Here is a 144,179-nt window from a genome sequence, read left to right as displayed (position 1 = left end):
GACAGACTTAATTTAGTATTATTTATATACTATTTTATTTTTAAATAATATTTTGAAGTCACGTTTATTTTTACATTTTCAATTTTTATTTTTAGTAATTTTGTTACATGTTTCTGTCAGTTATATTCACTTTTGTTCTTTTTAAATATAACTACTTAGATTTCATTTATTTTTATTTCAGTTTTAGTTATTTATTTCCAGTTAATAATTTTAGTGCTTCAACATTTCAAAACATGTTGAGTTCTATGTTTAATTTTGTGTGCTTTTGTCAGTTTTATTAGTTGTTCTTTTATATTTCTGTTTATGTTTAAGCTTTTTTTTATTTCAGTTTTGGTTTTTATTTCCAGTTATTCATTTCAGAACTTTAACTTATTAAACTTACAAAAAAAAGTTTTTAATAGTTTTAGTCAATGACAATAATCCTGGCGTGTGAAATTGGCTGGCTGTCCAAAATGGTAAGACAGACCATGATGGTCCAAGTGACCAACCATCTAGTCCAGCTAGAACCATGTAAGATGTTGATTCTAGCTGGATTTTCATCATTCAAACATCTGGTTTCTTACCCATCGTCCCACAGACTCAGCAGGTGTCTCTTTATAAGGTCCAGAATTCCTTCAATCCACAGCCAGAAGGTGAAGTTCTTCTCACTGCCCGACTACATCAAGCACAAGTCTCAAATCAAATCACTTCTAAACGAACAGTGGGAACAGAACAATGGTGCGCAATGGAAAAACTGCTAAACTGATCAGTACAAAAAAAAATCTTGTATAGACCAACCTTGCAGAATCTGTTCCAAGGAATCTGAGCTTCAAGATCCATCGCTGCTTTAGGACCTATGGGCCAAAGTTCTAGGGCTGTCAAAATGGCTGAAAAACTAAATTCGAATTTTTTACTTAAATATTATCAAAATTCAAATTATATTCGAATTTAAAATGCATAATTTCAGTTAGGGTGATGAAAAGCTTTTTCTTCATCGAGCAAAATATTACTAATGCACATTTATTCAAAGCATAAGAATACATGACTGTGAAAAAAAAGTGCATAATATTTAAAATAATGTTTATAAACCAATTATAATTAAGTTGCTTAACTATAAACAAAACAGCATTATGTATGCATACATAGTTTAATGCAAAGGGCTGAAAGCCAATCACACAGAGTACATTTTTCATTTAAAAACATGAGAGGCAGTGGGATGGGGAACCTACCATAAAGTCTCGAGATATGTTTTTAAAAAGTTGAACTTACCTTAATTATACATGGCTTTCTAAACATGCGGCTCTCTTGTGCGAGACGCGAGTGCAACGGTGATAGAAGATGTCCCTCTAGAAAATGCGCGAAATATGCATTCTGTGCGAACGACTTGGTTTCAGTTTTGATGTAAACAAGATCTTCTCCACATTGATGTTCTCTTTTAACGCAATATTTTAAATGAACATCGCAGCAGCGCTGCATCTAGTGGCTTCAACTGGATAGGCTAATAAAAAAAAATTATAATGCAATGACACTTACATTGTCATCGCATCTCGTGCGCCACTGATAAAGGCCAAAGTATACTTCGGCAGTCCGTGTCCATGCACCATCCGCATTATGTCATTTTTGTCATCAGGAGCGCTTGGGGACAGCCGCGAATGCATGAGGTGAATGATGAGACAGAAGTGGTACTGTATGTCGAACTCGTTCGCCTTTTGAAAGCTGTGCGGACGCGGCTGTGCACGAGATGGAACGGAAAGCAGAATGTGAAGTATACCTGAGCCAGGCCTTAAAGCAGCCTCCTTACCGCACACCTAAAATTCGAATGCAACGTTTTTGCATTCGAATGTGGATTTTTATTTTAAATTCGACGAATTTTTGAAATTCACATTTTTTTGACAGCCCTACAAAGTTCATACGCGTGTGCATTTAGTTCATCTGTTCCAAGAGAATCACTTGCATTTAATGTCAAGTAAGTGTATCGCACTCACCCAGGAGTTTAGTACCCAGCATGGTTAACTGTTCTTGATTAAGCCCTCTTTTGGTGATGGAGGAGAACTGCCAGCTCAGCACCTCCGCTAGATGCCCCCACGTGGCTGAAGGAGGACTCACGAAGAAAGAAAGGTTCTGGAGAAGAGACGGTCAAAGAAAAGAGAAGTTCAAGGCAAGTCAGAACCTCCAGGAATCTATTTTGTGATGCATGTAGAGCTCACATCTATTACTGAAACCTTAGAGTTGAAGAGGATTTGCTTTTTTAGATTTTCAGTCTTCTTTTTAGTTTTAGTTACATTTGTAGTCATTTTGTGTGGTGCTTTTGTTTTATTAGGCTTTGTTCTTTTTTTAAATATTTCTAGTTTAGATTTCATTTATTTTTATTTCAGTTTTGGGTATTTATTTGTTTACAGTTAGTAATTTGAGTGTTTCAACTTAACTTAAACTTTTTTCAGTTATTTGCCAAGACAACACTACTAGTTTTCTGTTTAGTTTCAAGTTTTTCATCTAATATTTATATTTAAAGTTTTAGTAATTGTATGCGTTTTTGACATTTTTATTTATTTTTTTGTTCTTTTTAAATATTACTATTTAGGTTTAATTTATTTTTCTTTTAGTTCAGGTTATTTTCTCCCGTTATTAATTTTAGTGCTTTACTTTAAAATCGTGTTGTTTTTAAAACATTTCTATTTAGGTTTAAATTAAATGATTTATTCATTCATTCTTTTTAAATTTTTGTTCAGTTTAACTATTTCCAGTTAGTAAATTTAGTGTTTCAACTTAAACCATATGTTAGTTACAGTATTTGCCAAGGCAACATTACTAATTTTTTAGAGGCAACCTTTTTATGTTTCTTATCTAAAATGTATTTTTAGTTCAATTTGAGTGTAATTTTCAGTCATTTTGTTATGTGCGTAACATGAGTGTTGAAGAGGACTTACCTTTGGCTCAGAAGTCAGCATGTTGTACCACATGATGGAGGCCCATCCACTGGGGAGCTGACTGACGTTGGAGATCACAACTATGGGCAGAGACGTAGTCTGAAGATGGAGAGAGAGAAGAAAGTTGATGATGATCATGATTAGGTGCTGCTTATGTTTTCAGCTCGGTTGTTCTGAAGGATCTTCTGACCTCAAAGTTCATGACCATTCCAGACCAGCAGAGCTCAGCCTCAAAGGTGATGGAGTGAAGTTCCTCTGTGACGATCAGAGGGCCCTGCCGAACATTTAAGAAAGAATTTAGCCCAAAATGGCAGTTTGAGGTGATGTGGTACCAAGTCTGAAGCTTAAATATGCAGACGTTCAAATGAGAAGAAGAGCTACAGCAGAGGAAACTGAATTTCTGCTCGTTTCTTACACAAAAATGTACTATTTGACTGCAGAAGACTAGGAAAACTGAACACAAGAGTTACTTTCTTGAAATGTTTATTTGGTTTTTGGAGCTTTTTTGTGTTCCACATAAGAAAGACAGTCATGCAGATTTGGAGGCGACATGAGGGTGAGTAAATGATGACAGATTATTCCTTTTTTAACAATTCAGTTTTTAAAAATCTTAAAAAGTAGACTACCATTCAAAAGTTTGGGCTCAGTAAAGTTTATTTATTTATTTTTTTAAGAAATGTGTACTTTTATTCAGCAAGGATGTGTTAAATTGACCAAAACGTATCATTGTTTCCACAAAAACATTAAACAGCACAACTGTTTCCAACACTGATAATAAATGAGCATATGATATTGATTTCTGAAGGATCATGTGACTCTGAGGACTGGAGTAATGATGCTGGAAATGCAGCGTTGCATCACAAAAAATAAATTACATTTCAAAATATAGCAGAATAGAAAAGAGTTATTTTAAATCATAATAATATTTCTGTTTTTACTGTATTTTTGATCAAATAAATGCAGCCTTGATGAGCATAAGAGACTTTCAAAAACATCTCACCTCACTTGTTCTGTTTCCAGTAACTTTCTTCTCTTTCAGTTGCTGTGAAGTAAAAAGAATACTGTTACTATTATTTACTTGACTAAATTATGCTTTTAAACTGGAGCTACACTCTAATGCTAGTTTTTCTTTTCACTTTACCAGATGACGGAATTCTGCTGCCATCCCATTGGATTCCTCCATGTTCATCACCTTCATGGCCGTTACCAGGATGTTGAACATGCGAAACCTAGAACAGGAGCATTACTAAGTAAGTGGAATTCTATTAATTAAAGTGGAATTCAAACGGCGTTTAAGGACAGTTCAGCAAAAATAAAAACTCTTGTCATTATTTACTCGCACTCAAAACCTTGACAATTTATTTATTTATTTTTTTACTGATGTTATTGTTATATCTCCTATTATGTTCCGCACAAAACAAACCATTGAAACAGGCTGAGTAAATGATAACAGATTTTCATTTTTAGAGTAACTGTCCCTTTAAAATGGTATGCAAATAAGGAAATTATGTAGGACACACCCTTTCCGTTTCTCAACGATATCCCTGAAAGGTGAAAAGAGGCACGTTAACACAATGAAATGCATCTTTAGTGTTTTTTTTCTGAATGTATGCTAAGCTAAAAATGCAAACCACATGAGTTAATCTTGAATCATTAGCAATGTAAGCATAAACTGCATTTTATTAAACATGTATGTTGAATTATTAAGTGATTTACAGACAAGAAAATAATACCTCTATGAATTACGGTTGAGTCAGAGTATGTACAACACTTACTTGTCTAATTGCACCTTCACTCGAACAGTGTGGTTAAATTCCTGAAGTTTTATGAGCAGCCTGGAGCAGAGGAATAATGTGATTCATCATTCATCAACTGAACATTATCCGGCCTTTCATTCCAGAGAAATGCGAATCATCTGCTGTGTTACCGTAATTTGAGGGTGAACAGAACGCCTGTCTTGAGCACCAGAGGTCTTTGCGGTTGGGTCGGCATGCATGGCTGTCGCTCGACTACCAAGGAGCTGAAAACACACACAAACAAAAATGATTCACTGTCAGCGACTCCTTTCTGAAGTGGTATATCAAGCAAAGCAGGATTCTTACTTTGTGATGAGAGTTTTGAGGTTTAACATGATCCTGTCCTCCAGAGTGCTTTTGCTGAGGGTGATGGGATCCTTGTCGTATGTGAATTTCTGCTCCAGCTCCAGAAGTTTCTTGAGCTGCTGCCTGAGCTGAAGCAGAGATTCTCCCAGAGAAGTAAACCTGATGGGAAAAAACAAACAAAACTCAATAATATATGCTTTAAACATGATTTTCTAGAACCTAAAAGCGTGATTTAGCAAAAATATCAATATTTATACTGTCAAAATATTTATTATTGTGAATATTTCTGTGTAGTTTTTGCAAGCAGAAAAGGTCTATAAAATTTTGTGAACAAAAAAGTCCACTGTCAATAGTGTTGCAAAATTATGAGTAATTATATACTGCATATATAGCTAATATTGCCAATATTTTCTCAAAATTATGCAGGCAGGAACGTTCCATTAAATTTTGTGAGCAACAAAAATCAATAGTGTAGTGAAATTGTCACTATTTGCTTATTGAAAATATGTATTTTGTTAATATTTCAGTGAAGTTTCAATCTATAAAAAGGTCTTTAAAACGTGTGAACAAAAAAAAAACAACCCATTGTTAATTGTCATTAGTGTAGCGAAATTATCTATATTTATACACTGTCAATATATTTAATGTCGGCAATATTTCTGTGAAATGTCATGACCAGAAAAAGTCTGTAAAATTTTGTTCACAAAAAAAAAACATTGTGTACTGTCAATAGTCTAGCAAAATGATCAATATTTAAATACTGTCAAAATATTTATATACTGTCAATATTTCTGTAAAATTTTGCAGCTAGAAAAGGTTTATAAAAATTTGTGAACAAAAAAGGCCCATTGTTAACAGTGTATCAGAATTATAACTATTTACATATTGCCAATATTTAAAAAAATCCTGCAAGCAAAAAAGGTCTATAAAAATAAAGCAAAAAAGCTTTCTGTTGGTCAACGCGAACCCACATGACTAACTTGAACCCATGTGAAATCTAAAAACTGAAATCTTTTGAAATTCCAGATTGTATGGATTCCTATTGAAATGAGTAGATTTTCCATGTGAAATCTAAAAACTGAAATCTTTTGAAATTCCAGATTGTATGGATTCCTATTGAAATGAGTAGATTTTGCAAAGTCAAAATTCACAATTAAAACGTTTTTTTTTTTTTTTTATAACATTATTTGAAGATCTTGAAACTATTAAACAGCAGAAAAAATTACTACTCCAAAAACATATGGTTAGAAGTAAATCATGAATTGATTTGTGGTTTGTTACCAGTTCTGCAGCTGGTCCAAGCAGACATTGGTTACTCCACCGATGCAAGCCATCTGTTGACGACGTCTCCATTCAGCCAGTTCTGTTGAGATTAGCTCAAAGATCACTGGATCCATAATGTTCAACACCTCTGACATCTGACTAATCACATTCTACATGGAAACAAACACAAACAAGGTGGAATGTAACTGCTTATCTCCGCTATCCAATAAGCATTACAGAACAGGAAAAGGCAATAGATCATCAATGTTCCCACCGTTCTTGTTTCATTGAGTTTCATAAACATGGCATGGATAGTCAGTCTCTCCCGGTTCAAGTCTTCCCTTGAAATGGTCCCGTTCAGCTCCTCTGTTGAACAGATGAAAGCAAGACTAAGTTTCAGTATTCGTCTAAAAAATAAAATAAAATAGCTAGTTCTGATTTTATGTGCGTCACAATTACTTCCATTCAGCTAATTTTCATCAGTGAAATAAGCAATATTGAGTTTCAGTACTTGTCGAAAAAAAGAGCTAGTTCTTATTTAACATGCTTCACATTTTCTGTTGTTTGACATATTTTTGCGAGTGAAATAAGTTTTACTTTTTGGTTTTGGTACTTGCCGAAGAAAAGCTAGTTCTGACTTCAGGTGCGTCACATTTACATTTTCAACAAATTTTCACAAGCGAAATAAGCAGTACTGAGGTTCGGTACTTGTTGAAAATAATAGTTAGTTCTGACTAAAGGTTCAGTCATATTTAATGTTGTTTGGTGATCCACGAGCGAAATAAGCAATACTGAATTTCAGTACTTAAAATATAGCTACTTCTGACTTAAGGTGCTAGTTTGAGTTTAGCTAGTTTGACGAATTTTCGCAAAATAAGCAATACTGGGTTTCTATACTTCTAAAATAATTAGCTAGTTGTGACCTAAGATGCGATTACACTTACTGTTGTTCAACAAATTTTCACGAGCGAAATAAGCAATACTGATTTTCGGAACTTGACGAAAAAATTGAGGTTCAGTCATATTTACTGTTGTTTGGTGATTCACGAGCGAAATAAGCAATAAGCAATAATAAGCGAAATAAGCAATACTGAATTTCAGTACTTAAAATATAGCTACTTCTGACTTAAATGCGTCACGTTAGCTAGTTTGACTAATTTTCGCAAAATAAGCAATACTGGTTTTCTATACTTTTGGAATAATTAGCTAGTTGTGACCTAAGATGCGATTACACTTACTGTTGTTCAACAAATTTTCACGAGCGAAATAAGCAATACTGATTTTCGGAACTTGACGAAAAAATAGCTAGTTCTGACTTCAGGTGCGTCACATTTACCGATGTTTGACACATTTTCTAGAGCAAAACAAACAATACAGAGTTTCTATACTTTTCGAATAATTAGCTAGTTCTGACCAAAGATATGGTCATACTTGTTGTTCAACGAATTTTCGTGAGCAAAATGAGCAATAAAAAACTTTTGCAGATATTTCAGTAATGTGACCGCACATTTAATAAAGCTACAAAGACTACAAAGAAGCCATTTTTTTTAAACCTGTTACCTCTGCTTTGATGAGTTTTACTCTTGAAGTCGTATTCGTCTTGCTGGTCTTCTAGATTTTTAATAATCTGCTCTGTGTCCTGATAGGAAATTTGAAAATTAGACATCTATGAGAATTAGACATATCTTATAGTTGCGATAGTTTTGTGTGCATCACCTGTACTTTCGTCTTTATCTCTTTCACCCTTCCATCCATTTCTCGATGTTTCTCCACGATCATGTCGTTTTGGGTGTTTTTGCTTCGACTCTGCAACGAAATACTACTTACTAACCTAATGTCATTATGTGGAAAAGAGCAGCATGGACAATATTGCGAAATATCTCTTTTTGTGTTTTACAGATTAAAGAAATTCGTGTGAATTTGGAACAACATGACGATGAGTTGTTTTTGCTTGACCCATTTTTTTTAATCATGGAAAGAACTTAAAAATGGTTTTTAATAAAGATTTAAATGTCATATTTGAATTCACAGTTTGGTGTTGGAAATCAGTGGTCGTCTTTTATTAATTCCTGACCTCTGACACTTGGGCAGCGGCCAGAATCTTCCTCTCCTCGCTAAGGTTCCTACTGATGATCATCGCCATGGAAACAGGATTGTCTAGGAAGAGGCTCTGAAACACAAGGGTTGTGTTAACTCACAAACTCAATCGTTTTTTCTGATCTATTTATTGCCTAATGATTTAGAGGCTGCGACACAAATGCTAAAAGGAAGTGATTGTGTAGTCAGTCGCAGACGGGCACCTGCAAGTTCCTCTTGATCTTGCGGATGTTGTGCTGGTTTAGGAAGTCTTTCTCCATCGCAAAGCGGCTGTGTTGGTGATCCAACTGGGTCAAAAGATCATGAAACCTCACGGTGGCCAGAGACTCATTCTCCACATTAGCGACATGGTCCCTTTAAGGGAAGGAAGAACAGATGATTCACACCAAATCAAGATTGAATTCTGTTTTGAACATTACTCCTATATTTCTGCCTATATAATCCCTCTTTTATCAGAAAGATAAATTTAATAAGAAAGTGAATATTTTAAGTGGAGTATATTTTGTTTTGCAATAAAAGTGCACTAGTTAATTGTTTATGTTGCACTGATTCTTGTTTCTCTTGCATATTGCAGAATTTGTCTCTCTGTTGCCCTCACTAGGTCTGGATGACCAATGATGGCTTTTATATGATGTTACCGCAGGTTTATCGTGTGCAGAACATAACAATTTGCCATTTTTCTGGAAGATTTCACAGTTCATCTGAAGTTTGTGCTTATTAACATCATGTGATCTCAACATGAAGGCCTTATGTACAATAAACTGCACTTTTGCTTTTTTGGTAAAGAGCTTGTGTCTTAACCTGTAAAAGTAAAAATAAAAATATTAATTAAAATAATAATATTTTAATTGCCTTTAAAAATATGTATGCACATTAAAAAAGTAATTATTAATATTTTCATGTTTTAATATTAATATTTAGATTACCTTTAATCATATTTTTGCACATTTAAAATATTATTCTTTCATATTTAAATAACAATATTTTAACTTATATTAACATTAGTAATTAATGTTAGTTAATAAGTTAATTAAATATTAATAAATTGAATACATTTTTTTTAGCCTTTACAAATATTTTTAGCCTTTACAAATAACATTATTATTTTAATTTTTAAATAATATTATTTTAATTAACATGTTTATATTAATATTCTAATTACATTTAAAAATAAATATGACATTAAAAGTATTAATTAACATTCTCATTTTAATTAAAGTTTTGATTCATATAATAATATTAAAGTATTAAAATTAATTAATAACATTAACTACCTTTATAAAATATACACCTTAAAAAGTATTCATTAATATTTAATGTTTAAATATAAAAAAAAATATTTATATGTTAATATTAATATTCTGATTACCCTTAAAATATTAATGCACATTTTAAAATATTTCTTACAATTTTTATATTTTAAAAATATATTGATCATTTCAATTAATATTCAATTTTGAACTTTATAATAAATAATGTTAAGAATCAAGAGGATGCCTAGTTTAGCATTAATATACTTGCAAGAGGTTGTTGTTTACAGTATGTGTTTGACATGGTTGTAAAGGCACACAATCGGTCGTACGCACCAGTCGTGGCTTTCTATCCAGCTGCTGAGGTACTGCCGGATGGCCATTGGAAAGCTGTCATCATACAGCTGGTCGACCTGTTCCAAAAACGTTGAATCCAGCTGTTGAAGCTCCAACCACTGACTCATTTCTGCGACTCTGTGGGCTTAGAGTTAAAATACATGACAAAATAGGGTTATTAACAGTCAGACAGGCCACAGTGAAGACAGATATCACAGTAAAAACAGAAACAGCAGACCTCAACAGATGAGATCATTAGATTTATATCTCAGTTTATGGCCATGGAGTTTTTTTGTGTGTGTGTGTGGTGTGTGTTTCTAATCTAGCAGCTACTAACAAATTTTCATTTGCATGAAAATCTCATTTTGTGCAAAACTGTTAAGTACATTTTATATTTTTACTATAACTATCATTATTACTACTACTGTTATTTTCAAAAATGCCAAATGTTTTCTTGCATGGCAAAGTCCGTAGTGAATGTGGGTGTTTTGTGCTTTAAGACATTGAGATGTTTAAAATATTTTATTTTTATTTTATATTAACATTAAAGCAGAAACAAACTATTGCTGTCAGTGAAACTGAACATTCGTATTGACAAAAAACTGTACATAATATTTATATTATTATTAATGCTTAAAAACAATGCGTGCGTGTGCGTAGGGCAGGTTTCGGAAGCATTGTTTTTGTATAAATATATTTTAGGGCTTTTTTTTATTAATATAGTGGGGTGTTGTGGTTTTCTTATTATTAAGGCTGTTTTGTTTGATGTCGTGGGTGGGGTTTTTAATGCTTTAAAATTGTTCTCAATTGGGATCAATCAATCAATAATAATAAAAATAATATAGCTATATTGAATAATGTTATTATTATTAATCAATCAATAATAATAATAATAATAATATAGCTATACTGAACGATGTTATTATTAATATTATTATTAGATATAACAGAATTCATGACAACATGCTATTGTTTTGCCTGCATTCATGGGGCCCGCATGTAAACTGCAGAAGAGTTTACATATGGCTTAATGTTAGTTATATAAAGGCCGTTTATGTGTTTTTCCATTGCGTTCTTACTAGTAAACATGTGAAATCTTATGGTTATACAGTATGTATTATTTATAGCACGCATTAACCAAACGTGAGATCAAAACTTCCTGTAAAATTTTACGCAGAAGAAAAAAAAAAGAAAGATAAATGCGGAAATTAAAGTTATTATTTTGTTACTCACCCCCAAACGTTATCCAAACACGGTTAAAGCAAGAATCCGCTGATTTGTTTGATTTGTCTTATACAGCAGCAGAATAATACGGAAGAACAGGCCAGTTTCCTGGTACGCTCGATTTGTTATTGAACTTCTGTCAGTAGTCTTTCCAGTAGATGTCCGACTCCGTCTGCGCGAGCAGCGCGTTTTTGAGTGACAGGTGGGTGAGCCAATCAGCGAGCGAAAATGTGTTTTTTACCTATGCGCTAGCCAATCAGCGCGTTCGGGCGTCGTTTATGACGCAGAGTGGAATTTTGGACCAGACGTTGTAGCGCAGCCCACGTGATTTATAAGAAACTGAAACTGTAGTAAGTAGACTGGAGACAGGTGCTTGTGTAAAAGCTGTGGGAGAAATGCACGTTATTTGATTTATTTTAGAATGTGTTATAAGAAATTAATTTGTTTTAAGAGGAAAATAATTGCACAAGTGACAGGACTAAAGGAATACATGTGGATTTGGGGTCAATCAAGGTGAAGTTGCATTCATTTAGAAATAAAATCTGAGTGATTGCAGTACAATTTGCATCTTATAATATAGGGAACGCTGGAACAGGAGTATTTTGTCCTCCCTTTTAAATATTGATAAGCCTTTTTGTTTGTTTATTATTTTCTTGAGATATTACACACACAAATATATAATTTTTTACATGTATTTAGTTGTCCTAACTGTGCACGATGATATGGTTAGTTGCACTGCATTTTTATTAAGTCTTGTTTCCCCTCTTTTCAGCCTGTCGGTATTAGAGGCAAGGTTTTTTATTTGTCTTCCATTCTTCCATATCCTAAGCCTATAGTTTCATGGTAGGCGTTATTGAATCATGCAGCAACGTGTTCAAATTTCTTTTCAAAATCAAATTAAGACATTTCTAAGTGCTTTCATTGCCCTGGGGACAGACTTCTAGTGTCGTTGCCTCACGGGGCCTCAATCACACTGGGGAACCCTCCAGAGAACAAAATAAAACAGGAGAGGCTTTAGCTTCCATGGAAAATGGGTTTGTTGCCTTTGAGCGCCATAATGTGCTCCACATGCTTGGAATGGTGTCAGTGGTGTCACTGTTAGTGTTACAAAGGGAAAACACTGAAGAGGTCCCTTAAGGACACGCAAAAACAACTCCTCAGAGATTTCAGTAACAGCATTTTACTTCGTACAACAGATCAAAACTATAACATGATGTGGAACCATAGAATCTATACAATTTAAAAAAATCTCCATGTCCATCTCTAGCCTATGACATTATGTGGGCTACCTAGTAAACTGGCAATTTAATTGGTGTTTTTTGACAAGAACATAAGCTGCATGCCTTCGGGTAGTTGACATGTTCCAGCAAAAGCATTTAAAGATTATTCATACATTTAGAATTTGTGACCAGTTACAGCAATGAAAAAATGTTTTCCTATCCCTACCATCTGTCAACTACCCATATGCTATGAAACAACTGCGGAATCAATTTTTTGGACGTCATGTTGAGTGAGTTTCTGGGTCGCTGTTTCTGTTTTTGGGTCACTGGCGGATAAGTGACTTTATATAAATAATCAACTATACAACCCCCTTTGACATTAATTTAAAACTGAAAAGTACTTTTTGCAATTTTTACATTCTGACATCAAGCTGGTAAAGCCCATCAGGTCATCTCTATGCTCAAATGCATTCACAGAGGAAGACTTATACCTTCATAAACAAAGAAACACTTGTCACCTTGGTACAATTGTCCTTGTGTGCAACAGTCGATGAGAACAAACTAAAAGAATTGGATAAGTTGGTTTGTTGGGATCCTGGTGTGGTCAATTGTTTTAGCAGGAACTATTTTGTCAGGGACAAGGTAAAGTTTATTTTCACTTCCCTCTGGTCCAGAGCAGTTAGGGCTTGCTGTCGTAGCGACTCGAGAAGCTCTCAGGCTCAAGAGCAGCCGCAAAGGTCTACAACCATTGAAGGGATTTTTCCGTAGATTATCTGCTCACGGTCATTGAAATACAGCATATTTATTGGTGACATCTTGGTGGGTGTGCAGCAGGGGCCTGCGCTGCCCCCAGGGTTGGCCTTGTTGACGATGTGACTGTGGGGATACTTCTGCACACATTCACCGGAGCAGTAATTGGCCTTGTAGCGCTTGGGGGCAATTATCCAGTCCCAACCAAATTCCTCAAAGTCAACGGTGAGTGGATACCGGCAGCAACGTGACTCAGTGGAATGCTCATCGCAATCGAGGCCGGTGTCCCGTCTGGACCGTTTGCCAGTGTCCAATATTTTAACCTCCAGAAAGGGTTGCTGGAAGGGTGTACATAAGAACGATTAGTTCAGTCATGGTCAATTAAGTTTAAAGATGCAATTAAGCACATACTTGACTTTAATTGCAATACACGTTTTACAGGAACAGCCCCCACCTTCCTGATAAACCTGACCAATAAAATCTGTGTTCAAGCTTATAATGGCCCATTGTGGAGTTTGAACGTACCTTGCCTTCCACAATTACAAAAACTTGGCAGGATCTACCAAGTCTGAAAAAGATTTGACAGATTTCTAAAGGTACATTTAAACTCCACAAGGTGCACATACGTTTTGAAAGCTACTGTACAGTGGTGGGGATCAAAATTTGATGACACAATTTTCATCTTTAGGTCAAGTACTCCTTTATCCACTAGACCAGTGGCCCCTCGGCAATGCACATTTTAGATGTCTCCTTAATCAAGCAAATGTTATTCAGGTCATCAACTCATTTGTAGAGACTCCAAGGAGATATGCAAAATGTGCAATTCTGGTGGACCTCCAGGTACAGGGTTGGAAACCACTGCACTAGACTACTCTGTAAGGTAAGACTACATACACCTGTTCCTGGAGATCTACCTACCTGTAGAGTTCAGTTCCAGCCCTGATCAAACACCACCTGTCTGTAATTATCGAGTGCTCCTGAAGATCTTAATTAGTTGGGGTTGGAGCTGAACTTTACAGGAAGGTCTGGACTGGACACCCCTGACGTACACTTTCATAAACCTTTGGCAGATCAGTTCATTAAAGTTCGTCCAGCATTTGACAAGCAAATCATCATAATTCCTTGTTTCCCAAAGAAGCATGTACCTAAGTACCAGTGAATGCACCAACTTACCAATCCCTCTTCTCCAGATTCTGCAGAGGTCACAGCCAGATCATTTCCATTTGCATCAAAGGCCTTGATTTCTATCCCAAAGTTATTCTCAGGCTGTTTGAGCCACAACTGCAAAAGCTGCTTCATGTCGATGTGCTGCCAGGAGTTTGTCCGAGCATTCACATCAATTTTTTGTGCACGCATTCTTGAGTGGTTGTTCCCTTCAGACAAAGACTTCAGGTGAGATAGCTGGATGAAGACTGTGGTTGGCTCCTCTGCTGGTCGGAGGTAGATCCAGAGCAGGGCCTTGAGGATGCTGTTAGGCATAATCTTTGGGCTCAGTGAGAACATGCAACACTTCGACATTCCCTCAGTTTGGGTGATTGCTTGAGCTGCAAGGTATTAAGTTTACTGAGACCATATAAACCTTTCACCAATTTACAAAAATGATTCCTTTATTGATACAACAACTTGTTACCGGGCCAGTACCCTTAAAGGGACAACTTATCAGCCTATGGTTAACATAGAGGGTACATAATACTGCTCTAAGGTACTAATATGCACCTTTCAGGGGTAGATAAAATACAAAGTTGTCTCTTAACAGTCAAGCTGTGGGCATCTCTGCTCCTGGGACCACTGTCCCGCAGATTGATGTACATGAAAATTCCAGGCAGGTATGTTTTGTTATTATGTTTGGAACAAAAATCTGCAGAACAGTGGCTTTCCATAGACGGAGTTGCCCAACCTTGCAAAAGTTTATGCCAAACTTTAAAATTACTCAAAGAGTGCAAGAACATTTACGAATCTTTCTTCGACACTGGTGGAAAATTCCAATCACAACTGTTCTATTGACATAACATTAATAGAGCAACTACTGTATTTTTGGCAGAATCTAAGGTTTACATTGAAAAGCTTTGAAAAGAACCCTTATTTTCATAGGCCAAATGTGCTTTGTATGTTGTCTCTTGGTGCACAGCTTTACATAAAACAAGATCTGTTGCCTTTGGCCGCCATCCAACAACAACAGAATGAATGAACCATAGTCAACCCCTTTCAGATAATACAATGCCTCCCAAATGTATTTGGACATTAAAGCCACACTTCAAAAAGTATTACTTTTATTGCATTCAATAACAAAATAATGAACTCATTAGCATCTGCAAATTATGCTAGAAGTTTCTCAGAAGTAACTTGACATTAATTTTAAGTGTGACTAAAGTGTCTGAATACTTTTGTGGTGACTATATAATACAGAAAACTGCTGTACTTACGTTCTGTGGCCAAGTAACTTGTGATGGTCATAGATGTTGGTCTCACTGCTGCCTCGTATTGTTGGAGCTCCTCATCCTTCACTAATGTGCCTCCATTTTGATCCAGGAGTACGTGGTCCAGGAGCTCCTGCAGTGGAGGTGCTTTAGGTAAGAGTAGCTTAACCGTGTCTCTGCTGATGTTTGGAGCCTGTTCTAGACGCAGGATGCTCAAAATCTGAGACTTAATGGAGTGCAGGCGCATGAGTTTACTCTGCTGTCTAAACTGACAGGTTGTGTTTATGTAGCTGTTGTTCTTGCACTCAGGCTCTGACTGTGTAAAAGCTCAGATAAAGAAGGATAAACCATGTTTCCTGAGTCGTTTCACATTTTGGGAATGCTTTACACACTCGTGCAACTGGGACAGAAGTTCAGCCTCTGGGAGTTTGATACTTAAGATAGCTGTTAGATATCGTATGATTGGTTGGATTGAGAAGCACATGTCCCTAGATGAGACAGCACAGAGAATCTTTTGGGTAAATTCTACAAAAGCAAGTTTTTGAAGTGAGGATTTTCAGTGACTGACTATTTTGTTGGTACATACCAATTTTCTAACACTCCTTAAAAATTAATAAATTGATTTTAATTATGATATGAATTTCATTATGCTGATTGATGAACACAAAGGCCAGCCATTCTAATGTTTTTAAGTACTCTCTGAGATCTTCCTTGTGTGTGTGTGTGTGTGTGTGTTGTGTTGGTGTGTGTTGTGTGTGTGTGTGTGTGTGTGTGTTATGGTACAGTAGATTATTCTTGAGAGTTTTTTTGTGTTTGCTCGATGGTGTTTTCTGGCTGGTTATTCTTTTTTTAGCATGTCATCATGTTTGTGGGTGTGGATGGGGTGTTATGGGTATTTGCTAAAGTAGTTGCAAAGTTAGTTGTTAGGTTGTTCTGAAAGGTTTCAACAATGTTTTTGTTTTTTGGTATTTTTTTTTGTTTTTTTTATGAGGATGGTAGAGTGAATTTTAGCTTGTTGCTATGTAATTGCTAGGGTGTTAGGGTTATTTAGTGTTAGAGTTGGGTTGCTAGGTTGTTCTGAAAGGTTTTTAATGTGTGTGGTACACTCTAAAAAACGCTGGGTTTTTTTTTCAACCCAGAATGCTGGTTTTGAGACCGCTAGGTAGGGACATTTGGTTGTTTTAACACCCAAGTTTGGGTTTAGAAAATTGGTCTTGAGCATAACCCAGCTCGTCGCCTGGGTTTTGTGAATCGCTGGACCCGTGAAGGAGAGCACACAGCACGTCACCGGTTTAAATCGTGACGGTCGTGGGCATTGCTAGAAAGCCGCCATTTTCTCACGCGTGAAAGAAGCGAGTAAGCGAGGCAAGTACATATACGGTAAGTTAAAGATTCAAAATGTAAAATTATGGTTTATTGTTTTTCGTTACCCGGGTTTTAATTAAGTCGTGAAGGATTGTTATGAGTGCGGAAACAACAAGAGATTTAACGACGTCACAAAGATTCTATGTTCCTCAGCGTGTATATAGAAACAGCAGGAGACTACGGAGTAAAGATTTCAAAATGTAAATTATCGTTTATTGTTTTACCGCGCCTCACAAAAGAGTTTAACGGTCTTAACACGTTCGCAGAAACGGAGGTCCTTTAACGTTACTGAACGGAACACGTAACTTACTTTTAATATAACGTCCGTGAGTGTCTTAGGTCATAGTTTACATAATTAATTTTTACAATATCTGCACCTTTTGATGTGTTAATAGACGGTTATGGTTACGGTTACACTCATGTTAATTTTATCATTATTTTTTCAGGCGGTTAACTGAATGTACGTATAGTTTCCTAAAGGAACGCGTTATGTAATAAATAAAGACTAGCAGGATGATTTTGAGGCTGCTTTGAAGTGGTAATGGTGTTTAAAAGTTCGTTTTACATGTAATAATTTCAGACTTGTTGAGCTCGTTGTCTTCATTGTCCCCGCGCACTGAGAGTTTTTTAAAAACACCTGCTGTTTTGTGAGGAGTCACAACTGTGTGAGGAGCAAAAGGAGCGGTGTTCTCATCTTCTTCTGAAGAGAGGGACAGACGGGTTTAAGGCAAGTGAACTTGAGAATTATAATTTCAATTTTTTTTTTTACCAAGACTAAAAAAATAATGTTTTTGTTTTTGTAGATGTTGAAAGCCAGAGACATAGGAGAGCATCATTCTTTTCTTTTTGAGAATTTATGTAATTTATTTTTTAGCAAATTAAATGTTTTTCTGTTGTCTCTCCTGTTTCTCTTTACTTCACCATTTTGATGCAAAAGCAGTATGATTACATGTTCATATCTATTGAAACCATGAGTGTCCCTTTTTTTCTTTGCAGAACTCAAGCTAACTTTGGAGTTAAGGACACAGAAGTCTGCTTGTGTTGAGGAGGAGGCAGGTGTTTCTCAGCTTCTTCTGAAGAGAGGAAAGATAGGTTTAAGGCGAAGTGAACTTCATAATTTCATAATAAATCAGTTGTTTTTCTTTTACTAAGAGTAACAATATGTTTTGTTTTTTTGTTTTGTAGATGTTGAAAGCCAGAAGACCTATAGTGAGGCATCATTCTTTGAAGATTTATGTAAAGTTTGTTTATTTTTTTTAGCAAAAATAAATGTTTCTGTTGTCCTCCTGTCTCTTTACTTCACATTTTGATGCAACAACAGTGTGATGTACGTTGCTCATTTCATTAAAACCATCGATGTTCTGTGTTTTTATCTTGTGCAGAACTCATTGCAGAACTCAACCAACTTTGGAGTTGTCTGATTTGGAGAGTCACATTTCTTGGTCTTCCTCTTAAGGAATAGTTCACACAAAAAAATCATTTTAGTGCCCTCATGTCATTGCCAAACCTATACGACTTTTGTCTGTCTTTAGAACATACAATATATTTTGAAATTTTCTCACGGATTTTTGGTTAATCCCATTGAGAAGTCTAGATGTCATTCAGTATTTTTCAAACCTCCATAAAATATACAGAAGGGTTTTTGTTTATTAAGTGAAGTAATCCATTCCATCCGATTAAATTCTTAAATTATATGATAGGCAAACACACCTAGATAGTTATTATTTTCAAACTCATAAATGTTGTAGAAAATCAAAAATATTGGTCATCTCCCATACTGATAGCAAACACTAGGCAAGGGATAAAATTGGTATCCAAGAGCAATAGGTAAATTATAGATTTTATATGTGTTTGATCAAAAATTAGCAGAGTTTGTATGGTCGTGGACACAACATGGGGCAGTAAATTATACCATTTTCATTTTTTTTGTTTTGGTTTTTTTGTTTTTTGGTTTGTGACTAAACCCTTTGAAGAGCAGCCCTCCACGTACATGAAAATGATTGTGAGTAATAGTGGGAAATGTTTCAGTAAAGTAGCTTTCTGAAAGCAATATCAATTTATTCAAACAATATCACACATGCCCTCACACTGGTAGCTGCCATTATAGCATTCCTCGCGTAAGCGCTGACATTGCAACAACAACACAAAGTGTTGAAACTTTAAAAACAGATTATGTACCTCTCCTTTTACTGATGTGAATACCCCTAGATCAAATGAAAATGGATAGGTCAGTTAAATGATTTTCTTTTTTTTCAAATGTGGTTTCTCTTTTTAGGCCACTGATTAAGGAGCCAGGCGGTGACTGGGATGAATGCTGGTCAAAGAAGAGAATGTACTTTCCCCTAAACTGATGCAACAGTGGTTTTAAAGGAGGACGCTGCCCTGGGTGATGTAAGAGAGATGTCACGTGCTGATGGGGCTTCTTCAATGACCTACAATCAGTTTATGCTAAAGAGATCATGAAGGTTGACAGTGAATGCATGATCTGTATTCATGGTGTTGAATAAACAAACTGTAAGTGTATAATTTTGGTGTAAAACAAATATGTTAAATGCTTGTTCTGTGTTTGTTTATTAGTAAAGAGTTTACACCTCGTGGTCATTCATACACATGCTCACATTCTTCACACACACACACACACACACACACCACGCGCGCGCGCGGTCTTTTAAATGTTATAATATCATGGTTCTGTGTAATGTGTTGGTGGTTTATTTGTGTACTGTAATGCTAGAATAGTTGGTAAAGAACTTAACTAATTTGTACATTTTTATTGTACATAATAGTGTGTTCGTAAATTTTTATACAATATATACAATTTAATACCAAAGTCCGAATTATTGTCTTAAAAGTTTATATTCAAACCAATGTTCAATGCTTTATGAACGGTTGTAGCTGTTAATGCCATACTTTTTCTGCATTTTCTTCTTACATGCATTTTGTTACTTTTTTGCACTTTCTTTTCTCAATTGTTTTTAATAAATATTTACCTTTTTGATAGTTACTATTTTGTGTGTAAAAAGTGATGTTTAAATAATGAACAAAATTTGTAGGTTTAATGCCTAGCTCAATTTGGGTTCAGTTTAGCCTAGCAATGCACTGTTTCCCACAGCCTCAATTAGTGGCGGCACTCCGCAAGTTCAGTGTTCTGCCATCATGAGGCGCTTTAAGAGCGGGAGAGATACAGGATTCTTGCCCCTATTGTGGCGGCAAGCGTTCTTTTCTGCCAGCCAGGAGAGCGCTTATACAGATTCTCCAGGTAACGCTACAAAAAGCTCTGAGCTCACAACAAGACGTGACCTTACTCAAGCCTTACGTTGCAAAATCGAACATTTTTCTCAAATACAGTCCGGTCTTTTTCCTTCTGAAATACAGTGCATAAAAAAAAAACACACCCGCTCTGGTTTTTAAAACCCTGCAAAGTAGTAATTTTTTGAAACCATAAAAAAGCAACCCAGCATGCTGGGTTAAACTCTACTAACCCAACTGGTTGGTTTTAAAATAACCCAGCGTTGGTTTCGTCCCCTTTTTGACAGCCAGCGCTGGTTGCCTAAAATAACCCAAATTGGGTTTTTTCAACGCCAGCAGTTTTTTGAGAGTGTATATGGTTGGTGGGTGGTTTTTAGTGTTTTTTTATTTGTTTTAGTTTGTTGCTATACAATTAAATGATCTTTTTAAGATGCTCTTATGTTGTTGCTTGCATGTTATGGATAGTTGCTAGAGTGCTAGGTTGTTTTAAAAGTTTTTAAAGTGTTGCTATATGGTCGATAACATGGTTCTTGGTGGTTTCTAGGGGTTTCTGAGTGTTTTTAGCTTGGTGCTATACAAGTGACCCTTCACAAAGACCCCCCCCTCCACCCTTTATTACTGTTGCTATGTCTGATAAGCCATGGAGCTCTCATCCCACACACCATGTTCTCACGTAGTGAAAAATACATCTTGGAGCACAGAGGAAACTGACAATGCACTGACAGACAAGTCAGAGCAGATTACTTTAGGTATGACACAAAGCCTCGGCTTTCAGATTTTGTAAGAAATTCAAACAATAAATACCATTTTGTGGCTCTTTAATGTGTCGTGACAGATCACTGAAGCACCTCAGTTCAAGCAGCACGTGAACCTGAAAATGGGTGCATAAGGAAACACCACCTTTTTTATATTGGTGAATGGGCTTTTTCACTTTTAGACTGCAGTTATAGCTTGTAACATTGGTATGAGTTGACTTTGGAATATGCAGAAATTATGTCTGAGGACAGTATTGGTGCAGCTGTTCTGTAGCATCTGCAGATACAGATGTCACTGCTCTATCTCTCTTTCTTTTCAAGAAGTGCGGCTTTAATAAATGCATAAATAACAACAGATGACTGCTAGGCAAGGACACAGGAAGTGAGATATTGAGGGTGGCCTTTGGTGGGTCAGTCTCAGTACCACCACCTGGTGGATTATCAAGTTAAAACAGCCTAGTGTGTTTACTATCGTTGTAACTATGAGATCTACCTTGGGTTTAAACACTGGGTGAGTCTGATTATTCAAAATATGGCCGCACAAACCACAGCTCTCAGGTTTAATTAATGGAAATTAATTTGCAGGCTCTTTTGCATACCTAAAAAGTGTTTTGCAATTGCAGTCATTGCGTGACTACATTGCCACTCACTTTAAATTAGTTACTTGGAAGTGGCAAGAAGGGGATTTCTACATTGCCTAATGAAAATATAAGTGATGCTTGTCTGTGCAAACCTTGCTCCTATTATGATAAGATTTTTTGGGTGGTTGCCAGTGCACTGAAAAGTTGTTGCTTTAGTCTTCTGGCTGTTTGCTTATGTCGAAATAGTACATCCTCAAGTCTATGGTATTCTGCTCCCACCTTCAATGAAGGTTTGTTTTTTTTTTTTTTTTGCCTAAATCTCTCCTTAACAAGCTACACAATGTTTAGTTATCCTTGCTTGTATTTTAGTTTAGTCTAGTTATCCATGCTTGTATAATGGGTATAAATAAATGCAAAATGCATTTCAGTTAATGCACTTACAATGAAGTCTATGCGTCGTAAACCAGAGAGTTTTTTTGTAGAAGTATTTTATTATTTTGTATATGTGTGTTTTTTTTTTTTTTTTTGTGTGTTTTAGTGTGTGTATTTTTTTCTGTTGTGTGTTATCTAGAGCTATGTTTTAGTTCTCTCTAGCGTTCTTTAACAGCGCAGACACTTTCGCTTCAGTCTGAAAATCAACAAACCACAAAAACTACCATGATCACCAGGAACAATTCCAATTGGCTCTTTGACATTTATGAGTTCCTTAAAAAAAGTTTCGTATCACTTAAAGTGTGGTTATTAAATGCAGAAAAAACGTGTGGGTTATTAAAATGCACTATGGGAACCCTGACCTAGATATAAAATTGTAATTGTTTTCTGATACTCACTTTGCATTCTATAACCACATTTCTACAAAGAGAATTTTCTCTGGCAGTTAAATGCAAGTTCAGTGGTTGTGTTGTGTTAGTTATATCAGTCAGGCTCCTCTCTGCAAATATGTGCCTAGTCTTTCATGTTTCTTTTTGTGATGTGTGACATGTTTTTTTTACATCAATCAAATGCTCAAACTGGTTTAACATGATACAGAATGTTCCTTTCATATTTCCTTGTGACATATATTGTCTCTAGTTTGATGGACCGGAAGGATGGGTTTGTTTGTTTAAATTTCACAGAAGTGATGAACCGTACCTTTTGATTTCAACAGGTCTTGGGCAATTTCAGAGCAGCCTAATGAAAGAAACACGCAAGAAAACAGTTATCAAATATTATGTGCAGGACAACTTATTTTAATAAGTTCAAAATAAAAATATGATTATATATATTTTATAAGTATCTTTATTATATATTGTGGAAGTAACTATTATCTTATAAATAACTATAAATATTCCTATATATATATATATATATATGTGTGTGTGTGTGTGTGTGTGTATGTGTGTATATATGAATAATTTATGGTAATTTACTTTATGATAAAGTATGATAATAATTTACTTTATGATAAAGTATGATCATTTTATAGATTTTTAGAATATACATAATATAAAAAAATGTTATATTCTGATAATTTTACAGATATAAATAAATATCAGTTTAAATAGATAAAATTTGTATTATAACAAAAATTTTGATATGCCACAGCTGTTTTAGTTCAAATCAAAGTTAAATACACGTAGAAACAGCACATCCTTGTGGCGCAGATGGAGAGACACAGAGGAGACTGTTGACAAAGGAATTATTGAATAAAGTCATTATTTTTGTGTTTTCTTCGCTTACAAAAAGTGTTCATGTCGCTTCATATAAACCAGATTGCACATCTGATGGCAGATGGACTATTCTGACGATGACTTTAATACCTTTTTCTGGACCTTGACACTGTTATTTACTTGGCAGTCTATGGGACAGTCACAGGCCTCCCGGATTGCATCCAAAATATCTTAAATTGTGTTCTGAAGACGATGAAGCTTTTACGGGTTTGAAACGACATGGGGGTAAGTGATTAATGACAAAATTTTCATTTTGGGGTGGAGTATCCCTTTAAGAAGATGAAAAAGAAAAATGGTCATAGATTTGAGGTCTACAAGGTCTAAGTAAACAGAATTGAGGTGTAGATGAGTACACACTCCTCCATACTGACGTTCTGCACCAGAATGAAGGGACACACATCCATCGCACCTGTCCGAGGGTGTTCGCCTGTTCAAAAACATCATGTTTACTAAACTAAACTTATGTCAGCCGCAGGTGGGGCCCACAAAAGTGTACACCATCCTGTTTTGTTGAAGACCCTGGGTCGACATCCAGCAAACTGCAGCCCTCTATATGGCAGAGATGGCATCAGCAATGGTGTTAATGACCTGGATATTATATATTAGTTAAAATATTGCAAAACACTCAAAAGCTGTATATCATCTTATGCTGAATCAAAAAAAAAAAATAATAATAATAAATGACATTTGGAAATTGTAATGTTACTTTGTGTATTATTATAAATAAATATAAATACATAGTTTAATTACTTTGTAAATGACTTTTTTCATTTGCTGAAGTGTGCAGGTTATTTTTGTAAAAAGAAATGCGACTGATTCACTTGAGATAATTTCAGAAAAAAATGCATTCCTAAACAATTCATGAAAAAGGTGTTTACACTGACTTTTGATGCATTTTCACAGTCTTTTGGCATTTATTATATTTTCCTTGGCCTTAATTTATAAACAACAATAGACCTACTAACTAATAATTTATTTCAAAAAATAATTTTATATTAAAAAAAAAAAAATAAAGCTTTAATATGGTGATCTCACAGTTACTGTAGCCTAAATCTAAGTGTTTGGTTCACTAAAATGAACCGACTCGACTCATTCACTCAGGAATCTGACTACGTTGGTCATGCTGTGAATTAAGAAGAACCGACTCATTTTAGTGAATCATTCGGGAAACTGACTACAGCGCCATTTAGATGAGGAATCTGACTACGTTGGTTCGCTCGGGATTCGGTGATTTTATTAAAAAAAAAAAAAAACTCATTCAAGTCATTCGTACTGTAGACTAAATCGGATACAATGGTCCGCGCGCTGTTTTTTTTTTTTTTTTTTTTTTTTGATACCCAAAAAGACAAAATACATTGGCATTTTTTAAAACAGCTTCTGACTACCGCTTGGTTAAAAATTGGGGCAGGAACAGGAAATTTGGTCTTTCAGTAGATAGCAACTAATACAAATAACACTTGATAAGGCAGACAGTTCAATAAATGACTCTTGAAAACCAACCAAACAGTTGCATCATGTCCAAAAAATACAGGGGCTGTGATTTCTGCTTAATCTGGACAGGGGCCAAAGAGCTGGAAGAGGAGGACAACTTTACCCCTTCCCCAGTTTTTTGGATTGGGCACAAATACCCTCTTTGTCAAAAGAAATGAAAAGTGTAATATAAATTAAATTAAAAAAAAAAAAAAAAAAAAAAAAAAAAAGTTGCTTATGTGGCTTGTGTTCGCATGCTTTTATTAAAATAATAAAAACTAAATTAATTTGTAATCATAAATTGATTTTTAACATTTAAACCCAGAATATTTTAGCCAGTGAAACTCAGTAACATATCATTTTAATAACATTACAATAATAATATTGTTTTTTAATTGTAATAATAATAAAATAATAGTAATTTTCAAAATTCCATATAATATTTTTTATTTTCTATCTATCGTTCTATATACAGGCACGGCGCCGTAACTGTCTATATATCATCTATCTATCATCCTATCGTTCTATAACGTTTATGTAATATTACTGTAATTCTATTTTGTTATTTTAATAATAATACAATTATTATTATTATTACATTAAATTTTATTAATGAACAGCGTCAGCTTGGGGGCAGCAGTGAACGCTAGATCCCTTATTACTCTCCATAAACTTACGCCGAAGAAGAAAAGCGTACCGGAAGAGAACCGTAGAAGAAGAAGCAGCACCAGCAGCGGAAGGCGGTTGTTTTCTTTTAGCTTGTTTGCTAATGTAAACCCGAATTTATTATCTTTGTTTTAACAACTACAGCTCACTCGTACTCTGGAGATCACAGTAAAGTGGTAGGGAGGATGCTGGCTACAGGAACGGTGAGATTTTGCATGGTTTTGGCCGTTTTACGCTTGTTTATGCTGGGGCCTGATAGAGCTAACGGCTAAAGCTAACGCAGTCAGTTACTATGGTGATGTATTAAAACTTATACGCTGCTTTATATTAGGATAAGATTATGTGAGTTTATATATTTATTAGAGTGTCTTAAATCTGAAATAAGAGTTTTAGGAAATTACGAGTCTGAGTTTTTCACGTGCCGTTAGTTATGAATGTGTGATTGATAATTATATTATTAATAATAATATTTTTTGCGGTGTCTTAAAATATTGCATTATCCAGTAATAATAATAATTTAATAATTTGTCAATAATGGTTATTTAGAACATTTTATGTACGATTATAACAAAGTGCATAAATATAAACACGGGACATAAAAATAAACATTTAAAGAAATAAATTCTTTAATTAAAATTTAACAAGTTTATGTAAGAATGATTAAATTATAAAAACGAAATAGTGTATATAAAATAAACGTTGCAATTAAGGTGCTATTAAAGGAAATGCACAAAAAAGATGCATTTTTAGTAATAACAATAAAAACAACAACAACAACAACGTGAATGCAAATCAAGCTTGATTTTCTAATAAATATTAGTTCTAATGTTTTTTTGATTTCGTAAGCCGGGCTCTGTAATCAATGTCTTGTAGACTGTAACCACGGCGGGTCTGACGCAGGTGGACCGTGACAAGATCTATCAATGGATCAACGAGCTCTCCAGCCCTGAAACGCGTGAGAACGCCCTGCTGGAGCTCAGCAAGAAGAGGGAGTCTGTGACAGATCTGGCCCCGATGCTCTGGCACTCCTGTGGTACTATAGCCAGCTCTCCTGCAGGTGCGCGGAAATCACTTCATGCTTGATTTAACACACAATAAGATAAGACCTGGTTAGCAAGCAATATTATGTTTGTACATGCATATTTTTTAGTGTGACACAACAAAATAAATATTCTTGGTTAAAAAAAAAATTTATTCTAGACTTTATATAGGTCACTACCTTTTTGGCATTTATTATTTTTTTTATAAGTTTTTAAAATATAATTTAAATAAAATAAACCTAAAATTAAATCTAAACCTGAATCTGTAGTTTGTGTAAAAATGTTAACAAAAATAATAAACTGTTAATGAGTTAATGTTATTTTGCAGAAAATTTCAAAAATGAGGAAAAAAAAAAGTAATTTTTAACTGCATTTTTTTTTTAACACACTTATTTTTTTTTTTTTAGAAATTCAGCCAAAATTTTTGATTGAGAATGAATGACATTTGGCAGTAAAATTAATAAATAATAAAAAAAAAACTTTAACAAAGAATAAAAAATATAGTATAACATTTTCCACTCAATCATACAAAATAGAAATTTTATTTTTAATATATGAAGTGATTTGTAACTACCTTTTTGATTGAACTGGTTTGTTTCAGTTTATAATTTTTTTTAGTTTTGTTTTTTGTATATTTTTTTTTTTTTGTATTTTTTGATTTTTATGAATGACATTTGACAGTAAAATAATTCTTAAAATATTCAGATATTATTTCAAATGTTAGAAAGGGGTAATAATGTATAAATATAATTAAAATTAAAAAAGAAAAATAATAATGTATAAATATAATTAAAATTTATTTTTTTTAAAATAATAAAAAATCTAAATAAATGAGTTATGAGAATACAGTATAATATTTAGCAATTGATACAAAATAAACATATTTAAGAAATTGTCATTTTTAATATAGAAAGTGATTTATAACTGCATTTATTATTGATTTAACTGGTTTTTGAATTCATAATCATCAAATAAATGGATGAAAATGAATGACATTTGACAGTAAAATAATTATTACAAAGTTGTTGTATCCACATTAATTCAGATATTAGGAAAATGTATATACTATATATATAAAAAATACATAAAATAAACAATAATATTAATTATTATTAATTGTATTAAGCTCCCCAAATCCCAAATTTCGAAATAAAAGTGCTCTTTAGAAATTATTTTTTAATTTAAAAGTTACAGTATCTTATATATATATATTAGGGCTGTCAAATGATTAATCATGATTAATCACATCCAAATAAAAGTTTTTGTTTACATAATATATGGGTGTATACTGTGTATATTTATTATGTATATATAAATACACACCATGAATGTATATATTTAAGAGAAATATGTTTGTTTATATATTAAATATATTTATATATAAAATATAAAATATAAGAATATAAATATATAATGTATATACATGTAAATATTTTCTAAATATATAATTTATGTGTGTGTATTTATATATACATGATAAATATACCCTGTACACATACATATATTATGTAAACAAAACTTTTATTTTGGATGTGATTAATCGTGATTAATCATTTGACAGCCCTAATATATAATATAAAACTCATAAAATATATAATTTTTTTAAAAAAAATTTACATTTTTTTTTTTTTTTACAGGAGATTGTGAACATCTACCCATCCATAAACCCCCCGACACTGACAGCACATCAGTCTAATCGAGTGTGTAACGCTTTAGCACTGCTGCAGTGTGTGGCCTCCCACGTAGAGACACGGTAACTCCCTTCCTGTACACACATGAAATGATACACTGTTATTAATTCTGTGCCACACTGACTCCCCCTTTTTGTTCTTCATCCTCAGCTCTGCTTTCCTGGCAGCTCACATCCCTCTGTTTCTGTATCCCTTCCTGCACACGGTCAGTAAAACTCGACCCTTTGAATACCTGCGGCTCACAAGTCTGGGTGTTATCGGTAAGAAAGCCAGCTAATACAGCAAACAATCAAAAAATCATCTTAGTAAAGAAAGAGTGTACTGAAATGTGGTTTGTCTGATAGGTGCACTAGTGAAAACAGATGAGCAGGAGGTGATCAACTTCCTGTTGACCACAGAAATCATTCCTCTCTGTCTGCGCATCATGGAGTCCGGCAGCGAGCTCTCCAAAACGGTCCGCTTACTACAATGTCACCAAATTCCTTCTAACATATTATTTATGAGTGGATTCAAAAGGATGGATGCATTTTGCAGGTGTATTTTTTTTTTTTAAGCGTGTGTTTTTCTTTCAGGTGGCCACATTTATACTGCAGAAGATCCTCCTGGATGACACGGGTCTTGCGTATATCTGCCAGACCTACGAACGCTTTTCACATGTCGCCATGATACTGGTGATTCATTATTATTCATCTTATTCATAATTCTTTTTGTGCTTAATTGACATTTGGTACTGATAGACAGAGTTAACCATGTTAAAATAAATATAAGAAAAATAAAAAAGTATTAACAGTGATGATATACATGTAACGATTAATGTGTCATTTTGCAGAAAACTGGTGAATTATTTAATGAAAATACAGTCTAAAAATTTGCATTTGATGAAAAAAAATGCAATTATTATTTATTTTTTTTGTAAAGTGATATGAACCATTTTTACATGTTTACAACACACATCTTTTGATTTTTTTTGTGTGCTTTTTTGTCTTGCAGGGAAAGATGGTTCTTCAGTTGTCTAAGGAGCCTTCGGCTCGCCTGCTGAAACATGTTGTGCGCTGTTATTTACGGCTTTCTGACAACTCCAGGTATTTTTTTCCCTGCTTTTGGAGTTCCTTGCTCATTGTTGGCCTGTAGGAGGTGCACAAATATTGCAGTTTGGTTCTTAATTCAGTGTGATTGATCAATCAAAATAAAGAAGATCAGCCATATTTAAATATAAATCATATTTTGTGTCTCTCAGGGCGAGAGAAGCTCTGCGTCAGTGCCTGCCCGACCAGCTGAAGGACACCACGTTTGCTCAAGTGCTAAAGGACGACTCCACCACCAAACGCTGGCTTGCTCAGCTTGTCAAAAACCTACAGGAAGGGCAGGTCACAGACCCCCGCGGCATCCCCTTACCTCCTCAGTAAAACACACTCATCCCAAACCCTCCAGGACGACCAGCACCATACCTTAAACACATCAGACGTTTCACATACAAGGGCACTTAATATTTTTTTTTGCCAAGAAGCTCAGAAAACGGTGCTCAGTAATTCCGGTTTGTTTCGAGATCTTAACAATTGACTTTAGACTCTGCTGGACTGAGGAAGAGTCAGTCTCATCCATTATTAGGCTTTTTTTTCTTGTTCCTCTTAAGCCTTTTTGATGGAATCGAGAGGAATTTAAAGACTGTTTTGTCTGTGTTTTTCATCGGAAAAATGTGTAATTTTGAATGCTGTTAAATAAACAGTGTCATGCCATCGTAAATGTGCTGCCTTTCTGGTCATGAGGAGGAATTAGGATGTTTTTACTTCTCTGGAATGAATTTCAGGCTAATTTTTAAATTACAGTTATAGACCATAAAATAGAGATTATGAAATTATGTGAGTGAAATTAAGTATGTGGGAAGATACAGTTTGTTCAATATATTGTACTTGCATATACCAAATAACATTACATTTAGTGTAAAAATATCAACTGAATGAATCAGCTGAGTTTTAGTTGCTAATAACTTTTGTGTAATGAACGATCTGATACGTCGTTAAACACAAGGTGAGAGTTTCATTGAGGTGATGTCTGCAATGGAAAGTGTTTGTCCGTGTGTGTGTGTGTGTGTGCGTATAGGAGTCTGGAAGCACTCCAGGGTTTGGCTCGATGATATAGCGGGTAGGAAGGGACCCCCTTATAAAGACGCCAGCGCTGCGTGTGTAAGCTGAGCTCAGACATTGAGCTTGGCTGTGTTTTATTCATGAACAGAAACACGAGGAAGGGACAGAGAAGAAGAATTCCTAATAAGAGATGAAGCTGGGTACTATCAAAATCGACCACCGAGACCCCTTGACAGGCATAAGCACGCTTCAGACGGGTTAATTTTTCAAATACAAGATGTTCAAAATTCACCTAAAAAATTCCACTTCCTCTTATTCCCTGTATCCGCCTGAATACAGTTTAACAGGGTTGCTAAATGTTGAATGCCTACTTTAGTAACCTGATCCAATCATCTGGGGTCTCCGCTAAAGGGTGAGGCAGGCCAAGCATAGACAGGCTCTTGAGCTGTGCTCTACAAACATGCTTTAAACTCTCTGACACATGTTTCAGGGCCAGACTGGAAGCGGGAGACAGTGTTCGATATATGTCTATATGACATGAAGACGTTTGAATATTTTATGAACATTCAGTCGCTTTGATCATGTGTATATAGTGAAGTTATGCCCCTTCATCATCTTTAAGGGAACGCTTTTTATACTATAATTGTGCAATGTAATATGCTAACAGTGGTTGACATGGCTAATCAGTCATTTGAATTCATTTTTGTGTGGTGGTTTGCTAATGCTAGCCTGCCATTTCTGTTGCTCATGCTTAGGGATTTGTACTTTTGGCAAGTACTTGCCTAGCAACCACCTAAAATTTACAGCACAACATGTTAAAACTGCTTTGAACAGCAGCTGCCTAGCAACACCTCAGCATTGTAGTACTTGGGCCAGTAAGCAACATACTAGCATCCAACCAGGACACCTAAGCAACCAAATAGCAACATGCTAAAACAATTTATAATGCCTTATTAGCTATAGCAAGAGGCTAGCACTGTGGCTGTTTTGATTCAGGTCCATATCCACCCCAGAACAGGTAAATATTCACCTAGCAACACACTGAAAACCATTCAGAACACTTTAGGAGCTGTATAGCAACATCCTAGCATTGTGGCTGTTTTGATTCGGGCCAATAAGCAAACATGTAGGACCCTAGAAACTGCATAGCTACTATTTAGCTACACCCTAGCAATGTGGCTGAGGTTTCACCTAAAAAATCTTCTAGCAACACTCAAAAAAAAAAAAAAAAATCCTAAAACGACTTTGAACAGCAGCCACCTAGCAACACCATAGCATTGTATCACTTGGGGCCAGTAGGCAATGTACAATCATTCAACCAGGATGCCTTAGTAACCAAATAGCAACATGCTAAAACCCATTCAGACTAGCCATAAAGCTACACCCTCGCATTGTGTCTAAGTTTTCACCTAAAATCTTCATAGCAAGCCCTGAGAAAATACTGCAACATGTTAAAATTAAGCGTCTATACCCTAACATTGTGGCTTTAGCCGTATAGCAACAACCCAGCATTGTGTCTGTTTTTATTTGGTTTGGAGATAAAATGAATTCCGAGCACCTTGCAGATACAATCAAATTCCGAACACCTTAGCAACAACATAACGACACACTTGCTAAGCACTGTAGCAACTTTGCTTGGTCCAAAAAATGCACGACAAATGAACTAGGAACCTTTAGTCAAAAGCAGCGCATTAGACAACACTTAGCAGCATGTTAAAATGATTAAAAGAAATTGCTGGAACACTTTAGTTAAACAACCTTGGCTACACCCCCTGCTGAAAAAAAAACATGTTTATGACTGGTCATGTTGCTGGTTTATGGTTTTAAGCTGGTCTTTTGCTGGTTTATGCTGGTCCTTTGCTGGTTTATGCTGGTCCTTTGCTGGTTTATGCTGGTCCTTTTGCTGCTGGTCCTTTGCTTTTATGCTGGTCTTTTGCTGGTTTATGCTGGTCCTTTGATGGTTTATGCTGGTCATGTGCTAGTTTATGCTGGTCCTTTTGCTGGTTTATGCTGGTCCTTTGCCAGCACATGACCAGCATAAACCAGCATCCCAGCGTCAAAACATACCTAACCAGCATATGCTGTTTTTTTCATCAGGGCCCCAGCATTGTAACTAAGGTTTCACCTAGAAACACTCTAGAAAACACTTAGCAGCATCCTAAAATAGGGATTGCGCAGTGAACCCTAACATCATGGCTCTTTTGACTCAGGTTAGTATGCATACACCCTAGAAACCACACATACTGTAGAAACACACTAGTATCCATCAGAATGTCTCATACTTAGGATTTATAATTTTAATTTTGGCAGGTAGGTAAGTATTTACCTAGCAGCACACTAGCAACATGCTAAAAACCATTCAAAACAACAACTGTGGATCAGCCCAGTAGCATTGCGACTCTTTTGACCTGGGCTAGTAAACAAAACCCTAGCAACCACATAGAAACATGCCAGTTAGCAAACACAGCAACACGCTAACAACCGTTTAGAATGGCATTAGTGTAGCAACACCCTAGCATTGTGGCTCTTTTGACTTGGTCAAGTAAGCAAACACCTAGAAACCTCATAACAACACACTAGAAAATACTTAGCACCATGCTAAAATCCATTAAAAAATGTGCTAGTAACCAAACAACCTAGCAACCACATAGTTATGCTCCTCTTCACACTCTTTTGACAGTTAGCAAACACAGAAACATGCAAAACCACTCAAAATGATGTGTATCAAATGTGGCTTTTTGACTCCTAGCAAACACATTACGACTTTAGAAAAATGCAAAAACACTCTGTTTGGCATAATAAAAAATATGCAAATATCTTTTAATAACACAGCCAATCAGAAACTAAGAACTGTATTTCTCTGAATTTGAATCTGAAGTGTAAAACATTTCACATCTGCATGTTTATTCGGTCACGATTAAACCTTTAGTTGTCACACGTACAGGAATGCAACACTCCAGTTACGCAATGCGCCGGATTGTGTTTCCTCCTCAAACTGACATACCCTCGTTTCATCTGTACAGAGGGACAGAGAGACGCAAGACAAGCAGCCTGAGGGAAAGAGATGTTTTCGACTCCCAAAGACAGAGAGGGGATAGAAAAGTGTATCTTGAGGACAAGGGGCCCTTGTGGACATCGAGTCCCGTGTTTTGTGTGTTGCTGTGGATCTGTGGGTGTGTGGTTGTGCGTCAGAGGGAGGTGTGTTGTGGTACATCAAGGCTGTGGTGAGATGTGGACATTCAGTCTGGCTCTTATGCAGTGGGGGCCACATTACAACCGGCTTCTCCTGAGTTATGCTCCTCTTCAACGCTCAAATACAGATCCAACTATGAACCCACAGAGGGTAAGTCCTCCTTCAACCCTGAGATGTTAAATATTATTATACTCAAGTCCCTGACTATGAAAGTTTATCTACAGAAAGGATACCTGTTCACACCTGTTGCTTGTTTTATCTTTCTACTGTTGGTTAAATTGTTTTTTTTTTTGAATACTTACATAAATTATACATATTTTATGTACCTTTTTATAGTGTAATTATTTTTATTTTTATTTTTTCCATAAAATATTTAAATGAAAAAAATTAAAATACATTTAAAACTAAATGAATTTGCAATTAAATTTTTTATAAGTACTATAATGAACAATACTGCTGTTGTTGTCCTTTGTATCTTGATGTAGCTCATGCGGTATCATCATTGTGTTACAAGAGTTTTAGTCATTAGTTGTAACAGCAACTAACAATGCATTAATTGAAAGAATCTGGAGAATTAGGAGTTCAGGGTGTTTTTGTAGTGACTCGTTAGCAATTTTGGACATTTTGTCCGGCATGGTTTAAAGCAACTGGCCTTATGTGAAACCTGAATCCTCACGGCAACTTTGGCTGGGTGTTACAACACATCTCTGCTCACATGGCTAGCTTGTGGTCTTTTTTTTAAGTGTTGTTTTTAGATGGTTGTTTTTTTTTATTTTTTTTATGTTTTTTTTTTTATATACTCAGAAATTCAGTTCATGCAATTTAATTTATATTTCATTAATAGTAACAGATCAGTGACTTTTTTTTAATGATTTTGCATAGCTGTGCAGTATTTGAGGGTGAGTGTGAATTGCTTTGACAAAGAACACATTGAAGAGTCTGAGTCAACAGCTCTAGTGCTGATCCCTGTATTAAAGCCAGACCATCCAGGGGCTTTTGAATAACAACAGCTATTTATACCATCTGAAAAACTTATTTGAGGGTGTGCATATATATTTGTTCAAAATCTGTAAAAAGGTTGTCGCTTGCATTAATGGAGGAACAAACTGAAATCAAGACTTAAAAATTGATTTAATATTATTACCAACGCAGTTCAGTTTTTTTAAAAATATAAGTATCTGAATATTTTTTACATTGTTTGTGTGGTGTTTCTTTTTAAATTATGGTTAATGGCTTGTATAATAAAAAATATTCTGTGTACATATAAAATCTAGCTTTTTATATTAGGGGATGCCTCAGATGTTACAGTCCAGCTGGTAGTTGACGAGGGGTAAAGGCGTAACTGTTATTGTATGATAAATGTTAAGCATATGATAAGCTACTACTATTTTTTGTAGAAACTTAATTTTCTGTAAAGTTGCTTTGCAATGATTTGTATTGTAAAAAGCGCTATACAAACAAACTTGAATTGAATATAATGCTATGTAATGTGTGATGTCTTTTAATATTCATTTCTCCACTTTTGTCAGTGTGACTTATTCATTTCTTCTCTCTCTTTATCCTTAAACAGGAGACACCTAAAAAATGACAGAACGACAGATGGCTTCTACTGAAAGGAGCCTACGTAAGTTTACATTTATGTGGAAAAAAATCCTCGGTGGTATCAGTGTATTTATTTGTTCCTTAATAACTAATAAATTGTTGTACATGTATCCATACTGCAAGTAAAGCAGGTGGCTTATAGAGAAATGACCATTATAGACTGTAAATATGAACACTTTTTAAGAAGTGATACGAAGACTGTTTCATCATTGTTAGAGAACCATTTGGGAGGGTTCTTACTGGGAAAGCTTGATAAAAGGGCTAAATTATATATTATTTTGCATTTAAAATGCTAAATATTAAATCAAATCTATTATATAACAATTCCATTAGATAATCTGGTAGAGTTAAAGTGCTAGCAACCCAAATTTACAAGGATTCATAAAATATATGGCAAAAACCTATCTCATTTATATCTATACATTCATTATCTGGTTAGAGAGGCTGTGTTTTTTAACGTTTTGTGTTTACATGATGTGCTGAGAATCCAGGTGCATTACCTTCGTTCCCTGTACTCTCTTGCTCCTCAGGTATCCAGGCTGACGATGACCTGAAGTCTATGTTTGTAGGCACAGTGATGAGAAAAATCAAGTCTCGCACGTGGAAAAAGCAGCGTTATTTCCGGCTACAAGAAGACTGCATGACTATCTGGTACAAGAGCAAGAAAGCAGGAAACGCACACTCCACCTGTAAGTAGCACTAACAAGATCCACAATCTGTAATTATTAGCCATTTATCCAAAGCAACATGCTGTACCGCAAGAACAATCCCATTCGCCAGGGGTGTCCAGTCCACCTCCTGGAGGGCTTGGAGAGTTTAGCTGCAACACACCTGCCTGAAAGTTTGTAGTGTTCCTGAAGATCATCATTAGCTGGTTCAGGTATTTAATTGGGGCTGGAGCAAAACTCTGCTGGAAGGTAACCCTCCAGGAGAAGGATTAGACTCTGTTGTAATAAGAGAAACCTGAGTTTAAGTGTCTTACTTAAGTTAACAATAGTGATAGTTCATGGATTAACTTATAACCAGCCAGGAACAACTGCAACATTACTCTAGGCAGAAATATAGCAGCTTCATATAAAGTATTTTCAGAACCTCTAGACCAGGCCAATATCCTCCAGAGTTTAGCTATTTGCTCCAACACACCTGCCTGGAAGCTTGTACCAATTGCAAAGACCTTGATTAGTTAGTTTAGGTGTGTTAAATTATGGTCCACCAGGAGCTGGATTGGCCACTCCTGCTCTAGACTGGAAGTTGGTTTTAGGTTGGAACCTTAATCTTGTTTTATTTTGGTATTGAGATCTCTTGAGACCACATAAATGTTGCATTTGTATCGGTCGGGGCCTTGATAGGCCAAATATTGGTCTGGTCTTGTTGTCTCCAAATCTTAGGGTTTTAGGGCAGGGCTTCTTAACTCTGGCACTCGAGGTCCACTTTCCCTCAGTTTTATCTCCAACCTTGATCAAGGTCACCTGTCAGTGACTTTCTAGTATTTCCGAATACATTGATTAGCTAGTTTAGGTGTGCTAAATTATGGTCCACCAGGAGCATGATTGGCCACCCCTGCTCTAGACTGGATGTAGTTTTTAGGTTGCTGCCGTAATCTTGTTTTATTTTGGTACTGAGATCTCTCGAGACCACAAAAAGATGTTGCATTTTTATGGGTCGGGGAGTTGATAGATCAAGTATTGGTCTGGTCTTGTCTCCAAGTCTTAGGGTTTAGGGGATAGCTAGGTAAGTGTTTGTCTATGTGTGTATATAGTTTCTGTGGGTGATGTGGAAGCTGTTCGGGAAGGGCACCAATCTGAGGTTCTGCTTAGCATTGCTGACGAGTTCCCGCCTGACCGCTGCTTCACCCTTGTGTTCCGTGGTCGACGAGGCAACTTGAACCTAGTGGCCGAATCAGCAGGGGAAGCACAATCATGGATTAAAGGGATACGCAAACTCATCGATAACCTGGAGAACATGGGGCAGAGAGAGAAACTAGACCAGTATCCTTTACTATCACTCTTTATCTGCCTGTCTATCATTCCACTCTCTGTCCATCTTACACACACAAGGTTTCATGCAGGCTAAAAGGCATTAAAGGACACTTAAATACACAGGGATGCAGCACATCTGATCCACTGACCTGCTTTCACTCCATGTGGTGCAACAAGAGTTATGGAATTCGGACATGTTCCTGGGACAGCATTCTTGTTTCTCAAAGTTTTAACCCTATCCCTAACTATACTTGGATTGATGTCCAAGCCCCAAGTTTGAGCACTTAACTTCCAGATCTTAAACTCTTAAATATAAGGTACCATACTTTGCTTATTTGGTGTATAGTGTTTTGCATTTTTTGCTTTTTTGATATTGATCTGTGATTGGTTTAAAAAGGCAGACAAAAACAGAGATGGGCAGATGAACTTCAAGGAGGTCCGCAATCTGTTAAAGATGATGAATGTGGACATGAATGAGCATCATGCTCTTCGTCTCTTTACGGTAACTGAACATTCACGGTTAACTTACAGTTACATTGCTATACCACTTTGTAGCTTGATGTAGCTTAAGTTCAATGGTGGTTTTAACACTAGACACACTTTATTATTTGGTGATCCATTTACAGCTAGTTGCTTGTATTTGTACATTTTGTAACTTTGGTTGTTCTTCAGATGGCAGACAAGTCTCAATCAGGAACTCTTGAAGATGATGAGTTTGTGCTGTTCTATAAGATGTTGACTCAGCGTGAGGACGTCCTGCGAGTGTTTCAGGAATATTCGAGTGATGGGCAGAAGCTAATGCTCCAAGATCTGAAAGATTTCCTACGGGAGGAGCAGCTACATGAGGACGGAGTTCAGCAGTATGCACTAAAGCTCATTGAACGCTATGAACCTTCAGACACGGGTAACTAATTTTGTGATGAAGCATAGCTAACAGTGTTGTACTTTTCTTACTCAGGTTTCTTCGAAGCTCAAGTTATTTGTATTTTACTTTCCACTTGCCATTGATCTGTTTAGATCATCCTTGGTGATTTGGCTTTCAAACTTCTCAAACTCATTACCTTCTAGTTCCAGGTATCCTAATGCGGCATTTTGTGTTCTTGACATCTTTGCACATCTTTAAATACATTAATTTGTTCATCCTATGTTTCTATAGCAAAAATGTTGCAAGCAATGACATTTGATGGTTTCCTGATGTACCTGAGCTCGTCAGAGGGCTCCATTTTCAACCCTAACATGGTGGATCTCTACCAGGACATGACTCAGCCTCTCTGTCATTACTTCATATCGTCTTCGCATAACACGTACCTTCTGGAGGACCAAATCAGAGGACACAGCAGTGTGGAAGGCTATATACGGTACATGTTTTCAAAAACCTAGTTCAAGTAGGCATTTCCTTCAATTCTTGAAGATTCAATTCTTCTTTATATTCATAAATATGAACTTGTATGTGCATTTTAGAGCACTGAAACGTGGCTGTCGATGTGTAGAAGTGGACTGCTGGGATGGACCAAATGGAGAACCAATCGTCTACCATGGACACACGTTTACCTCCAAGATCTTCTTCCCAAGGATGGTTGTCACTGGTGCTGGGCAACTATGCATTTTTAAAGTATGTCACAAACGGGGTGGCTTTTGTTTTTCATTCACGCATCTTAAAACTGCAAGGTTTATAACAAAAACTGTTTCTGTAATGGTGCCATGGTATAGTGGGTGTTATCAGATGGTAATACTACAGTACTTAATATGGCATTGTGTAATGAATGAGTCCCGTATTCCAATACTATGTATGTATGTGGTTCTCTAAGGTAAGTCAAGGAATCCCATGGCATTAGCATCATGTTAGTGTTCAAACATAATTTATTAGCATGGTACCATTTTTGAAACATGATCATTAACATGATACCATACTTTTCAAACAATACTGTCAACCACGGTACAGTGAAGGCACCAGATGATAATCAGGTACTTCAAAGAATACCATAGTAATACCATAGTTTTTTGGACTTCTACTATGATTTTTTTTTGTAAAAACCATGTAAATACCATGGTACATGCATGGTATATTTCAAAATACCATAGAATTATCATCTGATTATTAATATACTGTTGGTAGAAAAACCATGTTTGATATATACCCATACAAATTTTTATAACCCTCTTGTTTTCTTTCTTCATCTTTGATCTTTAGAAACTGGTTTAGAGTACTGTACTAGCTTGCACATTTTTGTGTGTGTGTGTGACAGCACCACTGGGGCCAGGGGCACCATGCCCTTCTGTTTGTGTGTAATGTGATCTAGGGGCACTCCGACCCCCTGCCTACCCAGTGTGTTAGCCGCTGCTTCTGTGTTGAGTGTTCCATTTCACTCCATCACTTATTTACACACATATATCACACACACAACACTCACACTCCCGTCCCCCTCCACAGGCAATCGCAGTACCCTGTCATCCTGTCCATTGAAAACCACTGCAGTGTAGAGGCAGCAGAAAGTCATGGCCCAACACCTCACCCAGATCCTGGAGACAAGCTGTTGAAAAGCCCTTTAGATGGAAAGATTCCCATCGGCCTCCCGTCTCCTGAGGTGAGCCTGGAGAGCACGGATGTATGCGGTCAGTTAAACAAGTGCTTCCACTTAACAAATCCACTTAATTGATACTTAACGAGCTGTAAATGTCTAAGGCTGAAATGTCTTCAACATCTTGAAGAGTTCACGGCAAAGATCTTGAAGTTTCCAACCCCATGAGCAGACGTGTGTATCAGAGCTTTCAGAGTGTGGTGACCTGTCCAGGATACCTTCTACTCTTCTCTGGCTGTTCACCTGGGGCGGCAGCCATATGATCTATGTCCATGCGACCCAGCCACGATGAATTATTAAAGCAAACAATAATATTGGCCCCCCTCACAGACCATCATAGCCGTTTGCAACTAGCAAAACTTAACTGACATCATTGTCTTCCCAGTGAAGCTAATTGACTAAGGAAATCTTGCTGGTTAAGATGCAAATCTATTGATTTGTTCAAAAGAATCTTCTCTATAACATATCCTAACCTAATTGACCAACCACCAGAAAAAGGCGTTTTCTAGTATGTAAACCTAATTTGTGTATCCATGTGTTCTCTGTTAAAGTCTGTTATTACAGTATATGAGATTTCTGATGGTTTTTTGCTGATGAAAGTGTGTCTTCCTCTATTGGTGTGTGTGTGTTGTGTAGGATCTGAAAAGGGAAGATTCTGTTGAAAGGCAAGAAGATAGGTGGATTAGAGAATTGGCATGAATGGGTAGTGGATGACCCTTTGATGGGAGAGGTGAGCGTGAAGAGGACCTGCTGAAATTTGACGTTGATGACCATCATCGCAATGACAGCATACGGCATAGAGTCAAGGTACAGTGATACATTTCAAGAGAGATGTTTGTGTAGATTTTTCTAATCATGGCAGCAGTAATTTATTAAATTATGATTAAGAATGAATTCCACAACCTTTGCACTTTAAACCATGCAGTGGTTGTAGCCAAGTCATTAAAGATCTTGAAACCCAGCAAAGGTACATCTACAAACACCCACTGTTTTGTATACCCTTGAACAAGACCCCATACATCCAAGTTACTTTGAGGGGGACCATTCCTGTAAACTAGTAACACTGTAAAGCACTCTTGGTAAAAGTTGTCAGCTAAATGATGGCTAATAGTAGTTAACAAACGACAATATGTTAAGGATAATGGGGCAATATCTAGGATACAATTTCTTTGGCCTACTCCAGTGTGTATTGTAAAAATATTGAATGGCGGTCTTGTCTCATTGGGGTCTATCGTGGTCTTCCATCAGAGCTCTGCGGTTGCTGTGTCCTCAAGGAGAGTTACAGTCTGCCGTGAACTGTGACCACAAGATTCAAATCTAATTACATAATATGTTAAAACACACACTCATTGTTTTGATACGTCCCCTGGAAACTTCCACTTGCTTAATAGGAAGTGCTACTTTGTGCCAACTTCAAGTGGAAAAAAATCTCTGTTCCTGGACCACTAAGCAGTTTAAACAACTAATGTAGACCAGCTTGTCTCTTGTTGAAGGTAGCAAAATATTCTGACAGACAAGAGATGTTCAGTGGCTCTGAAAATGGGCGATTGCATAAAGCACTAATGAAAGTTGGAAGACGTGGACACTAAAAGCAATCTTGGGAATGAAGTAGACAAAGCAAAAACAAGAAAAAGAAAGAGAGAAAGTCAGACCGAGATAAGACAGAAACGGCATATCTTTCTGTAGTCTTCTGCCATCTGAATAGGTGGCCATGTGTATTTGCTGGCGCTGCTGTTACCATGTGACACTTGATTCTTTGAACTCTGGTTAGCTGCAGTCAGGGATCACCTCTCTCGGTTTCTCCAATCCAAGATACAGACATCTTGTTGACTCGTCAACTGGAAAAAAATTGGCATGGGATGTTTAGCTTTTAATTTGCACACGAGCACTGCTCTTTGGACTCTTTCTTGTTGGATAGCTGGTTTAGTCCAATTACTAAATAGTCATTTAGTTGACAAATTTTATCTCAAGTGACTTACAGTACCATTACTACAGGGATAGTCCCTCAATGGAACAATGTTGAAGGACTAACCCTTGTTGGCTTTGAAACCAACTTTCGGTTCCAGCCCAGATCTAAGCTTCCACCACTCTAACAAGTTGATATTTTTGTTTAAGTTGGCACAGCAGGTTGGCAAGGGATAGGCCCAACAGATGGTAGTGTAAGATGAAGCCAGGTGGATATTGTGGCCTCATTATCTAAGGGTCGTCTGTCATGACATTGTCTAAGTAGTCCTAGGGTTCAATGGTTTAGAGGTAGCAGAACTAAATGCTTGCAGTAAAAACACATCATACAATCTAGACCTGACCAGCTTTCAAGTGCCAATAACCCCTCTGAAATAATCAAAACAGACCACCCTGGCTTGTGAAAAACTAGCAAATCACCTTAGGAAGGAGGTGAAAATGAAAACTTGTTTTCAAAACTTGTTTTTCTAACGTGTTAAGCACTGTTTTTGTACTGTCTAGAAATCCAAGCAGCGTCTCTCTAAAGAGCTGTCGGACTGTGTGGTTTACTGCAAGAGTGTCCACTTTAGCAGCTTTAAACATTCACAAATTCACTCAAAGTTTTACGAGATCTCCTCGTTCACGGAGTCTAAGGCCCGGAAACACATAAGGGAGGCAGGTAAAGGAAACTTGAGTCTGACTGCTTATAACAGCTCATAAATTATTTTTTTAGAGAATTGTATTATCTTACTGTGTTTGTCTCTGTGCTACAGGATCAGAGTTTGTTCTCCATAACGCTCGCCAGCTGAGCCGGGTTTACCCCAGTGGTTTGAGAACTGACTCATCCAACTTCAACCCACAGGACATGTGGAAGCAGGGTGCCAAATGGTGAGCCTACCTGAGTAAAAAAAAAAAAAAAAAAAAAAAACACGGAATTATAGAATACTTTCATAACTCATGAAATTCTGGTTTAGTTAAAGGGTTAGTTCATCCAAATATGAAAATTAGGCTGCGTTTTACTAACCCCCGAGGCACCCTAGGTGTATATGACTTTAATCTTGCAGACGAATCCAGTTGGAATTATATTAAAAATGGTCTTTGATCTTTTAAGCTCTGTCATTCCAGTCAGAGGGTGTTGCATTGCTTCAGTCCAAAAGAAGTTAAATCAAAAGCGCCCTTCCATTATAAAAACGTGTCTCACATGGCTCCGGGGGGTGAACAAAGGCCTCCTGTAGCGAATCGATGCGTTTTTGTAAGAAAAATATCCATATTCAAAACATAATAATCACTTGAATCTAGCTTGCGCTCATTTTGTACACGGAAGCAGCTCCGGGCGGATGATGTATGAGGTCAGCTTTGCACATGCACCGCTCAGAAGTGACGCACATGGAAACGCAGCGGAGAGATCAAAACAAAACAATGGTCACTACTTAGAAGTACAAAATGAGGATTTTTAAAGAAGAATGTCGGAGGATTTTAATATAAGCCAAGAGGTTTTCCTTTGCTAAAGTAAGGAAACTTTGCTTCCTTTACTCCTGTTAACAAACGTCGGTTTTCATGAGACTCACCGGCGCATGCGCTACGCTGACCTCGTACGTCATGCTCCTGGAACTGCTTCTGTGTACAGCTGTTGGCGCAATTTAGATTAAAGTGATTATTATGTTTTGAATATGGATATTTTACTTACAAAAACGAATTGATTCGCTACAGGAGGCCTTTGTTCACCCCCCGGAGCTGTGTGAGATTTTTTTTTTATGGAAGGGCACTTTTTATTTTAACTTCTTTTGGACTGATGGAATGCAACACCCACTGACTGCAATGATAGAGCTTGAAAGATTAAAGACCATTTTTAATATAACTCCGATTGGAATCGTCTGAAAGAAGAAAGTAATATACACCTAGGATGCCTCGGGGGTGAGTAAAACGCAGCCTAAATTTCCTTTTTGGGTGAGCTAACCCTTTAAGATTAATAAGGGCTGTCATGCAATTTTAAAATATTCTGTTAAAGAACATTGCATAACCAGCTATAGATAGTTGGGATTAAGACAGATGTGATTAATTGCTAGTTCTTGGCTCAACTTGTCATGTACTAGAAATTAGTATGACTAGCATGTTAAAAAAAACAGCTTTAACCAACCTACTTTTAACCAAGTAGTGTCATGTTTTAGTTAGCCATATATCTGGTTAGGATAGTTTGATTTTTTGTTTTTTAGAGAAATTTCAGTTACTTTTCAGATGGTCAGACTAGGAGGACAGCTGACTAAATCAGCTGAACACTACCAGCCTGACCAAGCTGGGAGACCAGCTAAACCATCTTGAACCAACCAACCAATCATAAGATGGTTTAATATAAACTATTCAAAGTTGATGAACATTGCTAGTTTACTAGCCAAGACATCACTAGTGTAACAGCCTAAATTATCATTCTTTATCCATGAAAATGGAAATTGTTCCAATAGACATTATTTTAAGCAGGATCTGTTACTACTAAATACAAATGGTGCTAAATATTTTTCACTACTAATTGTAGCCTTCTCTTCTCTTCTCTTCTCTTCTCTTCTCTTCTCTTCTCTTCTCTTCTCTTCTCTTCTCTTCTCTTCTCTTCTCTTCTCTTCTCTTCTCTTCTCTTCTCTTCTCTTCTCTTCTCTTCTCAGTTGCTCTGAACTTTCAGACCGCAGGGGTTGAGATGGATCTAAACGATGGCTTATTTAGTCAGAATGGACATTGTGGCTACATACTGAAACCAACATTCATGCGCAACACTGATGAGCGCTTTGACCCAGAGAACCCTCAAAACCGAGACGGTTACAAGCCGCTTAGCCTGTCAGTACAGGTACAAACCTGAATTTCTTTGTGAGCGCTGGTGTTATAACATGTGTATATGCTAAACCTGTATATATTGTGTTCTTTTCAGGTAATCAGTGGCCAACAGCTTCCCAAGGTAAACATCAAGGAGGGCTCAATCATTGATCCCCTCGTTCGGGTGGAAATTCACGGAGTACCACTGGACCAGGCCAAGCAGGAAACCAGATACATTGACAACAACGGTCAGTTAAAACATATAGGATGGAGTTGTGTCTAGACTGAGAAAGCCTAGACGCAGTTGATCCAGAGATCTAGTTGCGTTCGAAAGACTAAACAAACTTGTTTTCAAACAAACGGTTTTGGACATTCTCTAAGGTTCACGGTGAATGTAGCTTTTGAGCAATCAACTTAAATAGTCCTGTAACTAATACATTTTTAAAAGTACAAATATTCCATTATATTCCAAGCACAATTAATATCAGCTACCTATTTGTCTCTGCAGGTTTTAACCCAGTATGGCACGATACGCTTCAGTTCACAATTCATGTCCCTGAATTGGCGCTGGTACGGTTTGTCGTGGAGGACTATGATAAAACATCAAAGAATGACTTTGTGGGACAGTTCACTCTCCCTTTCATCTGTATTCAACCAGGTACGTCTCCATTCCACCAAATGCATCAAAAATGTATCCCCAGGGGAGCTGATGTTAAAACTAAGCACATTTTGTGTTTCCTCATAGGATATCGTCACATTCATCTCCTGTCTAAAGACGGCACCAGCATACCTCCTTCCTCGCTTTTTGTTCATGTCCGGATAACTAAACTAATGTAAAGTGACTGAATTTAAAGTTGTCTTACACTGACACGTGCACAAAAGAAACTAAAAACTGCAATAATTTCAAGTCTTCCCAGTCAACACTTGTTAGCAGAAAGCTGACATTTTAATAAGTACAGTAAAAATGTATTAAAAAGTAACAATTTACAATTTTAAGGTAACGTTGTGTTGCTATAGATTTAGTTAATTTGTACGCCAAATAATTTTATAGTTATTTTATTTACTGTTATTAAGATTTGTGTGATTGTAGGGATCTATATCTAAATATAACTTCAGTGATATACACAAAAAATAGAAAATTAGATTTGCATAAGTAACGAATGCTATTTTGGTTTCAGGCTGAAATATGCACAGCACAAAAATAAGTTTTGTCTTCTTCTCCAGGACAAACATGTGAGATTCACCCAATATTATTATTTTTACCATGCATGGCAAATCTTGCTTTATATATTTTATAAATATTTCAAAAGAAATAGTTTTACTTTCTTAATCGTACCACTCCATTTCAGTAGTATTTACAGTGGTGTATGTGTTAACTGCTACTTTGGAATAAAGTACAGAGATAATGGGCTCAAGGGCTCAATTACAATCTTACTTTGGCCCCGAAGTACATCAGGGGCCAGAGTCAGTTACAGAGAGATACAGAAGCAGGGCAATGAAAATGACCACGTCTGTTCCAACCTCCACCTACCAGGATACAGTATACCATCGTATACATTTCCAAATACATACCGTATACTCTTGAATCCTCCTAGCATGTAGAAGAGAATTAAAGGAGATTAATTTGAATCATGTTAAGTCATTTGTTAAATCAGATGTATGCTGCTGGACCAATAGTGTTATATTTTTGTATTTCTAAGCTTCAGATCCATATACCGTTTTTGTAATATTGTTCAGTAACTATCTGTCGATTTTGCTTGTGTATATATTTATGTATGTATTTATTTGCCATATTCATCAAAGAATAAAGATCATTTTGAAAGGATTTATTGTTTCTGTTGTCAACACAAGTTCCAGTTTATACCAACTTATAAATGAGAAAAAACAACTGGGTAAGAATAAGCTGACTAAAAATGATTAATTACATCTTTAAAATAAAAGCCTGAGGTAAGCCTGCTCTGTGACTGCTCAAAATGATATCATGCCGATATCAAATTATACAGCTGTAATTTTTGTGTAAATGAATTTATGCTTCCTCTGAGCATCATTAAACTGTGTAAAGACCCTAAATGCCACTTCAGAAGTGCTTCTGTGCCACCTTTGCAGTGTAAATTTAATGTAATACCGAAATTTACTCTGCAAAAGGTGGCACAGAGGCGCTTCTGAAGTGGCATTTGAGGTCTTTACACAGACTTTTTAATGCTGCTCAGAGGTTTACACACCAAACACAGCTGTATGTTTTGATTTTAGGAGCTGAGGTGGGTCTTAATTTAGTTTTGTTTTTATGCAGCATTATGTTTCTACAAAAAAAATCTGAGCAGGCTCAGAGCAGCCTTAACTCAGCGGTGTAAAAAGGCCTTAAGATTGTCAGGCTGGTTAAGGAGTGTTTTGAGTTGCTTCTGTGCGAGTCAGGTTGGCAGACCCCAATTGCTAACAAGCTGAAATCTAAAATGTACATTTAAAAGTCAATGCATGTGCTTTAATAGCAGGAAATCATACATTTCTTGGAAAGCCATCACGTTCGATTAAAAGTTCAATTTCTTCATAATTTTGCCATCTGTTATCTGTTTTATGTTGCAATTTGTTTTATTTATTTAAGGTTTAAAGTTGATACTGAACATTTTCTATGTAATGTAGACGAGCCTCAACGACTCGAGGAGGGGTTTTGACGACGGAACTCATCTTCCGTTTCATTTAAACCCGGACAATATAAGCTGCAACACCAAACAAATGGTCAATTTTAACACGTGCGGGACTTATTCTGAATGTACGCGCGGTGCATAAATATAAAGATCTTATCAATATAAATTAAAACACACACACACACAAACACACACACACACACCGAGACAGAATGGTGGGGAAAATTAAACGGGCCCGACAGAAGCTCCACCACGGCGCTGTAAAGCTGGAAAATGAGCCCGAAAACAAACCCATGCTGGGGGATCTAGAGAAGATACAGATCAAGCCCATTCAGCTCATTAAAACAGATTCAAAAGAGACCAAACTCAACACATCTGACAGCAGCATAAACAATAAATCAAAGGTATAGACATTTGTTGCATTACCAGTGTCATTTATTTTCAGATGACCTGCTCTAAATGAGATCATTCTTCATTCAGCCTCATGTGTTTTCCATGTAGGCGTTCAGTTTTCCCACTGGAGTCTTTGCTGGAACTAAAATCTCCCCTGAGGCTTTAGTTCAAACTTCCCACTGGAGTCTTTGCTGGAACTAAAATCTCCCCTGAGGCTTTAGTTGTTAGGTGTTTTTTTTCTCTTTTTTTTTTTTATTTTTTTAATTTTTTTATTCCTCAAAGATGTGCTTTTAAATACTTTTTAATAGTTTATTTGAATAGATTATATAAATATTTTTAATGTAATAAATATTGAAATGGCTTATTTTACTCTTTATTAAGATTATAGTATAAAAATTCAGTTCTTATTTTGGGATTTTCTTAGTTTATCAATTAATTCGATATATTATTTTAATTTCCATTACTTGTTGAAAATTATTCATATTTATATATAATCAATCAGAAGTATTCAAATAAATGTTATATATATAATATATATATATATATATATATATATATATATATATATATATATAGTATTTTAATTAAACAGTTTTTTATTTGATATGTAAACGGTGATATTTAAATATATTAAAAATATACATTTAATTGTAATGTTTCAATTAATATTCATATATAAATTAATCACACACACACACACATATATAGTTGAAAATAAAATGTAAAATATACATTTTTTTATTAAAGTTTTAATTTGAAAAAATATATAAAAAAAATACATTTAATTTTAATGTTTTAATTAATATCCATATATAAATTAATCACACACACACACATAATTGAAAATAATAACATTTAAAATATATATTTTTTTATTCAAATTGTAATTCTTATTAAATGTAATTATTTAATATCCTTGATTTGTTTGAACATGCTTCACATTAATATATATATATATTATATATATATATATATATATAATATAAATATATATATTATATATATATATTATATATAATATATATAATATATATATTAAATATGTGAATATTTCAACTGGATATTAAAAGTATTTCATGTTGTTTGAAAAACAAATTAAAAATTATTATATTGTATAGGGGTGCACGATAAATATCGGCCGATAATTAATGCGCATCTTGTCAGTAAAGCCGGTTTTCTAATCAGCGGTAAATTAAAAAAAAAAAAATTATCGGCCGATATTTATCCTGCACCCCTAAATTGTATTATAATTCTTAATATGTTAATTTGTTTACATTTAAATCTGAAAATCATGCTAATGTTTATTTAAAACACGTAAATAATGATTTTAAATGTTTTTTTAATGTAAATTATAATTTAGTATTATTTTTACTATTATAAAGTATTGTAATTGCACAATATTTTTTAATTTAATTCTGAAAATGTTATCATCAATGTTTATTTTATTCTATTTATAGGTCATAATCATATAGTATTTGTTTTACTTTTACTATACTTTCACATTTTTTATTTTTTTATTAATTATTAATAAAAATATTATTGCTGTAATATATTGTATAATTAAATATAAAAGTATTAATATAAAAGTATAATTAAAATATTCATATTTACATTTAAATGAAAATGATGAGAAAGGTGAAGCTACTTTTACTATTATAATACTATTATAGTTTATCTTTTGCACAGATTTGCTTTTAATTATTTGCAAGTGTTTTTAATTTTTTAATTATTTCTAAAAATTTTAATAAATAGTAAAGATTTTAATACAAAGAAAAGCTATAATGCAAAATGAAAAGGATATTTTTTTCTATGTATTGGTCATAATCAGGTAATTTTTTATTTTTGTTTTTTTTTTAAATATGTATTTCAACTGAATATTACAAGGATTTAATGTTAATACATACTCTATTTATAGGCTGTAATCATTTAATGTTAATTTTAATTGAACTATTATTTATATATATATATATATATATATATATATATATATATATATATATATAATATTATAAAAAAGATTATTAATATTTAAATGTATAATCTTGTTGCTAAAAATGCGCTCACGTTTGTGACCACAAGATGGCAGTCTGTAGCATGTTTTTGAAGACTAAAATCTAATGTCTATTTCAGACGTTATGTATATGAAACATCTGTAACATGTATTGAACATTGTTTGAAATCAGTAAACAAAGATTTGATTCATGCTGTAAGGGTGATGTAGCTTAGTGGTTAAGCAAGATCCAGGCTCTTCATTGAAAAGTTGTTGGTTCGAACCCTGGAACTAGTAAGTAGCAAGGAGCAGAGTTGTAGAGTAATGAACATATAATGTGATGAGATGAAAGTGAGTGTTTTTGACTTTTATAGAGTGTCTCTCTGTAAATGTCAGCTGTGTGTGAGTATTGAGGTTGGGTAAGGAGGGCTGTTCTATTCCTGGCTGTCTGCAGTATAAATAACTCATGCGTGAACATCACAGCGCTGCTGCATCAATGCACTGACTGATGTGACCGCTGACTCCACGGCTGCTCACGCGAACCAATCTGTGTTTCTCTTGAGGAGAACTGCAGGATAGAGGACGACTAGTAACGCTGGAAGACTGACTGAACAAGTATATGAGTTATACCTGGCCTTGGCTACTGTTCTAGTCTTGATATTTCTGCAGAGTAAACATACAGTGTTAAAAAAGTCTGCAGAACCAAAACCACCACAACTCAAGAAACACCCTTGCACAAAAAGTTTGCATACTAAGTACAGTAAACATACACTGTATGTTTAGTGTGTTTACTGCTCTTTGTATGCAAACTTTTTGTGCGAGGGTGTTTCTTGAGTTGTGGTGGTTTTGGTTCTGCAGACTTTTTTAGAAACTCTCTTAAAGCATATTTTCATGCTCGTAATATAATTTTATTTGTTCAGTATTAGTAAAAACAGAAATGTCATTAACATTTCCTCCACATTCATAGCTAGCATTTTATATATCCTAAATGTATCATACATACTTTTATATTTTTTAATACTTTATTTGAATAGATTATATAAATATTTTTAATGTAATAAATATTGAAATGGCTTATTTTACTCTTTATTAAGATCATAGTATAAAAATTCAGTTCTTATTTTGGGATTTTCTTAGTTTATCAATTAATCGATATATTATTTTACAAATTTCCATTACTTGTTTGAAAATTATTTATATATAATCAATCAGAAGATATTCAAATAAATTATATATATATATATAGTATTTTAATAAATTCGTTTTTTATTTGAAAAAAATATTTTTTTTTTTTTTAATTTGAAAAAATCTATAAAAAATATACATTTAATTTTAATGTTTCAATTAATATTCATATATAAGTTAATTACACACACACATAATTGAAAATAAAGACATGTAAAATATAAATCTTTTATTAAAATTTAAAATTCTTATTAAATCTTTTAATATCCTTGATTTGTTTGAACATATTCATTATATATATATATATATATATATATATATATATATATATATATCTATATATATATATATAGATATATATATAGATATACATATATATTCAATCAGAATGATATTAGATTTTTTTATTGTTTTATTTATGGCTATTGTACATTTAACGAATAAACATAGTTTACTATATTTGTTATATTTTTAAAAATATGTAAAATTAAATGTAAGTCTGTATTTAAATATATATAATTAGATTCACTTATAATCAGTCGGAAGATATTTGATGTTTTATTGTTGTTGTATTTGTTAATATTAAACAAAGTGACGTGACATGACATACAGCCAAGTATGGTGACCCATACTCAGAATTCGTGCTCTGCATTTAACCCATCCAAAGTGCACACACTCAGCAGTGAACACACACACACCGTGAACACACACCCGGAGCAGTGGGCACTTTGGATGTATATTGTATACACACATATAGCACAGACAATTAAATATAAATGTTTTGAATATAAACATTTATTTTCAATATTTATTTGAATGATTTTATTGGATTATGCTTCATTAATATAGTTCAAGGATCTAGTTAAATGTGCCTCAGCTGCATCTGCGCTTGAGCGAGGTTGACGTTGAGAATCGATGTGCCTGTGGCACTGCTTTGACAGAATGAGATCTTTCTCCTCTTTAATTGGGGGTATCGGTGTCTCTGTGTGACCTCGGAAATTCACCTCCTTCACCTCCACCTCCGCTCCCCAGACGCCCTGCCAGCTCTCCTCACAACGCTGGTGGGACGGGGAATTGAGAAGTGCAAGTGCAGCTGGGCAGGAAAGGGCAGCCGGGTTGTTCTGTCCAATCCTAATTGGCGGTGTCCGTTTCAGCCAGCTCTCTGAACATGATGCTCTCTCTGGGATGGATGTGGTGGGAATGATGGATTTTTTTTCCCTGTCCCTGGTTTGCGGCAAACAGACGGATGCAGAGGTGGGATAGTGTTTCCAGCGTCAGGAGTGGTGGAGGGAGATAAGAGGGCCGGAGATCCCTATCGGGCAGATACAGCAGAAAAACACCACTGTTGTTATTTCTGTGGTGGCCGATGGTTGGATCGACTCGCTGATGGAGTTGTTTCTGATCTGAGAGCGGTTTAGTGATGGCTTTGAATAGTTGAGAGTGTGGAAAACTGGTTGTGGATCTGGAAATTGGCAAACAAATGATGAATGGAAAGAACGGAAACTAAAGTTTGGATTTTTTTCAGTTGTAAGCTATGCTTTGCAGTTGGAGATTATGATCATCTTTGAATTGTTTTTATATTATAATTCAAGTGTAAACATCAAATTCATCATATTTGAAGCAAAACTGTAATGCCCAAGATGTTTCTACAGCATAGCAGGAGGTACATATCAATCCATTCAACCCTGTTACACAAGTAGTTTTAAGGAAAAAAAATATCAAGCAAATATTTTTCTTTAACTTATGGGTAATAAAAGTTTATCAACAACTAAAAACCAACATCTGGTCCTAAACTAGCTAGTACCTACTGAGTTATATCTTAAGTAAATCTAAATGATCAACTCTGTTACTCCTTGTTTTGTTGTTTCTTCCCCCAGTTGTATTTATTTATACATTTATATCTTTATTTTATTGATTTTTTTAAGATATATTTTATATTTTTTATATTTATATAAAAATCTTTATATATAATATTATTTTGTTGGTGAAAAATAACAATTACAAAAATCAGGGTTTGGGGCTGAATTTAACTACCGGGATTGAATGAAAGAAAAAAAAAAAAAAAAATTATTATATATATATATATATATATATATAATATTATATGTTATATATATATATATATATATGTGCATATTTTTAGGTCATACAAACGTTAAAAACACTGTACCCTTAATTATATTAGGACATTAAAAACAAAACATAATGTATAAAAATAATATAGTGTGTGTGTGTGTGTGTGTGTATTTTAAAAATTGAACATTTTGTATGTGTCTTCTAAATGTATGCAAATAATTTTTTGCTGTATTTAAATATCATACATTTACTTATTTTAAATTACTTATATAATTTGGTAAATATATAATGTGGAAATAATTAACAAAATAACGTGTTAAAAATGGTATATGACAATGTGTGTTTATATATATATATATATATATATATATATATATATATATATATATATATATATATATATATAATATATATATATATATTAATTATTATTATTATTTATTTTTTTCTGATAATATTATCTTTTAAAACAATTTATTAAGAGTTTCAGGATCCCCCCTTTTCATGTCATTGTCATTTTCCCAGTAGCGTTAAAAGCAGATGTTTATGTTGTGTTTAGCATATCATTGAAGGATGCAGAGGCCCAGTGCATTTGTGTCTGGACTTCACATGCAGGCCTTTCTGTCAGAGATCGTCAGTCTGGAACAAGTGATATAGTGGAGAAATGTGGGTCGTAGGACATGTTATTTCTCTTATCGAGTCTCCTCTCCAGACTCGTTTTTGAGGACAGAGCTCATTGTACATACAGACAAAAACACACAGATGTCTGTGTGTTTATAACGCTGTTAAAACTGAACAAAAGCTTGTTTTGATGTGTACATGACACGTAATCGTTCAGGACTAATTCGTAACTCTCATGTTATTCTCTTGAGATTCCTGCATCGAATCTGTCCAGGTTCAGCTTTCCTTCACAGGAAGATGATGGTCACTTGAGATGCTGTTTCTCTTACAAACACACACACACTCACAACAGGCCAGTCGCCTCAAAGTGATTGACACGTACAAAATAGCTTTGCATAAATGCACAGAAATGTGTGCTGCGGATGTGGCTACATTTTTACAATTGGATAACATTGATTCATTTTTCACGGCTGGGAAACAGTCTTTGGCATTAGTCAGAAGTCAGAAAGAGCTTTATTGCCAAGTATGTTTGCACATACAAGTAATTTGTTTTAGGGTCACAAGTTTCCAATACAGAGACAACAAAAACACACAGATAATACAAATAAGATGTGAATAAGATACACATGCATAAATATAAATAAAACACACACACACAAAAAATGTATGTACAGGTGGGCTATAGATAGAATAGGAATAGAAAAAAATAATATAAAAATAAAAAATAAATTGTAGGGATGCACTAGGATTTAGGGTAGGATTTAAACGTTCAAAAAGGAGATGGCTTGAATGTGAGGGATCCAGAGTGGTCTTCTGAGCCCTTTTACTCACTCTGGATGCATACAGTTTTTGGAGGGTAGGCAGGGGAGCACCAATAATCCTTTCAGCAGTCCGAACCATTCTCTGTAGTCTTCTGATGTCTGACTTTGTAGCTGAACCAAACCAGACAGTTATTGAAGTGCACAGGACTCAATCACGCCTGAGTAGAACCTGTGGCAGGTTGAATTTTCTTAGCTGGCGAAGGAAGTACAACCTTTGTTGGGCCTTTTTAACAATGGAGTCGATGTGAGTGTCCCACTTCAGGTCCTGAGAGATGGTGGTTCCCAGAAATCGGAATGACTCTACTATGCATACTCGTCACCATCCTGGATGAGACCGATGATTGTAGTTTCATCTGCAAACTTCAGGAGCTTGACAGAGGGGTCTTTAGAGGTGCAGTCGTTGGTGTACAGTCGTGGCCAAAAGTTTTGAGAATTACATAAATATTAGTTTTCAAAAAGTTTGCTGCTAAACTGCTTTTAGATCTTTGTTTCAGTTGTTTCTGTGATGTACTGAAATATAATTACAAGCACTTCATACGTTTCAAAGGCTTTTATCGACAATTACATGACATTTATGCAAAGAGTCAGTATTTGCAGTGTTGGCCCTTCTTTTTCAGGACCTCTGCAATTCGACTGGGCATGCTCTCAATCAACTTCTGGGCCAAATCCTGACTGATAGCAACCCATTCTTTCATAATAACTTCTTGGAGTTTGTCAGAATTAGTGGGTTTTTGTTTGTCCACCCGCCTCTTGAGGATTGACCACAAGTTCTCAATGGGATTAAGATCTGGGGAGTTTCCAGGCCATGGACCCAAAATTTCAACATTCTGGTCCCCGAGCCACTTAGTTATCACTTTTGCCTTATGGGACGGTGCTCCATCGTGCTGGAAAATGCATTGTTCTTCACCAAACTGTTGTTGGGTTGTTGGAAGAAGTTGCTGTTTGAGGGTGTTTTGGTACCATTCTTTATTCATGGCTGTGTTTTTGGGCAGAATTGTGAGTGAGCCCACTCCCTTGGATGAGAAGCAACCCCACACATGAATGGTGTCAGGATGCTTTACTGTTGGCATGACACAGGACTGATGGTAGCGCTCACCTTTTCTTCTCCGGACAAGCCTTTTTCCAGATGCCCCAAACAATCGGAAAGGGGCTTCATTGGGAGAATATGACTTTGCCCCAGTCCTCAGCAGTCCATTCACTATACTTTCTGCAGAAGATCAATCTGTCCCTTATTTTTTTTTTTGGAGAGAAGTGGCTTCTTTGCTGCCCTTCTTGACACCAGGCCATCTTCCAAAAGTCTTTGCCTCACTGTGCGTGCAGATGCGCTCACACCTGCCTGCTGCCATTCCTGAGCAAGCTCTGCACTGGTGGCACTCCGATCCCGCAGCTGAATCTTCTTTAGGAGACGATCCTGGCGCTTGCTGGACTTTCTTGGACGCGAATTGAACCTCTTTCCTTGAAGTTCTGGATGAACCTATAAATTGTTGATTTAGGTGCAATCTTAGTAGCCACAATATCCTTGCCTGTGAAGCCATTTTTATGCAACGCAATGATGGCTGCACGCCTTTCTTTGCAGGTCACCATGGTTAACAATGGAAGAACAATGATTTCAAGCATCACCCTCCTTTTAACATGTCAAGTCTGCCATTCTAACCCAATCAGCCTGACATAATGATCTCCAGCCTTGTGCTCGTCAACATTCTCACCTGAGTTAACAAGATGATTACTGAAATGATCTCAGCCGGTCCTTTGACAGCAATGAAATGCAGTGGAAAGGTTTTTTTGGGATTAAGTTAATTTTCATGGCAAAGAAGGACTATGCAATTAATCTGATCACTCTTCATAACATTCTGGAGTATAATGCAAATTGCAATATTTTAAAAACTTAAGCAGCAAAAAGCAGTAAACTTTTCCCATTTCCAATATTTATGTGGAATGTTTCTTTATATTTTTTAAGATGTTTGCAAAAACATGAAAATGAAACTTTTGGCCACGACTGTAGATGGAGAAGAGCAGTGGGGAGAGAACACAGCCCTGAGGGGCGCCACCTTTCATTGATGTAGAAACATTTCCCGCCACCAAGCGTTTTCCCCGTTGATTCTGCGTCGCGGTCAGCTCTGAACAGTTGGAAGCTCAGCAGATTTAATGCGCTGTCCAATATGGCGTCATTCAGCCAGGTTTCAGTGAAACAGAGCAACAGAGTGTGAAAAATCCAAGAGAGCAGAAGTTGTTTGTCCGTTTTGTTAGGTAAAGAGCGGAGATTCGGCAGATGAATGTTAGGCAGCGCCGTTCGAAATCTGCGCTGTCTGAGCTTCATGATCGCGCCGGCTCACTTCCCCTGTCTGCGCGTCCTGAAGCGTTTGATCAGCGCCGCTGCTCCGCCAACTACAACGTTCAGCAAAACGTCCAAAAAAATGCTCAAAGACCATTAAAATGTGGAAAACACATACAGATGTAGCATCTGACATTGTTTGTGAAGTTAAATCTATTTAACTTGATCACATTTTTAGAGCATGAAAATATTTTTGTTTAAAAAGATTATTGTTTTGACTCACTTATAGAAAATGTATATACACATTTTTATTTACTTATTGCATTTTGGGTTTTAAATTGAATGTAGATCAGGACTCTGGGCCGGCTATTTCATCATTTCATTGTTCTTAGCTTCAAGGAACTGCCTTACCAGTTTTGCAGTGTGAAGGGAAGAATTGTCTTGCATGAAAATTGCAGGCTGTCTGGGAAATGCTTGCAGCGAAGGAACTGCATGTTGCTGAAGGGGAGGTTCTGATAAATATTTGCATTCATCCTGCCATGTAGCTTTATAAGATGCCAACTCCTGCTGCAGAAAACATCCCCAAACCATGACACATCCTCCTCCACCTTTCACCGACTTCTTTACGCACTCGGGGTTCAGAGTCTCTGCATTATCCTGTTTTCTCATTCATTTGTCTTATGTGGACGAGAAGCCTTTTTGGGGGACTTGAATTAATTAGTGTCATTGCAAAGCTGCAATATTCTAGAAATCACAGATTTGGAATGACAAATTCTCTTGCGATGGCTGAAAGGGTTGCCCCTTTGGCCTTCATGTGCTGTCGGAGGGTTTCAGTCACTTTAGAGCGGCTCGCCATCTTGCAAAGTCAGTAAAACTAGAAAGTTAGGATGCCAGTTAAATTGGGTTTCTTTTTCAAAGTTCTTTTTCAAATATCTCATATAAGTTTTTTATACTGTGCTTCAGAATATATTTAACTCATGAAATACGCTTAAAGAACTGCCCTTCTGACTGATTTGACCAAAAAAGCTCAGCTTAATCCATGTGTATTCATAACAAATAAAGTGTTTCTGAAGAACATGAACTGTCATGATGAACATCCACAGCCAGGCAAGAGAGGTCACTGAAGCCACTGAGGCTGTCAAACCCTCCCATCTTTCAGTGATTGGATCTGTGCAAAGCTGTGAAGGCATTTTTATCATGATCAAATATCTCTTACAAACACTCTTTTCCTCTGAATGTTGCTCGGCAACCAGAAGCTTATTGAGCTGAGTTTCTCTGGCGATAGAAATAGCAGAGGTCAACTCATTTTCATGTGTTTCTCTTGGGATTTAATGCATTTGTGTTATTTTTGGACAAAACAGTCACTGTAGTTTAACTGTTTTTAGCATAGGCTATGTTGCACAACGCAGATCATTTCAGAGTGCCAAGCAAAATTGAGTTTAGGCTGTTTATGATTTTTTGTGGTGATTTGCACAGTAATTCAATTATTATTATTAATTAAAGGGGTCATATGATGCTGCTAAAAGAACATTATTTTGTGTATTTGGTGTAATGAAATGTGTTTATGTGGTTTAAGGTTAAAAAAACACATTATTTTCCACATACTGTACATTATTGTTTCTCCTCTATGCCCCGCCTTCTGAAACACAACGATTTTCACAAGGATCATCTCTCTGAAAAGCGAGGTGTGCTGTGATTGGCCAGCTATTCGGCGCATTGTGATTGGTCGAATGCCTCAAGCGTGTGATGGAAATGTTACGCCTCTTAACATATTGTGATGCCTTGTCCGGCCGGAGCGACGGGACAAGAACATAAAACCCATTATAAACATGATATAAACATGATTTCTAGTCGTGTTTTCTTTTGGAAGGCAAAAACAAAATAGTTTCGCTTTCTCAACAAAACAGCGTCACACACCGTGGCCTTGAGTGAGCGGAGGCCGGAAGCCTAGAGTAAGCCGCGGCTCAGTAAGTGCATTTCATAAAAGAGAATTTAAACAATTAATAACAATTTAAGATTTTCCTTTTTATTAAAATTAAATGCATAAATCTTGTGCATCACATATAAAAGAGGTTTTATTCATTGTTTGACCTCAGTGGTCTGTGAATGACCTCTGACAGATGGAAATTATGCTAATACATACACATATAGGCACATATAGATTCCTCGTCACACTTGATCTGATCCCCAGAGGTCAGTACAATAGTTAAATACACACAATATGCTCACTCTGATAAGTCGTCACTATGCGGGAACAGGAAGTTACATGCAGTTAAACAGACAACAGACATCCTACTGTAATCTACTCACATGAGAGCTATTGTTATTTTCCCTTCCATTTGCAATCCAACAGACATGACACATGCAGCAATATTCACTTTAGATTAAAAATAGTGCCTTTTGTGTCAGAACATTGCTTTTGTTTTGTTTCCTCCCTAAAATATTTTCTGTTCTATATTCTGTTTCACATCATTTAAAAATATTTCTAATGCCGTTTCATGTCATTTTAAAGGGTCTGTGTGTTTTTTAAATGAAATGTTATTTAAATATATAAATAAATTCGTGATCTCAGCAGTGCAGTTCCTGGCTCATTTCTTTTGGGAACTGAACCTGCAACCTTTGTGTTCACAGCCATGTCCTTAACTGATTGGCTGCCGCTGCGTTATTTTGACAGGTGCATGAAGTTCATGCTCGGCAGACAAAACAAAACCCAAATGAACCAAAACACCTGCATTTAAACCAAAACTAAAGCCCTCTTCAAAGAATAACTAGAAAGTCCAATGCATTTCTTTTGCTTTTTCTATTTAAACCAATGTTGTTACTGGGAACTAAAATTAAAACTAATAAAAATGTTTTCATTGATTAAAATAAAGCTTAAATAAAATAATATATAAATATCATTTGAAAAACCTAAACTTTACTTTATAAGATAAGAAATGTTTGAACTGAAACTATTAAAAATAGGGTTTGTTAATTAAAATAAAGCCTTTGTGAAATTTCGTTTGATTTAATTTTAAGTTTTTATGGCTTTATGCCCTTTTATTTTCTATTCCTGTTTTGTCTTTTAATGTATTTTATTCCCTTTTATTGTCTTGCCTTTTATTTTTAAATTTATGCATTATTATTATTATATATTGTTTTGCTAAATTATTGAACCAAATTGGATTGCATTCTAAACTTTTTCTTTTTCCCCTTTTGAGAAATATTATCATTGTTTTGTTCTTGTTTTTAAGCCTTTTAAGTGTTGAATACATAAAATCTTAAAAGGACAGTCATGCATATTGTTGAACTGATCAGTAATGATCCATATAAAAATGTCTGTTTTTCAGGCACAGGGGAAAAGAAACATCAGTCAAAGAAAGAAAAAATGAAGGAGCGCAGGGAAAGATGGCTTAACAGTGAGTATTTGCTCACCTTCTCTTCTTCCCTTTCCCGCAAAGAAAAACTCTTATATCATCAACTGTCCAGAGAACAATCCTGAAATGCTCATGTGAGGCTGTTTCTTTCATCGTGAGCTGTTCTGTGATTCTCTAATGGGCCGACGGGAATTTCAGAGATGGATATGGCAGGATCATTAATGCCACACCCTGATTTTGACGCCTGTAATCGCTCCGGCCGATCAACGCGGCGTGTAACACAACCTCCGTCCAAGGTGATTATAATTAGGATCTAATGGGGCTCATGGCTCCAGCCGAAACCCAAGCCTCAGTCATGTCATGTCGCACTGTCAGGAAATTAAAAAGGGGGGAGGATTAAGATGTTGCTGGATTCTTAAAATGCTTAACAAATGGTGTACAATAACACTTCTGTACAGATGCAGTGGTGAAAAAAAAAGTCATAACTGCAGTAGAAAACCCTCCAAAATGACAATGAGAAAATTACATTTATTTGTGTTTGCTTGTGTCAAAGAAGTGCTTCTGTGTCTGTTTTTTTCTTCCCTACATAAAAAAAAGTCATAACTGCAGTAGAAAACCGGAGATACTACTGGATATTGGCCCTACTATATTCTTTGCCTAGATTAAATGGAGATATGTTTATTTTTATGTATAGGGTTAGGTTTAGAGTTATGGGTTATGTATTTTACACTTGTATTTGTGTGTATTTTTGCCATTTTATGTTATTTTATTTTGTTATTTTATAAATGTATATTTTTATGCTTTTACACCTTTTTAATATATACCCTTTTGTTTTACAGATTTTTTTTTTTTTTTTTTTATTAATTTTAATGATTTTTTAATGACACTCAAAATATTTTTAACTTATTTTTCACGTTTTCTATACATTTTTTGTTTATATTTTATGCTTTTTAAATTCCGTCATGGCATTTTATGTTATATTTTATTATATGAATCAAATATTAATTTTGTGTGTTTTAGGTTTAATGCTTTTTATTTTATGGCATTTTGTGCCTTTTTATGCCTTTTTATTTAATGACATTTTATTTTATTTAAATGTACCTCATTTATAGCTTTTATTAATGTACAGCTTTTTAAATTTATTTTAATGCTTATTTTTAATTTTAATGTTTTAATAAATTAATTACTTATCTTACACAATTTTTTTATTTTGTTTTATACAACTAAAAAATATTTGTTATTTTATGCATTTATATATTTAAAAAAAAAACTTATTTTTTCAAATTTATAATTAATTTTTTTGTTTATATTTAAAAAAATTTTATTGTATGCTTTATTAAATTCTTTGTTTGTTATTTTGTTTTATACCTCTTATTTTATGAATTTAATTTTTTTTTGCTATTTAATGCCAAATTTTTTATTATTTTATTTTCTTCCTTTTCATGCAATTTGATGATAATAACAAGGAAAAAAGGATGAGGAAATTACTTCACAATTTGTGTTATCCACATCCGCGTATCAGTTCAGTTAGCATGTGTGAATTTGAATAAATATGTCAATGTGTGTCTACTGCCCATTGCTACCAGAAAACCACTTTGTCATGTAGTTTGTTTGTCTCTCTGTCACATCCAGAGATCAGTGCGATCAAACTGGCGCGTGAGCAGCAGGTGGCGCAGGCGCGGAGGAAGGCCACACCTGTGGTGGGAGACATGAGACCGCTGGCCGACGCCCTTCCTGAACTCTCCCAGCTCCTCCCGCCTCTCAAATCCCCCGCCAGCGCACAGCGGAAAAACAAAGCGTAAGCCCTCACTTTTCTCATTTCTGCACACAAGTACATTGGTTATGTATGCTGGGATGTCCTCTGCGGTAACTGATTTGTGTATTTTCTGCCATGAATTACTGTAGTGCCTTGAAACATCACTTCACACAAACAGATTTCATTCAGCACCTGTTTCTCTATTATGTATTAATTTTCTGCAATCCAGGGTTCATATTTTTCTCTTTCTGCCCTTGAGTTCTATACATTCACTTAATATTTATAGAAAATACATTTCTTATCCATTTCCCTAGAAAGACCTCTAATAAAATGCTAAAGCCAAAACATGACATCATTTTGTTTAACATTAACATTAATTCTGTATCAGCTCAGGATTAATACCCACTATCAGTATTAACATTTAAATTTTTACATGTTGAAAAGTCATGTATATTATTAAAAAAAATTTAAGTTTTGGGGAAAGGTATCATCAGCTAGAAATTATACCTTTTTTATACCTTTTTTAATAAAATGTATGATTAAGATTAAGTAAACCACTTAAAAAACAAACCACTGGAAAAGTTATGAAAACACATTGGTCAGGTGTGTGAAATCATATAAATAAACAAGTAAGATATTTATATATGGAAAATCCATGTATGTAAAAATGATTTTAAAAAATTTTGATTACAAATTAATCGGCTGGAATTTTTTTTTTAGTTTTAGTTTTGTTGTGCATGTTTTTGTTTTTTTAAAATGTCTTTTTTAATTGCATTAATTTTTATTTCAGTTTTAGTTATTTTAGTACATCAAGGGAAATTAGAATTGTTGTCTTGCCTATATGTTGTCAATAAATTTTACGTTTTTTTTATATTTTATTTCAGTTAAAGTTTATTTTCTTTCAAGCAACGAAAATGTTTTTATTTAAGTTATCTATAATAACCCTGGTGTTGAAATGTAAACCTTGAGCAGCACACTAAGCATTTAATTCTTGTATATTTTTGGCAATCCCCTGTAAGCAGATTATAGTATAAAAAAATATATTTATATCACACACACAGGCTCTAAATGTATTTCTTATGAAATTAAGCATGCCACGTGTCGACAGCAGTCAAGCTGTTGTTGTAGATTAATTGAATTTGGCTGAGCACATGAAACTATGAAAGCCAAAATCTTTCTCACAACTGTTTAATTGCTTTGATCAAAAACTCATTTATCTGTTTGTTTTCTCAGTTTGTGTTTGTGGTGTTTTTTCTGTTAGTCATTTGATGTATGTTGTGAAGTCTTGTTTTGTCTTGCGTGAGTAATAAATAACATTTGTGTGAGAAAAGCCTGCGTTCTGGAGAACTTCAAAGCGCATCTTTAAACATGCCTCTAAATATCTGTATATAAAACACTTGAGCTTTTTTTTTAAGTTAATGATGATAAATATAAATCGTTCTGTATGTAGCACAATTGTTTGTTCTTGTTTTTCACCACAGTTCGGTTAAGAAGAAACCAGAACCCACAAATTTCAGCCAGATGAAACCAGCCCAGAAACGAAAACTACTGTAAGAAAATGGCTTCCCTTTCATTTCCACACTTTGCTAATGTTAATTTCACATCAGTATTTTATTTCAATTTTATAAAAACCTGGTGGTTAATGGGAAAATCTCACAAAAACCTGAATCACAAAAATCGCACCAAGAATATAAAGCCTATTTTTAGGGATATTATGACTCTTTTTTTTTTTCTTCTTCTTCTTTTTTCAAATATTGTCTTGACAATTAAGCATAATTTAACAAGTTTAACGAAAAAAAAAAAAAAATAATTAAATGTAAATTCGCAATGTGAGAGAATTATTACCTGTTTTTTATAACATCATATATTATTTAACATGCATAAGATGCAGCAATTCTTCAACTGCAAAGCATTTAAAAAATAAATTTGACAAAAGGATGACATTGACTGCAAATGTGGCTACAATTGTTGGTGAAAAGATATTACAGTATAACATAAAAGTCAATTCAATGTTTTTGTCATGTCATTTAATTACCTTTTTACTTTTTAAATTTACTTTTCAGTATTATTTATATATTACATATTTAAATAATATATTTATTTTAAATTAAAACATTATTTAGGGTTATTATAAATAATTGTATTTTAATTATATAAAATGTATCAAACGTTATAAATTATTAAATATATATTCAATTAAATGATTTAAATAAATAACCAACATATAATTCCCATGTATGTAATTTTACTGAAATGTCATAGCAAAAATCTTCTACGTCTTACAAATATACCTAATTTTCTTTATACTAATAAAATATATAATAAATATAAAATATATTTATATAACATTTAAATATTTACTTTCAAAGGTAAATTTAGCAGGTCTGCTTGTTCACCTTTGTAAGCTTTTTTGGTTTTGTGACAACATTTTTTATTGTGCATGGATATTTTAAGAAAGTCCAATGTCAAACGAATCGTTATTTTTTTTTGTCTGGTTCCAGCGAGACGGAAGCATCTCACTTCATCGAAGCCATAAAAAATCCCACCTTCAAGACCAACCCTTTAGCTGCGATTGGTGAACATCTCCGAAAACGACTCAAGCAGGAAGACGAACAGAGTTAATCGCCACTCTGCAGCGCCGCCCTGTTGGTAGACCTAAAGAACTGTGTTTTATTATATGCTGGTACATCAAACCAAGCAAATACAGTTAAACCGGTTTTATACTTCATAATAGAATATGAAAACGAAGAGGAATTCCGAGATTTGCATAACTTGCAATATTAACACTATAAAGGAAACACAGTTTCTGTGTGTACTTTAGTAAATGAGTTTATGCAAAACGAATTGCTTTGATGATCATGATACCAGATATTTAATGTGTGTTTTTGCTCTTGGTAAGATCAAAATAAATCCAGTGGGAAATGACTATGCATATGTTTTTTCTTTATTATCAGCACATGCCAAGAAAAGCTTGACTTATAACAATAAAATGGTCAAAAACAAAAATCCAATGATTCTTTCCTCACTATAAAATGACTCTACCTGCTGCATTCATTCATTGAATATCACAAGACAAGCGCCTCTAATTAAAGCGAGATCTGATATATCAGACGTTTAGCATGTGCCTCTGTATTTCCATGGCAACTTGTTGTAAAAAGAAGGAAAGGGCGGCACTGGCAGCAATATGTTTCAGAGATAAAGGAGAAATGAGAACCTGACTTCTCTTAATGGCTTTACTGTAGGGGCTCTTGGCTGTCTGATATTGAGGAGGACCTTCTGTTTATTCTCATTTCGGCTAAACTGGATCCTCTTCACAACCCCATCAGATGCTCGGTTGCATATAAACTCAGCATTATAAGATAGCAGAAGTGTATGTAATGTGTCATGTTTGTGATTTAAGCGAGTGAGGAATGTGGGTGTAGATTGTAGATGTTCCTCACCCACACTAGTTTCCTCTCAGCGTGTGCTTGTTGGTCTGTCCTAAATCCATTCATTATAGGGAAAGATACTAGATGGTGAAATGTGTTCGATTTTAATGGCAAGAAGTTAAAAGAAAAGCGACATTTCCATCTTAATATCTGCTCAGCAATAATTGTAGGCACATTTGCAATCAGTTTCAAAAATGAAAAATATTCCTGGAATCTATATTTTGACTTCAGGACGGTGTGTCATCCTTTTGTCAGATAAATTGTTGAATTGTTTGCAATTGAATTAGTTCTGCATCTAAATAATAATATTTATGTTAAATAATATAAAAAGTTTCAAAAACATCACATACCTCATGATTTTAAAAAAAATATTCATATGCATTTTATTATTTTAATTTCTGTCTATATGTTTAACTATTGTAGATAGTAATAGATCAAGTTTTTTTGTTTTTGTTTTTATTACTGTGGCATTTATTTCTGAAGCTGGTCAGTATTTATGACAATATTTATTCATTAAAGAAAGTCATGCTGTATAATACTCAGTTTAACTTCATGTAGGCCTAACACATGAAACTTCATATTATATATTTTAAGTATAAAATGAAAAAGTAAGTGTTGTATAGTGTACTATAGCAAGAGTAAAATGAATTATGAATGTTTATACAACTGATTATAACTAAGGTGAATTATGAATCTTGATGAATGCATTGTATTAGTGAATGTCTCAAAATCTGCCAAGAACATGACTGGGCAATAATGTGCACCCAAATCAAAAAGAAGAAATTATAAATATGAACATGGAATATATATGTGTGTGTATATATTATATATATATATAATTAAGCACAGTTTCTTAATAATTCTCCCACTAGTGTTCATTGAAATAGCCTACTGTATTTTTTAAGGTTATACGAAAAAATAGCTACTGTATTATAGGCTAGTAATAAGATTTCTGAGATAAAAATCGGCTGTTATATAAAGCCATATGCGTCGGTATATGGAGGCCTCCTCTTCATCCTTCAGCGGGTCGGACGCACGCGCACTCCAATCCCTCCCTCCATATGAGTGAGTCACACACACACACACACACGGGGTCAGGAACCACGAAAAGCCTTCCTTCATTGGTCTTTATCAACTGTGAAATTTTTTTTTTATTTATTTATATAAATATAAATATTTATATTTATATATAATTTTTTTTCTATAATGTTATATGTTATAGAGATGTTTTTGAGTATCTTTTTTATGTTATTTTTTTGTGAGAGTGTTTTTTTAAGTATGCAGTAGTATTTAAGTATTTTTAAGTATGCAATACAATTTTTTTTAATTCCAGTTTTGCATAAAAATATATCTGTCACGATGGAAATGTGAAAACTAACATGTGAGTGTATACTGTAACAGAACAGAATCATGAATAATCATTGTGGAAAGAGAGACAGATGTTATTTGTCTATTTTAACTATAATATTTTGACTATAAAATATCCATAATGGTTTAAGTATAATTGTGATGTGTGTGAAAGTAAAATATGTTACACTTTATACATATATAATCTTACAAATTTATAATTTAAATAGTTTTTTTTTTTTTCTTCTGATGTTTAGGTAGTAGTTTTACGCCTCTGTAAGTTTCTCAGTATAAATGAAACCATACCTCCGTCTCTCTGACCAATCAGCGCTCGAATTTGGCCCGTCAAGCTCTGATGCGCCAATCAAACGACAGAGAGTAAAGCGCCCGCCCACCCTCTGGCCAATCAGGTGTCCGCATCGGTTAGTACTCCGTTACATCACTGCACTCGTATAGCAGATGCAAATGCGCATGATTAAAAGACTCGCGGTGTGAAATGCGGTGATGCTCCGTGTGCGTTAATTCAACGGGTGTCGAGAAAAACTACACGCTCCTCTTCTAACAGATTCTGTTCAGCATTTACTATTCCTTTGCCATTTATCCTTTGATTTCGTGTTCATTTTGGACGCTTTTTGTTCATCAGGATTAATCTCACACCAAGATATCAACCCAGCATCACACTGTGAGTAATATTCATATTTATTCACGGACAAATGTATAAATGCAATGCTTTAAATTTACATTATGGTGTGTTTTACCAATGCTCTAATATCCCTGTATCAAATCAAAGGATGAATGTTAATCAGTGGTCCGTTATCTACAGTTCAGCATCCAGTGGTCCACGAGCTTCAGATATGATTTATGCTCATATACAGATGTGGTTGATTATGTTTTGTGTTATTCAAACCACTAACCGGACAAACTGACCTAAGTTGCAACCAAATGTACGGTGGACCAGCGATGAATGATGAGTTTTTGGACCCCCCTCAAGTCAAAGGAGCCTCTGTCCCAACTGCTTTTGTCTCTCTCTCTTTCTGTGCACTGTTATGGACAATTATATATATATATATATATATATATATATATATATATTATATAATATATATATATGATCATACATGCTGATGTTTTAAGTTATGATGTAGGGTAGGCTATTTTAAAATAGCAAATAATAATAGTAATAATAATAATAATAATAGACATATTACATAATGATATTAATTTTATATCCCTAAATCTTTTTTGTTGTCTATGGAGATTATTGGTTTGGAAGTTTGTTTTGTTGTTTGTTTGTTTTATTTAATTTTTTAAATTTAATTATTTTAAATATATATATATATATATATATATATATATATATATATATATATATATATATATATATATATATTTTTTTTTTTTTTTTTTTTATTGTGTTATTTTTTTTTTTTTTTTTTTTATTTTGTTATTTTATGATTTTTTTTTTTTTTTTAATTGTTTTTATTCATTTTTTGTATTTACAAATATAAAATTACATACATTTTAATTAAATAAATTAAATAAAGACATAATATAATATTATATGTAACAGCATATATAGTTATATATATATAATATAGGGACACATTAATCCACATTAATTTAAGGACGCAAGTTGTGATCAATACAAATGTTCTTTGAACTAAGTCTCTGTCACTGTTCTATACTGATGCTGAAAGCGGCTTTGTTCCTTTTTTTTTGGATTCCTATCATAGTTTGTTTAAGGAAAAACAATCGAAGCCACTTGCCCGGGCGAGTATGAATTCTGCAATGAAGTGAGGTGTGCAAAGATGTGGAATTGAGCCTGGTTTGATTCAAATGAAAGAAGAAACATAATACACAATGAAAAGTCAAACAGAATACAGAGATTGGAACATTTTAAAGTTTTATGAATATTTTAGACTGGGTTCGTTTCAAAGTTTAATGCTTTATAAATCAGTTCCTAGTTGGTTTTGAAACTGGCTTTGATAGTTTTGATGGTCTTCTTAGCACATAAAAGCCAGAGATCAGGCAGTCTGCCAAATCTTGATCTTTTATAAGAGCTCTTTAACAGAAATTGCATTTCGGAGGCTTGGGTTAGATGATCTTACTGAATTGCTGATCAGCAGCCCGTTTTACATCAATTAGGATGGGAATATAATTTCCATATCACATATTGCACTTAAGCCACAGTAATATCATCTTGTGTAAAACAACTACAGGTTCAGTAGAGAACAGGAGCGCAGTAGTACCCATACCATTTGTTCAAAACTGTTTTGGACTATTTTCACTTGTAAACAATGCTGGATCTGTGCATATTTCGCTCCTGATTCAGACGAGTCAACTTTTTAATGGAGAAAGCAATATATGCATAGAGGACTCTATCCATAATATTACTATTCAAGACAGAAGCAAAGGTTGGAAGATAAAAAAAAAAAAAACATCTGAATGATGGATATGTTTCTTATAAACACAGCTTTTCGCTTCTCAAGACATTAACTGATGGACTGGAGTGGTGTGGATTGCTTGAGGATTATAGTTATGCTTTTATCAGCTGTTTGGACTCTCATTCTGACGGCACCCATTCACTGCAGAGGATCCATTCTTGAATAAGTGACACAATGCTCCAGTAAATTTCTCCAAAGTTGTTTCCATAAAGAAACTTAATTCAAACTTGAGTAAATTTTACTTTTTTTTTGGACAAATATTCCTTTAAAGATCATTGGCTTGACGTTGTGGTTGTTTATCGCATTGAAAATAGGTTAAACACACTGCATTATGGGATACACTGTACAACGCAGTGCACTCTGGAAGTATACTGTATTGTTTGGTGAATGCAGTCAATATTTTGTATCGAAAAAGATGCAAAACATGGTGTAGTTCCAGCATCTAATTAAACAGACCATGTTAACCAGCCAAACCATTATAAACTGAAGCTAATTAATCAACCAGAAGCAGAGGATTTGAACAATATCAACATAAAACGGGGCGTTACAGCAGGTGGACGTTTTGTGCTGAAGTGGCTCTTCTCTACATGATGACGTGAATTTATGGTTTCTCTTTTTTTTTTTTTTTGAGTGGCGGGTGTTATGTTAGAAAGTTGAGTTATCAGGTCACGAAGCATGAATCATCTTTTTTTGCCTCATGGGTTGTGTGAGAAGCAATCTCTCTGTAAAGAGTTTGCATTTTACACTTCTGTGGTTTATATTTTCACCCCAAAACACTAAAAGTGTTAGTCTTTAGGTTTCTTGTACCAAATATGCAAACTTAATGTGGTAGATTTCAATGCACATGCTAATGCAGCGTCGTTATAGTAGCTGTACAAGTAATCTGACAAGTTTTCTCTAATCTGGGGGTTGATTTATAGTAGTTGTGGTTTCATTGTTCAAGCATGACTAACTGTTTCCACTGAAGCATTGACCTTTATTGAGTGCTTTATAAGATAGAGAAAGATTTAATCTGTCGCTTTAATGATCTTCTGTCAGGCGGTCCCATCTGTACAGCAAATGAATGAGGTTTTTGAGAGCTGAGAGTTGAGTAAAGACAGATTACAGAAGATTTGACTTGTCTAGTTTGATCTACGATGTGGGACTTTAAGACGGAAAGAAAACTGGAAATGCGTCTTTCAAGGTCTGGTTCTGTGAGCGTCTGTTTATTTAAGACTATATGTCTATATGTGTATGATTTTGACATAAACTGGTAACTAGGTGTCACTAGGGGGCGTTCATATCTTTTTCATTGTGAGATTGATGTTGTGTGCATTTCTTTGACATTTGTCCTCGCGTGTTGAAGTTGTTCACGAAACTACCGCCAGGTGGCGCAAAGGGACAGTTTGCAAACTGACTGAAATTTATATTTTGTTTTGTAAACGGAGATCAAATAACGAAATAAAACAATAACATTATAATATAACATTATATCACCCTTAAAAATCAGAAAATTAATTTAAAAATTATTTGTAGAAAGTTAATTACAAAGCGTGTGATAGTCGTAGGCTGCAGCCTGACGCATCAGAAAAAAATTAAAAATAAATTTATTTACATAAAGGCTCTTAATGCATGTTATGGTTATTAAACAGTCATTATGAAAACCATTCAAACTACACAATTTCCTTATGTTGTATTAACGTTGTATTAAAGTCGTCGTCAGAATACTCCATCTGCCATCAGACGTGCAATCTGGGTTATATGAAGTGACAGGAACACTTTTTGTAAGCAAAGAAAACAAAAATAACGACTTTATTCAATTATTTCTTTGTCAACAGTCTCCTCTGTGTCTCTCCATATTACCGTATGCTGCGTATGCTCTTCTGTGTCATCCGCGCCACGCGCCAATATAATAGTGATAGTCTTGTGTAGCCAGACCTTCAGACTGCGGCTGAAGGTCTGGAATTCATGACAGCTTTCTGTGGCCAATGCCCGCCCATGAGTCCGTTTGACTGATGTGTCAAACAACCATTTACAGTTCGTTTTGTTCAGCGTCACATTTCGGGGCGTGGAAATGTCGCCACAATCACAGACTGGTGTGTAAAACTCTCGGACGTATTTGAAAGATTCTGTGCCGCAAACTTTAAATATTTCACATACTTTTGAAACTCCAGAGTTTAGTTGATCCTGATAAGCGGTCTTCGTCACAGTTGTAAACACTACGGCTTTCTTCTTTCTTGAGGGGGTTTGGCACAACGGTATCTTTGTTTCCGGACAAAACGTTAAAGAACGCGACACACATGTCTCCCGGAAATCCTGTAGAATTCAACCAATCCGATGACGATTTTGACACTCCTGGGGCACGTTCAAGCTCACACCGGTGCGCAACGTTTTGCTACGTTTTCCGGGTTGAACGACACGTTTCCTGGAAACGGTGTGCAACGGTGTGCAACGGGTTTGAGATGCGTTTTCTCTTGTTTGGTGGGTGTGTCAGAAATGTCGGCCCAATCAGCGGCAGCATGTATATAAACCACACGGTATTAAAGAGAACACCTCGCACAATGGGTCCTAGTAAAGTAGTTTACAAATGTGTCCGCTGCAGCTCGGTATATGCAACAATTGAAGACATTAGAAGACATGTTTGCCGTAAGAGTTTTATAGTAAAATATAGCATATCACCATGATGATGTAGTTGTTTATATTTTTAACTTCATTGCAAGGCAAGTTTATTTATATACCATATTTCATACACAGTGGTAATGAAGTGCTTTACAAAAAATGAGAATGATAATTAATACAAGGTATTTAAAAATTAAGAACTAGAAATAAAATAATTTTAAATTAGAATTGATTAGCTACCAGGAGATAAAATAGATGTGTTTTCAGTCAGAATTTGGTAAGATGTTCTCTTTCATTCTGGACGGCAAGGGCAGTGACTGTAACATCGAGGGTACTTTGCAGTATTAAACAAGTATTATATCAATATCATCAGGCTCCGAAAATTCTTCAAAAAAGAACACAGAGAATGGCCTTCTCAGCTGCCATAGTTGCAACGCTTGCGTCATCACAACAGGGTGTTCAACACGCCACCGTTTCCGTTTAAAAAACGTTTTGCAACGTTTTGTCGGGGCTGAACGCAGCCCTGAAGTGTTTCCACTTTTGTGGAAAACTTTTAAAAAATATATTGTAAATATTATTAATATTCAATTTAAAAGTATTAATTTAATCATTTTCTTTATTAGAAACTGAAGCAATAAACAAGTGCTTTTTTTTCTCTCTTTAGAACAAAGAAAGCTAATTTATGAATCTTTCAATACTTTCAATGATTATTGTGCATATTAAACAAAAGGCAGCCATATACAACCTGAGCAGATTAAAAATAGTTGTAAAAGAAGATTTAAGTTGTAAATGATGGGATGCTGGGAACGTTTCCTCCTGTGGGACTCATTTGAGTCTTTTGTTTTGTTGTTATGAATGTATGGTGATAGTTAATAATTTCATATTCTTTGAAAACATATTGATTCAGAGCCAGTTGTCTATGTATTTGAGTCTTCGCAGGGGTCGGATACAAGCACTTAAATGCTAAATGTATGCAAATTAAGTCAATGATTGATATGGGAATGAAGGTCTAGTCTTATGAGCTCAAATGTTTAATGGATTAACAAAGGGATGCTGGCGTAATGAGAAAATGTAAAGGGTCTATTGCCTGCAATACAACAGTTTGTGTGTGGGTGTGTGTGTGTGTGTGTGTGTGAGAGAGAGAGAGAGAGAGAGAGAGAGAGAGAGAGAGATACAGATACAGTTTCATTGTGTTTTAATGGTGGTTTAATATCAATATATGTAATATTCAGTCACTATGTTAAATGGTAAAGTCTGCAAAAACATGAAATGGGGATCCATGAGTTCAAGAACCAAAAGGAAAGTCTGATTAGTCGAATCACTTTAATATGAACTAGTATTTTTTTTTTCATATGATTGCAGCTATTTGTTTTGTTTATTTAACTTAAATATTTTTTAGATTTATTTTATTTATTTGTAACATTTGTATTTTTATTTTGTATTATTATTATTATATTTTATCACTGTTCAATTTATAAATGTTTTATTTTATAAATATAATTTAATTTTATTTCATTGTTTACTAAGAGACTGGTAGTTATTTATTAAACATTTAGCTCTTATTTACATTGTTTCTTTTAAATTTATTTTTGTGTATTTTTTACATTTTATTTTATTTCAATTTATATTATCACGTTTGTAATAATAACACTTTTAAAGTTATTTATTTTAATTTGTATTCTTGTACTATTTTTATATTTTAATTTAAATTCATTTACTTTAATTTGGTATTATTATTATTATTATTATTATTATTATTATTATTTTTATTTATCTATGAATTAATTATGTAATGAATGAATTAAATTATTTTATTTTGTCATTGTTAACTCAGAGACCGGTAGCTGCTTATTAACTGCCCTCCTAATATGACTTTAGTTTAAATAATTTACTAGTCTTAATCTGTCATTTACAGTGAAGATGTTTTGATATTTAACAGCTGATTGATGTGATTGTGTGTGTCTGTTGTAAATATGAAAACGCTGATATCTCTGTTCTTTTGTTACAGGTCTCAAAGCACACTGTGAGGCTTGTAAAGAAAAGGAGGCTAAACATACAGGTGGGTTTCACGTATAAAGCAAGCTTCGTTTGTAAATATATAGTAATCTGTTGCTCTGATAACTTTCCGTTTGTTGGCGAGTTGTGTGATTGATATTATGTGGTGTCATTATACTGAATGTCCACCAGAGGGAGGCAGAGCTTTGCTAAACACAGCTTTAAGGTACTTTCACTTCACCTTCAAAATGTATCTGTGGATGGAGTTTTTAATGTGTTTTCTTTTAAAACTTGAAATTTTAACAATAAAATTAATAAATGCAAAAAAAGTTTAATTAAAATGATTTAAAATTAATTAAAATAAAATATTTATTTACAATTTAAATGTAACAAAAATATATTTAATTGAAATGTGTTCAGTGTTAATTTCAGTTCATTTACTTTTATGTAATGAAAAAGTATTGAATTCATTTTTATTGATTTTATAATAAAATTAAAAAAAAATAATAAATGCAAGTTTTAATTAAATTAATAAGCAAGTAATAAAACATCTTCATTATTTACATTTTGGTTTCATAAAAATATATATGTATTGTATTTCATTTGAATTGCATTGTTTTTTTACATTTATATTTTTAGAATGAATAAAAAGATTATGCATTTTACATTTTAATTAATATAATGAAAAGATGTTTAATTAATAATGCCATTTTAAATCAATTTTATTTATATCGAATCTTATTTCAATGAGAGTTTAAATTTCTTTAAATGACATTTTATTTAAATTGAATAAAGTAAAAATAAAAACTGGCAACCAACAGATATTAGTCTTCAGTTGCATGTTCTACAAATTGTATTGAATTTAAAATTAGATAATTATTTAATAAAATCGTCATTTTAATTTACATTTTATTAATTTTATTAATTTAATAAAAAAGGTGACTTGATAAGAATTGCATCAGTTGCATGTTGATACTGTAAGTTAAATGGTGTTATAATTTTATATATATATATATATATAGAGAGAGAGAGAGAGAGTACATATAACTTTAATGTAATTTTAATTTTGTTTAGATATTAATTATTTCTTATGTATTTTTTTTTTTAATCTTAAAATAATTTTAAAAAGGGGCGACTATTAACAATAAGAACTGGCAAACGACAGGTATTAGTCTTCAGTTGTGTGTTGATAACTGTAAGGTTAATGATGTTCTGAAAAGAAAAAAGAAAAGCCGAAACCTCGTATCAGACGTCTGAAAGGACAGTAACATGAGGGAGTGACTAGTAGAGTTCCCACCGTCAGCCCTCCCTCTCGTTCCCTCGCCTCACCCTCACTCCTGCTGAAGTTGTCTTCAGAGAGAGCTCGTGTTACGGTTTGTGTACGGTGGTATTGCACAGAGTCAGAGCTGCTCTCAAAGCATGGGAGCGTATTACTGCCTCGTTCGCAGGAGGTTCAAGAGAAGACGCAAAAAACGATCCGAACGCAAAGGTAAAGCGTTTGTCTTTCCACATAAATCCTAAATCACTTTCAGTCGCTCTGGATCTAAGTTTGTGTAAACCTGTCATTGTAAACATGTTATTTGCAAATGTTTATGTAAACGTTTGCCTTTTGTTTGACGCTTGCTTTTCCAAGTTTGGAATCTACAAAAAGAAAAAAAAAAGAAAATCCTGTAAATTACTTATTGACTTTTTTTTGTATTTTGAATAGATTTAACTTCTGTTTGCACAAATTGTGTGTTAGTGTGTTAGAGTTAATATGCAATGCTTTTATTTGCAACTTATCAATGCCAAGATATAGTTAAACGAGGTTTACAATCTTGGAAAACCTGGAAATGTTTTGTCATTTTGAAAGGCTGGAACAGTAATTATATATTAATTTTATAATCTTACGTTTCGTTTTTCTTTTGTTAATAAAGTTATTGCACAGCAAACATAATATTTAGAGTTGAGCATACTTGATTACAACGAATTGTACTGTTTGTTAGTATTATTTCTGACACTTCATATCGCCATCAATGCAAATAACAGTTAAACTTGGGTCCAACTGCCATGAAAATGATTACATTTAAATTTCTATTAAGTTAAAATAATTCATTTCAGTCTTAGTCACTGAAAAGTCACTTTTCCTATATATATATATATATATATATATAATATATTAAAATTAATAAATTTTTTTAAATTAAAATAAGTTATAAATGCCTTTTTTAAATTATTTAAGAGTTCAGCTCTTATTTGATCTAATGGATTGGAAAATTGGAAATTCTAATGGAAAAGCCTCGGAAATCCACTGGACGAAAGGTGTTTGAGGTTCAGAAAGCTGTCAGTGGCGACTCTGCTGCCCTCTTACATACTACTCCTTACATTATTTCTATCTGCTGTGTTGTAGCTATCAAGCGTTATTTTTTGTTGAGGTTCGTAAAGGCTCGTACTGTTTCTCTCTCTCTTTGAGACTGTCGTGTCGGTGCTGAAGGCAGCAGACAGCAGGTTCAGTTCAGACAGCTCCTCATGTGTGAAGTTGAATCGGTCTCATTAGAACGGCTAATGTCTCACCGATCCAGTCCAGCGCCGCCGCCAGACAAAGATGAGCAACAGAGTTATTGTTAAGATAAGAGATTGTATCATTCACTTGTTTAGTGAACAGATAACCTTTAATTCCCTGTCACTTCTGCAGTATCGTCATGCTCTGATGGACGCTGCTCATTTGCTAACAGTTTTTAAAACCGCTGGATGGAGGTCTTGATAAGCAATTGTTTTAGTATAATACAAACCTTCCCTCTTGGTATGATCTTGCCTTTATCCCATAATCCCCTTTACATTAGGCAACCTTTGTGGTTGAGTAATTCATTTTGCAGCTTTCTAGTTGATAAAGTGTTGTAAAGCAGGGATGAGAATTGCAAGAACTGTAAATAATAATAATAATAATAATAATTATAAATATAAAAAGTAAGATAATATAATAACAAATATAAAAATAATAAGATATATATATATATTATATATATATATATATATATATATATATATATCTATATATATATATATATATATATATATATATAAAATTAAATATTATTATTTATTAATATTTTATTGATTAATAATATATAATAATAAATTATTCATATTTATTAATTATGCTTTATTATTATTATTATTATTATTATTATTATTATCATTATTGTGAGGGGAGAAAGAATGGAGAAATGTTTAGAAAAAAAGCCTATTCATGAAAAATTATGGGAATTTCATATTTCAGTAATAATTCTTTTTTTTCCTTTTTTTCCCCCTTTTTTGATATTTTCTTGTTCTAAAGGAAAATTGAATGGATAAGTGTAATGGTAATTTTCGAAAAAGAAATTGACCCATTCATATTTATTGTATGTAGTAATATATTTGTAAATTGCATCTAATAGACTGTATATTTATATAATAATGATAGATAAAAATATTATAAAGGTTATTATTAATGTTATTTTTTCTAAATAAAAAGTACCTTTTTTTTTTTTTTTTTTAGAAATGCAGCTCAATTTTATTTATTTATTTATTTTTTGTCAGTTGACTGCTGTCTAGGAATAGTTCTGCAGTGGTAGATAATCCACAAGCAAGGATTTAAAACTTTCTGGCATCAGCTGGGTGAAAATACACACACACACACAAATGCAGACTTATTTTCTGCTGGATGCCTAGGTTGAAAATATTGAATTGCATTCATAAAGGGCACAGCAAATTAGATAAACATGGTTACTTAAGCGTTTCTACACTCTGTGCCATCGTCTCTCATGCTCAAACATGGAGATAAAAAAACCCATTTCCTCCAGACCAAGTGTAGTGGAGTGAAGTCCTGGGGGATGGACTGTGAGTTTAATCTACTGGAGGGGGGAATAAATCCAGCATTAGCTCAAGCGGTTCAGGTTTGTCCAGCCGTGTCCAGCCCACCTGTCTCCTTCTCTCACTTTCACACTCTCTCCCTCTGTTTTTTCCTTCTGATGGACTCAGCGATAGATCCGTCTCTGTGGCATGTGGTCTGGTCTGGAGCTTTGCTGATAAAGTGTGTTATCTATCCCACCTGTTCTCAGTGGCACCTGTTCTTGCTCCTTCATGTGTTAGGAATAATGGGGGCTTCTCACATTTTTAGAAGTTTACTTCTAGTTCAAACAAAAATAAAAAGTCATGTTGTTTACTCGCCCTCATGTCGTTCCAAACCTGCGTGACTGAATGACTTCTGCAGAACACAAAAGAAGATATTTTGAACAATGTTTTAACTGTTTTTGTCCATATAATGGAAGTCAATGTGGTCCAAAACAACATAACATTGGACCCCATTGACATTGTATGGGCAAAAAAATTTGTAAATGAGTAACGACATGAATAAACAATTTTCTGTACCTTTTTTTTTTTTTGGTTTGTTTTATTTATTTCTTCATTTTTGGTTGACTTTTAGACTCAATATAAACTCAATGGGAAAAAATTCAACTTTCTTCTGTCTTAATATGGCTGAGTCAATTTTTCTAGCTCTCTCTATCACTGTTGGTGTGTGTGTCTCAGGTCATGTGTGTTAAATGATGAAATCGCTTGATTGGCTTTACGAATTGACATTCAGCCCTGCTGCTACCCGCAGAGTCCCTACAGAGTCAACACTAAACGAATGCTGTCATAAAAATTTTACAGGTCCTGTGGAGAAAACATGGCAGTACTGGCAGCTGCTAATTGTCCGAAAGATGGCGAGCTTTATTTGATCAAATCTGATGCTAAAGCCTGTGACCAGCTGTTAGCATTGTGTGTTCATAGAGACCATGACACATTTGCAAAGCTGAGCTCACATATAAAAGCAGAACTACTTATTGTTTGGTGCCTTACCAATATTTGAGAAAAGACCTTTTTTTAAAGTCTTGTATATTATTTAGTAACTTATGTTATGTATTGGTCTGTCACTGATTTTTTTTTTTCCCCCACAGGGATCATCAGCACCACAATGAATGAAGGTATGCAGAATGTCTTGTGTTTCTATTAAAAGTATCATGTTAGTTGAAAAAGTAAATAGTTTTGATGTGTTTTTAAAGTTAATTGTTATGCATTTTATTCTTTAAAGAAGTTCTGGGCATAAAAGTGCGCTTTAAAATCTTGTAGTGTTGATTTCAGGTGGAAATGATTTCTTTGAGTAGAAAATTGTGTCAAAATTTCTGTGTCACTTGTGTGACCAAATGGAAAAGCAATGATTGTTATCAAACAGGTTTTCTGAACCCTGTCATTGCCTGTTATTAGTCAGTCAAACAGATAGCCATGCCCCAAACTCACACCATTGGTTGAGCCCATGTTGAACAGATCAGGATCTTAAAACAGACCAGTGCTTGGGGTAGGATGACTGCAAGAATGAGTTGGCATTTCTGTTCGGCGACAGCCCTGTTAGTCGCGCTTACTTTTAATCCAAGAAAACTTGTGGTACTTGTGGACTGTAATACCTTACAGGCCGACACCGAAAGTTTGTTTCTTTACTTTTGCTGACACTTGGAGCGTATCAGGCCAAAAGTCTTTCTCAGTCCGCACAAGAACAGATTAAAACATGCATCCCAACACACACACCTTTCTCTGTCCAGATCTCTTTCTGTCCCTTTCTGCATTTCTTCTGCTCTCCCTTTGGTCTCTCTCACTCCTGTAGTGTTTCCTGATGAGCTGGAGGGTCGTAGAGCTGAGCTATTGCTCAATCTTATGATCGCACATCTACCTTTCACTCAGAAAGACCTGCTGTGCATTCGAAGCCGTCTGCTGTCCGTGGTCCTGAATTCATCTTTCTTAGCTCACAGCTCTCCATGGTGCTGAATAAGTCCTGTGCTGTTTTAAAGCACCAAATGCAGTTTCCAACATGCTAACAGTGTCTGTGATGTCATTTCAACTCAAAAATGCCTTGAGCTAATAGCTGATATCTTAAACACTCCGTTAAGAGAGCCTAGTGGTTTTTTTGTACTTTAAGAACTTTAAGAGTTCATGCCAAAAGTTCAGTTATAGAGTCACAGTCAAGTTTAGTGATCATTTTATACAGTCTGACTCCAATTTGACTGAATATTTGTGTTTTTAATGACCCAACAATAGTGCAAAGAAAAACTGAGATCAAGTAAAATACAATACAATAAATGTAAGATGAAAATAATCCTGTGTGCATGTTCCCGTTTATAAAAGCAGATGGTGAATGGTGAGTGATGTTGGCTAATTTATCAGTACCGCTCGCTAATGTGTCAGGCGTCACACTGTGAGAAATGCCTCCTATTATCCCACAGGCTTTCATTTTCATGAGGTTCACCACAGCTAACCCTTCTTTTATGGCATTTTACCGTCATCAACATCAATCGGTGATCACCATCAACGAGCAGGTGCACTTATCTCTGAGTGAAATGTGGACAGATTTCACATTCAGAATGTGATTTTATCCAACTCCCGACACCTTATTTTCCAGTTCTTGCATTCATAATGGTTTCTAAGAGGAAGGTATTTTGATTTCATGTTTGTTACACAAGACTTTTTCTCAGCACAGTCCAGCATCAAATGGGACATTTCGGAAAGATTGAAAACTTGAGATGACAGGAAATAATATGGTGTTTATGTCTAGAGTGTCAGTGTATTGCCCGTGCATGTCACTCGCTTTAATAGCTTTCGTGATTTATCAAGCTTCTCAGGCTTATCACAGACTCTCTTATCGACTGTATCCACTTCACTCAGCCCCTTCAAAATCTTGAAGCTTAGAAATGCTTTCATATCTCCCTGCCTTTGGATTCAGTTATATTGTTTCTACCAATATTGGTTTCAAAATGTTTTGTGAATGTTGCTGCAGAGGTGTGGCAAAGCATGAGAATGAATGTTCTCTTGATTTTTGAGCAAAAAGTGATCGTAAAATACCATCTGCTATTCATCTTTCCTTTTTGATGTCGTTTCTAACTGGTATGACCTCAGTTTTTAAGTATGTTCAAGTATCAGATTCAATAAACAGAACTGTTCCTCCCCAACAGACGTTTAATTCCTCTAAACTTTTTTCTGTTCACACTCAAGCTGAGGCTCGAGTGCTAAAAGTGACGCCTGTCTCTTTCACTGATTCATTAGGGGAATGTTAGCATTTAATTGGGCAATAATTGCACCTGCACATTAGTTGTCTCCCATCATTAAAGCTGGTTAATTAGCCTCATTAAGGGAGCAGGCGGAGGGTGTAAGTGGAAACAGATGACTTCAGTAAGCAGAAATCATGATTGGAGATGAATTTTAAATGTCCTTGGTTTCTCTGCAGTAGGAGCCGGTGGGCGGCCCAGGGGGCAGCAGAAGCTCTGCAGTCTGGATGTGGATGAAGAGAAGCGCATGAGTGAGTGTTCAGTCGCTTTTCCATATCTACCTCCATCTCTTTGAAAATTCATATGTGGATAACAAAAAATATTTCATTTGATTTATGCATTTTTGAAAAGTGTCAAAAAAATATGACATTTGTTGAAAAATTTGGAAAAATGGAAGACTTATCCTCAGGACCTAGTCAGATATTCCTCTCTGTTTGACTCTAATCCTAAATTCAGAGCAGATGAAAATATTTCAATGTTTTAAGGAGGTATGTCTGACCTCCTGAGGAAAATCCACAGTCCATCTTTATTGTGTTTTCTTGTGTATTATGTACAACGCCAAGCCATTTTTACAAGCAGTTCCTTCCTTCCTTCCTTTCCATATGTATTGTTTTTTTGAACTCTTGTTACTGAACATTTTCCGATGTTTGGAGTAAAATGTTTGTACTTTATGAAGAATCATCTGTGGACACCATGTGGTGTTTTTGTTTTTCCCCCCTTGTTTACTGACTTTTACTTTCATCTGTATTAAAGGTTGCAAATATGGTATTGAAGGTAAAAAGTTGGGGGTGTACCTAAAGATTGACTACTGGTTCCTATATCTCTTAACTTCCAATCCTTTCAGTTGATCTTTCCCTTTCTGTCACTGATTTAACATTTTAAGCTTCTGAATCAAAAGCAAAAGTTACTCTCTTTGGACAACCTAGGTTCATTTGACTATGGATGAAAACCACAACCTAGACAGTATTATGAAGGAAGCTCTTGGGGACCCATAAGGAATAGGGCAGGTCTGTAGTGGAAGGCAACCAAGGCCATGATTGTTCAACAATGATGCCCAAGAAGCACAGGAAAACAAAAATGCTGTAGTGCAACTGAACAAAGTTTATACTAAGTACAAAGTAGAGACCTGCACGGGATGGGTTTTTCAGACCCGCCCACTCCCGCTGAAATATATGTTGTCTTGTCCCACTCCCACCCACAACATTCATATTTTGCCCCGATTCCTCCAGCAAACGCCTGCATAAAAGTAGCCTATTTTTTTTTTTTTTTTCAGTACATCGATGAAATCGGAAGTTCCGTTTCGCTTAGCCACAACATCCCAGCATAAACACCCCCCGATGAAATATTTGTTATTAAAGCATCAACATTCACAAACCATTATTATTTTTAACAGAAAAGCAAGCATGGACTGCTGCGTGCATGGTTTGGCATGGCAGAATGCAAGCAAAGAGCGCTCCCTTTATAATCACTAAAAAGCTGACATCTGAATGTTAGCATGGACGTTAAAGTAAACCGCAACCTGGACAACCTCTCCGCCAAAGAAAGCGGATATAAATTGCCCACATTATAATTGTAAGTGTTTGTAATTGACTTTTAGAAGATAACAATCTCAGTCCAGTTACAGTGAGATGAAAGAAACTTTTGATGTTCTTGGACCGAAGTTGCTTTCTCTGGACATCACAGGTTTGTGTTGCTACCTGTACATCTTCCACCAAAAATCCAATGAAACTCCCTCTGGACAACAAAAAAAAGTCGCGTCTGCTCCACTTTCCAAAGCTAGTCTTGCTGAAACATTGTGTGATGCAACTTGATGAGATGATACGGCAACTACAGTACAAACTACTGTCTCAGATGGGAACAACTCGTTCACTTGTGTTCAATACGTCTGTGGACACTATTGACAAGATTGTCCCAAACCGACATCTGAGATTGATTTTCTGGTAGCACTTTCTATATCAGTTGTTTCTGTATGTCTGTTCTCTCTCTTTCAATTTATATTTCCTGAGCACCAAATGGAGTAACTTGTCAAGCTTTTACTGCAGGATATTGTAAATGAGAATTTACACTCATTTCCATCAGCTTTGGCAACTGGTTGATATGATGTTCCTTGTTTCGGTAGTTTGCAGTTGTTCTTTAGTAAGGGTAAAAATGACACACTGTTTTTAATAATACATAAAAAAAATATATATTTAGGGGAAAAAAATCTGTATTCCAAGGAAAAAAAAGAGATATTTACATTTAATTTCTTAATAATGGAAATAAAGAGAATATGTGCTGCAAGTTTGGTATACAATTTGCTCTCAGTCTAAGTGCCATAGCTAAAAAAAAAATCTGAAAGCAATATTAATATTTTTAAACCATATTAATATTGTCATAATGTTAAATGTTTTTGACTAAACCTGCTTTTAGGATGCTATCATTTCAATCCAGTTACAAAGAGAGATGAAAGAATCTCTAAATTTTACATTTACAAGGTCCTGCATGGAAGGCATTGTAAGTTACTCTCTCTGGACATCACAGGTTCGTGTAGCATGGACGTTAAAGAAAACCGCAACCTGGACAACCTCTCCTCCAAAGACGTGCTGGGGGAGGGGCCTCACTTAGCTAATGGAAACGCTCGGGGATTGAGCAGGAAACGCCCTCTGGAGGAGGGCAACAAAGGCCACGGACATTCCAAATTCCGGCCTAAGAAGCGAAGGAAACCGCAAGGGCCAGTCTTGCCGAAAAATGCTCTCATGCAACTGAACGAAATCAAACCGGGACTGCAGTACAAACTTCTGTCTCAGACGGGGCCGGTACATGCACCTGTCTTCATTATGACCATTGAGGTTAATGGACAGTTATTTGAGGGCTCAGGCCCAACGAAGAAAAAAGCCAAACTGAATGCGGCCGAAAGAGCGCTACGCTCTTTCGTTCAGTTTCCAAATGCATCCGAAGCTCACCTCGCGATGGGCCGCACGCTGACTGTTAACACAGACTTCACCTCAGATCAAGCAGATTTCCCAGACATGCTATTTAACGGATTTGAGACACCCGCACCACCTGAAGACCCCTTCTACCTGAGTCTTAGCAGCAATGGGTCTCTCTGCTCCCTAAACGAATTTTCTCTGCCCATGGCGCTGAAAAACAACAACAGGTCATATCCTTCTCTCCAACTACCCCCTGCACTCACAACGCCCCCTACAGGCAGTGGCAAAAACGCTGTGATGATCCTAAATGAGCTTCGGCCAGGACTGAAGTATGAGTTTGTGGCTGAGAGCGGTGAAAGCCATGCCAAGAACTTTACAATGGCAGTTACTGTAGACACTCAGATGTTCCAAGGCTCTGGACGGAATAAAAAGCTGGCGAAAGCGAGGGCGGCCCAAGCGGCTCTGTCAGGACTTTTTAACATGCAACTGGACCAGACACCATCCCGACAGCCAATCCCCAGAGAGGGACTTCAGCTACACCTGCCTCAGGTGAGAACTGTGGGGTTTTCTTTTATTAGGGGTTGTTGTTTACAGTACTTTATCTATGACATAATCAAAACACTGGTCATTGACATACTGCAATTTTCTCTTTTATGAAATAATCACATTTTTATATATAAAAATATATCAGTTTTTTTTTTTTGTAACTTTTTCCTACATTCTCAGTTTTTCCCCCAAGCTTACACTAGGTGCTAACTGTGAAGGGGTCATTTTTTGGTCAAAATGACATCATATGGTGGACTAAGTTTAGGCTACGATGAACATAACTGACTGTGTCATAAAAAATAATTCAGTTCATTTCTATATGGCCACATACATAGGAACTCTGTCTCGCATTTTATCAAGCTTGATACTGAAAAAGCAATTTTAATGCGATTAAATGCTATGCTTCAGTAGCTTTGCTTGGCTATCATTTGTCCTTAATAAAGCTCCTGCCAGTCTTCATTTAACAATTTTAATTAAATCAGAACCTACACACGAACGTTTCAGTTGGATTTCAAATGAACTCAAGCATTAAACCTTTAATCGGTGCGCCAGTGTACACGGCATTATTTACACATTAGTTAATCCTGTTCATAATCCCTCCCATTCCCCCTTGATAACAACCAAAGAGAATAAACAGAATCTTAATTAAAATCAGCTGCAGGAGCACTTCTCAAACAGGAAAACACATCGCTCTCACCTTTCTGTCTAAAGAGATCTTTCAGTAATAGGTCCGTGTCAGTTCATTTCTTTTGTGTTCGAGCATTTACCATTTTGTCAACTATTTTCAAATGGATACATGTTCTGTCTTTAAAAGCATCAATTTAATGTATCCTTGGAATTTATTCCATACAGTTGTAGTCTATGAGCAGTTTCATCGTTGCTGATTAGCTAGGTGGCATGCTAACACTGTTATTAGCAGTATACAGTTGTTTGTACAGTTATGGTTGTGGGTTCCTCAGGTCCTTGCGGATGCTGTTTCTCGTTTAGTTGTGGAAAAGTTCAGTGAGCTGACGGATAACTTCACGTCACCACATGCACGGCGGAAAGTCCTTGCGGGTGTTGTGATGACAACTGGTGAGCACAATGCATACTTTTGACTGGAACATTGAAAGAGGAACATGTCTTATTTGGCTAAATCACACTGACTGTTTTATCAGGTACAGATGTGAAGGATGCTCAGGTCATTTGCGTCACCACGGGAACCAAGTGTATAAATGGGGAGTACATGAGTGATCGAGGACTGGCCCTTAACGACTGCCATGCTGAGATCATCGCACGTCGCTCCCTCATCAGATACCTGTACAGTCAGCTGGAATACTTCCTCAGGTGAAACACATATTTATCTTATGTTGGCAATTATAAATTTTTAATCATACTAATGTTAAATTGACACTAATATATAATTTCCATGCCATTATATAATGTAATGACTGTCAGTTTAATGTTATTTAAAAACAATTATATATTAATAAATAATGGTAATAGTAATAATATGTAATATTGTTTGGGTAGTAGCAATACTGTCTAATCGTCTTTATTTTATAATCATTAAAGGGATACTCCACCCCAAAATGAAAATTTCGTCATTAATCACTTACCCCCATGTCATTCCAAACCCGTAAAAGCTTTGTTTGTCTTCAGAACACAATTTAAGATATTTTGGATGAAATCCGGGAGGCCTGTGACTGTCCCATAGACTGCCAAGTAAATAACAGTGTCAAGGTTCATAAAAGGCATGAAAGTGGTCATCAGAATACTCCATCTGCCATCAGATGTGCAATCTGGGTTATATGAAGCGATGGGAACACTTTTTGTAAGCGAAGAAAACAAAAATAATGACTTTTTTCAATAATTCCTTTCTCAACGTCTCCTCTGTGTCTCTCCATATCACTGTATGCTGTGTATGCTCTTCTGTATCATCCGTGCCACAAGGATGCATATTCTGACTACGACTGTAATACTGTTCCTGGACCTTGACACTGTTATTTACTTGGCAGTCTATGGGACAGTCACAGGCCTCCCGGTTTTCATCCAAAATATCTTAAATTGTGTTCTGAAGAGGAACAAAGCTTTTATGGGTTTGGAACGACATGAGGGTAAGTGATTAATCACAAAATTTTCATTTTGGGGTGGAGTATCCCTTTAAGAATTGACAAATCATTCATATTAGCCTGTGGATATGGAAAATTATTTTTGGATCAATTTCTCAGATGAATTGATTAGCATTAATTGATGTGGACATGGATATGCCTGTGTAATCAATTAGGCATGACCTTTATTCACTGTGAAATAATAAATGACAGATCTGATGAGATGGGTGTCAGGCCAAGGACCTGTTTTAAATTATAGACATTTCAAAGCCCTACTAATTGTCTCAGCTGACATCACAGATCTCACAAGTGTGTGTGTTTTCTCTTTAGCGACAGCACTGAGGAACATGAGAAATCCATATTCAGATGGTGTAGTGAACATGGCTACCGGCTAAAAGATGATATTCAGTTCCATCTGTATATCAGCACATCGCCCTGCGGAGACGCCCGGATCTTCTCCCCCCATGAGGCTGGGGCCGAGGGTATGTAAATTATGATGGATGGAAGGATTTGCACATTTTGTTGTTGTATGCCACAATAAAATAAGGACTGGTTTTCACAAAGTAGTAAACTAAATTGTAGCTCGCTCTTTTTAGACCAGGGTGACCGACATCCAAACCGCAAAGCCCGCGGACAACTGCGAACCAAGATTGAGTCTGGAGAAGGTACAATACCCGTTCGTACGAGTAACACCATTCAGACCTGGGATGGAGTGTTGCAGGGAGAACGACTGCTAACCATGTCGTGTAGTGACAAGATTGCCAGGTATGATGCTGTCAGTAGAGGACTTAACACTGTTTTCATATAATGTTTGTATTCTCAGTTGCCTCTCTCGAAATGAATTTGCTTTAAAGACAATATTTTAAAGTTGACGTGTAATCCATTTGAATTCCATACAAAAAAAAAATATATATTTTTCAATTATTTTTTTTTTAAGTAGGCCACATTTTCTAAAAACATGGCTGAAGCTTTGATGATTTATGATTCTTTTTGAGAAAAAAAAAAGCCTGCTGACATCAGGTCGCTCACTTTTGTGGTGACACCTCCATGTTGAATGCTTCCTATGACCGTCTTACTCCCCACCACCTTTAACGAGTCCCTCTCGTTAGCATTCTGCCGCCTGCATCCAGCGGCACTCAGAAAGCAGCTGATTGGCTATGAAACCCCAATCACTTCAGCTCTCTCCAGAGCAGGGAGCTCCCTGGAGCAGGGGCATTGGACCCCTGAGTAGGGCTCTGATTGTGTTCTCCAAAAAACAGCCTTCCCGCTGAGGGAAGCCTGCTTCCACAAACACATCTACATGCCTCGCATTGGATGCCAAGAAACCCACTCCAGTTAAACGTAGTCGTTATCATCCAGCTGTGAGCTGAGGCTTTTTGAGAGCTCAGATCTCATGCATCACCTTTGGAAAAAACCTCATTCTGAAGGATTTGGAGAAATCACAGTGATTAAGATTATAGAACCCAGGGGTTATTTTTCTGATCATTTCGAGTGCACTCTCTTGACATCAGGATGTTGTTTTATTCCTTCGAGGTACAGTTTGTACCGTGGTATAAGTATCATGCTGTATGTCCACAGGGGGCGACTCCTTTTTACCGCTTGCAACCAATGACTTGCTTTTCTTCTGTCAACCAAGTGCACACCTGTACTTCTCAAACATCTGTGGTTTTCTTATTCCCTTTGTAGATGGAACATGATCGGAGTGCAGGGGTCTCTTCTGAGTCACTTTACAGAACCCATCTATTTCTCCAGTTTAATTTTGGGAAGTCTGTACCACGCAGACCATCTTTCCAGAGCCGTGTACCAGCGCATTGCAGACATGGACGATTTGCCCAAACCATTTGCCCTCAACAGACCTCTTCTTAGTGGTAAAACATCTCAAATGAATTACTGATTGTATGAGTTTTCTCAGCTTTTTGCCCAGCCATGTCTGTTACCTCCCTTCTCTGCAGGTATCAGTAACACAGAAGCAAGGCAACCTGGGAAAGCTCCCAACTTCAGCGTCAACTGGACAGTCGGAGATCAGGGGTTGGAGATCATTAACGCCACCACAGGAAAAGATGATCTCGGAAGACCGTCTCACCTCTGTAAACACGCCCTCTATAGTCGCTGGGTCTGTCTACATGCCAAGGTGAAGCATTTCTGTAAAGCTGGATGATAATTTATGGATAAATAAATATGTAAATAAATATGGTAACTTGTTATAATAAAAGAAAATATCCCTTTACCTCTCTCAGCTCAGTGAAACTCTGCGGATCCAAGGATCTCGGCAAGGCTCCTACCACGAGGCAAAACAAGCAGCAGTGGAATATCACGCGGCCAAACAGACTCTCTTCAATGCTTTCTACAAAGCGGGACTTGGAGCATGGGTTGAAAAACCCATTGAACAAGACCAGTTTTCCCTTACCTCTTAAGATAAACCGAGAGAAAAGGATTGTCGGCAAGAGATCTTTTGTACATTTCCATGGAATGCAAGGTTTTAATCTAACCTCCATAGTTGTTATTTTTTTGCTTGGTTTCTTTTATCTGTTAAAAACAGGGTTGTGTTCACTCAAAAAATGGCTGGGTTAAAAAGAACCCAGCTGAAAACTTGGCACTGGGTAAAAGGTGGACAGTACCTTGCACTAAAACAAACCAGGTGGCTTGCATGGTTAATCACATGGACCATAATGCTGGCTTAATTTTACCTCAGAATGATCACTGTCTTCAGTGAGTTTTTCAGTCTCACAAACCTTAATTTCATCAGGAAGTTCCCCACAAGAAGTTTTCTCACAGGAGAGGAGACAAACTGATCTATATTATGGTTGCTATAAACCAGCAGCTTGGTTGCACAAAAATACACATCATTGTGAAAATAACTTGAGATGCGCAATACAAAATGTACTGATAGAGATATCTGTTATATAAGAAAAACATCTTCTGATACCCATAGTTGGTACTTCTAGTACCAATGGTGGTACTGTGCTTTCAGCCACCTTTTTGAACACCCTAATATACATTACATAACTTCAAATGCAATTGAATAATTTTATTCTCTATAGCATTTTTTTCGACATTTAGCTAACTTAAGGTGCTTTAATAACAGTCAAGCTGCGATAAGTAAGGGATACCGCACGGCTACCTGTGCATTAAACGGTTTTAATACATACCTGCCAGCCAATCAGAATAGAGTATTCAGACAGACCATGGTATGATGAAAATTAAATGCTATTAACAAGCCTCCCATTTGATTGATAGGACATAATTAGCTGTTTAAATAATCAGCCGATGTCTATTAACTCCAATAGTTATAAATACAGGCCAACAACAGTAATTGCTAAAAATAAAATAAAATAGCTAAAAATAATCCAACAAAATGACCCAACAGGCTTTGGGTAAAGTGAAAACCCAATTTTTTTTTTTTTTATTTATTTTTTTTGCTTGCTTGTTTTTTAATAGTTATAAATGTATTTTTATGTACGTGTTTTTGTCTAAATCCACAAGTACTTGTTTAATATTAAGACTGTGATGTCATTTCATTGAAAACAATAAAGACTGAACTGGATCATCAGAAATCTAAATTAATCAGATTGCAATTGGGGAAGATTTGTTTCGTTAAAAAAAAAAAAAAAAAAAAAAAGTTGTTGTACAGGGATTCGATCATTAGACATTTTTCAGTCATTGTAATTATGTACATACTAATTTACAATGTTACAGATTCCAGAAAATTGCTTTCGATTTTACATTGATTACTTTAGTCTTGCATCAAATGGCTGTTTCATGTGGATTTATGTTCCTGTTTGCATGTTATCCATGAAGTACACAGGACCGTAGGGTGTTCCATTCATCATTTTACAATTAAGAAGGGTGCTTTGTAGACGCAGTGCACACTTCTGCAAAGCATTGATGTGAACTTCACAGTGGGTTTCCACTCGACAGTCTATGCTGCATTACGTCACCAAAGTGACTGAGAGCAACATTTGGGACCAGGCCGTTATTATTTAGTTTGACTTGGCTCAGCAGGAGCCCTAGAATCACTGCAAACTCTAGAACTCAACCTAGTTTTGTCGAGAGCTTGTCCTGGAAAATTCCCATGATGCCACTGTGTTCTGCGATTCAGGATGCTCTTTGTTGTTTGAGTCCCGCTTGGATTCGTTTTGAACTGGTTCAAGAAGTTGCTTTAAGTGCTGCATCTAAGCAAAGACTCGAAAGCTGCATGAGTATTCACATGAGAAGAAAAGTATAAAGAGAACCATACTGTAAGAAAATAAAATGATCATAATTTTTGTTGTTTATTATTCTCTCTGATTTAGGTCTGTCAAACTTTTGTTTCATGTTTTCTAACATTCCCCAAACAATTCCAGTGTAACTGCAACATGTTTCTCTTATAATCCTGAAAGTTGTACTTAATTTATATATATATATATATATATATATATATATATATATATATATATATATATATTGTGCAATCGCATTGACTTTTGAAAGCGTGAACGTTTTTTAAATACCCAAACAATTTAATATACTTGGCGAGGGATTAAAAACACATTATCAGTATTCTGTGCGTTCTTAAGAACAAAAGAGTGGATTCGTTTCTGGAATTCAAATTCCACTAAATTATGACCTTTTGCTTACCTGCAATAGCGACATGCAAAATGAAGCGATTAGCAGTGTGGTAATCGCAGTGACTAGAGTGAAATTGTGTTTATCTTAGCTCGTTGTGCCGGATTGGTCTTTGAACAATGCCACTTTCAGCTAAAGTGCTTTTATCCGTGACTCCTTTAATTCACATTCTAGAGTGTTTCGCCTCTTTTTCTCTTTTTACATTACCATTTATCGGTTTGAGGGCTGACTCCTTTGTTTCGCTAAAGACTGCAAGAACTTCTAAAAGCACTTCTTGCGTGTTTAGAGGCTTACAACAAGTTTTAATCAATGAATTTCCAATACAGGAAATACAGGAGTTTCTGACCTCAGTCATGAACCCTGGATTTTTAAAAATGTTTACATTTATTTAAAAATATTTATATCATTTTGAAATAATTTCATGAAGTCGCAATAACAGTAATTTCCTAATCATTTCAACCAATACTGTAGTACTAAAATGTAACAAGATTTTTACAAAACTTAATCGATTAGTTTGTTATTTGTCCAGTTTGTGTTGTTTTGCTGGTTTTTTTCACCTCTAAATGTGATAGGAACTTGATAGGAAAGTTAGCTATAATTATTGGTATATTTATTGGTGTCTTTATATAGCTATTCCACCAGAACTTTGTAGGGTGGTGTCAACAATATTATTTCATATGACTGAATCAGCCTGATTTCATGAAAATAAATTTTAAGCGTCAAATCATCTTCACTTAGTGTAAGCAAGTCATTTCATTGCAAAGGTAGTTTCCCATATACTGTGTACATCTTAAACGAGAGTTCAGACAGGACTTTTCAGAGGAATATTCTCAAGCAGTTCATTTCTTTCTTTTCCCATTCGTATTAAAGTAGAAAAATGGTTTCTAAAAATCTGTGCAAACCTGTGGCTTCCCTCTCACAGCTGTCCCGCTTCTTCCCATGGTGCAGCGGGAGCATGTGGGTTTGGGCCATATCAGCTCTCCACACCTGTGCAAGGTGAGAGAGAGGAAGATAATCCCGACATGGATTTGCCTCATCTCTGCGCTTCACAGAAACCTGAACAAACAAAATAAAGTAACCTTATCAGCCATCAAAACTTTAAAAACTTCCACCAACTTTCAGCACCATCTTTAACTTCAGAGACCTTCCAGTGCGAGGAGAAGAAAGCTGCCCTCCGTTGTGCAAACCGTGTGGATGTATTAACGGTTTAGGAGACTTGAGAGAGATTTGAGATTTGCGGATGATTTTCAGAGTTCGATCAGACTCAAGGTGAGGCAGGATTAGCGTTAGACGCCTTTCATGGCTTCCGGCTTCAACCTTTATCTCCAAATTGCCTTTCAGGAGGTTAAGTGTGTAAAAAGAAAAAAGCGGTGCACTTTCTGCCCTTGTCACTGGAGTCAAAGATGTGCGTGTCACTCCACTTAAACTGTTTTTGTTAAGCGGAATTTCAAGGCATTGTGTGCGAGCACAACATGTCGGTTGTTTTGGTTGCTTCAAATTGCCAAAGCAAGATAAGATGATTTAAAGTGTGGAAAAAAAAACACATCAGGGGCTTTTGGATGAAAGCATTTTACCTCAAAGAAAACTGACTCGAGTATACTTACGCACACAAAGTTCAATTTTTGATGGACATCTCGTCATTTTTGTTTCTTTTACCTCAAGTAAACATGCAACTGTATTTCACACAACTAAACTGATACTAGTTAGAATTCACAATTACATTTAGAATAACTTTCATGAAAAGTTCTTTCATTAGAATGCACTTAAATCAAGTTCAAATAGAATTTTCCTTTAGGAATGTAATTAAACTTGGAGTCATATTTATTTTGTTTTATTTCATATATATAAATATATATATATATAGAGAGAGAGTATATATAATTTCTCTCCCTATGTATACATATATATGCATATTTTAGTTCTGATCATTTCAGAATGCAACAATGCATGAAACAAAGTGGTTGCATTCAAGTTTCATGGCCTTAGTCAAGCTCTAGATGTGTTTCTCCGAATCAGTGATGAATGAGTTGGCCTACACTGTTGTGATAACGTATTGATTTGCCAGTGTCTTTAATTCAGAAACCTCTGCACCTCCTTTCATTTGTCACGGCTCGTTTATTCGTTCGATCTGCCGCCATTAAACTACTTAATGGACCTTCCGGGCCTTTTAACATCAACAGATGGGAGAACAGACACCAGAGCATCTTACCTGAGTAAATCTTTCACCTGACCTTGTGCTGAAAACATGACCTACCTGAAGATGAGTAGCACAGTTTCACCAAGATGTCAGCAAGAAATAGGCCTACTCATCAGGAAACAAGAAGAAGAAACTTTTAAATAGACATGTAAATGTAAAAATTCAAAAGTAGTTATAAAATAGGACATAACAACAGTTTTTACATTCACAGTTTGAAGGAGACCTGATATTAATTAAGATATTGTGGTTATTATTTTCAGAGGCAGGCCAATTTTCGTCCCTGGGTTTGAGATATTTTAATTGGACAATCTTTTATATATACTATAATCATATTTTTTTTTATTCAGAAACAGTGTTTTACTCACGTTTCCCGCCTGTTGTCGTCGTGTAGTACTTTTATTATATATCATTATTAAATTACTAATTAATATAAATAGTATTGTTGCATATTTTGCAATGTAATTACATTATATAATATAACTTATTTTAATTTGTTTTCCATATTCAAAAGCTCAGTCTCTGCAGCCATCTAGTGGCCACTTAGTAGCACCACAAAAAATAAAAAAAAAAAAATAAAAAAAGAAACAAGAAAGAGGGAAACGTCAGTACTAAGGCGCAAACTACGTAATGGGCGTGGCTTGGTCATCCTGTCTTCCTATTGGTCTAAATCCGGGAAGCGTTTCGTCCGTGTCAGTTTCCGCTGTTATTTGAAACAATAAACAGACTCGGATTTGTCGTTTCATAAAATGATGACGGTTTGATAGAATAGTAATTAATTAACGCTAGTCATCGGTGATTTAAGGTATGGTGTAACCTAAAACTGCTTAAAAAGTAAATTTTAAGTAAATTAAATTCAAGCCGCGTTTGTAGTCACTGTTTGCCCTGCAGTGTTACTGCTTATATTTTGTGTGTACAGTGGAAAATACCATGTTTTTGAGCATTTTACTATTTGAATACCATGTTTTGCCATGGCACTTCAATGTAACGTTACGTTTTTTATTCTTTTATAGAACATTAGTGCCTTATTTAGCTTCCCAGAGTACCATAGTATGGCAGCACGGTGAAAGTCTTTATTCATGTGGTACTCTCATAGGTTTTAGTTCACATATAGCATGCTAATACCATGGTATTCTCAGTTAACCTTTAAATACCATATCTAGTCGATACACAAATTGACTAACCTGCCAATTGCATGTGACTTTAATCAATGCATGTCTGTAAATGCATGTTATATAGATTACATGGAACTATACAATATTTACACGCATCTGATTTCTTACAGGCTCTCAGATCATGATGGAGCAGGTGAGCCGTCTCTCTTTCCATCATGTGGAAGAGTTTCTTATTGTTCTTTCAGATAGGAGGGATAGTAATCTGATCTGTGTCAGTTCCCTCCACCTGCTGTGGATGGATAGAGGGGGGGTTGCAGAGCTGATCTGGTCAGAGGCAAGGAGGAAGACCTTGCTTAAAATAGTGTTGTAGCTCATAGTTTATGTGTAATTGGAATAGATAAAGATGGAAAGAAAAGATTTGACTGCTGCGCTGCAGTCCAGAGACAAAACATACGTGTTTTTGTGGACCTACAGTCAGTTTCAGGTTGTAAAATTGAGGAGACGCCGATATTTTTGCAGATATTTCTGATGTTTCCGCATGCATTGGTTTATAGATGAGATTGCGGGTAATAATGCATGTGATTGTAACGTGTTGCATGCTCTTGCAGCAGGAGCAGAGAGATTGGGATGCTGTTAACAGGTTGCTGCAGCATCATGGGTTCAAACCTGTCAACTTTGCAGATCCAACAGAGAACAAGAACCTTGCAGGTAATGCATCACTGATATTCAAAAATAGTTTTTAAATAAATGAAAGAGATTCTACGTCAATATTCCAATATTTCTACGTCGGTGCATTTATACTGATGTTGTTTGTTGTCTGTAGAATTGGTTCTGTTGGAGCGTAAGTCTGCATCTGATGTACGGCTGATGTTGAAGACCATGCTGTCAGATTCTGAAAGGAGACAGGGTCTTATTCAAGAGCTCATTCAGTCCAACAGCCAACTAAAGTGAGTCTAGCTTTCATCGGTTCACAGTTAATATGCTTTAATACGCCTTATGCTGCTGAGGTCTTTATTATATTCATATCTTGGGGTTATGACATAAAATCAGGTTTAGTACAGTAAATTTCACAAGATTGAAAAGAGGGTCATACCTCTTCCAAAAATTATAAAAATGTAAAATTATATTTTGCATAAAGAAAATAAAGCCCCCTTTTTTAATTTTTGTTTGTTTTTTCTTTAATTTTGAAATTGTGTTTATGACAATTTAAGGTCTAATTTTCATTATTGTTGGCCAAATAAAAAAAAAAAACAGCATAAAATAATAATAAAAAAATTGGTTATTGATCATAATAACTCTAAAATAATTAAGATAATTAATATAAAAAAAGTTACATGAAAATATACATACTATATACAATTTATAAAGATTTATACATTATGGTTGCAGTAAAATTCATTTTTGTTGATTTATTTAAGTTATTTAAATCATTTCCTGGTCACATTTCACCCCAAAATCAAATGAAATAAATAAGGTATTATATTATAAAAATTCAAGAATATTTTTGGAGCCATTTGCACTGTGAGATTATTTTTTATTATTATTATTTTCATTACTATAATGCAAAAATATATAAAAAAATAAACTGTAATGCTTTAATACATCATTTAATATGTTGTACTGACTTAAATAGTTGATTTGTTATTTAAAAAATGATGAACAAACAAAGTGATTTGTGTTATTATATTACAGTTTCCTAATGCTAATCCTAATGATCTTAAAAGTAGACTTTGTTTTCTTTATGCAAAATATATCTCATTTTTGGGGTGGAATGTGTCTCTCTTTATTGGCATTTCAGTGTAGATATTCAAATGACTCTTTAATATTTGAATTGTTTAGCACTTGTGGTTTCTCCAGGGACGCCTCCTGGACATGTTGCTTCTGTCAGCACACGCTCAATAATGTAAACCCCTTGTGTGCGGCAGTGGTGCTGCCCATCTGCTGTAATGTAACATAATGACAGGACAGACGTGTTCCCTGCTCATTCCACAGCACAGCTAATCCAAGCAAATTAGAAGTGCAAAAACTCACATACAGCACGTAAAGATGCCTGTATCATTTTCAGAGAGGAAGTGCAGCAGCATCAGACGCGAGCCGCCCGTCAGTCTCAGAGGGCTGCCGAGCTGGAGGGCATCCTGGATGGGGTGAAGGTCAAAGTTCAAGACCTAGAGGACTCGTACATCGGTAAAGCGGCCCAACAGCACAGCCATTTCCAACAACTGCAGCAGGACAAGAGAGATGCTGAGGTATTCAGGCATTAAATGCATGACATGATTTGCTTTAGATAGCAGTATCAGTAATATTGGTTGTGTATTTGCAGAAGCGCTGTCAGTCTCTGGAGCAGAAGCTGTCTCAGGAGAAAGAGCAGGTGTCTCAGCTGCAAAAGAAGCTCCAGTACGCCGTGCGGGAGGAGGAGAGACGTGTGGCCCGACAGAACCAGGCCTTCCAACAGATCCACCGCAGATCAGCCCGACTCAACTCCACCAGCGACCAGCAGTGAGTGACGGAGAGGATCATGGGATCGGCATGAATTATAATCAGTGGTTTCTACACATGCTACTTTATTTCTTTAACTGCATGTTTAAGTCATGGAAATTATTACAAGAAATTTATAGAAAGTTACAGGAAATGTTATGTTGAATAATATAGTTTTAATTTATTATATTTATTATTTTAATAATAATATTAATATTATTAATAATATATAATTTTCCATTTTATTTGTCTATTTATTATTTAATTTAAATTAGAATTTCTTTTAGTAATTATGAACAATTATGAGACATTTTTCAAAGGTAACTCCGCCTTGGGCAATTAATAAAAAATGATTTATAAATGATTCAAAATCACTTTTTTTGATGACCATATTTTTTTACTATAGATGATCTTTTTATAAAAAAAATTAAAAGTCTCTAAATTGTTTTATTACTATTTTTTAGGATTTTTAGGATTTTTTTAATTCAAAATGTCCCTTTTATTATATTTATTATTTTTTACATTTCTTTTTATATATATTATTTAAATTAGAATTTGTCTTATTTTAAACAGTTGTTTAGAAGTAACCCTGCCTTGGGCAAACATTTATTTGTTTATGAGAACCTGATGTTAGAATTTTTCTACATGTTTAAAAATTATATATATAAATATGTATATATTTATTTATTTATTTTTTAATTGTCATCCAGTAATTGGAAACAACTGAAGAGATCATTTTTTACTGTGCTTGTAAAAGCTGATGCTGTTTTTGTTTCTCTGAAGGATTTTGGACATTGTTGACATGTACGAGTCCCAAATGCAACAGCTACGGAATGAACTGAAGTAAGTGTATGAATGATTGAAATGAATTATTAATGGAAAGTCCTTACACATCAGTGTCATCTTTCCTGCAGAATATATAAAAGCAGCTCAGGAGAGAAGGACTCCTCAAACTCCCAGAAGAACAGATCCACAGTGGAAAAAGACGCCACTGACACGTCTTCCAACTACAAGGCCCTTCTGAAGGTATCGTCAGTGACAAATGTTTGATATCTGTTCTCGATCTTGACATGTAAATGTGATTCTGTTTGGCTCTAGTCATACCAGGAGCAGCTGAAGGAGACCAAAGCACAGCGAGAAGAACTCAGGACTGAAATCCAGCGGTTAAAAGAAGATCTGGAGTCCAGGTTGATAGCACATTTTTGGAGCCTTTAATATTTTTTTTTTTTTTTTTTTTTTTGGTGACGTTTTTAATGTTACACATTTTAGACCCACCATTAAAGAACTGAAGACCTGCAAACAGCAGCTGAGACACCTGGATCGAATCATTCAGCAGAGCAACATCAGGTAAGATCTGCATTGAGTGAACACAGTTCTTCTAATGAAGCAGTTTGAATCAGGGTAATGAATTACTTGTTTAAACAGACCATCTCAAGCACTCAAATCTCAGGACTCAGCAGAGATGCTCAACACAAATAACACCGGCATCCAGTACCTGGATGCTTCTACCTGCAAGAGACTCCTTATGGTACGTAAAGATGCGTGATTGAATACGTAAAACTGCTTTAAATCAGTGTTATTATAGTTAGCTAAGACTAAAACCATAAAAAACTGTTTTGTTCAATTCAAATATTAATAAAGGCTATAATAGTATCTCAGTTAACCAAAAGAGGTTGATGTGTGGTCTGATGTTTCTGGTTGTTTTTCAGGATGTTTGTAAGGAACTCAATGTGCAAGATGTCAGTCATCTCATTTCTGCAGTGAAAGTTCAATGTAAACAACCCGAATCTGCCTTCAAGCTGGAGAAGGTGATATTTATCACAGTTCAGGATAGCATACTATTTTTTTGGTATATTAATGTACAAATAGAATATAAACTAAAACCATTTCCCAAAGCATTCCATATACTGTACAGTTTGCAGTATTACGTGCTCAATTTGACATTATGACAATAAATTGCGCAGATTAAACTTGATGTAATGAGCTCATGATGTAATGACAGTTCCATTCGGAATGTAGCCAATGCCTCTCTGACATCATCACAATGTGATTTTCTCTGCAGATCCTACATGACATCACCGCATTCCTGACCAATCCCAGGGCTCCGTTGGGTTTGCTGAGGCAGCGTGCGCAAACCAACCTAGAGCTCAGCAGGGAGGCGGAGTTTGAGCTGATTGTTCCCACCCTGGAGGTTTGGAGCCGACAACTAACCTCTCTAGCAGTGAGTCAAATCTTTGGGCAATGAATTTAACTAAAGGTGCGGTCACATTTATCACTGTTCGGTGAAATTCAGTCATTTTAATAGGAATCCACATGATTGGAGCTTTGCTTGAGATTTTGCTGATTTCGCAGCAGGTTTAAGTTGATCGATATATAACAACAGAGGATGATTGCCTTGAAAGTGACTTCTGTGTGAGTGACTTCATCGCTACACTATCGACAATAGATAGTGGACCTTTTATGCGATCAAGTTTTGCTGAAGTTTCCACATTTAGCATTGTTCGGTAATTTGTTTTGTGGGTGCAATTTTAGTAGGAATCTGTACAAGAATCAAGAACTGGTTCAAATTGGTTACGAGGATTCGGCACATTGACCAACAGAAATCTATAAGTGACCTTGCTTCATGTATTTCTATGATATTGATTAACAAGATTTTGCTGAAATTTGAATTCATCTAAAGATGTGGTCATATTTTATGTTTAACGCTGAAATTCAGTAATTTCAATGAAAACGTATGCAGTCGGGAACGGTTGAACAAGTGGGTAAAACCTGGTTAATCTTTGGGAAATGAATTTAATTAAAGGTGTGGTCACGTTTACAGTTGTTTTTCAAACTTCTGATGGCGAAATTTTAATAGGAAGTTTAATAGGGAACGGTTGAACCCGTTGCAAAATCTACATGGAGAAAGCTTTCACCCACAAGCGAAGTTTCTGATTGCATAGATTCCCACTGAAATTACTGGATTTCACCAACAAAAATTCACAGAACAGTAGTAAATGTGACCACATCTTTAGTCAAATAAAAATTTCAGTGAATTTGAATTATGTGATCGTAAATAGTTGAACCTGTTGTGAAATATTTCACGCGAAGCGAAGTTCCGTATCGCACCAATCCTGTTAAAACGACTGAATTTTGCCCTCAAAAATTCGCAATTTTGCAGAAATTTAGCAATTCGCAAATGTGACCGCACTTTTATTTAAATTAAAATTGCAGCAGATTTTTGCAAACAAAATTCTGTTAATTCAGTAAAAGTCCAGGCTACCGGAATGTTCACTTAAAGTTTTTTCCACTCAGTAGGGCTGCAAAATGAATCGAAATGAATTGAAATTGCGAATAAATCGCGATGCACAGGTTGTCAGTGAAGAACGGTATTTTCGAATGTGATTTGTTTTGTTCACTAGGATCTTCATTGTGCCCTCATCCGACTGGAGAAGAGGTTGTTGCCATGGCAGCCAGAGGGCAGCATCCCCGCTCCTTCAGATCCCGTGCGGGTGGAAGACTTGATGCTTATCGTCGACACGCTTCTCGATGAGACGGCATCAGAAGACAAGGTATTTCTCCTAAAAGCAATGTTTCCTTTAGTGTTCTCAGTAATCCATCAGCTGAAGATGCTCACGATGTTCCTCAGGTTCTGCGGAGCCCCACCAGACACACCCTGGAGTCCATGGTCGCCCACTTCCAGAAACTCTTCGACGCCCCATCGCTGACAGGAATCTATCCTCGCATGAACGAGGTCTACACTAAGTTGGGCGAGATGAACAACACCATGAGGAATCTCAGAGACGTTCTAGATTTGGGTATTGAGAATGAGAATTATGAAACACTCCAAAGATGTCTCTGCATACCTGTATGACTTGCACCCTTCCTCTTCCTCTCTGATTTGATGTTGTTATATCTAGATGATAAAGCGCCACCTAGCGAGGTCGTCAACAAGGTCGGCACAATCGTGTCGCAGTCAGGAAACGCAGCAGGTCATGAGCTCTACAGCCTTCTGGAACGCAGTGACATTGACAGGTTCGTCCATCTGTCGAAGTCTTTGTGCTCTAATGTCTGTAAAACTGTTCTATATCATTTTATAATAAGTTTTCAATCGCTAACAACAGTTAATTCAGTAATTCCCAAACTTTTCCATCAACCAAAACTGCTCTGACCTGTTTACTTGAAGTCCCCTTCAGATTTAAAGTTAATATTTCAAGAATTTAGTAACATACACAGTTCTTTGATATTTGTTAAAGGTCAAATTACATTTAGGTTAACGAATCAAAATCAAAACAAATTTTTTAATCCTTTTTCTTTTTTTTTTTTTTGATTTTATTCATTTTATTAGATAATTATCTTTTTCAACTTACAAACTCTACAGTTTGTTAATGCATTAGGTATTAGTTTAAGGCATAGGTATGCATAAGTTTTATATTTATTTTATACAATAAAGTGTTTAAATATGTAGACATTTAAGGTTTTTGATATTTTATGACACCTAATACATTACCTAAAGTATTGAACCTAATGAAAGAATTATAGCAAACATTTTTCATGCAGTTTCATGTGTTGCCTATCAGAAGATAATATGAATTATTATTAGTTAATGCCGTAGGTATCATGAACTAACCATGACCAATTTTTATAGCATTTATTGATGTTGATGTTAATTTATATATATATATATATAATTCTGTTTGTTGTTAAATCAGATTCTTTCATAATAAATTGACTTGACCTTGAAATGTTAAATATATGTACAAACTGACATGCATAAGTTTTGCTCATTATTTTATGATATCTAGTACATTGTTTATGATTTGAACCTTATTATAAAGTATGACCAACTTCTTCGTAAATTCACGTTTAATTAATTGCTCGAGTTTATGTAAGAATGGTTTATAAAAATATTTATTTTAAAATTTAATTCCATGCATCAAAGATCAAAATAATTTCCAATTTGTTAATATTAGGTATAATCCTTTTATAGCATTTACACTGCATATATTTTCTAATGTCAGCTATCAATATTGCTGTTAGTTCATGGTTGAATCATGGTCTTTTTTAATCTATTTAATTATTTAACTTAAATGTTAAAAATGTAGAAAGGAAAATTTACAAGTTTTTTCATTATTGTATATAAAGTACATTTATCTTAAGGAATTTAATCTACTTGTAAAGTGTAAAATTTAAACAACTTATTGGTTCAGTTTATGAAAGAATGGTTTATTAAAGTTTACATTTATCTCTTTTTAAGAACCTACATTTGAGAAAGTATAATTGCTTAAAAAAAGTTTAATGTCAGTTTGAAGAAGTGTGCTTCAGGACCAAGTGACACAAAAAGTCTCCTTCATTCATCTGGAAACTGATGCTGATTTAATGTGAGTTGGTGACCACTGGTGTTATTCATAGTGATGTTTGTATTTCACAGTATCATTGTAAAGCTGAAGGAACATGAGGAATTCTTTCCAGTTTTCCACTCGTTCATACTGGAACTTCTGCGAACTCTGGGTGAGAACAAACTTTATTCACATTCAACAAAACAAGAGTCAAACAAGTTCATTCATTAGTATTATAGTGCACTGAAATCCTGAAGCACACATGACTTGTTCTCCTAAAATAGTACTGTTGTTTCCTCTCTTTCAGACGTCCCGACTCTAGATGACGTTTTACCAGCAATACGTTCTCTCAAAGGCTGATGTTTTGTAAAGCACTAAGTGGTTTCACACCTGAATTTAAATGTTTTACTGAGTTTATTTTATTGTAAGTGTTCATATGTTATAAATAAATGTGCATTTCTGCTGTGTTTTCTGAATCAGCTCACAACAGCAGTTTATCTGAAAATCTCTTCAACCAACTGGTTTGTATTCAGAAGCTCTGTTATATAAGAGACAGTTTATGTTATGTTGGCAGATATTGTTCAGGTCTGCAAACGTCCATCAGTCTTTGTCCTCTGAAGTGCTGGCGTGTCCCTGAAGTTTCTCCATGATCAGACTGTTGGAAGGTGCATTAGTGATGAGCGTCAAGACAAACGTGGACGTCTCCTTTAAGACGTGCCGTATGACCGTACATGACGCCAGGTCCTCGATGTGAAAGCCAGCGTGACGCTCAGCGTCTTGCTGTAGAATAGAGTCTGGTGTCTGATCAGCAAAAAACTGCAACAGAAAACAAGTTTTTCTGAAGTTGAAAATATTTTAAGTCACTTATAGACAGATGTACATGAATCTTTGAGCTGTGAGCATCTGTTTGGAGAGATAAAGGTTCTTACAGCTTTTCCTGACAGTGGACTGATGAAATCGGCCCAGTATCCTCCTCTCCACAGCGTGAAGCAGATTTCTTTAGCGCCACTGACAAACTGCAATCAGACATTTAAATAATACTTATAATTCTTTTTTATTAAATGAATAGTTTTCTTCAGCAAGGATGGATTAAATTGACAAGAAAGACAGATATAATGTTACAAAGGATTACTATTTCAAATAAACACTTTGTGTCCATCAAAAAAAAAATATCTTGGTTTCAACAACAAAAAATGCATTAAGCAGCACAATTTCAACATTAATAAGAAATATTTCTAGAGCAGTAAATCAGAACACTAGAATAATTTCTGAAGGATTATGTGACACTGAAGACTTATTGAAAAAGTTATTTTAAATCATAATCTTTCACAATATTACTATTTTACTGTATTTTTTAACAAATAAATGCAGCCTTGGAGAAAAAAAAAATCTTATTAATGCCTATATTTCATATTAAAATACCAAAAAAAAAAAGTTATTTTCATTGATTTTAATTGTAAAACAGCATAAAATATATAATACATATGCTGTTTATATATTATTAATAATAATATATTACTAATATAATAATATATATACACATTAACTTTTTTTTATATAATGATTATTGTAATACAGCAATTATGTCCAATTGAAATCTGCATTAAAAAATCCAAAATAAAATGTAAATGCAATATAACAAATACAATTTATTTGTAACAATTTACAATTTATATTTACAGTATAATTTATAATGTATATATATATAAATCTATTGGATTAATGATGATTTTACAATGAACATAAAATGCATTCATGTTATAATTTATAACAGTACATAATTTATAATAGAACAATGTGTATATATAATGAATAATAATTTTTCAGTGAGACTTACAATATCTAGTAGCTCCTGCTGATCTTTGTTCTGCTCTTCTGTGCCCGTCTTTTGGTTCTTCTGTGTTACGGTGACGACAGTGATGGGACTTGCAGGGAGCACTGGGAAAAACAACTCTAGCTCTGGCAAAAAAAACCAACAACGATTAGATCATTACCTGTAACCTTGAAGATGTTTGACAAGTTCTGTGAGATAAAGTACCTTTCTTCAGCAGCTCTGGGCAGGAATGCATTGTACACTCCACATCTGACCGACTGAAATAGTGTTCAGCTTTACTGACTCTCCGCGCCGTCAGAGACGCTTCTTTACCCTGAACAAACAAACCAGCTCAGAGCAAGAACAAACACCACAACTGAAGAATCAAATGACTTCGAAACAGATTTGTACCTGATGCTCATTAACAAACTGAGCGAGGATGAACTCGTGTCTCTCTGTGCTGGATGGGGAGGTTAAAACATCCGGGACTGTCCTGTGGACCGGCCCTTTCATCTGTAACCAGGTACCCTTCAGGTGACAGTCGAAACCCACGTTGCCTGGCAACTGGAACCGCTGATCCTGAGGCCCAAACGGACCCATGGTCTCATCTGGCCACACTGTTCTAGGTCCTGTCAGACAGACCATTACATCAGCTTTCATTTCAACCCACCGTTGGAAAAATATTTTGAAGGTTTTAGACTGTAATCATTTACACATAATAAGTAATATATAAATGGATAAAGCCAATTTTTAACATATAAAAATATAACCAATCTTCATAATTGTTAATATTAAATATATATATATATATATATATATACATATATATATATATATACACACATACAAACAAACATTAGTATCACATGTACTGTTACACTATGCTATTAAACAAATTGAATGTTAAACTTAAAAATATAAGTTTATAACACTTTAAATATATATTTTATATAGTATGCTATATTAAACGTATATATTATGTAAATTTCATTCAATTTTTTTTGTTAATAATATAAATAACATTATACTATGGATATTGTTAGACTATAATATTAAACTCATTAAAATGTTAAACACTACATAAATAAATGTAATATCATTTTAGAACTTTTTACAGTATATAAATGCATATATAAAAATAACTTTAAAATATATTTGATATTGTTTTATGCTACATTAAACAGTTAAAGTTAAATCTATTAAAATAAAAAATATTAATAAAATATGTAAACATTTCATATCATTTGTAATGTTAATATTATAAATACATTAAACAATGATATTTACAATAATATTAAATGCATATCTAAAGTAAATACAGCTGGATAAAACAAAAATAAAGCTGCATAAAACAAAAGTCTTCATTTTAGGCTGCAAAGCAACAAAATTTGATTATTTTTAAGGGGGGTGATTCTTTTCTATACCCACTGTGTGTTTATATATATATATATATGGACCCTTTAAAATCATGTAAACCTCATGTAACTGAAACATTCATGATATACATAACGTGCATTACACACCTGAATATTGAGAAGGTACAGCTATATACGGCTCATCTGATCCAGACGAGCCTGCGGCTGAAAAACCTCTGCCGATCCTCTGAGCCAGTGTGTGAACCACAGACGACTGACTCACCTGTCTGACCCTCCTGCACAGCACCTGCATTAATAAAACACACACACAGCATTACAGCACACACACACACACACACACACACACAACACACACACACACACACAAAGAACTCCAGCAGCGGTCAGCGAAACACTCACACTCGCCATAATGTGTGCAAAGCTCCACCTCACTGCAACCTGAAACAAACAAACAAACAAACGTGCATTTTAAGGACTAAACCTTTTTATTTTAAAGGACAAACATAATGATGACCACAAAAATACTAATAAACAAATACAATAATAATGTACATTTAAATATATATTAATGAAATATAAAAATAAACAAACAAATATATACGTTAAAAGAAACGTATATATTTGTTAAATAAACTAAGGTTTCTCAAAGTAGACAAATATTATTTGACCCAGCGTTTCTATATGTTAAACTGCATTAAACAATGTTTTTTTTTTTCAATTAAAATATCAATAACAGCTTGTTTTCTTGTTTTAATGACACCTTTTTTCTTAAACTGACAAAAAATAAAACTAACAACACGTTAAATGTCAAAATCTGTAATATGCACATGTATACGTGTACTAATGATCATGAAAGGGGTTGATTATGTTTTTCTTTACAGCATAAATCAGCTTTTAAGCGCCTCAAACCCAAAACAAACAAACACTTCACTGTTATGATCCACTCACTTTCACTTTAAACACGATTAAAGAACTATTAAAACGCGACTTTATCGTCAAACTGTGATCGCCATACTCTTCTGGTCACGTAGACCTACCTGACACGGGTTTAATCGTGATTTGTCGTTATTTTAAAGTGTTTTTAAGGTAAAGGACAGCGTGTTCTCCACTTACCCTGTTTGTCTGTACAAGACCCTGCTGATCACGTTCGCACGCCGAGCGTCAAGACGTCATGACGGAGCGCCGCAGAGCACAAAAGCCGCGAAACATCACACACAAAAAAAAGAAGAAAAAATAAGAAAAGAAAAAAGGTCTTATTTTTATTTGCAGTTAAATCGTCGTGCTTTTATATTCAGTACATTGAAAATAAATTATAATTATTATACATACGATTGTTATTATCATTATTATTCAGTTTTTATTGAATATGCATTAGATAACAAGGAAATATAAAGAACAGAACAAATAGAACATCTACAGGAATTAAATTATATCAAGTATATGTAAAGCTTCACATATATAAAACAAATATAACAAAATATATTTAAAAAAAAGGAAAAAAAAAAAAAAGGAATACACAGAGGAAACATTATGCATCAGTGGTAATACCAAAAATATCATCATAATATTTCAGGAATCTGTCACTTTTCTTGTTTTTAATTAACCTTAGAGACTTCAGACATGCATCAATTTCAATTAAAAAATGAGGAAAAGTAGGCTGCGATTTAGAGAAGTTTTGCTTGTGAATAAAAAACTTCCCAAACAAAATAAAAAAATTAACAATATAATTAATTGAAATGCTAGCTTTATCTTCTTTATAGTAACAGATTATATCCTTTAATTGAAAGGATTTGGAAGAATCAAGGTGCTTGCCAATATGAAGATATAACCTATTCCAGAAGTTATTAGTTTGATAAATGAATCAGTGTTTCATCCTCATTCCCACAAAATGAAAAAGAATTGTCAACATCCATATATTTTGCAACAGTATCATTCACTGGGTATATTTTATGTAAGATCTTAAAATGAACTTCCTTAGTTTTATTTGAAATACAATACTTATGAGGTAACATCCAGGCTTCCTTCCAGTCTATAAAAGAGGCCCAATAAATTTTGCCTTTAGCAACATTATTTATTTTTTTTTCTGTGAAATATGTCGAATATGCTTATTATTACATTTCTTACTAAGTAAATTTATACCATCTAAGATCAAATCAGGTTCTTTGGTGACACTCTTATTAAAGGTTAGATGACATTTAACAAGTTGACTTAGACCAGAAGGAATTGCTTTAAGCACTACATTATATTATTTAAATGGTAAAGGGAAATTATGAACAGACATAAATTCTTCATAAGATAAAAAATGACCAGATTTATCAAAAATTGAGAGAATTCCAATTATATTTCTGTTAAACCAAGAAGAGAGAAAAACTGATTTATTCCTAATTCTTATATTAGAGTTGTTCCATAGAAAGGTTTTATGAGGTGAAAATTTGTGGGTGTAGCATAACTTCCAAGCAAGAAGGGCCTGCTGATGAAATTTAGAAAGTGCCACTGGCAATCTGTCCGGGAAGTAATTACATTTCAATATAAAGGGAAGGCCACCAATTTTGGTAAATATATAATTCGGGATAAAAAGCCTTCAGCGGTTGTTTTGAAATCGCGCTGGTCGATTGCGTCACAATCACGCATGCGTTGACACGTAGTATCCGCTAGGTGTCGCCAAAAGCAAACGCTTGCTACTCTGCAGCTGTGCCACTTATCTATAATATCAGTGAACTGTGCTAAAAAATCAATAATAACAATAATAATTTTAAAGGCGCTAAGTAATTGCAGACAAAAACAGCAGGAAACAACAACAGATCGAGAGAAAGAAAAAGTAGTGGCAGGGTACTAAAAGAGCGGGAAGCTGTCAGATGAGGTCAATGTAAGGTTACACATGGCGAATGTGTTTGAAGGCCCTGCGCATCTCTCTGAAGACGGACGTGTCCTCACACAGAGCTGAAATTTAGTAAATGAGGTTTGTGCCAGAGGCTCTCTCTCTCTCTCTCTCCAAACACTCACAGATATTCACTCTCGCATCTGCATCACTAGCAGCCACCCGCCATCTGGCACGTGGGCGCAGGGACGAGCAGGTCAGCGGGTCTCTGCGATGGGTGGGTCACACGGGAGCGCGCCGCGTCCTGCAGCACGATCATCGCTCAGCAACTAAAGCCAAGTACACACTAAAGGATTTTAAGAATTTATCTTCCCACGTTTAAAGTCGTGTAGCGTTGACTAGGCTTTACCTACTTACTTGGCTAGAAGAGATATAACAATAACAATAAATTAAACGTGCTACCTATTAGTTTGTGTTTTATTAACGTCTACACCTACCCCAACTCTAACCCTAACCTTACAATAATGCAAATACAGTAACTAATGGTTGTTCAGCATGACTATAAAATGATGCAATATAGATGTGTGTATGCCCAGTAGGACCATCAGGCCATAGCTGTGTCCCTTCTAGCCTTAATCAATTTACATTTGCTAGAAACTTCGAAAAAAGCTCACAGATTAATAGAAGTGTTTGTCTTAAAAACATATTCACGATGAAATCATATTAACAATTCGCAAACAAGATGTTTTGAAGAGCTTTTATCGATCCAGCCAAACTAAATGATATTACCTTTAGTTGGGCGTAAATTCACGTGGAAGAAATGATAATCTGAAATCTAGATTTGTATAAAATTGACATTCTAATTTATTGAGATGCACAAACAATATATATATATATGATCATATATATATATATATATATATATATATATATATATATATGTATATATATATATATATATATTATATATATATATATATATATCTGATATATATAATATATATATATATATATATATATATATATATATAAATATATATATAAATATATAATATATATATATATATATATATATATGTATGTATGTATGTGCTATCAACGGCTCAAGTCTCCATTACCAGCTTTAAAATGACGTTTTGGAACCAGCAAAAGAGAAGTTGGATGAGATGCGGAAGAAATAATCCTACTCACAATAGCGATTTAGGTAAAAAAACTGGACAAATCCCTTTAAATATATCATCTTATCGATGTCTTGAGGTTTGGTAACCGTAGTATAAGCGGAATAATTGACTCCGGGCAGTTGAATTATTAGAAAAATAATGCACACCCATTTTTTTCCTAATAATTCAACGGCCCGTCGTCAATTATTCCTAACTCAATACACACAGACTGAAGTAGTTTAAGTCTTTGGTTCTTTTAATTGTGATGATTTTGGCTCACATTTAACAAAAACCCACAACAAATCTCAACAAATTAAATACTTCATAAGACCAATAATAAAAAAAAAAATTTTGTGTGAATTGTTGGCCTTCTGGAAAGTATGTTCATTTACTGTACATGTACTCAATACTTGGTAGGGGCTCCTTTTGCTTTAATTACTGCAAATCATTACTGCCTCAATTGGAGGTGATCAGTTTTTGGCACTGCTGAGGTGGTATGGAAGCCAGGTTTCTTTGACAGTGGCCTTCAGCTCATCTGCATTTTTTGGTCTCTTGTTTCTCATTTTCCTCTTGACAATACATCATAGATTCTCTTTGGGGCTCAGGTCTGGTGAGTTTGCTGGCCAGTCAAGCACACCAACACCATGGTCATTTAAACAACTTTTGGTGTTTTTGGCAGTGTGGGCAGGTGCCAAATCCTGCTGGGAAATGAAATCAGCATCTTCAAAAAGCTTGTCAGCAGAAGGAAGAGAGGTGTTCTAAAATTTCTTGGTAAACGGGTGCGGTGACTTTGGTTTTCAAAAAACACAATGGACCCAACACCAGCAGATGACATAGCACCCCAAATCATCACAGACTGTGGAAACTTAACACTGGACTTCAAGCAACTTGGGCTATGAGCTTCTCCACCCTTCCTCCAGACTCTAGGAAATTGTTTCTAAATGAAATACAAAACTTGCTCTCATCTGAAAAGAGGAAAAGAAAAGAAAAGAAAAGAAAAGAAAAGAAAAGAAGAGAAAAGAAAAGAAAAGAAGGCTGTGGTTCTCTCGGTTGGTTGTGCAGTTCTTCCACACTTTTTCCTTCCACTCAACTTTCTGTTAACATGCTTGGATACAGCACTCTGTGAACAGCCAGCTTCTTTGGCAATGAATGTTTGTGGCTTAACCTCCTTGTGAAGGGTGTCAATAATTGTCTTCTGGAGAACTGTCAGATCAGCAGTCTTCCCCATGATTATGTAGCCTAGTGAACCAAACCGGAACAGACTTTCACAATTTGAGTTGAATTACTGAAATAAATTAACTTTTCCATGACATTCTAATTTATTGAGATGCACCTGTACTTTATTTTTTATATATATATATTATATATATATATATATATATATATATATATATATATATATAAGGGATGGTAAGATTCACAGATTCGCATTGGTGCATCGGCATAAGAGTTAACGATGCGATGCATCGATTTAAAAAAGTGTTCATAGGATACAAGTTGCCATTTGTTTCCCAATGCATCGTTTCTAACATATTTGCATTGGTTAAAATTTTATTTATATATAATTATTAGTAGATGTGCTATATTTTTATTATTTAGAAAGTGACCAAAAATTTGTACTTAATATTTTATAAATATTTAATATTTTATAGAGATGCATCTTCCACCAAATAATTACAACGAACCAAAGAAATAAAAGTGAACTATCTGTACCATATTGAATTGCATCGCATCATATTTTTTCCCCCATTGTATCGTATTGCATGGAATCGCATCAGATCGGATCGCATTCCATCGTAATGGGGTGAATCGTATTGCATCGCATTGGTAGCTGCTTCATATGCATCTTTAATATATCGTATCATTGGCTATATTATCATAATTATATGATTTTTTTTAGTTTTAGTAGTTAGTTATTCTTAAGAAAGTGTGGGTGCAAAACCTACAACACAATGCGCAGGTAATGGTTGCAAGGACGTTGCTGTGTGGTTGCGAAGGTGTTCTCAGTGATTTCTGGCCTTTTGCTATGTGGTTGATGGGATGTTCTCAGTGGTTACAGTTGCTATGTAGTTGCTATGGTGTTTTAAGTGGTTTCAGTTGTGTTGCTTTGTGGTTTCTAAGGCATTTAAATTATTTTAGGTTTGTTACTATGTGGTTGCTAAGGTGTTTTGAGTGGTTTTAGGCATGTTGTGATGTGGTTTTTAAAGCATTCTGAGCAGTTTTTAAGTGTGTTGCTTCGTGGTTGCAAGCAAGATGACTTAATAAGCAATGCAGAGGCTTCAGGGAATACTTTTGAGCCCAATGATTAAATGAATCATTCATTAAAATGAGCAAACTGATTCACCAAAATGAATCTGGAATGCCAACTTCTATCATTGGCTACTCAAAAAACAACAGTAAGAAATGATTACAGAAAATATACCAAGGCCAGATATTTCATAGCAAAAAATATGAGCGATATAAACAGGAGTATGTGGAAGAATCCTAATTCAGAGCCGTCGCCTGCTGTGCTCAAGTCTCAGAAAATGCGACATGGGAGCGGCGCTAGTTCAAATCTGAATCGTGTTCAGAATCTTAATTACTTGGCATTTGTCTGCGGCAGATATTAAACTGTATATGATTATATCTTCCTCCTCATCATGCTAGAAACTGGAGTCCGAAGGACAATTTTAAGCTGTAGGACACACAGTATGTAAAACAAATAATGGATTTAGCTGCTTCTGAGTGCATTTGTGCCGAGAAAAAAAAAAAAAAAAAAAGAGTAGGAGATTTTCTTCTTCTTTGTCCATTCCCATTTGTAGTCATCACGTAATCAAAATCAAATCAATGCTTGATGGATAACATTAAAATGCCCGCATTCTCCACCACAATTATCCTGTTTTATGCAACAACAAAAAATTAATAATAATAATCACATTACAGCAGTAAAATGGGCATTTAGCTTGTCCATTTCCAAACTAGTTGGATAACATTAAAATGCCCACATTCTCCACTACCATTTTCCAGTTTTATGCAAAAAAAAAAAAATCACATTACATTAGTAAAATGGGCATTTAGCATGTCCATTTCCAGACTGGAGCATGTATTCAGGTCACTCTAATAGTTTAGACTTCAAATTCCTCATATTTCTGGTCCGTAGCAGAAACGTATGAGTCAGAACTGGGTCTTTTATTGCTGTGCTATCAAGCTGAGCCCCAGTGCCAAGAATCAGCACTTTTCCAGGGCCGTTTCATTTCTCGTCCTCCCTTTCTTTTTCTCTCAGGAGAGATGGTAGGGGGCTGTTGGAGCCTCATTAACTCGCCTGATTTGATTTTGCAGCCCTCGGAGGAGCGCAACAGTCGCTCACTGAGAGAACCGACTGCATCTGTCGCCGTAAAACTCACAAGCGCTGCAGAGCTTTTAAGGGAACTTTCGGGACAAGCCTGATGTTGGTTTCGTTTGGCTGGGATGAAAAACTTTCTTTGTGTGTAATGGTAGGTGAAGGAATTGTTTTTAATTTTTGTTCGATGCATGTAAATGTGTGTGTAAAGAGGGTGTTTGTTTGAAAGATGGCTGACAGGAAACGAGTCTTTACTATAATCTTTCCCCTCAGCAACATGTGCTTCACTGATGAAAGGTTGAAAAGAAAAAGAGCCACATTCCACACTCTCTTTCCACACCCTGACTTGTTTAACCCTTGACAAGAAACTCTTGTGCTCTCTAGGAGATTTAGAAGGTGTTTGCGTGATGTGCGTAGAGCTGGCTGAATGAAAAGTTTAAGTTTTCCAATCTGGTCACCTCTGGACTGAAATATGCAGCCATCTGTTCAAGCTGTGCCACTAGAATGCCATCAGTTCTTGGAGTTAAAATCTGACGTTCTTCTTTCATATCAATAAATTATCGGATGACACATTGGCTTAAAGCAAGTTGTAAGCTGTCTGTTTCGATTCACTAAGAGTGATTCATTTAGAATCAGATTTCGGTTTGTTGCACTTCATGTTTTGATTTACTAAAAAGAACTGGTTCATTAGAGCGAATCATTCATTAATCAAAATACACTGGTCGCACTATGCGATTCACTAAAGACATGACTCTTAAGAGTGATACGGTCGGGATCTGGTCTACACTGGTCACACTGTTTATTTGTGATTTACAAAACTGGCTCAAAAGACTGGTTCCTTCAAAATTTAATTACACTGGCCATGCTAAATGTGTTTGATTCATTAAAAAGAATTGAATCATAAGAGTTGTTCGTTTGGGAGTCGGACTCTGCAGCATCACTAAAAAGAACCAGTTCATAAGAGTGATTCATAAATTAAAACTACACTAGTGGTGCTATAAGTACATGATTCACTAAACCCATAAGAGTCATTTCATTCGGGTTCCAGACTATACTGCTTTTGTGCTGTATATTTCTGATTCACAAAACAGGCTCAAAAAAGATGGATTTTTTTCAGAATTGGACTAGCTGTGCTGCATCTTTTTAAATCGCTAAAAAGTACTGGTTCATAAGAGGGATTTGTTCGGGAATTGAACTGTACTGGCTGGATTCTAAGTATGTGATTCACTAAAACGAGTCAACTCATAAGAGTCATTTCATTCAGGATCAGGACTAGACAGGTCGCACTGTATATTTTTGATTTAAAAACAGTCTCTAAAGATATATTCATTCGGAATCAGACTATACTGGTCACACTACAATTTTTTGATTCATTAAGAACCAGAGTTGTTGTACACTACGCTCTCTATTTCATGCTGTTGATTTAGAAGCAGTGTCATGTCACTGCTGAATGACACTGTCAGAGTATTTTAGTATGAGTAAACACCACTGAAAACATATAAGAGTGTTTTTTCTCAGTATAAACAACAGCCTAGGCAAATAACTGTACATAACACAATTTTATGCTTGTCAGGACTTTATAGTTTCTGTGGAGAAAACTGCTGTCAGTTTAATTTGTGCAGAGCGTCGCGTAGCTGCTCCAGGGGTTGTCAGTTCAGCCAGTACCCAGAAGACCCCTCTCTGTCCTGGAGAACACAGCCCTCTGATCTGTGTGTGGTGGGTTTTGTTCTTCCCCCCTGCTTTGATTCTGAAAAAAAAAAGAAACAAGTATTTAATTTGAATACAGCGAGGAACAGAAGAGATATTATGAGAGGAGGTGAGGAAGAGTGAGAGAACTTTGAAAGGAAATAGTTTGCATATAATTATGACTGATTCACTGCCCTTATTCTGAAAGTGGTTAAAGTGATAAAATATTGTTGTTAACTCTGTCCAATGGAGCAAAAACTCATTCAGAAAGAGAAAATTGAAGGAATAGAAACCCCAAAAGGAAAATTTATGCAACTCGTGCAATGCATTATTCTGCTGTTACCTGCTTATCTCTGTGTGTGTGTGTGTGTGTGTGTGTGTGTGTGTGTGTGTGTGTGTGTGTGTGTGTGTGGCAGAATTGTGTGTGTGTGATCTCTGTTGTCTCATGTGTCCACACAATTGGCCACAAGCCAGATCTCTGCCTCTCATTTTCCACACACACACACACACACACACACACACACACACACACACACACGTTGAGGGAAAGAGAGCAGAACGGTGACATTTTGTAAAACTGAAATCATTGTCACACTAAAGCATTCTGTCACTTTATGTCACACCAGCACAGAAAGAGACTGCAGAGAATAAATTGTTTTTCACAGATGGACATTTACAAGGTTAGCCAGAACAAGAGCAACAGAAATAAACTATCATGGACTCACAAATGCTACTACATGACATCTAGGATTGCTACACATTTTTGGCCTAAATTAACCCACAGTCAGTACACTTGATTGTACTTCGATTGACGTCACTATGATACACAAAAAATATTCACTTGAACATTTTTTGTTTGAATAGTCCATTTGCAAACAAAATGTTAAATATTTGTTCCAAGAATGTTTGTTTGTGTTTTGTAAATTGTGTTGAGAAGTCAAACAAACAAAAATTATATATCTGTTTTAACAATTTTGGTAACACTTTTGTTTAGGGACCAATTATCGCTATTAACTAGTTGCTTAATAGCATTCATATTACTTGCATATTGGCTGTTTATTAATACTTATAAAGTACATATTCATGCCTAATTCTGGATGACCATTTTCTAGATCCGTCAATCGTACCCCATACCCAAACTTAACAACTACCTTGCTATTATAACTATTAATAAGCAGCAAATTAGGAATTTATTGAGGCAAAAGTTGTAGTTAAGAGATTAATAGTGAGAATTGATCCCCAAACTAAAGTTGACCACCATTGTTCAGCATCTAACCACAATATGCAAACAAAACACTAAATATATGCTCTGAAGTTTATTTGTATTTTGTAAATTGTGCTGAGATTTCAAAAAAACAAAACACTAAATTTGAACAGTTTTTGTATTTTGTTCAGCATCTCAACATAATATGCAAACAAAAACACTAAATATGTGTGTTTAACAACATATGTATTTTGTAAGTCCAAACATAATGCTAAATATCAGATTTAACATTGTTTGAACGTCATTTGGCATGTCACTTCGATTTACTTGGTTCATTTTGCCAGCTCAATCTGCAAATAAAATGTTAAATATCTGATCTAAAATTTGGTGTACCGTTCAATTTGTCACCTGAGTTTGCAAAACAAAATACTAATTCTCAGCTTTAACAAATTTGTTTGCTCTTTGTTCGACTTTTCAATTCAATCTACAAAAACAAAACACTATATATATATATATGCTATAAAAACATATTTTCTTGACTTCTTACCACTATTTGCAAACAAAATGCTAAGTATCTGCTTTAAGTTTTTTGTTTGTACTTGACAAACTTTGCTTGAATTCTCAACAGAATTTGCTAAAAAGAAAAAATGTTTTTGTAAAAAATGTGATATTTTACTTTCGCAAAACAATTTTTATTTGCCAATAAAATTAGCAAACAAAGCACTATATATCCACTCTAAAAACAGCTTATTCTTTTTTCAACTACTTACCACTGTTTGCAGCATTAGTTTTTTTTTAGACTTTTTAACAACAACAAAAATGTGGTAACACTTTACTTAAAGCCTTTATGTATAATTCATTATAAAAGGTATTCATATGTACGTTGTAATGCTTTATATCTTTTCATAAATCATTTGTAACCAAAGTTAAAATGCGTTATAATATTTTACGGTATGTTTGTCCCATGTTTTAATGCATTAAACTTTCTAAATGAATAGATAAGTATTATAATGTTTTATAACTGTGGTTACAATTATTTAAGAGATCATACAATGCATTAAAAGGTATATTACAAAGCATAATTAATGCATTAAAACTACCTTTATAATGCATTATATATAAAGGTTTTAAGTGTTACCATATCATCCGCTTTAACAATATTTGAAATCCCTGTAATTTTTAAACAAATAACACATATTTTCACAGCAATCTTACTATGTGAACTAAGCAAGTACTGCATAATTGGAATAATAGTGAAGGCATAAAGCAGAATTCATGAAGAAATCATATAGTGTTTGTGTGAGGGTTTTTGAGGCAGGCTTTGTGTTTGAGAGGGGAGACATGCCTTGTTTACCTGAGGGAAATTCAGATGGTGAGACTCTAACCCAGACACATTATGCAGCTGATGGCAGCGCTACTGTCAAAACACTCACACACACACCCAAACACAACCCCTTTAACCTCCCCGCTCAACATGCATCACACACACACACACATTTCTGGGGTCCTAACCTGCCTCCATCAGCACACATTATGCACAGCATGTGTGTTTCAAACCCTGACAGATAAAGAGGAATGAGGCCCCCACACGACAACTCTGTACACATATACAATAATAAATGCAGATTAGATTGACTGTCTTTTCCTCCAAGTGTGTTTATTGCAGACTTACAACAAGCATTTGTGAAACAAAACTGTGGCTATTGTCAACAGATATTTATTTTCCTTTAGCTAAACATGCAATTGAAGGGAAAAGTCGAACAAAATGTTGTTAGAGTGGGTATTTAATGTTTTGTTTGGGAACTGTGTAGACAAGTAAAACAAAATGCCTATTTAGTTTGTTTGCAAATTGTTGTTACAAGATGAAGAAAGCACAAAGATATTTAATGTTGATCAAATAGTGGAACAAACATTATTACAGGCCATATGAAGGGTTTTGTTTGCAAGTTGTGGTGAGAAGTCAAGTAAAAACAAACATTGTCAAAAAAGATATTTAGCATCTTGTTTGTTTGCAGTGACAAATCCACAATGTTCAGTTAACGATATTTAATTTATATCGATATTTAGTGGGTTTTTTTTTTTTTAGACTTGTGGTGACAAATTGGTTTAAATACGAACACTGATACAGTGGATGAACTAAGTACAAACAAACAGATTAAAGCAGATTTCTAGTGCTTTTTTAGCAAATTCTGGAACAAACATTGTTAAAGCAATTTTTGTTGCAAATTATGGAAAAATACAAACAGTGGATGTTTAGGTTTTGTTTGCAAGTTGAGAGATCAAGTACAAACAAACATTGTTAAAGAAGATATTTAGCGTTTTGTTTGTGACTTGTTGCAAGTCAGATGACGTACGAAAAAAAGTGTCAAAATGTTTTATTTGCGACCTGTGGTGACAAGTGGGATGAAGCACAAGCAAATATTGGTAGAGTGGATATTTAGGGTTCATTTGCAAATTACAGTAACTGTGGAAACAAAGTGGAAACAAACATTATTCAAGTGAAAATTTACTGCTTTATTTGTAAATTGTGATGACAAATCTAACAATGAACGAACAATGTCAAAGCAGATTTTTGAGTGTTGCAAATTTTGGAAAAGATAGCCAAACATTGTTTGTTTGAGTCAAATGAAGCAAAAACAAACACTGTTATAGTGGATATTTATGTTTTTATTTGCAAATTGCTGTTACAATGTTAAAGTACAAACAAACATTGTTAAAGCAGATAACGTGCTTTGTTTGCAAATTGCGATGACAAATTGAACAAAAACAAACAATACCATATTTTGTTAAAGTAGATATTTAAATATTTTTTGTTGCAAATTATGGAAAAAGGCACACATTTAGATTAGCTTAAATCTTTTTTGTTAAATTGTAATGATAATTCAAACAAAATGCAAACAAACATTGTCTGAAGAGATTCTATGCATTTTGTTGGTAAATCGTGGTGCAGATTAGAACAAACTATTAATAAAATTGGTTAAAGCAGATTTTTAAAGTTTGTTTTTCAAAAAGGTATAAACAAATATTGCTAGAATAGATATAAAGCATTTCAATTGTGGTGACGATTTTAAAGTACGAACAAGCATTACCATGGATGTTCAATGCTTTGCTTATAGTACCAGGAACCATATGTCCTGCTGAATGAATTAAAGTATACTGGCAGAACTCTATTCAGTAACATTCACTGAACTGGACTGCTCACCGTAACTCCTGAAGTCCATTGATTTGTCAGTCAAGCAAGAGCAACACCAGATGAACATGCACACACACATACACACACGGTTGTCTTTGTCTCATGCTGCATCAACCAGCATCTGTAATTTCCCTCTGAAACAGAAGATACATCAAAGGATTTCATATAGTAGGTTTAAGATTTCATGGTGATTTCGTTCTGTTTTTCCTGATCCCAAGTATTGTGAAACACTATAGGGTTGGGAGTATCAGCTGCTCTGCGTGGAAACATATTCGGAAAACAAAACTGCCATATGCCCGTAACATTTGACTGAAACCTTAAAAGTGCCCCATAAAGGTATATTTTTCTATTGTTTATTTATTATTATTTGATTTAATGGGTTATTATGATAACACATGTTATATATACAGTATTTAACAGCATGTAACTGTGTATTTCACAAATGTTCTGAATGAAAAGGGTTGGAAAAAAATGTTACTTTAATGACTAAATCTTTGTGAGAACTTTAAAAACAAAACAAAAGATGCTTCTGTCAATCAAAAACTACTACACTGTAAGTATTAATATTGACAGACTCTTGTTGGATGACATACAGTGATGGCTGCAACAGTACTGCAACATTGACCTAACTGGGTGAATCTGACTGCAGAAAGCATTCAAATTCATAACATGGATCATATGAAAAAAATTCAAAAGCATTTTGTCTGTAAATTCTGGTGTACCATTGCAACACACACTCACACACACACACACACACACACACACACACACACACACACACACAGTGTGGTACAGTAGGTATCCTGGGGCTGTCTAGGTACAGCATTGACCTTTATTGTCCAGATGAGGGGAAATATTAGATTATCACTGACCTGATTCAGCTACTGACTCGTATCACCTGAAATAAACATCATGCGGATTAACACAAACAAACACATGTAGCACGCTAAAGCTTGTGCAAACACACGCCACACTAACCTTTTCACAAAAAAGCCCTTCAGCAAATATATGTTACAAATAATTGAATTGAAGTACTATTTAAATTATAATGATAAAGATATAATACTATAAATATATGTTTATAAATATGTAATTATAGTTCATTAACCTAACTGGCAGTTGTTTCATTTTCAAGAAATGTTTCCAAACATAGATCATCCAGTTTAGAATTTAAGAAATTGAGTAATATTTTAGAAAATTTTATTAAATTTTCTAAAAAAAATTTATATCATTTTATTTTAGTACTTAAACTTATTTTATTTAAGCTAGTTCCCAAGGCAACATTTCTAATTTCCATTTAATGTATTATATATATATATATATTTTATTTAAGGTTAAGATAGGTTTTAATAGTTTTAGTTAACCTTAATAACTAGTAGCACCAAAAAAAAAAAAAGAAAAAAAAAAGAAAGACTAGATGAAATAGCTGCACATGAAACTAATATATGAGAAAGTCTTTTAACACCTAAAAAAAACTGCTTTAAATTTCAGTGCAGAATAATAGGAGTCTGTTTGCTGTCACACTGATGTAGAGTTCAACATCACATCCAGTGTTGACTGAATCCTTCAACATGACAAAGCCAAGCAGTTCATGAATCTGAGAACTGCCATCAAGTCAGAACTCGACTACAGAGAGAGCGAGAGTGAAGTCAGGGGGACAAAAAGAGAGAGTAGATTCGTCAGCGTGATTTAATTTGATATGGCTAGGCCACAAGCTCATCTAATTGCAGGGAAGTTGATCTGACAAATGGATCTGGTCGGTGTTATCATGCTGTACATGTGCCTAGAGGGTGAAAGAGTCACACTGTACAGCTCCATTGATAGTAATGACGCAAACACAGACATTTCAGATTAGTAGTGCTTACTTCATTTACCCTTCGTCAAGCCTTACCTTTACAAAAAATTCTGACCAAACAGATCTCAGAAACTAAGAGTCTGCAGGCATTTTTATTTCAAGGAATATGTTTTTAATCCAGTTTCGTTTTAGTTAACGGCAATAACACTGCTTACTTAGTAGGCTCATAGTAGTAGTGTTCCTGTGGCTCAGTGGTAGAGCATTCCGTTAGCAGCGCAAAACGTTGTGGGTTTGATTCCCAGGGGAACACATGTTAGGGAAAATTTTTTTAGCCTGAATGCACTGTAAGTCGCTTGGGATAAAAGTGTCTGCTAAATGCATAAATGTAAATGTAAATGTAGTATACTAAGACCCAAAGGATGCAGATTAAAGGGCATAAATGAGCAGACAGTGCAGTAATACTCAATTAAAAGCCTGATTCAAACCTCAAGGGTGGTATACATTAGAGATGCATTGGTGTAGCTCCCTGGTATAGATGCTAATACAGTTTAGAAACCAAAAACATTACTGCAATTGAGCTGTGGGAATTTACGTTTTCTTACTAGTAAACAAAAACTCACAACACACACACTGGTTTATATCCTTAAGTGAACTCCATGAGAAAAGCAAAACCTGCCGACATTCACAGACAAACATGTTGCCAATCAAACGCATGTTGTTTGTGATGTAGTAGAGGTAGCACAGACCTCCAGAGGGGCAGGGGAGAAGTCGCAAGAGAAGGGAACAATCACGGTCCTTGGAGAGGGGGGGGCGGGGGATTGAAATAGTGAACCGAAAGGGCACTTTTGCATCGACTATTAAAGGGGCAGGGGCTTGAGCACCCCCCCCCCCTCCCCCCTCCCCCATAAATCTGCAAGGAGGTGAACTACAAGGTGAAATATCCATTCTGGGAGCATCTGTGGAGCTCTAAGATTCAGTGGAGGTTAACTTAGAGGTCACAGCAGCTTTCAGTTCTCTATTAGGAGAGAATAACGCTTCGGAGAGAAGCAAGGCCGCTCAAAAAAGTGGCTCTGATGTGGACGTCTCCAGGCTGGAAACCTAGTTAATAAAACAGTCTGCTGGTCTTTCAACACCACTCGTTTGATCCTGATGGAAAACAAAGGGGTTTCTCTTTCTGATCTGTCAAAGGCGTTTTTTCCTCAATTTTACCTTTGTGTAAACCAAAAACCATTTCAACACCACGTACAAACCAGAAACCTGCTGTTTACTTGTGAAAAATACTTCACATATCAAGATTAAAAACAATGATACATTAACATGCATGCTGTTTGGAAATCGTTTACATTGTAAAATTGGAAATATTTTTATGTTATAGTGGTTGATTTGGAATTTGTTTTTTTTTTTTATTTTATGTTGTGAGATTATTTTTATATTATGTTGATTGCTGAGCGGTATAAATTTTCAATTCTGTTATTTTGTAAACGTTATTTTATGTTAAATTTTTATTGTTTTATGTTTACTTTTATGGTTTTTTGTAATTGTTAAGTTTTGTAAGTCTTTAATTTTTTTGACTTTTTTTATATTTTTTATTTTTGTTTTATTTTTTGTTTTGTAAATTTTCAATCATGTAAATCACTTTAAAGCTTTTATGTTGCTATACTATTTTGTGTGCAAATGCTAAATGTTGTAAACTGTCATAAAGCTATCATGTCTATGGGTGAGCAAGTGATGAAATGCTAAATTTCTTGAATGCTTGAATGGCCTGAGAGTGAGTACATGTTAATTTTTGGGTGAACTACTGTTTTAATATTGCCATGTTATGTACAAAAATCTGAGTGTTTTCTCAATGTGCTATCTGTAGTTTGCTAAATATTGATGCGAGGTATAGTAGAGTTAATTGTGTTGTGCTGGGAGATTGTTTAATCCTCTGCTGATGTTCTGGGTCCATTGATCGTCCTCCAGGGCAGGAGGGGTCAGGAATCTTCTGGCTGCCCAATCGATGTCATCCGTTTCAAGGACGGTGGGACTCGATAAAGGTTTTCTTCTAAATCCAGAATCTGCTGCCCTCCATCAACAAGTGGTGATAAACAGATGGAATCAGACGAGGGATTTGCAAGGTCGAGTTTAGATGAAAAGTTTTACAAACACTTTTATGGTGTGACAGTTGCACACACACATATTGATCTGCATTTGTCACAACCAGGCACGATTCCAGGCGTGTCTCCAAACACAACTCAAACTAATTATATTTACATTTTTAATTAATACTATTGGAAAAAGTACATTTTAAGTGTAATATTTATAGTTGTTCATTACAATATTCTTGTGATGATGCAACCTTTAGTAATGTGTAGGATTTATATTTTTGTAGTTTATAGTGTAATTTTATCCAACACCCCTACTTTAAATAATAATACTCAAAATTGAATTATTAAATACATTTTTAAATGTAATGTTGGTTAAGATGTTTTTTGACACACCTACACTTGCTTGATATTTTTTACAAATATTTTATACTTTATTATTTATTACTAAATATAATTAAGACCAAAAAAAAATTTGTGTGTAGAGTTTGTACTCACTCGTCTAATGTTTATACCATGACAAACCCATGTTTTCCACATCCTCTGACTCTTGTTCCTGTCTTTTTGTTTTTCCGTGAGCCTTAAAAGGCAGAGGGAAAAAAGGAACATACATCAGGTTGATTTTGTTTGCACAGGTGTTGAGTTTTGTTTGGTGACTCACGCTTGTACAATTGAAACAGGTGCGCTCACAATGGGAATGTGGCTGTCTATTGGACGTTTTACAAAAGGAGAGCATGCAAATGGCGTTAAAGCAACAAAAAAACATTTATCTTAGCAAAGAAATCCCATCTAAACAGCTGCAGTTTGTGTCCAAATTAGAAACACAGGCGCAATGGTAACCATTCCAATAATGCCAAAATTGCTCTATTTTATTCAACCGCAGTAATTACTATGAGAAAAGTAAATCAAGTCAGGCAGTTCGGAGTCCACACGTACACGCTCTAACATCCAATTATTTCGGCTCTCAGAAGAGCACTCCAGTTCCCTCTAATTGCCAGGCGTGTGTTGTCCTGTGCAGCGTTGCATTCTGGGAGCTGTTAGGAGACAGGTGAAAGGGCCTCTGAGGGATTCGATGAACCACACTGCACAGCAAATCACAGAAACTTCCAGAAAGCCGGGCGCACAAAGCAGAGGGGTCAAGGACAGGTGACCTGAACCAAACAGCATGATGATGATGATGATGAGCGCTGACTGAGAGCCAGTTTGAGAGAAAGAGACTGAGAAAACGGTTTTAATGTTAGGGAAGCTTCTTTGAAACTGCTATAAATCGACTCATAATGAGTGAGTTATGATGATTTAATAATCAACTATACTATATTGACGCTATTCAAGGTGGCAGTATTGAGTCATATTTACTATTGTCATATCTCCCAATTTATTCAAACAAACTGGTATGAAAAAAATGAGGATCTAACATGAATAGTTGATCTAACATAATATAAATAAAAATATTAATATACCATGTATATGTAAATATGTACCTTACATTATGAATATCATATAATATAATGTCAAAGATTGGACAACCAATAATTTTCTCCTATTCGGATACAGACAGAAATATTACTTATTGGACCAAAAAATAGTACACAGAATCTCATAGATTACAGTTTGCATCTAGAGGGATGTACTGTGATGTCAATAACTAACTGCATGATTTTTTTTTACTGTACATTTCTGCCATATGGACATCACCTTCACATTGTCACCACTTATAAACTACTCCTAAATATAATTTAGAAACTTTCATTTTCTGTGAAGTTGCTTAGCAACGATTTGTATCGTGAAAAGCGCTATACAAATAAACATGAATTGAATTTAAAATACAAAATATATTTTTATATATAACAATATAAATAAAAATAATAATATACTGTGTATATGTAAATATTTTACCTTATACTATGAATATATTATATACTTATATAATAATCTATCCTATTAATTAAAATAATAACTAATAAATATTACTATAATTATGCTATAATATCATGATTATTATAATTTCTAATATAATGAAATATGTATATTGCATGAATTTTTATAATTAGTCATTAAATATTTACTAATATAATTACATCACAATCATATATATATATATATATATATATATATATATATATATATATATATATATATATAAACAATGTAAAAATAATTAATATTAATTAAAAAGAATTCATTTAGTACATCATTTCAACTGATTGGTTGAGCCACGTTCGTTTACATTATCATAATTTTTAATAATCATAAGTCAGATTTTTCTAGTATTTTTATTGTTGTTGTTAGAAATTTCTTCTGCTTAGTTATTCCCCAACACTGAAGCTATCAGAGCTGAACAGGTGAAAATAGATGGAGGATGTCCTTAAACCCCGAAAGATGTCACAACACCTTCCTCATCAACACTTCCTCATCTTCTCCTGACATCAGCTCGTCTCATCATTACCATGTCATTATTTCTCCCTATGACTCCAAAAAGACCTCGTTTGGAAAATCACACAAGTATGAAACATCATTGGCTTTACCTCCAGGCTCTTTGATGACCTTGCTGAATATAGCCATGACCTCTTCCTTACTGTGTCCATGTGGAGCGTCTGGGGACATCAGTCCCCGCAGCACTCGGCGACTCTCTGCTTGTGCGTGTGTGTGCATGCGTGTTCGCTCCTCAGGCATTCTCTTCACTGTCCTGTCTATAGAAATAACTTTGTTATGTTCCTCGTCACCGAACACACTCCAAACTCCCAGTGACAGCCCACCCTTCCTGTATCAAAGCCGTCCCAACAGCTAACGTCAAGAAAAACTGTGCTGTCAACACAAAACAACACAAAAGTTGCCCTTTCAAAACCAAGAGAGGTTGAAATAAACATCTCCACAATCGACAGACTCTGACAGTACCATATTAGAGTGATTGCATTTAATGGAAATACCATGGTACTTTGATCAAAACCAAGGTACTGAAATTCATGTACTATGGTATTTACAAGAATATCATGGTATGTTATAGTAGTACTGTTATAAGACATTGTAGTATAACAGTAACATCTGGCCAATATTTTGACTAAATCAGAAATTGTTTGTTATAATTTTTAAAATACTGATTATTAAAAAAATATATATTATTAAAGATTATTAAAGATTTGTTTATTTTTTTACATTTATTTTTTTTTATTTCTGCATATTTGAACTACCATAATTATTACCATCTGATACCACCACATTATCCATCATGTAAAAATGTCCATTTTTAAATCTTACTTCCATGGTTTTTGGACAACTGTAGCCTATTCATATAAATAGCATGGTACATGAATAATACGGTAATAATATGGTAATCATCAAAAAACATTTATGTTTGTTATGTTTGTATTATTTGGTTTTTTAATTTAAGTGAAAGAGTTTTTATTGTTTATTTTTAATTAGACACCTTGAAAAGGAATCTGAGCTGAAAGCCAGTTTTTGTTTTGTTTTTTTCTGATGTCTGATGTTATTTCTTTTATTGTGTCTGCAAATGTGCAGGGCTTTACATGTATTTGCTATATCTATTTTTATTTTATTTTTTTTTCATTTTTTTTTTAACCAAAAGCCAAAGCAAAGATCAAAAGATCAAAAACAAGTAAGAGATGAGATGCTGGGCATGAACACATCATTAACATGCTTGCACCTGAGCCTGACCTTCAAGGTAAAAAACCCCCCACACATATACGGAACAGGATGAACACACACACATGCAGGGATAGTGAGGTTTATAGGTCACACATTCAGAAACACACACACACACACACACACACACACCTGTCTGTTTCAGTGTGTCAGTGTTTAGCAGGTGTCACATGATGTCAAACAGTATGTGGCTGATCCATGCGGATCAAACCCGCAGGTCCATCCATGCAGAGATCCTCACAGACGAGAAACACACCCTGAGCTGATGCCATTAATGAAACACAGGAGCTACGACACATGAACAAAGAGAAACGTGTGTGTGTGACTGGAATTTAAGTATTAAAGTATTGTGGTTATAAATTTTGCTATACTACACTAAATCTAAAATTTTATATTTTAATTTGTATTGTTTATCTCTCATGAAAAAATATTTTTATTAATATTAAAAAATAAAATCATTTTTGGTTATAAATTAAAATGGCATAATATTTATATATTTAAATAGAACTGTATTTTTATAATATTCATATGCATAATCATTAGTACTGATACAATACTAATATTATATTAATTAATTATTATAAATAATGATTCATAGAATTTTATGCAATATGTATTGTATTCTATATATATATATATATATATATATATATATATATATAACTCATACAATATACCATTATACTTTCATTAAATTGAGTCATTTTAATAATCATGATATTATAGCATTATATTTAATAAATATGAATAATTTTAATAATATTTAATATAGCAATTATTTTCATAGAATAAATTATAATACAACTATATAATATATTCACCGTTCATACAAGGTTAATATATACACTATATATATATTATAATATAATATATATATATATATATATATATATATATATATTTATATATTTATTTATTTAATTTATTTATGTGGTATACTATTATTATTTTTATTCATATTGTTTTAAAACAGGGGTTCTCAAACCTCTCCTTGAAGTACCCCCAGCACTGCACATTTTGTATGTCTCCCTTTATCTGACACACCCACTTGAGGTCTTGCAGTCTACACTAATGAGCTGATGATGAGTTGAGGGAGACACAAAATGCAGGGCAGGGGGTACTCCAGGACAGGTTTGAGAACCACTGTTTTTAAAATAACATACTTTATTTGTACGCAAATTTTAAATAAAAAAAAAAAAAATTCTCAGAAAATTCATTATGTGCCATTCTACCTAGTGCTAAGATTAGCATTTCACTAGTGAACAGGAAATTTCACATCATAGCTGTTCTTACAGTATGTTGTGCTGGAACCAATGTACTGTCCAATCAGCTTTCAAGACCAGAGCTATCAGTTTTTTTAAAACAGAAAAAATAAAATTTGTTTGTAAATACAACATCTTGCGTCTAATACTTCAGCTGATACATCCAAACCAACATGTTTATTAGATCCTGTACCCTCTAAATTACTGAAAGAGTTGTTACCTGTAGCAGAAAAACCGATTCTCAATATTATTAACTCGTCGTTATCTTTATGTCACGTCCCAAAACCATTCAAGCTGGCGGTTATTAAGCCTCTTATTAAGAAACCACAACTAGATCCTAGTGAACTGGCAAATTACAGACCCATTTCAAATCTTCCATTTATGTCTAAAATTTTAGAAAAATATGTGTCTCTACTCAATTGTGCTCCTTCCGGCAAAAACATGATCTCTATGACGAATTTCAATCAGGTTTCAGGCCCCATCATAGCACAGAAACTGCACTTGTTAAAATTACAAGTTGACTTGCTTCTTGCTTCAGACCAAGGCTGCATCTCATTGCTAGTTTTACTTGATCTTAGTGCTGCGTTTGAAACAATAGATCACAACATACTCATAGATCGATTACAAAACTAAACAGGTATTCAAGGGCAGGGCTTTAAGATGATTTAGATCCTACTTGTCTGATCGCTACCACTTTTATTTAAACGGGGAGTAATCTCAATTATCACCAGTAAAATATGGAGTGCAACAAGGATCTGTCCAAGGTCCTCTGCTATTTTCAATATACATGTTGCCCCTTGGTAATATTATTAGAAAATACTGGATTAGTTTTCCACTGTTATGCTGATGATACTCACACTATATATCTCAACAAGACCAGATGAAACTTCTAAATTATCTAAACTAATAGAGTGTGTTAAAAATGTAAAAGATTGGATGACCAATAATTTTCTCCTATTAAATTCGGATAAGACAGCGATATTATTTATTGGCCCAAAAAACAGTACACAGAATCTCGTAGATTACAATTTGCAACTAGATGGATGTACTGTTACTTCCTCTACAGTGAAAAATCTGGGTGTTATATTAGACAGCAACTTGTCTTTTGAAAATCATATTTCCCATGTTATAAAAACAGCATTCTTCCATCTTAGAAACTTTGCATAGCTACAGAACGTTACCTGTTCCTGATGCAGAAAAGCTAGTTCATGCATTCATGACCTCTAGACTGGACTATTGTAATGCACTGCTAGGTGGTTGTCCTGCATCCTCAATAAACAAGCTACAGGTAGTCCAAAATGCAGCGGCTAGAGTCCTTACCAGGTCAAGAAAATATGATCATATTACCCCAATTTTAAAGTCTCTGCACCTTGCTACCTATTAAGTTCCATATCAGTCATAAAATATTACTTGCCTATAAGGCCCCTAATAGGTTAGCTCCTGCGTACCTAAATAGTCTTCTACCATGCTACAATCCATCACGCTCCCTAAAGTCGCCAAACTCTGGAATAGCCTTCCTGATAACGTTCAGGGTTCATATACTCTCTTTCTGTTTAAAGACACATCTCTTTGGGCAAGCATTCAAATAATGCATCTCATAATCTGGTACTGCCATTATATCTGATCAAATGCAAAAAAAAATTCTTTAGCTTGGGTTTTAAACAAATCAGTTTTGTTTGGTTGGAACAGCAGCTACGCTAATTATGTCTCTATTTTTTTTTCTCTGTTTTTGCCAGATTGATATCCCGTGGTAACCAGGATTTACACAAGCTCCAGTCTGGATCCAGAACACCTGAGAAGAGATGATGCCAACCCCTCAGAGGACCTCAGATGATGCCAACCCTGAATGAACATACAGAACTACCAAATTTTGCTGTAAGTTTGATTTCAACATATAATAATTGCTGTTAATAGTGTTAATCGTCTGTTTGATTATGTCTTTAATTGATTTTTCTGTACATTTCTGCCATATGTACATTAACTGACATAGTCACCATTGAAAAGCTACTACTAAATATATTGTATAAAACTTAATTTTCTGTAAAGCTGCTTTGCAAGGTTTTGTGTCATGAAAAGCACTATACAAATAAACTTGAATTGAATTGAAAAATCCAAGACAGGAAACGTTTTGATAGGTTTTATGCAACACAAACTAAATACTCTTATTTTTATATTATAAAAAGGTTTTTTTTATGGATAGGTTTAGATTTCACGCGACTGTATTTTATAGCCTACTTCTCATCTTTTTTTATTTTTTTTTATTGAGATCTCCAATGAAAGATTTCAGGCATGAAGATTTCGAAGAGCTGTGTTTCTGCCCTGATAAATGATTTAAATGAGTTTCATTAATGATACGTAGGAGTCTTGTTCAGCGCCGCGCTATGTTTTGATGTACAACAGCCGTTATGACAGCAGGGGTTTGTGCGGCAGTCCGTGAGTTAATGGAAATTATTTGAAGGCTAACACATCTCTGAATGTAAGTCTTCCTCGAATACTGAAGGCAGGCTCGTCGTATGTTGTCTGGCTATCAAATTATATACACAATAGAAACCAAATTACCTCATAAAATAGGACATGGAATAATAAATTAATTCTTTGGCATTGATATCTATGCACAATAGAAACCAATTTATCTTCATGCTAGGCTGAAATCACTAGCGCGTGACTAAGTGTTTGACGATGTGGCCTGATCCGCGACCAGCTTTTCCGGTTTCTGTGCTGCTTAATTTGAATGGAGGATTAAATGAAGCTAATCCCATTTCAGATCTGCGCAAACAAACACGCCAGAGCAAAGCCCTGCCTGAGGCTAACCGAGACACAATGCTGTAATCTTACAGGTACAGATACTTTCACGAGTGCTATTTAGCGAACACATGAACGCTTACAGAGTTTAACATCCTTTATTGGCGTATATCCATTCCTCACAAACTTAAAAATCAGTAGAAGTTAGTCTTTAAACATTTTAAGTTAGTACAAAGTGCAGCTTAAGATGAATGCTAATCTAATAAACGCTAAAAAAAAAAACCGGTATATTATTAAGATTATTATTAACATCTGGGGTTGATAAAATACCGAAAGATATAGAGTGGAACTCTCTTTTATTAATACCATACAACACTAGGTTAGAATTATGAAAAATTTTACCATATTTCTAACCCTATCTATAGAAAATCATAGTAATTTATCGTCAATGTAACTATGGTTTCTAGTTCCTGAAGTTACTGCTAGTTCATGCTAATTAAGCTACAACTTAAGTTGGTAACACTTTTCAAAAATGTTTCACTTATAAAATCATAGTAAGATCAATGTGACTGGTTTCTATGAAAACAAAATGTAATATATGGAGATTTAGCTACTGAAGCTACAGCAAGTTCACGCTAGCTCATAAAGTTTACATTATTAAAAATCAAAAGATGTATCTAGTAGCATTTTGCTACCGAAAAAGATGCAATGTCTCAAATTAATGGTTGAATTTTTTAAAAATGATTTACTAAAATGAATTAAACTTAGCAATCCAAATAGACTGCAAAAGACATTCCTGTGGCACACATTTGATTTCTGCCTTAGTTTACAGAAAAACAAACAAACAATTTCGCATTTTGTAATGCTCATCGAAAATGAGCGAAACATTAACTTTTGAGTCATACATTGGAAATTTGGTGTAGGATTTACTTTGAAAATAATTTTAACTCACAAATTGCTAGTAAGTTAAAATAATTACAAGCAAATGGCAAGAAACAGTATTTTAAACAAAGTAGAAATAGTATTTTCTTGTAAAAAGTAATAATTTTGTGATAACTTTATAAAATGTTCTATATTGCATGATAAAAACCAGTTTAGCTGTGTAAGTTTTGGTGTGTGATATCTTTGTTAGTTTTTTCTCTTACTGATTGTGATATTTAGCATTTCATTTTTCATACGCCATCTTCAAGTACTGGATAACAAAATGCTACGTGCTCATGTGACTCAGCGAATGAATTTCCATAATACGAGGTGAATTACGGTCAGAATTTAGTTCCCCTCAGAACTGAGTAGTATTTCAAAGGTTGCTTATAAACCAGCATTTGATAGCCGGCAGCTATTTCATATAGAAAATACAGCTTATCACCGAAATGCAGACCTGTACTCTCTTGCACACGCACTTACGGCTGCTAGACGCCCCGGAGAAATGTAAATTTCCCTCTGTTAATTTAATCTGCGGCAGCGTGTGGCATTTATTCAGAAAACAAAGCAAACTGAAAGGAAAAATGCTCTGATTTTATTAAACTCTGATGTATGCCGTCATTGAGGCAGCTCTGGGAATGAAATGATTGATATTCAACATCACTAGCGCATTTTAAGACACTCAAATGAAAAAGAAAAAAAAACACCAGACGGAAGAAGAAAATACAAATTTTATGTATATATTTTGATTACAAATCTGTCTGCCTGATATGTTTTAGGACTAGAATAACCAAATATGTCAAGCATTGCGCTTATGTGCTAAGACATAATTCTGACGTGTGCTTGCCTTTGCACAAACCCCATGAGCTTTGAGCTGTCGCATCCATCACTGTCAGGAATAATTATTGCACCATACTTTTCTGTGTGTCTTGCTAACATACTGCTAGCTTCTATCTCTCTCTCTCTCTCTCTCTCTCTCTCTCAATCATTCTGTCTTCATTTGAGGTAACAACGTCTTGTGACCTTAAGGGGTCATGCAGATGCATTTAAAAGGCCATATTCCACACCATTTAAGTCCACTTTTGATGTAAGTCAAGGTTTCTTGCACCAAAAATCTCATAATTAAGTTTCGCATGATCATTTTCCACCCTCTCTCTGACTCTTTAAACTAAACAGCCTGTTTTTGCTAACAATTTTAATATGTAGGCTAAAGGACCTCTATTGTGATTGGTTTAACCTTATCTAACACCCTGGACACTTTCTCAGTTTTCTCTGACAATACTGTATATGAGAAAGTCAATACAGTACAAAATGTATTGTAAAATTGTTTCCAAAAAACAGTGGTATATTTTCAGGAGCTGTCATTAATAATAACCAAAATTCCAAAAATAATTAATACTTTTACTACTACTAATAAAATATTTACTATTATTTGTTTTTAATAATAAAAGTTTGTTCTTAATAATTATTATTGAAAGAAAAGAAAGTGAGACAATTATTAAAATAATGACTTTTTTATATTTTTTGTCATTAATATTAGTTTGTTCTTCTTCTTATTATTATTATTATTTTTAAAGAACAGAAAAGAAAGAAAAGTAAAGTTTAAATAAATAATAAATCAATCAATCTATAAATAAATATTATTAAAAAACTCTTGAAAAATATAATGTTTCATTTCACCAAAAAAATTTAGATACAACAAACAAACAAGACAGATTTTTTCAACTGCTGTTGGTTTCAGAACAGCATCCAAATGTGAGACATGCTAGAAATGAGTACCCAAACACAATGCACACACACAACACACACACAAATGCCAATGCACCACACATGGTATTTCCGCCACCGCATAAATTTTTGAGGTGCGATATCACTGATGTTCCTGCTGTGTGATATTTGTGCTCACACTCAGGGTGCCAGGGTAAGTGTGAGGATCGGCTTGTACAGGGTTTTGCCCTACATTTCAGCTCTGTTCCTAAAGTTCTCCTAGTCCACAAGGACGGCTTTCCGCTTTTTGCGATTCACAGCTACAGTGCATAGCTGTAACCCCAAAAAAATGCAGTTTTAGAAACTGTTTGGGATGCATTAAACTAGTCAAGAAAGCTTTTTCAATGCATGTACCTTAGTGAGCTACATCTAAGCACAATGCACATTTACACACATTACAAAGAAAGCAACACATTTCCGCCACCGCTGAGGTGCATTCCAATTCATCTTCTTTTTTGGTCCACCATAGAATTATGATCTGTTGTTTTGAAATAGCTCTCTCCAAACCTAGTTAGCTAGCTTTGCTAAAACAGTGCAAAATAAACAGCTACTCTAAAAAGCTTTAATACTTTTTTATGAACTGACCTTAGTGAGCTGAATGGAGGAAGAAAATTTTGGTGTTTATTTTTGTTACTTAATGCGCACAAAGATCCACTGAAAACAATTCTTTTTAATGAATACTGATAAAACAAAATGCTAATAAATTTTCAAATTTGAAATGTTGAAGTTGAAATATCCTGAAAATAGTTTAATATCAATAGTATATAGATGGAAATAGTATTTAATCTTAGTCTTATTTACAACCTGACTAACAAATAGTAACAAAAAACTTTGCTATCGAAGTGTTTTTAAATATGTCATTATTAGACAGAATCTTTTCTAGTATTAATCTACTATAGTAGTATTTTGCCACAAAAAATGACTTTTGCACACTGTGAATCAGTGAATAGGTTTTTGAAACGGTTCATGAAAATGGGCAAATTGATTCACTGCAATTAATCAAACAGTGAATCAGATTCATATGAATCAGTGAACTGTTTTTGAACCAGTTCTTTTACATGAACTGCACAATCTTACCAACAAAGTGCATGCAGAGTGTTGTTTTGAAGTTTGATCCATTTTAACTAACCGAATCAGTTTGTTTTTTGCGAAGCTGTGCATCCAGTTAGAAACAAAAAAGCAAATTTTTCACTATATTACTACAATTGTTACTTTGTTACTGAAAAAACAAAAAACACCAAGCAAACTGTTAAAAGCAACTGTTAAAAAAAAAATGAAAATGAAAAAAGCTGCTTTGGCAACTAGCTGAAATAAAAATAAGTATAAGGTGTTCTTTTATCATTGTTTCGGTTAACATCTATTTTATTTCCAGAAGCTATTTTTTTTAAAACGGCTTTAGTTTTAGTTAATGATAATAACCATAGCTAGTTGGTTCCCACCAAACAATAATTCAAGTGGTTTTGGCTAAGATAAAGCAATAAAAGTCTACTTTCTAAGCATTAACTATACACAGAAAGCAGAAATACTCAGTAAATCAGTCCATATTTACTGTCATTTCTATTCACTTAGTTGGCCATATTGGATTTATTTTCTCAGCTTGATTGCTTTAAAATGCCAGGCTTTGGAACATAGCTAAAGTGTTACTAAAAAAGACAAAATAGGTCAGACAGACAGAACCAGAAACAAACAGTCAGAGATGTCTGGCACCAGGGAAAACGAAGGACGATTCGTCTGACAACAGGAGTCAGATTACTGACAGACTCACTCGTACAGCAGCGCGCGGGTGTGAGGAGTGTGTGTTGTGTCAGTGCGCTTACCGCCTGCGTCTCTATTTGTGCTTGATTACACACAGCATGCCCTCAGAGGCCATTGCCAATTCTGCAATTGCGCACAAACACACTGAGGCCTTTTTTTCGCATTCGTCACTGTATTCCTTGCTAGTCTGACAGGGAATAATATTGTGAAAATTGCATGTTTAGAAGAAGGCGTCATTATATCAGCTGCGGCCGGTAATGACATATCAAGACGCGTAAACTAAAGAGTCTCCTCATCTCCTGTGGTGCTATCAGAGCATTTCGATTCACACAATCACTGCGAATAATTTAGCGTTTACATTTGTTTTCCCTGTCAGAGATCCTATCAGAGATGGGAACAGAGATATATGCGTATGTTTACTGAGCTAACATTGATTCTGTATTTTTTGTTGTTAATGAGGTAAAATCACCATAATGCAAAAACTTGCATTGTTTATTGCTTTAATATAGATATTGTAAAATGTTTTATTGTTCCAAAATATCAGCTACCTCGCAGATTAGGTTTTTACCATGGACCATTTACAAAAACCATTGTAAATCAGTTCAAAATAATAAGTTAGTACACTGAACATCACTTAAGACTGAAACTGTTTTCACTCAGAAAATGCCAGTAAATTTTACAAGTTGACAACAGTTTTTTTCTTGTGAAACTTTATCAAGTTCTAAATAAAACAAGATTGCTTACTTAATTTCTAGATAAACTTCCAGCATATTTACGCATAAATGAACCACTGAGAGCCTTCTTTTAATAATCTCACGGTTTCTGATAGCTGCCACACTCAGAATATGCCTCTGGCAAACTGGCACCATCCCGCACGTGCGAGTGTCACAAACCTGCCAAGAGAAATGCAGACGCTGATGATGTCTGACATTACCGAACTCTTAACAGCACTGCTAATTACATGTAAATGCAGATCACCACAGGCCTGTTTAACCCTGCGGCTATAATAGCTTTAGCTGGAAAAACTACAAATTTCAAGAGTCCAGGGGAAGTTTTATCCAGCATGGCCACAGATGATGATGGTGATGATATATCAATTCAGAAGGCGACTAATGATCTGAATTTGCTTGCGAGTGGCTAATTACACACGTATGCTCCTAAAAATGTTAATTACTTTGACAAAGTTATTTGCAGGATACTTCGGTGCAGATTTTCTGTCAGTCAGAAATCAGGTGAATTTTTAACCATTAAATTTGTGCATTCACATGAATACTTGCTTATATACACGTGTGTGTGTGTGTGTGTGTGTGTGTGTGTGTGTGTGTGTGTGTGTGTGTGTGTGTGTGTGTGTGTGTGTGTGTGTGAGAGAGAGAGAGAGTTTCTATTGGCAGATAATCAACTGCAAAGGCAGCAGTGCAATTAAAGTGACAAATTGGCTGTGAGCATAAAGAATCTTCCCTGTGTGTTCATATCCTCTAGAGCCAACTACACCCGGGAACACACACACACACACACACACACACACACATCATTTGAATGACTGCACATTTAATTGGTAGCCATGCTAATTGCAGACAGTACATCATTTTCACCGCGTCCTTTCAAGGGCCCAAGGCCTCGCAGAACATTAGCGGGTGAAGACAATGACAGCAGGATCACACGTCGAGAATTACCAGCTTCACTTAAACCCTTATATAATCATTCAGTGACTTATTTATAAGGTGGATGTTTACTTATTTATGAGCACAATACAGAACAATACCCACACACACCTGAATGAACTGTAGACTGGTTCACTGGAGACATCAAAAATTATGAGGAGAGAAAATTAATGTCGTAAAATAAGCCATGAGGGGGAAAGAAAATTCTGGGGGTAAATGGAAAAACTATTTTATAAGTAATAACTGTATTTAACAATTATTTTGAGAGAAAGTATTATAATAAGAAATAAATAAATAAATAAAAATAAAATACACTGGGGACAAAAATTCTACAAAATTCTATAAAATAAAATAAAATAAAATAAAATAAAATAAAATAAAATAAAATAAAATAAAATAAAATAAAATAAAATAAAAAATAAAATAAAATAAAATAAAATGAAAATAAAATAAAATAAAATAATTATCTAGGGGCAAACAGGGACAATTTAATAAATAAGTACCACAATATAATAAGCCATGAGAAATAAAATGAAATTATATGAGGGGTAAACAGGCAATAATTATAAACAAACATTGCAATAAACAATTATTTTGAGAGATTGTAATAAAAAATGTAATAAAATGGTAATGGGGGGGGCCAACATTCCACAATACACACACACATTATTTTGATCTAAAATATTATATAGATACGATCTATATGAGAAATATATATATATATAGATATATATAAATATATATATCATACAGTCAACAATACACACATACATATTATATTTAATATATATACAATATATATATATATAATATATATCTATATATCTATATATATAAGATATATATACTATATATATATATATATAATATACACACATATATACACACACACACACACACACACACAAAAATTTATCTATAATATCTCTGAAGTCAGTTTCATAATATTCAGTTTAGATTGGATTTATTGTATGAGTGGGGTATTAGTTTTTTGATTCTATTGTACAGCTCTATTGAGATGACTTATACATGAGTAAATGGGTTTGAATGGTGCCTAGTTCCTATTTTAGACCAAATAAGAGTCTTTAACAGAAAAATAAAGAAATATTCAGAAATGTTTGTGTTTAACAGCATTCTTGAATCCTGTAAATGGCTGAAAGGATGTACTATGGAATGAGTCTGGATTTAGACAAAGACCAGTGTGGAAAGATCAGCGCTAGCATAATGCTGGTAAACAGAAACAAATCTGTGTTTCACTCATTTCCCCCGCTGTCATTTAGAAAGAAGAACATCATAACAGTCCTATTTCTGTCTCTCTAGCGCTCTTCCACAAATGTACCTCTTTTTATAATCGTTATTTCATGCTGCCATCTGTATTTTCCCTCCACAATTTTTATTTTTTCTCTGTAATTGTTGGTGCACGAGGAATGCAGTAGTGTTTACAAGTATATACATACATACATATATACATATATACATATACATACATACATATATACATATACATACATACATACATACATACATATATATATATATTAGCTTATTTATTAATGTCTCAGATTTAGGCCTGAAAAAATAACTGCAGAAATAAAAAAATAAATACTTTTATAATTTACAATTTTACAATTACTTTTTACAGTTAGTTCTCATAATATGATAATTTTATTATATATATATAAAATTATATTTTATATATATATTATGAAATATACAAAAAGATTATACTTTATTTTATTGCTATTATTATGGTTATCGCTACCATTACTATTACTTTTTTTTGTTTTTGTTGCTGAGTGAGGCGACTTCTGTAATTTTGTAAGTTTTTTTAACAATGACAATAAAAGCTTTCTCTCTCACTCTCTCTAATATAAAAATCAATTACTATAAAAATTCAATTAGTTTGTAAAAAAATCATATACCAAAAAACTACCTAACAACTACTAACTGCCATAAACAAACAAATAAATAAATAAATGAATAAATATAAAATTTCATATTATTTAAAACTAAAAGACACCAAAGTTATACGGGGGCAAACAGGAAACAAATATTAATTAAAAAAAATATATTTTGATAATCATTTAATCTCAATAAGTTCTTAACAAATTTTATATATATATATATATATATATATATATATATATATATAATATATATATATATTATATATATATATTATATATATTTATATATATTATATTTACATTTATATATTTATATAAAAACAAAAACAAATTTTATATAAATATCAGCTGATGTCATATTATTTAACATTATTAGACTATTAGAAATCAAAGAGAGAAAAGAAAAAAAAAAAAGAAAAAATCCCAACTGCAAACAACAAGAATGTCACGCTCAACTTGGAGGAAAACAACTGAGTTGTTTATTACAAGAGTAAATCATATGAGTCATTTTCTACGGAAGAATCCGCTAGACTGTTTTAGCTGCATCTGCTAATTTGTTCAAAACGAACACACGATAAACAAAGTAGGCCTACGTAAACAACTGATACAAAAATCTCAAAACAACTCACTCAGACGAGCAGGTTTAGTCAAATCACGTTTCAACAAACAGCGACATGTAAAACAAAAAAGACCTAAATGTTTACAACTTGCATTTTACAGGACTCCAGGATGTGGTGGTGAACGGTAAACAGAGATGGTGTCAAATTGGGCCACGGATGTTCCCTGATGGTGTACGCGTTTGTGATGTGCCGTTTCCTGAGTGAAGGGTATTTTTAGAGGTGATCTGTGCCTGTCATCGCCTGAGTTTCACAGCGTGTCCTCTGTAGCTGCTGTCACACACTCCAGCCTCTGAGGAAACGCTGGATTTGGCCTCCATTACAAGTTCATTTCAGATTTGCAGACCTGGTTCTACTTGTTCATGAACAGGTCACCCAAAAATTAATATTCTGTCTCATTTACTCATCCTCATGTCATTCCAAACCAGATTGTTTCTTCTGTGAAACACAAAAGGAGAATTTCTGAAGAACATTCTCACTATTCTTGCTACGGATGCTCCACAAGGACAGCCATCGGAGAAATGTCCAGGACAGTCAGTTATGGGCAATTAACTGAGCTGTCATTTGGCTGAGATGGATAGTTTTACTGCCTGGGGAATCAGATGGAGAGAGTTCTGGCTCAGCTCTCTTGATACAAAAAGAGTTCTAGTATATTTTATTTGTAGAATTATTCTCAAACATACCTTAAAGTCATGAAATCAACACTTTCTCAACATATCACAGTGCATGATTCATTAACTGACATTATAAAGAATCAAATATCTGAATCTTTCATCAATATGATACTGATTGTTCAGTGATTCTTTCTGTATATTATCGTTACTTTAGAAACGAAGCAAAAGACTGGTTTATAAATATGAAGTTCTTGATTACTGAACTGTTGTATAAAAGCAGTGCAAAGGAAATGTCTATTTAATGCAGTATTGAAATATGGATTAAGGCATAAACAGACTAAAGAACTACTTTAATATGAACAAATAGCTGTTTTTTTTTTTGCTGATGCACTAAATTTGCTATCCTTTTCCAACCCTGCAGAAACTCAGCATGAACAAACATGAGGACGTGTGTTCACACACACACACACACACACACACACACACACATACACAAACTACGGCAATAAAAACCGTCACAGCATGCAGGCCTGCGGGCTCCTGACAGGGTGATTAAGAACACTGCATACATATTCATACACACACACCAGTGTATGAATGGAGCCTGACAAACACACACTTCCCTCCGGACAAGCTTAAGAAATAAGCCGCACCTCAAGACCTAGAATGTGTGTTTGTGAGTTTCTGCAGTTACAAAACATTCCTGCAAATCTAATCAAATTCTTCAAGATCATGTTTGATGTCGGTGACCCACATACACAAACACACTGACCCAGACAGCTGGCACAGAGGGCCAAAATGCCACAATGAATCACATTAAAGTGAAAATCCTCCACCTATCAAAAGTAGACTTTGATCCAGACTCACTGTTAATGGTCACATGCAGCGTCTGTAAAACACAAAGACTAACACACAGTTATTCTGGCCACACAGGTAGATAAAGAGACTCACTGAGAGCAGTTAAAAGCTGCTTAAGTGCCATGTGAGAGCAGTTTACTTGACGCATACTGTTTAAGAGAAACCTCAAATAGTCAGAAAAAAGTGCAGGATATAGAATGAGTGCCAACCCTGATGAAAATGACAGCTTAAACCAGTTTAAGCTGGTTTGCTAGTCTAAGTTGGCTTGGTCAGGCTGGTGGACAGAGCACAGTATCATACACTTACTATAAACAACATTATTTTTTAGTGTTAGCTCTTCAGTCATTTTTGACAGAAAATATTTACATTTTGATTTTGTAGAATTTTTTACTTCATTGGATGGGTACGAAACTTGGTAAAGGTAAAGACACTTGTTAAGTGAACACACACACACACACACACACACACACAAGCACACACACAAAAAAAATCATGGATATGATTCAAAAAAGTTAATTGGTCCTCATCAAAAGTTACTCTTGCACTTCTCGTTATAAAAAATGACCAAATTGGAAATAAATGGAAAGAAAATTTTATCTGGTGGAAACGTTTGGTATAAATCTTCATTTTTTGCAATATCAACATCAATAAATACACAGCTCGATATATCCCACTATGCACAGCTGACTGTAAATGCATTAATATTAATTAGATAAAAAAAAATAGATTAAAAAAATTACACACAGTGTACACACACATACATACACACACACATATATATATATATATATAATATATATCTAGATATATATATATATATACACACATACATATATATACACACACATACATATATACATATATACACACACATATAGATAGATAGATAGATAGATAGATATAATATTATACATAAAAAACTGTGTATAAAAACCATAATAACCCTGTGTATAAAAACTATAATGATATTGGAGTGTGTAGGCAATCTTAAAGGTGTCTGGCAGCACAGCAGGGTGGGTATTGTTGAGCCTTTGCACTGAGGGGGCCGTTTCACATTGAAAGGCAAACAGCTCACGAGAGGCTTTACAGCTGCTTTGGAGACATAAATATTTCTCTCTCTCTCTTGCTTTCTTTCTTGTTTTGCTTGTAGTTAATCACATGCAGTTCTGCAGACAGCTGGCCCAAAGCCAGACCTTAGAGAAATGTGTATGTAACCGGATCCGCTTTACAAACATGTGTATATACACATCTGTAAATGTGTAAGTGTGCGCACATACTTCAGCTCCTCCGGTCTGTCTGAACATCTGGACTGGATGGAGAACAGCCTCTCTGGCTGGCCTGAGGTCAGATTTCACATATCGGTCTGGGACATTTATATATGTGTCCGCTGGTCCAGGTAAACACAGGCTCGGTCTCTCCATCTGGTACCAGTAAAGCTGACGTCTGCACTGTACAGTGAATGATTACACCTCCACTGAGGGCAGCGGTCCAAGCACAACCTGGAGGAGACCAAAAACATGACGTAAAGCACATGGTTGCAATCAGATCTTTTGGGCAAGAACTATTCAGACTAATTTTCCCAGAGGAAATCAGGTAAATTGTGTTTTACAGGTGATTTAAAGCCTGTCTGAGTTAAAAGCGCCTGTTTTTTGCAAACTTTCGTAAAAACTGAAGTGAATTATATTTTTCAGCTAACGGCATCCTTTCAGAAATCTAATCCAGTCGAGACCGTTTATGATTGTGTTGTACACATTTAACAATGCAGATTTTATTTTATTTTTGTCGTAATTAACACTAAATATGACTCAGGTAGTGTGATGACTTCATTATAATAATAATAATAATAATAAAATTATAATAATTGCATTTGTTTTTATGGATGCGCCAATATTATCATTATGTCTGAAAGCAATATTTTAATTAAATATGAAAATACATCTAAAAAATCCTAGAGTCTAAATAACTAATATATACATATATAATATATAAAAATAAAAAATTACATTTTTTTTTTTTTCACACACTTGCTACAAATTAGATTACTTTTCACAGCATTTTTTTATTTATTTTATTAGTGTAGAATTAGATGACAGCACAGGCAATGTAAAAATAAGGGAATGAGCATGCATAATTATAAAATATATATTAAATAATCATGTATGAGTAAATGAATAAATACTGTAAATGTATATATATATATATATATATGTGTGTGTGTGTGTGTGTGTATATATATATAGTCAAGTCACTTTGTTGTCACATCACCACAGCACATGTGCCTTGGTGAGTGAAATTCTTGGGAGCGTGCACCAGAAATTGCAGAAACAGTTAACATATAACCATACAGACTTCAACAGGTGAAAATATGCAATATGCACATACATATAGTCAGTACACACAGTGTACTATTGGACATACTTACAGTTAGCACTACACATTTTACGCAATATGTACATACATACAGTTAGCACTACACATTATACACTATACACAGAATGTACACATTCTAGATTATGTAGACATATATACGCATGAAAAATATGCTAAGTGTACGTGGGCTGGATACAGAAATGTTATGGATGTGCATTGGATGGAATCCAGTGGTAGCAGGTAGATTATTGTGTTAAATAGTTCGGTGTTGAACTGTCAAAGTTAAAGTGCAGTGTGTGGCATACCATATTGTGGAGTATGCTGTAGGGTGTATTAGTTCAGACTGTTCATAAGTCGGATAGCCTGAGGGAAAAAAAGCTATCCCTCAGTCGGCTAGTCCGGGATCGGATGCTGCGGAGACGTCTTCCTGAGGGCAGAAGAGAGAGCAGTTTGTGGGAAGGATGGCTGGAGTCACTGATGATCCTCCGGGATTTCCTTATACACCGCCTGGTGTAGATGTCCTGGAGGGAGGGAAGCTCACCTCCAACAATGTGGCTGGCAGTTCGCACGACCCTTTTCAGAGCTTTGCGGTTGCCAGCGGTGCTGTTTCCAAAACCAGGCAGTGATGCAACCCGTCAGGATGCTCTCTATAGTGCAGGTGTAGAACGATCTGAGGATGCTGGGGCTCATTCCAAACTTCCTCAGCCGTCTCAGGAAGAAGAGGCGTCGATGTGCCTTCTTCAGCACTGCATCAGTGTGTGTAGACCAGGTGAGATCCTCACTGATGTTAACACCGAGGAACTTGAAGCTGCTTACCCGCTCCACAGGTGTCTTGTCGATGGTGATGGGTGTGTGTTCTCTGCTCTGTCTCCTGAAATCCAACAACAGCTCCTTGGTCTTGTCGATGTGAGTTGAGTGAGAGGTGGTTGTCCTGACACCATTTAGTCAGGGTGCTCACCTCCTCTCTGTAGGCCGTCTCATCGTTTTGTCGGTGATCAGGCCTATCACCGTTGTGTCATCAGCGAATTTGATGATGACGTTGGAGCTGTGTGTGGCTGTACAGTCATGTGTGTACAGGGAGTACAGGAGCGGGCTGAGGACACAGCCCTGAGGGAGCACCAGTGTTGAGGGTCAGCGGGGATGAAGTGTTTTTTGCCCATTCTGACCACCTGGCTTCTGCCTGTTAGGAAGTACAGGATCCAGCTGCACAGAGATCTGTTTAGTCCCAGAGTCTGGAGCTTCGCAACAAGTGTGGCAGGCACTATGGTGTTAAATGCTGAGCTGTAGTCCACAAACAGCATTCTCACATAGGTGTTCTTATTTTTCCAGGTGGGAGAGAGCAGTGTGTAGAGTGAAAGCAATAGCATCTTCTGTAGAACGGTGTTGCTACGATATTCAAATTGTAGTGGCTCCAGTGAGGCAGGCAGCACAGAGCAGATGTAGTCTCTGACGAGTCTCTCAAAACACTTACTGAAGATGGGTGTGAGAGCAACAGGCCTCCAGTCATTCAAGCATGTGATTTTATTTTTCTTTGGTATGGGCGCAATGGTGGAATTTTTTTTGAAGCACGAGGGAACCACAGAGAGAGAGAGGGAGAGGTTGAAAATGTCTGTAAAAACACGGGGGCTAGCTGGAATGCGCATGCTCGGAGCACACGGCCTGGGATGCCATCAGGACCCGCTGCCTTGCGGATATTCACCCGTCGGAAGGATCGGGTTACCTCCGCGACAGAGACGGAGAGTGCACTCACCTCTTCTGCAGCAGCTGCGGGAGCGCTCTCTGTGTGGGCGGTGTTGTGAGCCTCGAAACGAGCATAAAAGTTATTCAGCTCGTCCGGTTAGAGAGGCGGCAATGTTCACAGTAGCTGGTTTGTTCCCTTTAAAGTCTGTGATTTTATTGATTCCCTGCCACATGCCTCTTGCATCGCTGGTGTTGAATTGTTCTTCAACTTTGTTTTTGTATTGTCTTTTTGCGGCTTTGATGGATTTCCTGAGATCGTAACTGGCTTGTTTGCGATCATCAGCGTTTCCGGATTTAAAAGCGGATGTCCGCGCTGACA

At 35.0% G+C, this 144,179-nt stretch overlaps 7 protein-coding genes and 1 pseudogene across 13 annotated transcripts in view; 5 read left to right on the top strand and 3 right to left on the bottom strand.

Annotated features, from left to right (window-relative positions):
• The window catches only part of LOC109104028 (signal transducer and activator of transcription 1-alpha/beta-like), a 15,245-nt gene extending 3,883 nt beyond the window's left edge, over positions 1-11,362 (bottom strand). For both annotated transcript variants that reach the window (XM_042711745.1, XM_042711746.1), the window contains exons 1-19: positions 11,188-11,362; positions 9,955-10,099; positions 8,572-8,722; positions 8,346-8,441; positions 7,988-8,077; positions 7,832-7,910; positions 6,546-6,637; positions 6,290-6,441; positions 5,009-5,167; positions 4,834-4,926; positions 4,682-4,741; positions 4,427-4,450; positions 4,048-4,135; positions 3,907-3,948; positions 3,097-3,180; positions 2,907-3,005; positions 1,965-2,100; positions 778-833; positions 564-655 (exon numbers count right to left, since the gene is read on the bottom strand). In XM_042711745.1, the coding sequence (XP_042567679.1) occupies positions 564-655; positions 778-833; positions 1,965-2,100; positions 2,907-3,005; positions 3,097-3,180; positions 3,907-3,948; positions 4,048-4,135; positions 4,427-4,450; positions 4,682-4,741; positions 4,834-4,926; positions 5,009-5,167; positions 6,290-6,441; positions 6,546-6,637; positions 7,832-7,910; positions 7,988-8,077; positions 8,346-8,441; positions 8,572-8,722; positions 9,955-10,082 (1,721 nt within the window). In that variant the 5' untranslated portion in view covers positions 10,083-10,099; positions 11,188-11,362. The remainder of the gene's footprint in view (positions 1-563; positions 656-777; positions 834-1,964; positions 2,101-2,906; positions 3,006-3,096; positions 3,181-3,906; positions 3,949-4,047; positions 4,136-4,426; positions 4,451-4,681; positions 4,742-4,833; positions 4,927-5,008; positions 5,168-6,289; positions 6,442-6,545; positions 6,638-7,831; positions 7,911-7,987; positions 8,078-8,345; positions 8,442-8,571; positions 8,723-9,954; positions 10,100-11,187) is intronic.
• A 449-nt stretch (positions 11,363-11,811) lies between these two features.
• LOC109104027 (growth/differentiation factor 8) lies at positions 11,812-19,032 on the bottom strand. Its single transcript, XM_042712302.1, is given in 7 exon segments — positions 11,812-13,486; positions 14,322-14,692; positions 15,572-15,850; positions 15,853-15,888; positions 15,891-15,965; positions 17,496-17,630; positions 19,020-19,032. Coding segments are annotated over 7 exon segments (1,278 nt in total). The 3' UTR covers positions 11,812-13,117.
• A 6,341-nt stretch (positions 19,033-25,373) lies between these two features.
• On the top strand, positions 25,374-29,550 carry LOC122133956 (CCR4-NOT transcription complex subunit 9-like). The gene is made up of 8 exons (XM_042711747.1): positions 25,374-25,563; positions 26,234-26,406; positions 28,028-28,153; positions 28,242-28,351; positions 28,436-28,545; positions 28,664-28,762; positions 29,082-29,173; positions 29,329-29,550. The coding sequence occupies exons 1-8, from the start codon at positions 25,546-25,548 to the stop codon at positions 29,495-29,497; spliced, it is 897 nt and encodes a 298-aa protein (XP_042567681.1). The 5' UTR covers positions 25,374-25,545; the 3' UTR covers positions 29,498-29,550.
• Positions 29,551-33,450: 3,900 nt separating this feature from the next.
• On the top strand, positions 33,451-46,083 carry LOC109072581 (annotated as a pseudogene).
• Positions 46,084-46,961: 878 nt separating this feature from the next.
• On the top strand, positions 46,962-64,381 carry LOC109060435 (protein FAM207A-like). Its single transcript, XM_042711744.1, has 8 exons — positions 46,962-47,314; positions 47,412-47,487; positions 54,374-54,392; positions 57,155-57,171; positions 59,598-59,666; positions 61,257-61,422; positions 62,862-62,930; positions 63,882-64,381. Exons 1-8 carry the CDS (start codon positions 47,123-47,125, stop codon positions 64,000-64,002), a joined length of 729 nt encoding a protein of 242 aa, XP_042567678.1. The 5' UTR covers positions 46,962-47,122; the 3' UTR covers positions 64,003-64,381.
• Positions 64,382-66,604: 2,223 nt separating this feature from the next.
• LOC109057860 (double-stranded RNA-specific editase 1-like) lies at positions 66,605-90,106 on the top strand. 3 transcript variants are annotated; one of them, XM_042711741.1, is made up of 12 exons: positions 66,605-66,837; positions 73,206-73,256; positions 78,151-78,177; positions 80,466-80,537; positions 82,807-83,744; positions 84,701-84,815; positions 84,899-85,067; positions 86,162-86,313; positions 86,428-86,596; positions 87,518-87,699; positions 87,784-87,962; positions 88,069-90,106. In XM_042711741.1, exons 3-12 carry the CDS (start codon positions 78,168-78,170, stop codon positions 88,243-88,245), a joined length of 2,163 nt encoding a protein of 720 aa, XP_042567675.1. In that variant the 5' UTR covers positions 66,605-66,837; positions 73,206-73,256; positions 78,151-78,167; the 3' UTR covers positions 88,246-90,106. The 3 variants fall into 3 exon arrangements, with proteins under 3 accessions (XP_042567675.1, XP_042567677.1, XP_042567674.1); XM_042711743.1 differs by having other exon boundaries at positions 82,760-83,744; XM_042711740.1 differs by lacking the exons at positions 66,605-66,837; positions 73,206-73,256 and adding an exon at positions 74,086-74,681.
• A 3,194-nt stretch (positions 90,107-93,300) lies between these two features.
• LOC109047280 (centrosomal protein of 70 kDa-like) lies at positions 93,301-102,022 on the top strand. Of its 2 annotated transcripts, XM_042711736.1 has the most exons (18): positions 93,301-93,435; positions 93,916-93,938; positions 94,354-94,453; positions 94,569-94,692; positions 95,811-95,991; positions 96,066-96,241; positions 97,004-97,063; positions 97,135-97,246; positions 97,319-97,407; positions 97,490-97,567; positions 97,646-97,748; positions 97,930-98,028; positions 98,283-98,441; positions 99,622-99,771; positions 99,849-100,017; positions 100,120-100,234; positions 101,631-101,710; positions 101,846-102,022. In XM_042711736.1, the coding sequence occupies exons 2-18, from the start codon at positions 93,927-93,929 to the stop codon at positions 101,896-101,898; spliced, it is 1,860 nt and encodes a 619-aa protein (XP_042567670.1). In that variant the 5' UTR covers positions 93,301-93,435; positions 93,916-93,926; the 3' UTR covers positions 101,899-102,022. The 2 variants fall into 2 exon arrangements, with proteins under 2 accessions (XP_042567670.1, XP_042567669.1); XM_042711735.1 differs by having other exon boundaries at positions 101,631-102,022.
• LOC109047281 (cobalamin trafficking protein CblD-like) lies at positions 101,706-105,948 on the bottom strand. Of its 3 annotated transcripts, none has more exons than XM_042711737.1 (8): positions 105,841-105,948; positions 105,127-105,165; positions 104,875-105,013; positions 103,763-103,980; positions 103,577-103,685; positions 103,376-103,497; positions 102,468-102,554; positions 101,706-102,354 (listed from the first exon to the last, which is right to left on the bottom strand). In XM_042711737.1, exons 2-8 carry the CDS (start codon positions 105,133-105,135, stop codon positions 102,139-102,141), a joined length of 900 nt encoding a protein of 299 aa, XP_042567671.1. In that variant the 5' UTR covers positions 105,136-105,165; positions 105,841-105,948; the 3' UTR covers positions 101,706-102,138. The 3 variants fall into 3 exon arrangements, with proteins under 3 accessions (XP_042567671.1, XP_042567673.1, XP_042567672.1); XM_042711739.1 differs by lacking the exon at positions 105,841-105,948 and adding an exon at positions 105,765-105,787; XM_042711738.1 differs by lacking the exon at positions 105,841-105,948 and adding an exon at positions 105,676-105,698.
• Positions 105,949-144,179: the final 38,231 nt, after the last annotated feature.

Source organism: Cyprinus carpio, chromosome A22 (assembly GCF_018340385.1).
Source record: "Cyprinus carpio isolate SPL01 chromosome A22, ASM1834038v1, whole genome shotgun sequence".
Taxonomy (NCBI): Eukaryota; Metazoa; Chordata; class Actinopteri; order Cypriniformes; family Cyprinidae; genus Cyprinus; species Cyprinus carpio.
Note: the sequence above shows the minus strand (reverse complement) of the source record. Positions and strands in the feature narration are given on the sequence as shown.

Excerpts from the sequence above, each read along its gene's own strand:
- LOC122133956 (XM_042711747.1), top strand. Across the intron at positions 26,407-28,027 it reads TCCTGTGGTACTATAGCCAG|TTTTTTACAGGAGATTGTGA; the intron begins CTCTCCTGCAGG and ends ACATTTTTTTTT. Across the intron at positions 28,546-28,663 it reads GCAGCGAGCTCTCCAAAACG|GTGGCCACATTTATACTGCA; the intron begins GTCCGCTTACTA and ends TTTTTCTTTCAG.
- LOC109060435 (XM_042711744.1), top strand. The coding sequence starts at position 47,123 with ATGGTGGGGAAAATTAAACGGGCCCGACAGAAGCTCCACCACGGCGCT. Across the intron at positions 59,667-61,256 it reads CAGGGAAAGATGGCTTAACA|AGATCAGTGCGATCAAACTG; the intron begins GTGAGTATTTGC and ends TGTCACATCCAG. Across the intron at positions 62,931-63,881 it reads GCCCAGAAACGAAAACTACT|CGAGACGGAAGCATCTCACT; the intron begins GTAAGAAAATGG and ends GTCTGGTTCCAG.
- LOC109057860 (XM_042711740.1), top strand. The coding sequence starts at position 74,612 with ATGGGAGCGTATTACTGCCTCGTTCGCAGGAGGTTCAAGAGAAGACGC. Across the intron at positions 83,745-84,700 it reads TTCAGCTACACCTGCCTCAG|GTCCTTGCGGATGCTGTTTC; the intron begins GTGAGAACTGTG and ends TGGGTTCCTCAG. Across the intron at positions 85,068-86,161 it reads CAGCTGGAATACTTCCTCAG|CGACAGCACTGAGGAACATG; the intron begins GTGAAACACATA and ends TTTTCTCTTTAG.
- LOC109047280 (XM_042711735.1), top strand. Across the intron at positions 98,442-99,621 it reads GACAACTAACCTCTCTAGCA|GATCTTCATTGTGCCCTCAT; the intron begins GTGAGTCAAATC and ends TTTGTTCACTAG. Across the intron at positions 100,018-100,119 it reads CAGAGACGTTCTAGATTTGG|ATGATAAAGCGCCACCTAGC; the intron begins GTATTGAGAATG and ends TGTTATATCTAG.
- LOC109047281 (XM_042711737.1), bottom strand. Across the intron at positions 103,981-104,874 it reads TGTACCTTCTCAATATTCAG|GACCTAGAACAGTGTGGCCA; the intron begins GTGTGTAATGCA and ends TCTGTCTGACAG. Across the intron at positions 103,686-103,762 it reads AGTTTGTTAATGAGCATCAG|GGTAAAGAAGCGTCTCTGAC; the intron begins GTACAAATCTGT and ends TTGTTTGTTCAG.